General features: G+C 45.1%; 3 protein-coding genes across 6 annotated transcripts in view; all 3 read right to left on the reverse strand.

Moving 5' to 3' along the window:
* Positions 1–32,654: 32,654 nt before the first annotated feature.
* Positions 32,655–45,685, reverse strand: LOC137434081 (uncharacterized). Of its 2 annotated transcripts, XM_068126736.2 has the most exons (3): positions 45,605–45,685; positions 39,048–39,181; positions 32,655–34,807 (listed from the first exon to the last, which is right to left on the reverse strand). In XM_068126736.2, the coding sequence occupies exons 2-3, from the start codon at positions 39,122–39,124 to the stop codon at positions 33,682–33,684; spliced, it is 1,203 nt and encodes a 400-aa protein (XP_067982837.2). In that variant the 5' UTR covers positions 39,125–39,181; positions 45,605–45,685; the 3' UTR covers positions 32,655–33,681. The 2 variants fall into 2 exon arrangements, with proteins under 2 accessions (XP_067982837.2, XP_067982836.2); XM_068126735.2 differs by lacking the exon at positions 45,605–45,685 and having other exon boundaries at positions 39,048–39,312.
* Positions 39,403–92,600, reverse strand: LOC137434080 (uncharacterized). 2 transcript variants are annotated; one of them, XM_068126730.2, is made up of 8 exons: positions 92,546–92,600; positions 59,706–59,782; positions 58,396–58,519; positions 54,768–54,842; positions 53,829–53,915; positions 50,799–50,883; positions 50,424–50,545; positions 39,403–49,289 (listed from the first exon to the last, which is right to left on the reverse strand). In XM_068126730.2, the coding sequence occupies exons 3-8, from the start codon at positions 58,471–58,473 to the stop codon at positions 39,609–39,611; spliced, it is 10,128 nt and encodes a 3,375-aa protein (XP_067982831.2). In that variant the 5' UTR covers positions 58,474–58,519; positions 59,706–59,782; positions 92,546–92,600; the 3' UTR covers positions 39,403–39,608. The 2 variants fall into 2 exon arrangements, with proteins under 2 accessions (XP_067982831.2, XP_067982834.2); XM_068126733.2 differs by lacking the exon at positions 92,546–92,600 and having other exon boundaries at positions 53,829–53,912; positions 59,706–59,901.
* Positions 92,601–131,124: 38,524 nt separating this feature from the next.
* Positions 131,125–144,179, reverse strand: part of LOC137434087 (ubiquitin thioesterase otulin) — a 60,405-nt gene continuing 47,350 nt past the window's right edge. For both annotated transcript variants that reach the window (XM_068126746.2, XM_068126747.2), the window contains 6 exons: positions 140,885–140,913; positions 140,465–140,556; positions 136,686–136,829; positions 132,772–132,894; positions 132,084–132,341; positions 131,125–131,854 (listed from right to left, as the gene is read on the reverse strand). In XM_068126746.2, the coding sequence (XP_067982847.1) occupies positions 131,663–131,854; positions 132,084–132,341; positions 132,772–132,894; positions 136,686–136,829; positions 140,465–140,556; positions 140,885–140,913 (838 nt within the window). In that variant the 3' untranslated portion in view covers positions 131,125–131,662. The remainder of the gene's footprint in view (positions 131,855–132,083; positions 132,342–132,771; positions 132,895–136,685; positions 136,830–140,464; positions 140,557–140,884; positions 140,914–144,179) is intronic.

Genomic DNA, 144,179 nt, shown 5'->3' on the forward strand with positions numbered 1-144,179 from the left:
ATCCTCCCTTATCAATGATATTTTGTTCCAAATCTGGTTAATCCTCCCTTATCAATGATATTTTGTACCAAATCTGGTTAATCTTCCTTTATCAATGATATTTTGTTCCAAATCTGGTTAATCTTCCCTTATCAATGATATTTTGTTCCAAATCTGGTTAATCCTCCCTTATCAATGATATTTTGTTCCAAATCTGGTTAATCCTCCCTTATCAATGATATTTTGTTCCAAATCTGGTTAATCTTCCCTTATCAATGATATTTTGTTCCAAATCTGGTTAATCCTCCCTTATCAATGATATTTTGTACCAAATCTGGTTAATCCTCCCTTATCAATGATATTTTGTACCAAATATGGTTAATCTTCCTTTATCAATGATATTTTGTTCCAAATCTGGTTAATCTTCCCTTATCAATGATATTTTGTTCCAAATCTGGTTAATCCTCACTTATCAATGATATTTTGTTCCAAATCTGGTTAATCTTCCCTTATCAATGATATTTTGTTCCAAATCTGGTTAATCTTCCCTTATCAATGATATTTTGTTCCAAATCTGGTTAATCTTCCCTTATCAATGATATTTTGTTCCAAATCTGGTTAATCTTCCCTTATCAATGATATTTTGTTCCAAATGTGGTTATCCTCCCTTATCAATGATATTTTGTTCCAAATCTGGTTAATCTTCCCTTATCAATGATATTTTGTTCCAAATCTGGTTAATCTTCCCTTATCAATGATATTTTGTTCCAAATCTGGTTAATCTTCCTTTATCGATGACATTTTGTGCATTGCAGCTCTGCATTCGTTTCTCTGATGGATGGTGAGAAAGTGTTGGAGGAGAGAAACACAGAGAAGTTCTGGCGGGCGAATGGACGATGGGTCTTGGTAGGTGCGTGGGGTTGGAGGATAGCTCCGAGGCAGCCTTAGTTCCACGCGTACATCGACAGATCTTCACGTTTGGTGTTCAATGTGTAAGTTACCTGGTTATTTAGTTAATGAAAAAGTCCAACACGAGTTATTTGAGATTGAGGAGTATAATCTTGTCTTGCGCTGATAGACCATTAAACGACCGACAAGACCATCCATGATGGACCGGAAAGGCCAGACCGAAGTCCCTTGTGGCTAATGCTTATTGACGGGAACAACTACCTCTCAACTTTGAAACGTCATACATTTGGTTGCACGTCATTCATGAGAATCCAAACTTAGTCTTGTTGACTATCTTGGTGTAAACGTAGATGTTTGCATGTGTAATTAAATTATATATCCACTGTAACGTTTATACAATTATATTATTGGTGTCTTGTTTACTCGCAAATTGAATTTATCATATATATATATATATATCTCCAGGATTGAAAGTTTCGTCGCACGAACGAGCATGATTTCATCTACCTTTGATTACAATCCCCGAACCGACTGTCGTGTCGTCACGAATACAAATGCTTTGATCTTATTGCCATTGGTTATCGCCTTGACTCCTGCGCATGCCAACCACCATTACGAATCGCCATCTTCATCTTTATAAAGCGTTTCGGGCTATAAACAATAAATTGTTTGTTTGTTTACCATGGATTGCGCGGACCCAAAGCCTGCGTGCGCGTTCTTTGCTGTAACGTTTAGTTGTGCGTTCAGCGCAGGACGGGAATTGAAAGCTGTGATTGGGGGTGCGAGTTTTGGGGGGTTGGGGGACGTTAGCGAAGGCGATCTGTGCCGTAGACGCCTCGCGCTCCGAAGGCACGCGCAGCACGCGCTAATGGGCGGGCCCCAGGTGCGCGTCCGTGTCCTTAATGAGCGGACGGCGCGCGGGATTACCTCTTGGTATCCGATACGCGGCCGCGCAGGGACGGTGAACGCGCCGGGACGTGCAGGTGCAGGGAAATAACACCGGTATAATCGGAATGTTTGTAACAAAAATAAATAACAATGATAATAATAATTAATGTTGCACTTTCTAGTGGTCACTTCAGTTCGGCACGAGAACATTACGTCATTTAACAAAAATACGTCACGGACGTGTTAAAAAGCGTCTTTTTTTTCTTGTGTTGAGATTATTTTACTCGATAAAGTGTTTAATCACATAATCGATCATTTTATGTGTGTACACACACACACACACACACACGCGCGCTCCATCATTGGCAGGTAAACAGTCTGTTGCGAAGCATTAACGATAATTAAACAACTAATCAAAATTTGTGAAAAATATTTAACGTCTCCTTCAGGGACACCGTACGAAAGTCCATGCACTCTCAGCACGCTATAACTTAAGCACAGCAGCACAGCAGCACGTCCCGGACGCGGCTCCTCCGGGGTGTTTCACATCATCACCTGGATCGCTCTCAAGGCGCGTTCATCACAAGCGAGGAACGCGATGTCCGCCTCCAGTGCGGCGACTCGGGGTCGGACCAGGTCGTGCGGCGGTGGATCCGGGCGTTGACCGCGCCGGGTCGGACGGACCGCGGGCACAGGCTGGCACCGCGTGAGCTGGCACGGCTCGAGTTGGCACGGCTCGCGGTGCCCTCTCAAGTCGATCTGACGTCGTACCCACGTGACGTAGCCCCCTCTCTCCTGTCAGTCCCCGCCCACGGGCGATACCGCCATCTGTCCATACCTGGGCGTGCGTGGGTGAGGGGAGTGGAGGAGGAAAGGAGGGGCGGGGACGGGGAGCGGTGTTCGAACGGTGACCCGCGCTGCAGACGGGTTGCCCCCCCCGGGAGGGCATCGAATGCCACCACGGATTGGGAGAACGTATGTGTCTGATATCCGTTTACACGTGCACGGGCGGTGCGGACAAATCAGTTCGGAAGAACCAAAAGAGAAACACGAGTTCTTTGGCAGTTTTTGTCCAACTTTGCTTCTTCCTCTTCTCTGTTGTCAGCAATCGGTCGTGTTAAAACTCTCATGGTTCCTCGTCCGCTCCTTTCTGAGCGACTGTGCCCAACATAAGGCACTTCTGGCAAGCTGCCAGCTGGTGCTCGCGTACGTGCTCCGTACATGCTCAGACGTGCCGCAATGTACATCATCATCATACACCTTGTTGAGCTGCAATGAAGCTTTGGGTTGAACTCTCATATGGAAGGCTGGACATTATTCAGATATTGTTAGTGAAATATGTTATTTTTATATTATTATTATTATTATATTGTTATTCTTATTATTTTATTATCATTTATATCTATATATTTAATGATTTATTATTATTATTATTATATTATTATTATATAGATTATTATTATTATTATTATGATTATGATTATTATTTTATCATTTATATCTATATTTAATGATTATTATATTATTATTATTATTATTATTATTATTATATTATTATTATGATTATTATGATTATGATTATTATTTTATTATCATTTATATATCTATATATTTAATTATTTTAATATTATTAAAAAACAGCATTTTCTTTTTTATATTATTATTTATTATTATTATTATTATTCGTGTGTTTGTGACTTTGTGTTTGCGTGCCTTGTTTTCCTTGGACGCCCTTGGCGTCGTGCTGTGCATTTTTAGCTCGTGTGATGCCTGAAGCTTAGTTCGGGCGGTGCAGATCGTACTGACCAAAGCCATTTCACGTATAATATGTGCGGAGTGGTGTATCTATAATCCGTGCGCAGCAGTGCATATCCGTACGAGGCGGGGTATATAATCTGTGTGGTGCGGCGTACACAATTTTTGAAGAGCGGTGTATAATCCGTGCCGTGGTGTATAATCCGCGTAGAGCGGTGCATATAATCTCCGCGGAGTGGTGTATATAATCCGTGTGGCGTGGTGTATAATCCATGCGGCGTGGTGTATAATCCATGCGGCGTGGTATATAATCCATGTGGCGTGGTGTATAATCTGTGCCGCGTGGTATATAATCCATGTGGCGTGGTGTATAATCCGTGCGGCGTGGTATATAATCCGTGTGAAGCGGTGCATAATCCGTGTGGTGTATAATCCGTGCGGTGTGGTGTATAATCCGTGCGGTGTGGTGTATAATCCGTGCGAAGCGGTGCATAATCCGTGTGGCGTGGTGTATAATCTGCGTAGAGCGGTGCATATAATCTCCGCGGAGTGGTGTATATAATCCGTGTGGCGTGGTGTACAATCCATGTGGCGTGGTGTATAATCCATGCGGCGTGGTATATAATCCATGTGGCGTGGTGTTTAATCTGTGCAGCGTGGTATATAATCCGTGTGGCGTGGTGTATAATCCGTGCGGCGTGGTATATAATCTGTGTGAAGCGGTGCATAATCCGTGCGGCGTGGTATATAATCCGTGCGAAGGGGTGCATAATCCGTGTGGCGTGGTGTATAATCCGTGCGGTGTGGTGTATAATCCGTGCGGTGTGGTGTATAATCCGTGCGGTGTGGTGTATAATCCGTGCGGTGTGGAGTATAATCCGTGCGGCGTGGTATATAATCCGTGTGAAGTGGTGTATAATCCGTGCGGCGTGGTATATAATCCGTGCGAAGCGGTGTTTAATCCATGTGGCGTGGTGTATAATCCGTGTGGCGTGGTATATAATCCGTGTGAAGTGGTGTATAATCCGTGCGGCGTGGTATATAATCCGTGCGAAGCGGTGCATAATCCATGTGGCGTGGTGTATAATCCGTGTGGCGTGGTATATAATCCGTGTGAAGCGGTGCATAATCCGGGTGGCGTGGTGTTCTGTATAATCCGTGTGGTTGTGGCGTGGTGTATAATCCGTGCGGCGTGGTATATAATCCGTGCGAAGCGGTGCATAATCCATGTGGCGTGGTGTATAATCCGTGCGGCATGGTATATAATCCGTGCGAAGCGGTGCATAATCCGTGCGGCGTGGTATATAATCCGTGCGAAGCGGTGCATAATCCATGTGGCGTGGTGTATAATCCGTGCGGCATGGTATATAATCCGTGTGAAGCGGTGCATAATCCATGTGGCGTGGTGTATAATCCGTGCGGCGTGGTATATAATCCGTGCGAAGCGGTGCATAATCCATGTGGCGTGGTGTATAATCCGTGCGGCATGGTATATAATCCGTGCGAAGCGGTGCATAATCCATGTGGCGTGGTGTATAATCCGTGCGGCGTGGTATATAATCCGTGCGAAGCGGTGCATAATCCATGTGGCGTGGTGTATAATCCGTGCGGCATGGTATATAATCCGTGTGAAGCGGTGCGTAATCCGGGTGGCATGGTGTTCTGTATAATCCGTGTGGTTTGGCATATAATCAGTGCTGTGCCGTGCATAATACATGTGGCGAAGTGTATAATCCGTGTGGTGTATAAACCGTGCAGTGTATAATCCTTGCAGTGCGGTGTATATATATATATATCAGTGTTGTGCGGTGCATAATCCGTGCGGGGAAAGTGTATAATCCATGCAGTGCGATGTGTATATAATCAATGCGGTGTATAATCAGTGCTATGAGGTGTAAAATCTGTGCAGTGTGGTGTATATAATTCGTGCAGCGTGGTGTCTAATCCATATGGTTTATATAATCTGTGCAGCACATAATCAGTGCAGTGTATAATACGTGCTGTGCGGTGCATACTCTGTGCAGTGTGGTGTATAATCCATGCAGTGCGGTGCATAATATATGCTCTGTGTTGTATAAACCATGCAGTGCTGTGTACAACCGATGCTCTGTGGTGTTTCATCCATGCAGTGTGGTGTATAATCTATGCAGTGCAGTATATAATCTATGCAGTGCAGTGTATAATCTATGCAATGCGGTGTATAATCTATGCAGTGCGGTGTATAATCTATGCAGTGCGGTGTATAATCTATGCAGTGCGGTGTATAATCTATGCAGTGCGGTGTATAATCTATGCAGTGCGGTGTATAATCTATGCAGTGCGGTGTATAAATCTATGCAGTGCGGTGTATAATCTATGCAGTGCGGTGTATAATCTATGCAGTGCGGTGTATAATCTATTCAGTGCGGTGTATAATCTATGCAGTGCGGTGTATAATCTATGCAGTGCGGTGTATAATAACCTATGCAGTGCAGTATGGTGTATAGTCTATGCAGTGCGGTGTATAATCTATGCAGTGCGGTGTATAATCTATGCAGTGCGGTGTATAATCTATGCAGTGCGGTGTATAATCTATGCAGTGCGGTGTATAATCTATGCAGTGCGGTGTATAATCTATGCAGTGCGGTGTATAATCTATGCAGTGCGGTGTATAATCTATGCCGTGCGGTGTATAATCTATCAGTACGGTGTATAATCCGTGCGGTGTATAATCCGTGCGATGTATAATCAGTGCGGGGTGTATAATCCGTGCGGAGTATATAAACCGTGGTGTATAATCTGTGCGGTGTATAATCTGTGCGGTGTATAATCTGTGCGGTGTATAATCCGTGCGGGGAATAAACCGTGCGGGGTATATAATCCGTGCTGCCGGAGCTCGATGCACCGCATCCTGGCGATGCTCCAAGCGTCTGGCGAGCGCTGCTTTCCGCCTGAGCGCGCACTTAAATCTGATGAGTCAAACATCACATTTACATATATAATCAACCCGGCGTGCTAATTGCATATGCAAAAATGCAAATGCGCATTAATTAATTACTCTTTTAATTAGTTTTCTGCGTGTTCCGGCAATAAATCATAGCAGAGAGAGGAGCAGAGCGGGAGCCAATACCCATTTACATTTCACACGGAGTGAAATTTTATCGCCGTCATTAAGACGTTTCCCTGCAGGTATTTCTGATTTAAACTCGAATTCCCCGATGCAGTCAGATCTATTTTCTTGAAGGCTGATGTTTGTTCTTCCCAGACCAGCTGCGCGCGTTCCTGTCCCATCCCAGCCCATCCCTTCCCTTCCCATCCCATCCCATCCCATCCCATCGCGTCGTATGCCGTCTCGTCCGATCGCATTCCGTCTCGTCCCGTCCCGTCCCGTCGCATCCATTCCCATGGCATCGCATCCCATTCTGTACCATCGCATCCCATTCCGTCCCATCGCATCCCATTCCGTCCCATCGCATCCCATTCCGTCCCATCACATCCCATTCCGTCCCATCGCATCCCATTCCATCCCATCGCATCCCATTCCGTCCCATCGCATCCCATTCCGTCCCATCGCATCCCATTCCGTCCCATCGCATCCCATTCCGTCCCATCGCATCCCATTCCGTCCCATCGCATCCCATTCCGTCCCATCACATCCCATTCCGTCCCATCGCATCCCATTCCGTCCCATCGCATCCCATTCCGTCCCATCGCATCCCATTCCGTCCCATCGCATCCCATTCCGTCCCATCGCATCCCATTCCGTCCCATCACATCCCATTCCGTCCCATCGCATCCCATTCCGTCCCATCGCATCCCATTCCGTCCCATCGCATCCCATTCCGTCCCATCGCATCCCATTCCGTCCCATCGCATCCCATTCCGTCCCATCGCATCCCATTCCGTCCCATCGCATCCCATTCCGTCCCATCGCACCCCATACCGTCCCGTCCCATCGCATCCCGTCCCATCGCATCCCGTCCCATCACATCGCATCCCGTCCCATCGCATCCCATACCGTCCCGTCCCATCGCATCCCGTCCCATCACATCGCATCCCGTCCCATCGCATCCCATTCCGTCCTATCGCATCCCATTCCCTCCCATCACATCCTATTCCCTCAAATCGCATCCCATTCCGTCCCATCGCATCCCATTCCGTCCCATCGCGTCCCGTCCGGTTTAGTCAAGTCTCGTCAGTCGGAAGACTCGCGCATCTCGCATACCAATTGCTTTGTCTACCTGCGGATCGCCACCATGTTCTTCACAAGGTCCGAGAGTATGTCGAATTAAAAACCAAAAATAAAATAAAAAGGCTCGTGGCATACGGGGTGGGAAGGTGCAATTTCATTCCAGGTAACGTAACACCTGTAGAGGTGGCTGGAAGTTATTTGGTAGTTCATTAGTTTATGATCATCGTAATTAGAGCGCAGATTTGCTGTGAGTACTCACAGGTATAACTAACTATACAGACACCATGCAGTATTTCATTCAAAAATAATGATACCTCCAATTGCACACCAGGACAGGTGAAGGTTCAAAAGAGAAACTTTCAGGATTTTTCATTTCTCATTCATCCCATCGCATCTCATGTATAACTAGATGGTATTCACAGAATACTTACCCTGCGCAGTCAACTTGTTGCGAGCCAACTCTTCTGTTTTTGAACATTTTTTCCTTTGATCCAATATGGCTGCCAGACCACGTGTGCGATGACATCATAAATTTATATTCTCTAATATAATTGTTGCATAGATCATGCTCATTACATTTCAAACTGATCAGACTAAGCGTTGTCCCTGTCGAATTATGACGTCATAATTAGGGCACCAATGAGGTCATCGTTAACAACACCTATTCCCCATATGGAGTTCTTTACAATGAGCCATGTTTCATATTTTTTTTCCATGCAGCGGTTTTGGAGATATGGAGTTAAAACATTTTTTGGTTTTTCCAAGATGGCGCCTGTACCACATGACATATGACGTCATGATTATCATTAAAATATTTCACAGGAGGATGCGCTCCGATGGTGAAAATTTCGTTCCCATCAGACCAACAATTGCAGAGAAAAAAAATTCACAATGATCGGATAAGTGATGTACTTGTCGAATTATGACGTCATAACCAAGGCACCGATGACATCATCATTAACATATCTTATTCCCCAAGGGGAGTACTTGACAATGAGCCATGTTTCAATTGTTTCCATGCAGCGGTTTCGGGGATATAGAGGTGCAGCTTTTTTCATTTTTTTCCCCAAGATGGCGTCTGTACCACGTGACCTATGACGTTATAATTATCATTAAAAAATTGTACAGGAGGAGCCGCACATATTCTGAAAATTTAGTGTCCATCGGACTAACAGTTGCAGAGGAATTTTGGTTTTATTCATACTGATCAGATCAAGTGTTGTACTTGTCTAATTATCACATCATAATTAAGGCGCCGATGACATCACCATCAACATATCATATTCCCCATGGTGAGTACTTGGCAATGAGCCATGTTTTAATTTTCTCCATTGAGCGGTTTGGGAGATCGAGGTGTAACGTTTTTCTAAGATTGCGTCCGTACCACGTGACCCATGACGTCATAATCATGAATTAAAAAAATTCTACAGGTGGAGGCGCATCGATTTGGGGTCATGAGGTCAAATTCCAAAGGTCGGAGGTCATGTTAGGTAAATATCCTGTTGCCGCAATAACTTGTGAACCAGTGATGGGATTCTGACCAAATTTGGTACAGTTATGCAGAATGATGCTGTTCTCTGAGTGTTCTCAGCTGTTCTCAAGTTTAGACAAATATATATATATATATATATATATATATATATATATATTTTGTATACAGGGTCGAGGCTCGTGAAAGAGCTAACATTTATCAAACAAACAAGCAAACAAAGTACATAAAAAGGGGAGCGGTCGACAAGATGGGGAGAGAAGGGGAGGAGGCACACAAACACAACATTTGAGAGCAGGGACATCGGGAGATGTTTTTGGAGGGAGAGGGCCTGGGGGGAGGTAGGATAGGTATAAAACGCAAGGACACCAAGGACTTCCAGGAAAGAAGTCAAAAGTCGCCTCAAAAAAGTGGATTTGGGGTGAAATTAGCGGGGGTAGAAAAGATCAAGGTTTTGGATTGGGGAAGATAAGAGTTGGTGGTGAACAGCCGTTTTAAAGACCTGGAGGGAGGAGTGGGATTGAAGAGAGAGGGAGTTTGTTCCAGAGGCAGGAGAAAATAGGAATGAAGGAGTGAAGGTGAGCAGAGAGTCTTTATTTTGGGAGTTTAACCATAAGAGGGTTGCAGGCAGATCTTGTGCGACCTGCAGGAATATTTGGGGGACAGAGCCCAGAGAGAGCTGGGGAGCAAGGCCGGAGAAGAGTCGGTAGAAGACGGAAAGACCACCAACCTGCCTGCGGTGATTAAGTGAAAGGCCCTCGGAGATATCGTCATCACGGGAGATTCCAATGATTCTGAACGCTTTGGTTTCAACAGCGTGAAGACGCGCTAGGTGTGAGGCAGGAGCACCAGCCCAGAGGGGAGAGCAGTACTCCATTGAGCTGCGGATGAAAGCCTTGTATGTGGTGAGGAGCTCAGGTGTGCCAAGGAAGGACTTCGCACGACGGAGGATGCCCAGTCGGCGACTGGCTTTGGAGGCCAGCTTGGAAATGTGGTTTTCCCAGGAAAGATCATGGCAGATAGTGAGACCCAAAAGCTTTAGTGACAGAACTTCTTGGAGAGGATTATTCAGAAAGTAGATGGGAGGGTTGTCCAGTCGGTCTTTTCGGAGAGACATCGTATGAGTGTGAGATTTGTCAGGATTGAAAGACGTGTTCCACTTGTTTGCCCAGTCTGTGATTTTGTCCAGGTCTGCAGAGAGTGAGGAGGCTGCAGACTGCCGATCTGAGGGATGAGGAATGGAGCGGCAGAGAGTGGAGTCATCAGCAAAGAGATAGAGTGGATTTTCAAGAGAGTCAGAGAGATCATTGATGAAGACCAAAAAAAGCACAGGGCCCAGAACACTGCCTTGGGGAACTCCAGCCTGAACAGGAAGAGGAGATGAGAGAAACCCATTCAGGGCCACACGTTGACTACGACTAGAGAGGAAGTCCGCCAGCCATGCGTGGAGATTTCCATGGATACCAAAGGAGGAGAGTTTGGTGAGCAGAGCGGGGTGCCAGACCGTATCGAAGGCACGTGATATGTCGAGGGAGACGGCTCTAATTTCCTGTTTGTCATTGAGGACCTCCATCCATTGTTGAGACAGCAGAAGCAGCATGTCCAGAGTAGAGTGACCTGGTCTGAAACCAAATTGATGATCAGAGATCAAGCCATTGGAGAAGAGGAAAGATTTCAAATCCGAAGCAATGATGGATTCCATGACTTTGCTGATAATTGGGAGAAGGCTGATTGGTCTGTATTCTAGGATCTGTTTTTGCACCTTTATTGTGCAAAGCGGTGATGTTGGCTGATTTCCAAGCAGATGGCAGTTGACCTTGAGCAAAAGAGAGGGTGAAGAGAACAGAGAGAGGGAGTGAAAGAGCGGAAGAACAGGATTTTAGGACCCGTGTTCTGATGCCGTCAGGTCCAGTTGCAGAATCAGAGTCGAGGGTTGACAGAAACTTTTCCACCTTGTCAGGAGGAAAGGACACGGAGTCCAGGAGCAGCTGGGTACGACTGGGTACGGTGGGTACAGAGAGGGATGGGTTTGGGACACAATATTTAGAGGCAAACACAGAGTTGAGGCATTCAGCTTTTTCACGTGCGGAATCAGCCGCGTGGCCGTTTGAGGTGAGGGAGGGGATGGAGGGGGAACAAACACCAGAAACAGATTTGACCAGACGCCACCAGGATTTGGAAGAGGGAGACAGATAAGAGAGTTCTGTCCTGAGAACGGAGAGATATTGTTTCCTGGCTCTCCTGAGGGTGGACACACACTTGTTTCGTGCTTTGTGAAAGGAAATGAGATTTCCTTCTGTTGGATTTGCTTTCCAGGAGACGAAAGCAAGTTGTTTCTGGGCAATAGTCTCACCACAATATTCCGTGTACCATGGACGGGAGGAAGGGTATGACAACTGAAGACGAGATGGGATAACTCTGTGCATGAGAGAGAGCAATTTACTTTGGAAGAATTCCCAGGATGAGTTGATGTCAGAGGCGGTAGAGATGGGAGACCAGTCCAGATGATTGATGGCTGCTTGAAGACCGTGCCAGTTGGCCTGAGTGAAATGCCAGACTTGTCGACGCTGAGGAGGCTCTCTGAGAATGGTCAGAGAGATGTCCACTTTAACAAGCACATGATCAGATGATCCGATTGGAGCAGAAGAAGAGCAGCAGACATTTTCAGGGAAGTTTGTCATAACCAAGTCCAGAAGAGAAGATGCTCCGTTGACTGAGATCCGGGTCGGGAAATTGACAGATTGTGTCAGTCCCAGTGAGTCACAGAAATACTTTGCTGAAGAGCCATGGCTGGTGAGAGAGGAACCCACACCCAGCCAACTGGCATGGTGACAATTGAAATCACCACATATGAGGAAGAGAGTTGGGATGGGTAGATAGAAGTTGGTCCATATTATCAGACAGCGAGATGTAGATGGAGTCATCACTGTTTGGTGGACGGTACAACACACATATGAACAAAAGGTGGGAGCGAAGGGGAAGCCATAGCCAAAGGTATTCCTGGGGGTGAGGTGGAGAGAGGGCAGTGCAGGGCGAGTGAGGAAGAGTTTTTTTTTTATAAAGATAGCAACTCCCCCTCCAGGACGAGGCTCAGGTCTATCATACCGGAGGAGGGAGTAACCTGGGAGAGATACCAAGGAATCGGAGACATCATGAAGGAGGAAAGTTTCTGTTAGGCAGATCACGTCTGGTTTATCAGAAGCAACCTGTATGGAGAGATCAGTCAAGTTTGAGTGAAGGCCCCGGATGTTTGAGGTCCATACTGTTAAAGAAGAGGAAGGGGGAGCATCGGATACAGAACAGGGGGGGGGGGGGGGGGAGCGGTAGGGTAAGAGGAGGAAGAGGTAGGGAGAGCTGTTGAAGGTGTGTCAGATTTCAGAATAGCTTGGAGAAAGGGAAGAATGGGGCAGACAAAAGGTTTGATGGTGATTGGGTGAGGCGCAGTGAGGTGTTATTTGAGGAGGGGGAAGAGTGATGCAGAAGGTTGAGGGAGATGAAGGTGAAAGTTGGAAGGGGGAAGAAGCGGGGAGGACGCTTTGAGGAGGAGGGGTGAGAGGGGAGTCTAGGAGGGGAGGAGTGAGGGAGGGTCTCGGAGGGGAGGGGTGTGGGGGGAGTTTAGGAGGGAAGGGGCAAGGGGGGAGATCTGAAAGGGATGGGTGATGGGGAAGATTTGGAGGGGAGGGGTGATGGGGAAGTTTTGGAGAGGAGGGGTGATGGGGAAGTTTTGGAGGGAAGGGGTGATGGGGAAGTTTTGGAGGGGAGGAGCAAGGGGGAATATTTGAAAGAGATGGGTGATGGGGAAGATTTGGAGGGGAGGGGCAAGGGGGTGGATTTGGAGGGGAGGGGTGATGGGCAAGTTTTGAAGAGGAGGGGTGATGGGGAAGTTTTTGAGGGAAGGGGTGATGGGGAAGATTTGGAGGGGAGGGGTGAGATTGGATTTTAGAAAGTGTACGATTAATGGGAAATGAACATTTATTGCAAAATGAGTTTCTTGAGACCTTCGAATCAAAAATACGTTTGAGGACGCTGAAGGATGGGTGGAGTTCTGGAGAGTTTAGGGAATGGATGAAAGAGGCACTGTAACTGTAAGAGATGGAATTTTTTTTTGGAATGAATAGATTTGGTGAGCAAGTCGAAAGCATCCTTTTATAGAAGAAGAAGAAAACGGTGTTATAGTGTATGACAGAATACAGTTCTTCAGGGGACAGTTGAAACATTTTTTTAACGACGTGAACACGTGATCACGAACAACGTGATCGAAGCACCAACGAACAAATAAGAACGAACAATGGATAAGAACAGAGAAGGGATTTTTTTATTTTTTTTTATTTATAGTTGAGATGAAAACAGAGACAGAGACCGAACGTGAAACGTGAAAAATAGAGACCGAAAGTAATTGCGAGCGCAATCGAAGAACCGCTGAGACAGAAACAAAGCCTCAAGCCAAGGTCAGACACGGTAGCCTACTAGTACTACACTAGGCGTCAGTACTACACTGACACACTGTACTTCACGTCAGTACTACACTGACACACTGTACTAGTACTACAGACACGGTAGCCGACTAGTACTACACTAGGCGTCAGAATACGCGACACGAACTAACCGACGATTCTGTACACAGGTATGAAAAACCAACACCAAGAATACTATTAAAGACACACCAATAGTTACGCACACCGAAAGAAAGATACAGTTTCGACAAAAACACAATTGTAAAGTTACTTAACTTCGAAAGCGTGCGCGCATGGACAGCTTTGAAGAGACGTGACGTGACGTGACGTGACGTGACGAGAAGAGACGTGAAGAGACTTTGAAGAGATTTAAAACGTTAGACAAGTGGTCGATGTTCGGGGAAGTTAGGGGGAGAAGAGAAAAATCTAAGAAATAAGCAATACAGCGAAGGAAAGAACTTAAATTCACAGAACACCTATGGGGGTAGGGAAGCCGAGAGAAACCAGGTCGCGCACGCGGTGAGACAGAATACGATTAAATTATACAAAAGTTTGCAAGAATTGCAAATCAACACCAACTGGAAAATACCCTGCAACACATGCACAATAAAAAACGAGTAGAAATTGACGAAAACACGAATGGAAAAAATACGATAACTTTTGCTGCCGTGCAGAGCTCCAAGACGTTTCCTTGATCATCCACTGGTCCCTGTTTCTCGCTGCTTATGACTACACCATATGTTATAAGCCCAGTTCGTCTTTCACAAATGCAGATGCCATGAGTCGGTTACCCCTTCCAGAATCCGTTGATGATTCGCCAACACCAGGATCCATTATCGCACTGATGGATCATCTTGAAGATTGTGCTGTCGATTCCAGCCAGATCCGCACTCATACTCGACGAGACCCCATTCTGTCCAGAACTGTCCAGGCTGTACAGCTTGGATGGCATTTGCTACCTGAGGGTGACCCAGCTTTTTCGGCTTTTAAAGCACGTAAAAACGAACTCAGCGAGGAAAATGGTTGCCTACTCTGGGGATGTCGCGTTGTGATCCCGGAAAATCTGCGTTCCAGCGTCATGGATAAAATCCATGACTGTCACCCCGGGATTGTGAAGATGAAGTCACTCGCTAGAAACTATGTGTGGTGGCCGAATCTTGATGCTGATATCGAACATCATGTTCAACATTGTTACCCCTGCCAGAGCACCTGGAATACACCTGCAAAAGCGCCACTGCATCCCTGGGAATGGCCCAGCGAACCGTGGCATCGCCTACATCTCGATTATGCCGGGCCTATGAACGGCAGCATGACTCTAATAATTACGGACGCGCACACAAAATGGATTGATGCCTATGTGACGCGTGGTACTACGTCAGCCATTGTCATCGAAAGACTCAGACGCTGTTTCGCCACTCATGGTCTGCCCAGGATGATCGTGAGTGATAACGGTTCGTGTTTTTCCAGTACCGAGTTTGCAGAGTTCACACGTCGGAACGGCATCAAACATAAGTTTGTCAGCCCACATCACCAGGCTTCAAATGGCTTGGCCGAACGATCCGTGGGAATCATCAAATCCGGATTGCAGAAACTTCAGGAGGGAACCCTGAAAACAAAGCTGTCTCGTCTCCTGTTCAAATACCGCATCACGCCACAATCAACAACCGGTGCAGCTCCGTCTGAGTTATTGATGAAACGACACTTGAGATCGACACTTGACAATCTCAAACCAGACATATCATCAAATGTTTATCAGAGCCAGCTTAATCAAAAGTTGGTGCACGATAAGACGTCCAACAGTCGATGTATCAACATTGGAGATCCAGTGTTTGCCCGAAATTTTGGTGCAGGTGCGACGTGGCTACCGGGGGACATCATCGAGAAGCCAGGTCCACTGTCCTGCGTGATTCGCCTGCAGGACGGCCGTGAAATTCGTCGACATCAGGACCACATAACCTACCGTCACTGTGAGTCGATGGAGCCTGTAGCATCGTCACAGTCAGGACAACAGTTCGACCCGCCACTGCCGGAGATCGTCGTGGCCGCTCCAGCCGGCTCGGATGCCCCGAAAACCTCTGCGAACGCTACACCCTTCGTGGAGCCCAAAGGAGTCACCTCGGACTCTGTATCCACTGGTACACCGCGACCCAAAGGAGTCACCTCGGACTCTGTATCCACTGGTACACCGCGACCCAAAGGAATCACCTCGGACTCTGTATCCACTGGTACACCGCGACCCAAAGGAGTCACCTCGGACTCTGTATCCACTGGTACACCGCGACCCAAAGGAGTCACCTCGGACTCTGTATCCACTGGTACACCGCGACGCTCAATATGTGAGAGAAAAGCACCCGACCGTTTGAATCTTTGAACATGTTCTATTTTCACCTTGACATTTGTTCTATTTTCACATTGACACATGTTCTATCTTCACGTTGACACATGTTCTATTTTCACGGTGACACGTTCTATTTTCACGTATTTTCATTATTCTCATAATCGTTTGCACACATATTTTCACATGTTTTGGAAATGTTGCTTTTGAAATATCAATTTTGGAAGTCTAGCACATATTGCTCTCGGTAATTTTGGACTTAAAGGGGAGGATGTCATGTATGAAGCTGCTCATATTCACCGTTGTATCCCTACACCGTGACCGCGGGTTTATTTCCGTTTTTTCCGGAAGTTACGGCCCAGCTCGGATGGCGTTGCGGTGAATCAGGCCTGTATCGGGAGAGTCGATAAACGTGTGCTACAATCGATCGTAGTCTGTCGAGATACCTTACAGTTTTGTCATTGGGAATCCCATATCGACCTCACCGTGTGGATTGCAGTTTGTTTCCATATCGGCTGAATTCCCATATCGACCTCTCACCTCGTAACTCCTCATCAACAGCCGCGCCAATACCTGCCTGTTGTTTTGCTGTTCTGCACGATTTCGACTTTCAACCGCGTTGGGATTTGTGCACGGACTTTGGGGAATGTTACATTCCACTCAAGTTTGGTGTATCACGAGTTCATTGCTTTGAGAGCATTGGGGAATGATGGCAGCATCATATGTATTGTTCATTTGATGCAAGTGACATTTTCATTGAACTTTCTTTAATGGTGTTATTATTGTGTATGTGAGAGTTCTTAATACAACTAGATAGTATTCATAGAATACTTACCCTGCGCAGTCAACGTTTGGCGAGCCAACCTTTCTGTTTTTTTACATTTTTTTTCCTTTGATCCAATATGGCTGCCAGACCACGTGAGCGATGACATCATAAATTTATATTCTCTAATATAATTGTTGCATAGATCACGCTCAATACATTTCAAACTGATCAGACTACCGTCACGTTGTCCCTGTCGAATTATGACGTCATAATTATGGCACCAATGACGTCATCGTTAACAACACCTATTCCCCATATGGAGTTCTTTACATTGAGCCATGTTTCAATTTTTTCCATGCATTGGTTTTGGAGATATAGAGGTGCAACATTTTTTTTTTTCCAAGATGGCACCTGTACCACATGACCTATGACGTCATGATTATCATCAAAATATTCTATATGAGGAGGTGTTCCTATGGTGAAAATTTCGTGCCCATCAGACCAACAGTTGCTGAGAAAAAAAATTCACAATGATTGGATAAGTGTTGTCGAATTATGACGTCATAATGAAGGCACCGATGACATCATCATTAACATATCTTATTCCCCAAGGGGAGAACTTGACAATGAGCCACGTTTCAATTTTTTCCATTGAACAGTTTGAGATATAGAGGTGTAACGGTTTTCCAAGATGGCGTCTGTACCACGTGACCTATGACGTCATAATTATGAATAAAAAAATTATACAGGCGGAGGCGCTTCTATGGTAAGGTTTTGTGTCAATCGGACCAACCGTTGCCGAGAAAATGAATTTTTAAAATGCAGACATATGGCACACGGCACACGTACGCAACTGAATGCCTAACCCCGCTTTTCACTTCGCTAGCGCAGGGTAATTACTTGTTTTGTTCTACGATTGCATTGGTGTGGTTTTACCATGGTTTATTAGAACACTCAAAATAACAAATCTTTCTGCCGTGTTCCCGCTCCAGACTGAGGTGCACAGTAATCGGGGTTTGGGGAGGTAATACATAACATTTGATATTGCAGTAATACCAAGTATGTTTACTGTATTGAATGGTAAAATTGTAGAACCTTCAAAGGAGATTTGGGAAAAGGTGAGAAGTTTTAGAAAGGCACATAGTAAGAAATTGAGTTTTAGAACCATGAAACTTAACTTGATTACATTTACCCCCACTGAGAAATCCTGTCTAAATCCGAATTTATAAGAGATAATCATGATAAAACAAGATGTAGATCGATCAAGAGAAGATGGAGCATATCTGAACAAGAATGACCCACTGTGGTCACAACCTGCAAAATATCCGGATACGGGCCAATCAGGAATCAAACATTTATTGCGCTATTAAGAGATTAATTTGACAGCTGGCATCCATGTCACCCTCCCCACGATTATGTCAGAATGAGATGATTCCTCACACCGTCACTCATGGATCATTTAACACCAATAGGCCTGTTCAATAATTACATACCACTATTTTTTTATGGAGGCGCTTACTGTAAGTGCTGATGGGCTTGATTTAACCTTACTAATAATTTTTATTCAACATTGATTCGATTTTTCGGGGTTCCTCATCGTGAGTAACACTCGACCCAAACAAAGCCTATGAAAATCTGACACAACAATCCCAGGCAGTGTATAATCAGCAGAAGCCTACAGGCCTGATGTCTTAGGCCCACCAGAAAACCAAGATGGCGGCCATATTATTTTATACTAGCTGAAACCCGTGGAACATCCACGGAAGGGAGGATGTGGTGTATGGATAGAGTGTACCATTATGGATGGCATAGGGGATTTGCTTGTCCGAGTAAGAGTTAGGAAGAAAGATGAGAATGAAGAGTGCGTATATGAACAACGATCGCCGACACCGGCACAAATGCATGCTCTGGATTGTCCACTCAGTGGACGGCTTGCTTTGCCTTCGCCCAGCAGACGCCAATATGATGGCGTCGTAAGATGGCGTCGTATCGGCAGTTAATCGGATGCTTTTGGGCCCCAACGTCGGCTAATTCAGATTTTTCGAGTATGGCTGTACGTGATAAACAAAGAGCGCGGTTCGTAGATCGTAAATCCATTAGTGCCGTGGGCATCGGGTCACTGGGTGTGGCGTAAAAGGGATAACAAAGTCGAGTCCTAAAGGTGGGTTTTCACGGGACACGCGAACGGTTCGCGAAGGATGCGAATGTCGAAAAAATGGCAAAGTCCAACATTCGTATTGTTACAGATACGACTTTGATGGTATGGTGGGCCGAGCGGGATGGCCGCCGTATCCGTACAAGTTACCCCGATTGCACCCGGGGTTGACTAATCGCGCTATGCTGGCTCAATAGGAAAGAGAAGACACCCGGCTGGGTTATAATGACACAATACGACACCAGGGGTTCAGTTCTCAAGTATATTCGTACGGAAAAAGGTTAGATTACAGGGACAAGAGGGAAACATAGGAAGGTGGGCACTTAGACACAACCTTATATTAACCCTAGACAGACCACAGATAAACGGGACAACGCTGACTCACACGGGGTTTGATGGCCAGGAAAGCGGCAGTCGATGGCTCAGGTGCACCTGGCTCAGGGACAGAATCGCGTACGGTGGTGTCCAGCAGATGCGGGGAGGTCGCTCAGCGCTCGTGGGTCGCGACTTTGGTGGAGATGCCGGGGAGGTCGCTCAGCGCTCGGGAGGGTGGTGTCTTGTCCTTCCAAGCTCGGGGCGCATCTTCGTCACGTCCGGCGCGGGGCCGCGTATATCCGGCGGGGAGTCACGCCCTCGCTCGTTAGCTCCGCCCCATATGGCATCGGCCCATGGCTTCTCATTGGGTGCGGGGGTTACCGGCTCCGCCCTTGACGAGGGGCCGACAGGGAGCCCCCTTCTGGGTAACCCCGTCGAGCACATGTTCAATGGCGGCCAACCGAGCCGGAGTGAGGACGCAAAGCCGCTGTTGTTGTGGTTGTTGTTGGAGCTTGAGATGATGGGAAGAGATGCGGGGAGGTATGGGAAGGTCCTAAACTCCTACTGGTGCCATATCATCACATTCTGGTGCAACGAAGAGTCATAATTAATGGAAACGAGGCCTTAACTGACATAGAATAAGAATAACTAGGAAGATGTCCGAAAGTTGTCTACCTGTGGTGCGGTGGACCTGGGCACGACATTTAATGGGGGAATAAGGGGAAGGTCGGCTCTACTGATTGTTATTTACATGCAATGGGACTAGGGAATGGGGGACTGGGGAAAGTTGGGGAGTATTGGAGAAAATAGGGGAATATTTACAAGCGGATATGGAGGCCAAATTCCATATTCGCAACATTGCACCCTTCTCTACCCTCGGGGCGTCCCGACCCGATAAATTTTTACCTACTTTAGTGTGGCACGCAATGTAGTTCCCTCTACTATTAACTCTACCCTGAGTGCGACAGTTTTACAGATATTCACAAATGAGTAAATATGTCCCCCTGCGACGTTGCACCCTTCTCCTCTCAGAAACACACCCACAGGATAACCGAATCCGGAAAGAATCCTCAAACTAAACATACAGCCGGTAGGGAGCATTATTTACAAGACTACGCTGATATTTACACTACGATCCAGGACCTGTCTTTGGAGGAACACATGCAGATGTTATGCATAGAGAGAGCGCGCTTGCCAACATCGATACACCAACCCACGAGTGCTCTGTGGCCGACGGCCTTTAATAACGTGCAGAGCACCCTTTCCCGAGCATCAACAGCACCACCCCACCACCAATCGGTGCAGTCACCATTGTTCATTGGAATAAAAATAACTTCAACAACCCCTAACCCTGCAGGTGTCTCTTGCTCTTCTTGTGGTGCACTTGGTGTCAACTAAAAGTGGTTCACCTGTATGGCATAGGTGCCACGTTGACCCATAGGTCCATCCCCGGGTGGTGCTTGGCCGCAAACGAACTGCGGTCCATCGTGGGTGGCCACAAACATTGCGGTCCATATGGTGTATCGATCCCGGCAGCAAGCAGCGAAAGTGCAGGCCCACAACTGCGTCGCCAGCACCTTTCTCTCCTCTCTCTCTACCCCAAAGCCAGATCCTCGGAGGTGGGAGACAAAAACAAGACAAGTGAGCAAGGTGGTAAAGGCGCAAAAGTGCACGCAATGCAAGGTGATGCACACTGGGGGCACATGGGAACCAGGTGAGACAGGTACGTTCCTACCGTACGCCCCCCCCCACCAGGTAACCTACATGGCCCCTCCCTTACCCCTTACTGTATCAACAAAACACAACACTACCCATAAACATCTACTTTACAAATCCACAAACATCCCTACTGTCTTCCCCGTTCCTCCCATATACCAAATTCGTCTTCTCTCCCTCCTAACCAATCAAATTTGCCATTTTCAACTCTCATCAAAATTTGCCATTTTCAACTCAACATCAAAATTTGCCATCACCAATTCATCATCAGTCCCTCCTAGGGAGGGAGAGATGGAATCACCCCAATGTCTCATCCACGTCGTGATGCGTCTCACAAATCCAACAGCAATTCTCATTTCCTGCACAAAACAAAGAAAACACAGGTGTGGAGTCATCATCATCACCACAGGTAAGTGGCTGCGTATGGTGCGACAGGTTCATCAATCCTAACTATCTCCTAAATGACTTTAACAACTTTACACTACCCGGGGTCTCTCTCCGGCCAAACCATTGGCCCTCTTACACTATGGGTTCTAAAAACCAATTCCCATTGGCCAAACTGTGGTGCTCTTCAATTTGGGGTCTCACTCCCCCGATTCATCTCCCGGTGCCCTCGTACAATTTCTGGGCTGTGGCGTGTACCTCTCCCAGTGGGTATACCCACCTGCACCCCTCCACCACTGCAGTTGCCTCCGAGCTTACCTGCTCCTTACCCTAACCTAACTACCAGGGGAAGGCCCTCTGGCTCTCTCCCCACTCCGTGCCCTCTCTGGCACTGGGCTGCCCGATCCACACTCGGGATCCTCAGGCACCCACTCACAACTACCGGCTCCCAGAGCCCACCTGCGGCCTCACCTGGCCGACATCCTTACAGTGGTGGAGTGCCCAAACCAACTACACACACTAACAGGCTACACGCCCAGCCATTTCCACAACACTAATGCACCCATTCACAACACCATTCTGCAACCGCACCACAAATGCCAATATCCAACCACAACTTACCTATACCCTCTACCTAACACTTACACTACCCGCCCCGGGTATTCGTGAAAGGGGTCCACTCTTCCCCCATCCACACCTTCGCACCATGCACACCACTCCGTACCACTTACTCCAACTCTCTCCACACACCTGTACTTGCACACCTGTGCTCTCACACCTGGTGCCACCTGCACCCTTCTCTCCCCAAGCGCATTCGCGCTGATCCACACACTCACGACTCATACACTGCTCCACACACCTGTCCAATTGCACACCTGTGCAATCACACCTGTTCCATCCTCACACACACGGCATCATCTCAGCTAACTACTCCCCTCTGAAACTTGCGCTTCCCAGTCGTCCCTTTAAACTATTGCGCTCCCACGTCATTATCATCCATACTAATCTACCTGCGTCCCCACTACAGGTATCAGTCACTAACTAAACTTAACGTCACCTAATGTCAATCTTCGCTAGATCCCTACACACCATATCCTAACCCACCCGGGCTAGTTTTCACTGCCATACACCCCATAATCTAGTGCTCCTTTGCCCCCCTTCTGTGAGGGATGGTGGATTTGCCATCCCACCACATCGGGGGTCTCTCACTACCAATTTTGCACATCAAATTTCAACAAATCAAAAATTTGCCAATCATCTGCCAATCACTGTACCATTACCAATCATCACTCTGCCAATCCTCTGCCAATCATCAAATTTTGCTTTTCTCTAATTTTGGGTCCAAAACACTAACCTCATCACCCAGTCTACTCACTACTACCTCTCGGTGCGCCAATCCCTGTCCAAAGCCCGGCTTCGTGAAGCCAAGCAATGGATGCTGGTTGTTTTGTGCCAGCGGCTGGATGCGTCCAGCTCTCGGTGCAGGGAAGGAGGTTTACCCGGCCCGAGATCCCACGCATCACCTCGGCGTGGAGCCATCCAATGTCCCGATCTCGACCTGCCGGCACGTCTCAACAAAACGTGGTCGCCATAACGACCCTTCCTATCGGGCTGCAAGCTCCGCCTAGTGGAGCCTGGACGCGGCCGTTCAAAGCGAGGCCCGGCACGCACCGAGGGCCCGATTCGGCTATAAGTCGTTCTAAACTCTACCCCGTCTAACGTCGATGCTTCACCTGCATGCTTACACCCCGAAGCCCGCTCCTTTCTCACACATCCAGCTGTGCCCATGCTCCTCGTACCCTTCCTTACACACCCAGGTACACCCATTCCACTCACAGCCTTGGTCACACACCTGACCACCGAACACTTTGGCACACATTCGTTGCTCGCACACCTCACCAATACACCTCTTCGCGCCCCCTCCTCAGTCACCTCCTCTGTGACAATCACAGGTGTGCCCTCATTCGCACACCCAACCACGTGCCTCACCACCAACTCCAGCGTGCATTCCCACTCACGCTCTACCATTCCAGGTGTGCATCCTTCCATCCCAGGTGTACATCCTCGCTCACCTGTCACAACTAACTCACGCTCCATGTCACTCTCACTACTTTCACCTCCATTCCTGACAGCGCACTCACCCTTACTCTTGACAGCACACTCTTTCCCCATGCACCTGTCCGTCACACACCTTTCTCGCGCACACTCTCCCGTTACACCCTCTGTAACACTCACCACAGGTGGACACTCTTCCTTACTTCTGACAGCGCACTCTTTCCTCATGCACCTGTCCGTCACACACCTTTCTCGCGCACACTCTCCCGTTACACCCTCTGTAACACTCACCACACCGCGCTTCCACGTGCTCCCTCGCACACGCGCTACGACCGACTCACTCTCGCCAGCACACTCACTCCTTGGCACGCACTTTTTTCTCACACACCCCAGAGTCGGATTTTCTCGCACACCTCCTTTTTCGCACACCAGACCTGTCGCACACTTCACCAACGGCCTCTCACGAACACCCGGGTCTATCTCGACCCCCAAGCTTCTTAAATCCCCTGGCGCATCATACGCACGACCATATTGGTCACCACTTACACCGGGTCCTCTTCCTCTTCGCTTCTCCTCCATCACCTGCGAATCCCTCATCCGGTTAATGAGCACATCATCACGATCCAAACACAGACTTTGGACCAATTCTTTTATCTCCTCTTTTATCTCTTTCTTATCCCCTCTCCGTCGCTTCTTAATTTCGCTCATCCCTTCTTCCACTTCTTCTAATTTGTGCCTCACCTCTTTTATTCCCCGGTACGTCTCCTCAAGCTCATCCTCTAAGGCTACCTTGACCGTTTCCATGTGCGTCCTCACCTGCCGGTCCTTCGTCTCCATTACCTCTATCACCTCGTCCAACCTCGTTGTCAGTCCCTCACGTACCATCTGACATTCCCTCTTCGTCGCTACCAAGTCATCTTTTAGTTCTTTCTGTGTCGCCTTTAAACCTCCTAATACCGCAGTGTTCCTTTGAACCTGCTCCACTAACTCCGTTTGTCCCACCGTCAGCTGCTCCACCTCCTGCGTCAGGACCTCTATGCCCCCTTGTAACTTTACAGTCCCCTTTCTCACCTCCTTCTCCATGTGCTCCTTACAGTGCCTCACCTCCTCGCGCACTCCTCCGACCTCCTCACTCACTCCTCTTCTGATCTCTTCTCCCATCACTTGCATCTCCTGCCCAGATGCCACCCTCATCTGCTCCATTTCCTCCCTGTGAGCATCCAGTTTGGTTTCTACCCCCATTCTGACCCCCTCTATCTGCTGCTCCATTTGTTTAACTTCCCTTTCCGCTTGGTCCCTCATGTCCCTCAATTTGCCTTCCATACTGTTTTCTAACCCCTCTAACCCATTTTTCACTCCCTCTATCTGATTCTCCTGGGCAGCCATTCTATTTTCTACCCCCATTAACCCATTTTTCACTTCTTTTATCCCGTTGTCTAACCCCTCAAAATTATTGTCTATCTTCCCAAATTTCTTGTCTAACTCCTCAAAATTATTGTCTAACCCCTCACTGGTACCCCTCGCTTCGTCCCTCATTACCCCCATTTGCTCACTCCGAGCCCTCGCTTCGTCCCTCATTACCCCCATTTGGTTTCCCATTACCCCCATTTGGCCCTCTAATCGCCCACTATCAACCCTCATTTGGCCCTCCATCCTATCCATTTTTGCATTCAGTTGGGTCAAGAATAATCTGAGGTCAAACCCGGTTTGCCCAGCGTCCCCAGCCGCCACCGCAGGCTCGCCCTCCGCGGCGACGCTATTTTGGGACCCTTCAACCACGTGAGCGAGCGCGCCATTTTGCGCGCCCGCTACTTCGTGCGTGACGGCGCTATTTTGCGAACCTGCCGCCCTCACTGCTTCGCTCTCCTCCTGTCCCTCATTTTGGTCCTGGATCGACCCTACCTCACTCTCCCCTACCGGACCCCAGCCGTCTTGATCCGCCATAGCGCGACTTGCAAAATTCGAGTTTCGTAAAACAAAACAAATTTCGGCCGCTCCAAATTTTGACCAAATTTTTTTTTTTCCTTCAAAATTTGGTCGGGCCTCGAATCTCACTCCCGACACCAATTGTTACAGATACGACTTTGATGGTATGGTGGGCCGAGCGGGATGGCCGCCGTATCCGTACAAGTTACCCCGATTGCACCCGGGGTTGACTAATCGCGCTATGCTGGCTCAATAGGAAAGAGAAGACACCCGGCTGGGTTATAATGACACAATACGACACCAGGGGTTCAGTTCTCAAGTATATTCGTACGGAAAAAGGTTAGATTACAGGGACAAGAGGGAAACATAGGAAGGTGGGCACTTAGACACAACCTTATATTAACCCTAGACAGACCACAGATAAACGGGACAACGCTGACTCACACGGGGTTTGATGGCCAGGAAAGCGGCAGTCGATGGCTCAGGTGCACCTGGCTCAGGGACAGAATCGCGTACGGTGGTGTCCAGCAGATGCGGGGAGGTCGCTCAGCGCTCGTGGGTCGCGACTTTGGTGGAGATGCCGGGGAGGTCGCTCAGCGCTCGGGAGGGTGGCGTCTTGTCCTTCCAAGCTCGGGGCGCATCTTCGTCACGTCCGGCGCGGGGCCGCGTATATCCGGCGGGGAGTCACGCCCTCGCTCGTTAGCTCCGCCCCATATGGCATCGGCCCATGGCTTCTCATTGGGTGCGGGGGTTACCGGCTCCGCCCTTGACGAGGGGCCGACAGGGAGCCCCCTTCTGGGTAACCCCGTCGAGCACATGTTCAATGGCGGCCAACCGAGCCGGAGTGAGGACGCAAAGCCGCTGTTGTTGTGGTTGTTGTTGGAGCTTGAGATGATGGGAAGAGATGCGGGGAGGTATGGGAAGGTCCTAAACTCCTACTGGTGCCATATCATCACATTCTGGTGCAACGAAGAGTCATAATTAATGGAAACGAGGCCTTAACTGACATAGAATAAGAATAACTAGGAAGATGTCCGAAAGTTGTCTACCTGTGGTGCGGTGGACCTGGGCACGACATTTAATGGGGGAATAAGGGGAAGGTCGGCTCTACTGATTGTTATTTACATGCAATGGGACTAGGGAATGGGGGACTGGGGAAAGTTGGGGAGTATTGGAGAAAATAGGGGAATATTTACAAGCGGATATGGAGGCCAAATTCCATATTCGCAACAGTATTTTAGGCTCCAAAAGTTCGCCAAACATGCGCGGGGGTTCGGAAGCGTCGTCAATTGTTCGCAGGAGTAGTTTTTTGTTCGGCGTGTATTTCAAAAATGGAACAACCATGCGAAGCTCTTGTCGAAACATAGAAGAATGTAATGTTGTGTCGTCAACTGAGTTTTTGATACAGCTGTTCACCACCAACTCAGATCAGCCCCAATCCAAAACCATATTTTATACCCCCATTAATCCACCTCCTCCACACTCCAAATTTTGCTTCTGGATCTATCTTATCTACAACGTGCATTCTCCTCTACCCCTCAACCTTACCAGCATCCTTTGTTTGTTCGTCCATCTACCTTCTCCATCCAACTTGCTATTGGTGTTTCCTCTATCTCCTGCTGTTCCCTTTATTATGTTGTTTCCTGATCTGTTCTGTGTCGTAGTTCTTCCACGAGCCTAGACAATGTGTCTTTTGGAAAGAGAGAAAATCAGTTACTTTGGACAGCCTTGGTAGACAGCTCCTCTAAGAGATGGAAATGATTTCAAATCCACTGCTGCATCAGGAAGCACAACGTTCTTCTAAAATTATAATACATAGCTAGGTGTCCAATTTACAATGTAGACTTTAACATTCCATGCTATATTTGAGCCGATGCCTTGATACGATCACCGTATGGGTTAAACGGCTAATACCGTTTGTGGGAATCCTTTTCTCGACCGACTTTAGCAATATGTGACTTTCAAAACGATAAAGGATTCCTAAATAAGGCCTTTTGCAAAGCATGAGGTGTGTGTGTGTGTGTGTGTGTGTGTGTGTGTGTGTGTGTGTGTGTGTGTGTGTGTGTGTGTGTGTGTGTGTGTGTGTGTGTTTTTTTAGTGACTCGATTAGGCTTGCCAGGCACTTTTAACCTGCCATTCACAAGCCCAAGATATGTCCTTCCCATCGGTGTTCAGAAGAACCTAATCCAGATACACGGTCCATTCACGGGTAGCGATCCATTGGTGGGTGTTGTGTAACACACATCCCTCCACTCCACTTCCACCGACACACCTGGTCGGGAGGCTGCAGTACGAGCATGTGCCCGTTTGGCAAGCTGAGAAAGTTGTCCAAGTTTTTCAATGTGCAGCGGCACAGCCCTTTCTCACAGGTACTTTTCCAAGGATTTTCGACTTCCTTTAAAGCTTTTTGAGTCATTTCAGGTAACAATCCTTATTCCGGACGCACGATTTCGTTTCTCCCCGAACAAGCAAGCTCCCTGGGGTTTCTGCTCATGTGCACCTAGCATTCTGGGCCGGTATTCATAGAGCTAATGCAGTCAAAGTGGGGCCACTAAGTACCATCTTAACTTAAGCGGACCGAACAAGTGGAATTCAATATGCTACTTATCTCATGGAACTCACTTAAATCGGCCCTTAAATTTAAGACACCTCCGAGGCAGTCTTAACTTTAGGGTGGGTGGTTACTAGATTTAATATTCTGTCATTCGGTTCAGTTCGCTCAAGGGATATGGTAGCTCTGATGTTAGCAGTGCAGTTTGATATAGACCGAAGGTGGGCAATGCGTCGCGAACGTGTTTTTCGTGACAGAGTTCACCCATTGGAAATTTACAATGACCTTCAGCTTTATCAAAGGTATCGTTTGGATCGACAGACAATACTGGATCTTGCTGATATTATTCGCATTGACCTCGAACCAAGGACATTTCGTAACTACGCTCTTCCAACTGAACAGAAACTACTCGCAGCCTTACGTTTTTATGCGCCCGGATCATTCCAACAGGTGACACAGTTCATATATCTCAACCAAGCTTATGCCGTATCATTTCACAGGTAAACAATGCACTGCTTCCATTGATGGGGAGAGCTGTGAAATTTCCATCCTCGGCAAATATACAGGATATAGTTGCAGATTTTTACGATATTGCTAATTTCCCAGACATGGCCTTGGAACTCAGTAATAACTGTCGTTGGTCTGTCGCCAAACCAAGAAAATGAACATAAACGGCAATGAAATGTGACATCGAGCCTTGGAAACCACTTGAGACAATCTTCATAACTATAAGCGGGGCACTCAGCTAAGCAGGGTACTTAAGAGTGTTTATGAATTTCAAGATAACAACCCCACTCAGCAAAGTTGGATACTTAGCAGTTAAGTAGTCTTAAATTAAGAATTATATGAATACCGGCCCAGGAGTAATAACATATTACAGTAATACATAATAACAGGAGTAATAATAACATATTACAGTAATATAACAATTACAATACCTCCTTGGACATCGAGTGCATCTGTATGACGTCCGCCGTTGTCATGGCACAAGATAATTTTTTTTCCACGTGCGGAGTGAAAACCGACACAAAATACCATGAAGCTGTTATGGTGCCAAAATACCATGTGTTATGGTGCCAAAATACCATGTGTTATGGTGCCAAAATACCATGTGTTATGGTGCCAAAATACCATGTGTTATGGTGCCAAAATACCATGTGTTATGGTGCCAAAATACCATGTGTTCTGGTGCCAAATTCCATGTGTTATGGTGCCAAAATACCATGTGTTATGGTGCCAAAATACCATGTGTTCTGGTGCCAAATTCCATGTGTTATGGTGCCAAAATACCATGTGTTGTGGTGCCAAATGCTTCCTGAATGTGTAGTTTCAGTTCATCAACAGATGCCATGTGATGTTCTGCAACCTTAGCTTTCACGTACTCCCCACAAAGCATTGTCATAAGTGATCAGGCCAGGACTGCGCGGTGGCCACAGAATTGACCACAGTCACAAGCTGTCAACATGTTTTCATGATCTGCATCTGACAATTCACAAATGACAGGTGGTTTATATAGTTTCATGTCAAGGTCTTCTTTCGTTCTGCGACAATGATGAAGACAAAACACCCAACTCGACAGAACGTTTCTGTAATGATTTTTTTGGAGATCTGAGAACGGATGTTTTATTGTTTTGAATTCCCAAATAACGATTTTTGGTCATCCGCTGTGCTTGCTGTCGAGTACACTTCCAGTCTGAAATGCCTTTTCCCCAAAGATGAAGATTTGATTTTGACATTTCCCAAAGGTGAAGCTTCGCTCCTTGAAGTCTTCTTGCACCTGTTTCATCGTCTTGTTTGTGTTTCTCCTCTCGTGGATCCAACCACTGCTACGAGCCTTTCTTCCACTGCAAATGGACTGGTTTCTGCCAATTTTGTTTCATGCATTATTTGTACTAGTGAGATACCTGTGCTATGCATGGGTGGGAGGCCAGAAGCAAACAGGCAATGCAGATATGGCAAATGCTAAAGCATGAAACCAATAAAATCCACATTCCAGTAGCACCTTCAGTCGCACATCAGACATGGACAGCAAGTTCGTGAAGGACTTCCATGAAAAACGTACCTGTTCGCAAACAAACGGGTGCGTTCACGTATAGAAACATCGATCGTGGGTCCGTGGTGAATCTGCATATGGCGATCCGCGTTCACGTTTAGGAGGTAGAAACCATCACGGCATGTTGTCATTCACTTGAACTCGATATCTCTTTTTTCATTCCAAACAACATAACTCCAATCACAAATTAATTACAAAATAAACTTTTAACAACATTGTTAATGTTTCCTTCATTGTAAAAACTACCATGTCAACAGTTAGGATTTTGAGCCGACAGGTGTTACGACCTCGGCAAGATCGATGGAGACAGTGATCTGTTAGCGTATTCACCGCCCAAATAGCTATGTGGAATTCTCTCATGTAGGGATTAAACCCACATCGTTTGAACTTTGGCCGAGGTCATTATTTACTTTTAATGATGTTTATATACGAATCAAAAAGAAGATAATTGGTTTTGGGTCGTCCTTTCCGCATATATCGTGGGATTGTGAGTTGGAGACGACCTTGATGGCAGGGAGGGGGTTGGCATTCTCTCAAGCAGGGATTCAACCCATGTCCTTATAAAAGGTCTTTATCCGAGGTCACTGAGTTCAATCGGTGCAGCTGTGCAGCGATCGGTGCAGCCGTTTGTGCGGCACCCAGGAAAATAACGTTATGTGGGAGTCCAAACCTGAAAATGCTGGAGGCCAAAGCTGAAATTGGAAAAACAATATACCCTATTTTACTCCAGGAGATCCCAGGATTACCCACCCAAAATATCGTTGCGATCGGTTCAGCCGTTTTTGCAGTACCTTCGAACGGATGGATGGACATTTGGTGAATTATAGTAATTATCTGAAAAAAAATAGTATAAATACATGGTATAAACAAATCTTGTACAATCAGCTGAAACCACATCCTGGGACTTATGACACCTTTTAGGATCGACATTTTAGAGGTGTGTGTGCATACCTCTATTATAAGCTACCCTACCGACTCAGTGCTGACAGACTGATCCTCTGGCTTAAGGTCCTTCTGAGGGAACACACACTGATGAACCGCCCTGCCTGTGAAACACCGGGATGACACTTTATAGTTGCGTCAAGATTTGAACCCAGTCCAGACAGTTTTGATTTTTATTATGTTCTGATTAATTCGGCCGAAACCAAGCATAGCGAGGTTGAGGCCATTTATTCCTGATATGTGAAACACCCTGAAACGCATGCCTCCAGAAAACAGACCATTTTCAGGAAACAGAGTCGGTCACATTTTCCATCCAATCATCAGGCAACTTTGTTAAACAATCATCCATGGGTAGGCACCCCTATGTGGAATGTTTCGTGTCAATCGCTCAAGCAGTTGCAGAGAAACGAATTTAAAAGTGATTAAAGGTGAAAAAGTGAGGGTGGAAGAAAAGAAATTAAATGAAGAGGGCCTTGGCCAACAGTTAAAGATGATTGTGGACGCCTATGACTCGTTTTACATTTCTACCTCCAAACTGATGAAATACATTTTGGTAATCAGACTTTTTCTTTGCAGAAGTTTAGGGAGGGTGTGGGGTTGAAGCTACAGTGGGTGGCAATTCAGCATACTGACAGAGGGTAATAGGCAGTATAACCAGCTTAGCATTCCCTTTAAAGGGTGACACACCAAGTTTTGCATCACCCTCCCTGTAAGGCACCATTCCGGATTTTTGAAGTTTTGAGGCGGGTCAGGAATCAAACTGAGATTGGACAGCTCAAAGACGAGTACGTTACTTCGAGATACTGTATTTTGTCAACTCACGTTTTTTATTTTCTGGAGCAAGAAAAATGGGAGAAAGAGGATGGGAGGAAACATTGAAACTAGTGAGTTCGTTTGGTAAAGATGAATGGGGGTAATAAAGATCATGGGTCAGAATTGGGGATGACGAGAGGTGGCGGTGCACTGCTTACTTGAAGTCCTGGAGGAAAGAGGATACCTGGTGTTGGCCTAATGGTTATGGTGGTGGGCTTGGGATCCTAAGGTCCTGAGTTTGAATCTCGTTCAGCTGTTGAATTAATACGAGGTGGGGTTGACTCAGCCTGTCATCTTTCCGAGGTTGGCAAAATGAGTACCAGGGTACTGGGTCCTCTCTCAACGAGGTTGGTGGCAGGATTTGCACTCTGGCTGCTGTAAAAACACCTCATTCCGTAGCACACACCGTGGTGTGTGTTGGGATTGTGCTGAGGAGTCGTCCATGGACACAGCGACGTGCTGATCCAGCGTACGCTCCCATATATATATATATATATATATATATATATATATATATATATATATATATATATATATATATATATATATATATATATATATATATATATATATATATATATATATATATATATATATATGAAAGAGGGAAACAAAACAGCCTCCGGAAAATGGTTCCATGGATGAGAGAGGTGAAGAATAAAAGCGTTGAGGTGTGCATACAGCCTGGATTTTAAAAGTGTCAATTTTTGTTGTTTCATATGCTGCCTCTGGCTGCTGGTTGCATCATTTATGGAAGCACGGTTGTGCCGCTGTTGCAGTGCCCCGTTACCAGCAAGATGATACTCATTTTGCCAACCTCAGATGGATGACAGGCTGAGTCAACCCATCTGGTGTTAATTCAATGGAACAACAGGGGCTCAAACTCAAGACCCGAAGATCTCAAGCCAGCCACCTTAACCGCCAAGCCAACACCGGATTTAGTGTCGGTGATGTTGAACAAAGAAACCACAGGCTTCCTAAAAGACTCCGAGATGTAATAACTTCTGCATCATATTTTATTCCATTTACCAGTAACCTGCTAATCAGTACAACAATTACAATTATCATCATTTGAAGCAAGTTAGCATTACCAATGCAAGGTATGCTTTCAAAAGTAAGTCAGAAGCATGAAGCTTGATGGCAATAAAATAATTATCAAATGGATTGTGAAGCAAAAGAAATAATAATAATAATAATTAGTGAACCTTCCATCACCCACACTGCCATATAATGCAGATATAAAACATTTTCAAATATATAAAAATCCCAAATTCATGACAATTAGAAATTGAAAATCAACGGAATGCAGACATACAGGTGTGCAAATAAAACATCAAAATAAATGAAAAGTTTTGTCTGCCTTTCTTCATACTTTCACCAGAAATTGGTTATAAAAAAATAAGACCTCACAAGAACCCTCCTCTCCCCCGTCCAACTTGCATCGTTTAACTCACGGACACGCGATACAACGTTTTCATTACACGACCCATCAAACCGCCCGACTCCTTCAATTCACCTATTACCTATGACCACCAAAAAAGAAAATTCCGTGTTTCGGGACCGAACTGTTCCAATATGCATACAGTAAATGAATTAGATATGCTCAAGGAAACCACCTGTAAAAACACTCCCTTCCAGCTGAGTTGCACACATCCACATCGTTCCAAGTTTGGATCAGAACTTTCAATCCAATCTCAACTTTCAACATGATAAGGCACGGAAGTTTATATAAAATGCACTTGAAATTGATCGGTGATTTATTTTTCCCTGAATTACAACGAAGGCATTTTGTGTGAACAGTAGAATTTGTTCATAGTCTTCTAGTCTAGGCATAACACCATTTATAAATGAAGTGCATGGTGTTTATAAACCAAGAAGCAAAAGGTTAAGATTTTTTTTCCCCAGGCGGAAAGTCGCAGTAGACGAGACCGACGAGGGTTCTAGGCTGAAAAGGTTGCGCCTGAGTCGTACAAGCTGTGTTCGTAGAAGCCAAGTGAACCTGGCAGATCTGCTCCGCCAAGTTGCTCAACACGATCCTTCGGCACTGCATGACGAAGGGTCGTTGCCTTTCAAGAGGGAAAACGCACTCTTGTCTTCCGCTGACTTTTGCAACTGCACGACCATCTTTGCCAGAATCCCGACCGGAGGCTCCTCGGGACCTTCGTCTTCTTCTGCGTCTCCCATCAATCTGTCAGCGGTGTCTCGGTCTTCATTGTCTTCATTAGGCCTTTCGTCGTCACACGGTGCTTCGCTATCAGGATGCTGCGGTTTTGCTTGTTTATTCCCAGGCCCGGAATTGGCAGTGACAGACACAACCGTTTTGCTTTTGTTCAACATTGGAGACTCGACCTCACAATTTTGACGAACTTGCGCAGTTTCCTTAACTTCCGCACTTTCCTTATCAACATGGTGGCATTCAGTGTGTGCTACGTTTTCAGGTTTATGATCGTTACAGAACTTTTTACCTTGATGTATACTAAGACTAAGCTCTGTTTCAGGACTTGAACTATGCTTTTCTTCTGAATGCTTCTTCGGAGGCCATTTAGGCTTTGTTATCGCGAGGTCTTCCTCCACAGCAGAAGGTTTAGTTGGCACAGCTGGTTCAGGTGGCCAAGTGGTCCTGAGCTTCGACCCTTCATGTCGAGTTCCTGCCATGTCCTTGTCAATCATGTTCGGAGAATGGCCACCCCTCTCCTGCTCCAACGCTCCCACTGAATTTGCTTCGTGCTTTGGTTGCAACGATTTTCCCACTGGACTGGTGTGGGTCACATTGCCATTTTTTCCAAGACTTGATGAACTTTCTGGTTCTTTTGCTTCGGCTGTTGAGTTATTCACGCTGGCCTCTTCGGCCTTTTCGATTTGAGGATCTTGAGGAGCACGATAAGCTACAGATCTCTTTGAACCTCCTGTCACGTTACATTCCTCGTGAAATTTATTCCGTTGCTCATTGCCAGCTCCCACCTCGTTCCCATGCACCTCTTCCATTTGCAATGTGCCGGCGGAGCCTTTGCTCTGGTTGTCTCGTGATGCCCAGAGCTCCTTGTGTGGCCGGTGCCCAAATCCCTCATCGTAATTTCCCTTCGACTTGAATAGCTGCTGAAAATGCGGCTTGCAGTAGACATTTCCATGGAGAGATGCAAACTTGCCAACACTGCAAGCAGACATTTCTGTGATCTTTTGAGAACGCATGGTCTAAGTGATGAAAATGAATCAGTGGGGGTGGTTATCAGGGGTTGTGCTTGGTAGTTAACCTTATGGATGGGCAGACACATGGCAAAATCAAATAACATCCTTTCAACAGAACTTGTGTAATCCATGTTAGTTCATTTTAGATCCTTAAACCTGTGCAATAGTTCTAAAAGCAGTTTCTGAAAATATGTGATCAGTCCTGTTGGTATACGGTATGATATAATATTTAGCCCATCCCCTGCACAGCGAGAGATGGGGTTTTGCAATCGTGTGTGTGTGTGTGTGTGTGTGTGTGTGTGTGTGTGTGTGTGTGTGTGTGTGTGTGTGTGTGTGTGTGTGTGTGTGTGTGTGTGTGGGGGTGTGTGTGTGTGTGTGTGTGTGTGTGTGTGTGTGTGTGTGTGTCCGGGCTGTAACCTTTTTTTAACATTTGAGGTTTCGTCATCAAATTTTCAACAAAGCTTTATTATGAGAATGCGGAGAAGACAAATTAATAACTTTGTCAAAAGGTCAAAGGTCAGCAGCATTTATAATCTTCAATTTTCAACCAATTGACCTGAATATCTAATTTACCACTTGAGTTTTGTCATCAAATTTTCAACAAACTTTATTATGAGGATATGGAGAAGGCAAATTAATAATTCGGTTTTAAAGGTCAAAGGTCAGCAGCATCTAAAACCATTCATTTTCATCCAATTGACCTGAATATTTAAGAATTTGCATATTGGTCACTGAATGAGTTTACTGATCAAATGTCAGAAGCCGATTGTTTTTTGTTTTTTTAGATGAAATTGTCAAAGGTCAAGGTTACATAAAATCATCAATTTTCATCCAATTGACCTGAAATTAAGAATTTGCATCTTGGGACACTGAATTGGTTCACCAATCAAAAGGTAAAAGCTGAATTTTTTTTTGTTAGATCAAAGGGTCAAAGGTCAGGGTTGCATAAAATGGCAATTTTCACCCGATTGACTTGAAATCTGAGTAGGGTTTGCATATTTGGTCAATGAAGGTTATTGCTTTTGAGGTTAAAAGGTCAAGGTCGCCTAAAGTCGTCATTTTGTATAATGTTTAGCCGTTTTCATCGTGTTTATCATACGGAAGAATAAGTCTGAATACATAATGGCCGTGGACGGGCCTTGCATTTTCAGATGCTTTCTAGTTTTACAGTTTTTTTTTTCTCGAGGGGATATTAACTTGTACCCAGTGCACTTCTAGACCCAATGATGTTTTTAATTTTATTCTTAATCAAATAAGTAGGCCAAGTACCTTTTCTGATATGTAGAATTTTGCATTATTTGACCGTCAATCTGTCGGTGGTGTTCGAACTTAATATGTGATGCAGGAATAATATTGTCACTTAGTTTGTGACGAAGCCAAAATAGTTGTGTCCAAAATAGTTGTGTGGATGTAGCTTTAGTAGTTACTTAAAATGTTCACCCCAACCTCAGGTGCTTCCCAACTCTCAAGGTGGAGATGCGACTATTGCAGTCATCCAGGTAAATAAGTCACAAGATTAAAGTCTTCCTGTTCTCTCAAAATGCGTTTCTCAAACCTCATTACCTCCGCCACCAAAGGTGGATGTAGGTTATCTTTTCACCCCTGTCTGTCTGTCTCTTTGTTTTTCTGTGAACAAGATATCTCAAAAAGTACGGATTCGGACGAAATTTGGATATCTCAAAAACAAGATATCTCAAAAAGTACGGATTCGGACGAAATTTGGCAGAGAGGTAGTGTATGCGACAAGGACGAAATGATTCGATTTTGGTGAAGATCTGGATTCGGCTAGTATAATTTTAAAGTGATTCTTCACTATTGTGAGTTGGGCCAAAAATGATAGATAGCAAGATATCTCAAAAAGTGGACGGATTTGGACGAAACTTGGTGAAGAGGTTGGGTGTGTGACAAGGACTAATCGATTCAATTTTGGTGAAGACCTGTATATGGATTCGGAGACGAGAATTATTTAATTTTATAAGTAATTCTTCACCATTGGGAGATAGGCCCAAAAACGATAAAACAAAAAGCATGATACCTCAAAAAGTTATGGACGGATTTGGACAAAACTTGGTGGAGAGGTTGGGTGTGTGACAAGGAAGAATTGTTTCAATGTTGGTGAAGATGCAGATCTTGATCCGGCTAATACAACATTGAGTGATGGGGCTAAAACCGACATATAGCAGGATATCTCAAAAAGTTATGGACGGATTTGGACGAAACTTGGTCGATCGATTATGACATCTAAGCAGTATGACAATGACAATTCGATTAAATTTTGGTGAAGATCTGAATATGGATTCGGATACGAGAATTATATATATATTTAAAATGATTCTTCACTATTGAGAGATCAGGTGAAAAGCGATATATAACATGATATTTAAAAAAAGTTATGGACGAGTTATGACTAAACTTGGTGGATGAGTTGGTTAGGCGACAAGAACAAGCCGACTCCTCTCCGGCCTTGCACCCCCAGCTCTCTCTGTGCTCTGTCCCCCAAATATTCCTACAGGTCGCACAAGATCTGCCAGCAACCCTCTGATGGTTAAACTGCCGAAATCTCGGCTCTCTGCTCACCTTCACTCTTTCATTCCTCTTTTCTCCCGCCTCTGGAACAAACTCCCTCACTCCCTTCAATCCCACTCGTCCCTCCAGGTCTTTAAAACAGCTGTTCACCACCATCTCTGATCTTCCCCCATCCAAAACCTTGATCTTTTCTACCCCCGCTAATTCACCCCAGATCCACCTTGTTTGAAATTCCAACTTCTTTCCTGGAAGTCCTGGCAGTGTCCATATGTTTTATACCTCTCCCACCCCCCCCCCCTTCCCATGCCCCACCCCCAATGCCCTCTCCCTCTCACAGATCTCTCGATGTCTCCATGTCTCTCGGTCCCTGCTCTCAAATGTTGTGTTTGTGTCCTTCCTCCTCTCTCCCCATCTTGTCTACCGCTCCCGATGTTATATGTTTTATGTGTCGGTTTGTCTTTCTGTGTGATTAATGTTCGCTCTTTCACGAGCCTCGATCTTGTATACAAAAAAAAGAAAAAAAAAGAAGCCGAATAGACCAGTTCAGGTCCGAAGCCAGATCCGGCCTATCAGTGGGATGCAAAACATAAAATGTTCAGCTTGACAGAGGTATGTGCTCGACCGAGTGCCGTTCTCGTTGTGAATGCAACGCCACAGCAGAAGCAATTGGGTGCAAACTTTAATTCCAAAGCTCTTGAATGATTGGAATGCAAAATCATATTTTAAAGTGTGCAAAACTATTCCACAGCATTACATGGAGCTATTGGTAGCATAAAAATTAAGGAAAAATAGACTTATGTGGCCATGAAAACATTACAAATGTGGAAAGGATTTATCATAAAGTGTAAATGGAGTAAAATAAAAACAGAGAAATGGGGAGAGAAGAAAACAAAAGATTTGGGGACAAGGGGAGGAGGAGTGGGTAATTGAGGCGATAGGCAAACAATTGGGTGAAGAAGAAGGAAGAATAAGCACTCCATTCACTTCTTCAGATGCATATGTCTGCCAAGGCAGTTTTTCCTTGGTTAGCGGATAACACTCCACCGCAGGATACTCAAATGGCTCATTCGTCACACCCAGTAAGTTGGTACTCATTTTGATGACATCGGAAGGATGACAGGCTGAGTCAACCCAACTGGTGTTCATTCAATGGCATTAAAGGGGGCTCAAACTGGGGACCCGAAGACCTTAAGCAGCCGCCATAACTGTTAAGCCAACTCCAGGCTTAAACATTTGGATGGGAGGAGATAAAATATGCATATGGGAGTTAGGGTGGCTCTGCATTTTTGCATATTTAATATGTAGATGATTGCTTTGATATATATATATAATAAAAAGGCAAACGTATTAAAAAGTGATCACTGTGGCAGTAATTTAAACACCCAGGTAACACTGATATGTAAAGATTGATGGCGCCCCCTAGCGACGTCAGACGATGCATGTGTCCTGTATATATTTTGGCAGTTGATATTCAAAATAATAATCACATATTACTCTGTAGAACAGTTCGAAAACGATCGTAGTTTGGGAGCTGTAAGGACGATGACAATCTGACATTTGGTGTGATGGGTCTTGAATACAGTGAAATAAACAAAGTCTGTGCAAACACCACATCAAAATAAATAAATAAATAAATAAACAAATAAACAAATGTCATCGCGGTTCTGGTAAAGGCAGACCTTAGCTGAGTGGAGCAGTGGTGGCAACGGAAGCAGGCTTTATGAAAAATGCGCTTGTCTGCCACCAGCCTGTCCATTGGGTACACGGTCTTCTGACACGCATTGCATTGCTCCTTCTCCTGTACCTGGAAACGCTGATGCAGGCAAGATGCCATGGTGAGAGGACCTTCGTGCTATTTGTTAAATCTCACAAAACCTGCCAGCCATCGAAGTGTTACGTACACATCGCTTTCGGGAAACGTGTCGAGCGGTAGGAGGGTGGGTGACCTTATTATAAAAAGGAGACATTGTAAGCAGAGAAGCTCAAGCTAAACAAAAGATTGGAGAAAATAAAGAACAATGACAACAGAACCAGTAACTTTAAAATTGGTTTAATCGATACATCTGCATTATAAATTCCCAAAAATATTGATTATAACAGTAGCGGCGTATTAAGGGCTCAAGTGATTTGCGACTATCTCTCGAAAAAATTGCTCGCGCTACCGAGTGCACCACGGTCTGAGGACGTTGCCGAGTGACCACCAGGACCAGCCTGGGACCGAGACGTTAACAGCCTGGGACTTAACAGCCTGGGACCGTTGGCGTAGAGACCGAGGGATTTCCTGAGGGTCCGAGTTGAGCATCAGGTCCCCCAAGATGACAAAGCATACGCTCAGCTTCTTGTAAGCTCTGTTCCAAGCTGCTTAGGTCATCCGCCATACTCTGAAGCAGGAGTGAGGGCGAGTCACCTCCCTTCACCCCATTATGCTCAACACGGTGATCGATGTTTTGTGCTGCAGCACATTTTGGTGATCTTTGATGGATGGACACCCGGTGCTTAGAGACATCTGAACCAGTTCCGTCTACCCAAACATCAGGTCGTGAGGTCTTCCTGTTTGGCTTTGCAACCGTATTTGGCCGAATGTGGGCTTTTCGTTGGGAAGATGGGAAGGTGTCTATATTGGTTGGAGGTGTTGTTGTCTGATGGCGCATGTTCTCATAACTTTGATTTTTATTGCTCTCCAAAATCAAGCTAACCGATTGGTTGTCTGAAGACGTGCAAGTTTCACCGGCTTTCCAGTCTCGCCCCTCTGAAATCGTATTTCTCTTCTCCCTGGAAAACATTTCACCATCTCTTGGAAAAGGAGCATTTCTTTGAGGCCCATCAAACCTATAGTTAAGGTGAGACAGTTCACCTTTGGGTTTACTCCCATGAGAGGTGTTAAACGACCCACGGCAGTCTTCGGGCCATTTTGAAGTGCTTCCATTCTCTTTCTCATGTCCTTGCCTGGTTTCTACTTTATAATTTCCTTCAAACATTTGCTGATGTTTTACTTGCTTTTTGCCCGACTCCATCGTCTCCAAAACTGCTTCCCCCTCCTTAGTCGGTTCCTTCACGGCTCGCACACTGAGCATTATTTGCCGACGTAGAGCTGGCGGCGATTGAACAATTTCAGAGCGTCGTGTGGTCACTTGGCTGTGGCTATGCTGCGTGCTTGGAGAAACAGCACCTTGTGAAAGCTTGCTCGTAGTGTCACGTAATCTGGCAAGCTTTTCAACGCGTCTCCGATTTGTAGGTGATGGTGATGGAGAAATAGGAGACGGTGGCAAGGGGCTTGTAATGAGATATGGAGAAAGTGGTGGTGGTGGTGGTGTTAACACAGGACTGTAATATCTTCGTGGAGGAGGAGATGGAGGAGTTTTCACAGGAAACATCGGCTCTGTAAGTTTCCTTGCAGACTCGATTGTTATAAATGTGGGTGACTGGCAAGCTACATGGCGTTGGAAGCTGAGGCCCTCTTCTGTGGACTGTTTCTCCTTAATTTGAGCTTTCTGGCTTGTTGTACTGTCCTGTGAGGCCTGGCCCACGTGCCTGGAAAAAGGTTCCATGGTGTTCTTGTGGGAACCTATGTTTATCACATGCATTCTTTTTCGAGGTTCTTGAGGAACCTTGTGGCCAGTGGAGAAGGTCGATTTTGTGACCTCCTCAGCTCGCATATTAACCGATTTGTTCTCTAATCCTTGTGAGTCAGATTGTAGTGTTGCTGTGCGTACATCGACAGTGGGAAAAGAGGACTCGCCTTCTGGTTCATAATATTGCTTTGGTTCATCGGTACCGGTTGTTTTATGAAGCTGCTGTGAATGGAAAAGACTAAGTTGTTGTCCCACGATCTGCCGAACTGCCCTTTCCGTCTTTACTTCTTCATATTCATTTTCAGAGACACTGGTCCGCTTCGTACCAGGGCACGTTTTTTCTGTTGGCATCATGGTTTTAACTTTGAATTTTCTTGGTTCTTGAGCTTTCCTCTTAGAAATCAGCTCGCGTGTTTCGTGAAACCTATTCTGATCAACTTGCTCAACATTCTCAACACAAGTGCTGCTGTCTATCTTTTGTGACCAGCTCTCTTTTGCCGTATGTACCGTTGATGTTTTTTCGAGGTGATTTTCACTCCCCTCCTTTTTAATCGTCTTGACCTGAGTATCTTCATGGAGCTCAAGTTCCTTAGGTACATGCGACGGAGTGTCTACAGTGCTTTCAGGTCCATATTGTTTATGCAGTAGCCGGTGAGATTCTTTCGAATCGTTTGAGATGGACTTTGTGGTGGCACTTTGTGAGGCCTCCGAGACGTGCATAACTTTTATTTGTGATTGTGCCTCCATATTTGAAACCCCCTCCACATTGAGGCACGATGACTCTTGCATGGGCAGAGTGTGAACATCTGAACCCGTTCCCTTCAGCTTTTCAATCTGCTGCCTTCTGAAGTTCTCCTCCGCAATTATTAACGGAGTTTTAAAGTGTGATCGATGTCGTAATTGGGGTGATGCATCAGCTGATGTGGAGGGGGGCATTACAAGAGACTTAATAAACTGAGGTTTGTGTTTAGTCTCAACACCAGCAATAACCTGCTGTGCACCAGAGGTGCTTCGTGGTGTAGCTTCAGTTGCCTCCACCTCCACCCTCTCCACGACACTGTGTTTCGGCATTATGGAGGACCTTTCCTTTCTAACAACAGATTCTATGTGAATATTTGATTTTTGTTGTGTGGAATCAGTCTCAGACACAGCACAAGTTTCAACACTTTTAATGGATGTTACTTGGGGAGTCATCTTTACAAAACCATGACTGTCAGCTCCGATGGGATGTTCACCAGTCTTGTCATGGATTGGGGCTGAAACCGTCTTGTTTTGAGGCCTCTTCCGGAAGGGGATTGGTGAAGTCACAGGGAGTGCTGGCATAGATGGCACCACAGTTCGCACCTTGAATGTACGCTTCTGGGTCGTTGGGTTACCCAAAATGTTAGCATTTGGTGGTGACTGGTTGGCAGTTTGGGAAATTTGCTGAGATGCAAGGCGATTGGTTAAAGTAGGAAGTGGTGGAGGTGGAGGGAATTCTTGAACATCCATATCATGCAGAGCAGGTGGAGGGGGCAGTGGTGGTGGTGGAAGTGGAAGGCCATCCATGAGAACATCTGCTGGAGGGGGAGTTGGAGGTGGTGGCAATTCTTCCTCAGGGGCTCGCAAACTGGAAGCAAAGACGAGGGATGATCCCACATGGCTCCTGACGTCAGTCGGAGCCTTTGTTCTTGCCGATGATGAAACCGTTTGAGTTTCTGATAAAAATTGCCTTTTTGTCCTCTGTTGTTGTTCCCAGGCAATTTTTGAGTGTTCTGAACGACTATCCGTTTGGAGTGTTGGTTTATTAGAATGTGTAATATCGACCTTAGCTATAACATGAGATGGCACATCCTTAATAATGTTAGCTTTGGGATTTTCCATGTAGGATCCATGTGTTTTCATTGCATGCGTTTCATGTGTTTCCTTCATCTGTCTCGTTTCCCGAGATGAAAATGAAGTTTTCTGTACAGCAACAGCATTCAAATGAGTTTTTTCGGAAAGCCCGTGATCACCTTCGACTGAAAGTTTAACATTGTTGTGCATAGCTTGGGATGACGACGTTTTTGGAGTTTGTACCGCAAACATGCGGTCGTCATGTGTCACAGTTTCAAGCGTCTGTGTTTCGTCCACCCCCGCTTGCTTTTTTTCTTCCCTCTCATGCTTTGATGTGTGCATTTGCTGCTTGTGTTTGCTGATGCCAGATAAGTGTCGTGCATCCTGTCGTGTATTGCTTTGGTGTACAGGGTTTTGAATATCAGTTTTACTTTGAAAAGAATATCGATCTGTGGTTGTAACATGGTGTGGATTTGTGAATGTTGTTCTTTGCTTCCCCTTTTGTACCTCCCGGACAGCAATTTCATTTTCTGCCACCCCTCGAGCGCACACACTGCTTTGCTCTTCAGCAATTCTTCTTCTTCTATTATTATCATCCACTGACTTTCCCTCTTTATTTTGAATCCTGACCCGATGGGAACGTTTATGAACACCTGAAGTTTGTTTGTGGTGCCCAGCATCTAGCATCTCGACTTTTTGAATTACAGAATCTGTCACTTTTGACTTTTCCCTTGTTTGTGATGTGGAGACTGCCTTTTCCATCTCCATAAAATCAGAAGGCATCGTGGCATGTGTGTGCAACAGTTCAATGTCTGCCTCTCCATTGTCTTGGCCAACCGTCTCTTTTATTGGCATTGATGCTCCGAGAACCTTTTCTTTCTCCAAAAGCCTTACCCTTGTTTTTGCTTCTTCCAAAGAACGTAAGGTCGCCTGCAAATTTCCTCTCACTGTATCTTCACGTTTAGTAACTGTCATTGTATTCGTTGCCTCTTCCAACGACTTTAGTGCAGCTTGCAGATCACCCCGAACAACTTCTTCCCTCACCACTTCAATCTTGGCATTTATGGCCTCTTCAATAGATCTCAGTGTAGCTGGGATGTCACCTTTAATGATATCCTCCTTCACCAAGGCCATCTTGCCATTGATGGCTTCTTGCAATGAATGAATCGCTGCTTTGACGTCCCCTTTAAGTATCTCCTCCTGACCGCTCCATTTTCTTGTCTGAATTTTCTCCTGCAAAGACGTCAAAATGGCTTGCAAGTCAGCTCTCGTCACCTCCTCTTTCTCCACTGACGCTTGCAAATTCCATGCCTCTTCTAGCGATTCCAACGCTGCTTGAATATCTCCTTTCACAATTTCTTCTCGTACAAAATTCACCTTCGCATTTACTGCATCTTCCAAAGAACCTACTATTGTTCTCAAATCCACTCCAATAACTTTATCTTTCTGAGATTGTCGCACGACATTCTGGGCCTCTTGTAATGAGAACAAGGCCGCTTCGATATTTCCACAAATAACCTCTTCACGGGCAAGATTCACTTTTGCGTTAATCGAATCTTCGAGACCATGGACAATGGCAAGTAGATCTGCCCTTTCAATGTCCTTTTTAACCACCACTGGCTTGGAGGTTATTGTTTCTTGCAGAGACTGCATTGCAGCGTGAACGTTGCCCGCAACGATTTCCTCCTTGTTTATCTCAATCTTGGCCTCAATGGCATCCTGAAGAGACCGCAATGCGATCTGAATATCTCCTTTGATGACCTCTTCTTTTTCTGTCATCCTCACTGCGGTCTGTGCTTCATTAAGGGAATGTAAAGCAGCCTGCAGGTCTCCATGTACTACTTCCTCCTTTGCTATTTCCAACTGCTTATTAATAGACTGTTTGAGGGAATACAGTATGGTTCTCATGTCTGCCCTCATCACATGCTCTTTTTGAACGTCAAACTTAGAGTTGATTGCCTCCTGCAATGACTGGAAAATGTTTGCGATATCTGCGCCTGTGATTTCCTCCTTTTCCAATCTCTTTGTTGCATTCATAGCTTCTTCCAAAGACATAAATGTTTTTTCGAGATTTGCACGCACAATCTTCTCCTTGTCAACCACTATGGGCTTGCTTGCCGCAAGTGCAAGCATCGTCTTGGTACTTTCCACATCGCCAGGTTTAATGTCTTTTTCCTGCTGATTATTTTCTCCTAAGCCCTGTAAGGATCTCAGGTAGTCAACTCCTCCACTTTCAATACAAGTTGTGAAAAAATGCACGTTACCTTGTTGAATATCCTGCATATTTACACGTCCTTCCTGGCAGCTTTTCTGCATCGATTGGAATAAGGATTCTATTGTTTCTTTGACATTACCAGAGATAACTTGCTCTTTCTGGGCCTCACAACCCACATCTTGATTGAGCAAGGAGTAAATGGTCATTCTGATGTCCCCCTTTTCATTTTCCTGAAGTAAGACACCTTTTTGCACACCTGAATCTGACTGAGAGAACAAGTTGTTGATAGCCTGATGAATATCTCCTCGAACTATTTCTTCTTTCTCAACATTCACCTGCGATGTCTGGTTCATCAGCTGCTCTACAGTTTCCTGGATATTTTTGTGCTCTTCTTCATCAACAACAACTGAGCGACACTCTAGTCGTTTCTGGATGAGCAGTTGCTCAAGTATATTCCTGATGTCCTTGTGAATAATTTCTTCCTTTTGAATTTGTGGTGACGACTCCGGATTCTGCAATCTATATTTTGTCATGCAAACGTTACCCATTTCACTGGGTTCCAAAATGATGCCCTGAGAGCATTCCATTAGGTTACAGCACATTAGAGAGTTAAGTGTATCATTTATGTTTTTACCCAAGATCTCTGGCTTTTCCACCTGTGTTCCCATTCCTCCTAATTCATGTAGAGGAGTTTTTTCGAACAGGCAGGTGGACGTTTTCACATCTCCGCCTTGAATCTCTTCTCGCTGGATGGTGTTGTCCTCACTGTCCTGTTTTTCACAAATTTTGTGAAGGGGCTGTGTCTCAAACATCCATAAGGACCTTCTCACGTCGCCTTGCTCAACGTCTTCCCTTTTCACTCTTGTCAGTTCCTTTTTTTCTTCTTGCTCAATCCCCAAAGAGTCCATGTTTCTCGTTTCAAAGAGCCACAGTGAGGTTCGAACGTCTCCACTTTTCACATCGCTCATGCTCACCGTTCTCACATACTTCTTATTGGCGAGTTCCCCCGACTCAAAAACACGTGTGCCTTCATGCACATTTCCAACATCAGCACTGTCCACTGTTCTAATGAAAGACTTGTCATAATCATTGATGGTGTCCAATGGTTGTGTTTCAAACTGCCAACGAGCAGAACCAACATTACTGTGGCCAACATCTTCTTGAGTGACGGACCGAATTATATGTACCTCTTCTCCAGCTTTAATTGAATCAAGGGGCTTTGTTTCAAAGAGCCATCTTGCCTTGTTCACATCGCCACGAATTATTTCTTCCTTACGGACGGTGACCACCTCATGAAAATGGCCTTCGCGATCACGAATAGCATACAAGGGCTGTGTTTCAAAGAGCATTCTGCATGTCTTAACGTCGCCATTTATAATCTCTCCCACAGTTTTCCTCGACTCGATTTCTCCTTCGAAATCATCATCCACCATGCCTCGTATTTTGTCCAGCGATTGAGTTTCAAACACAAACCTTCCCTGCTTTACATCTCCACCAAGCACATCTGATATGGTACATCTCCTAGTTACATTTGAATATTTTTCGGAAATGTTTTCCATCGGATGTGTTTCAAACATCGAGGTGCAGTGGTAAACGTCACCCCCCTGGATGTCTGTTACTGTGCGTGCTTTTTGTGAAGCTTCTGCATCTTCACATATTGTTTCCATTGGTTGAGTCTCAAATAGCCAAGTGCACCTGCTTACATCTCCCTTCTGAATATCCTCCGTAACCACAGTCTTCTTTGTAACATCTGCAGTTTCATCGTGATCGTCCCCTTTTATTGAATCCAGAGAACAGTTCTCAAAAAATCTTCGAACGCGAGACACATCACCTGACTGGACATCAATTTTGGTGATTCTCTTCACGAGCTGGCTTTCCTCAATTCCACCATAAATACTATCTAGAGGCTCTGACTCAAACATGAAGCGTGTCCTTTGGGCATCAACACCGAATACTTCCTCCTGGCGCACACTTCGTGCTTTCAGCCTGTACTCTCTGTCTTTTGAAGAGAGGGTATCCAGTGGTTGTGACTCAAACAACCAGGTGCATAGCTTCACGTCTCCCTTCACAACATCATCCTCTTCTAACTTGCTATCTACCCTCTCATACAGTGCGTCCATTGGCTGGGTCTCAAATAACCAGCGGCACATCTTCACATCGCCACCTTTCAAACTCTCTAAATGAACGCTTTCCTTCTCATCTTGCTGGATGGCATCTAATGGGCATGTTTCAAATAGCCACTTAGCCATTTTTACATCTCCTGACTGTATCTCCTGTTTAGAGATGCCACGTATAATCTGTACTTTCTGCCTACTTTCCTCTTCAAATTGATCAAGTGGTTTAGTTTCAAACATCCAACGACAGGCACGGACATCTCCCTCAAGGACTTCCTCCCTCCTAACTGTACACAACTTGTGATAATGTCCAGAATAGTCTTTGATGGCATATAATGGCACAGACTCAAAAAGGGACTTCGTAGAGGTGACGTCACCTCCAATGATATCTTTGGTGACTTCAGTCAAAGTAGTCGATTCATCACTAGCCTTAATGCTGTCTAAAGGAACAGTTTCAAAAACATTTCTGAAGCTTTTAACTTCACCTTTTTCAGTATCATCCCGGTGAATTACTTTCCATTTTGCCTCCGTTTCTTCCTGGCAAATTGAATCAAGGGAGTGGGTTTCAAAGAGCCACTTAACACGCCTCACATCTCTATGTTCAACAGTTGACATTACAGTTTTCAGCTTTCCCACTTCTGGAATTCCTTTCACCAAATCCATAGGTGGTGTCTCAAACAACCATAGTGTCCTTCTTACATTTCCTCCAACAACCTCTTTTTTCTGCTCCATTGTTTCATTAGTGCTTATGGAATCAACGGCCTGCGTTTCAAAAAGCCAGCAATGGTGTTTCACACGTTTATCCTTGTAAATGCCATCCTGTTCCTCTTCCTTCTGAAGCTGATCCAGAGATTGCTTTTCAAACAACAGGTGCACTTGTCCTACCCGCCCCTCTTCCAATTCATCCATGGATATACCTCGCACAATATGTAATGTTGATGTATCTAGAACAGTGCTTTCAAAGGCCTGAGTCTCAAAAAGCCAGTGTACAGAGCGTTCCCTCTTTCCCGTACTCTCTGCCAAGTCTTCAACCTCCTCTCGTTGCATTCCTGTAATTTGATGAACACAGCCTTGACCGTCCCGAATTGCACAAAGTGGATGTGCATCAAAAAGCTGCACTGTTGTACGAAGGTGTCCACCCCTAATCTCTTCAATCTCAGACTTGAGCCTCAACAGTGTGGGTTCACCTTGCCAACGTCCTAGCACTGCCAAGGTCTGCGTTTCAAACAGTCGACGAGCCAACTTAACATCCACACCAGAAACCTCTTCCTTTGTACGCATATCACCATCATTGCCACTGAGGGCAGCGAGTGACTGCGTTTCAAATAGGTGTGTTGCAGTCTGCACATCTCCTCGTGCTAGTTCTGGCACCTTTTCCTCTGTGCCCTCAGCTTCTCGAGAGGCGAGTGCATCTAATGGCTGCGTCTCAAATCTCCAGGTTGTGTATCGTACATCTCCAGGCAGGACAGCCTTTTGGGTGAGTGCGGCACCAGGTGGTGGAGCTGTGGGATCACATATGGCATCTAAGGGATGCGTTTCAAAAACCCAGCGCATGGAGCGTACCTCACCACGTAGCATCTCATCCTTTTCGAGACACTTTTGATCAGCAGCACTTAGAGTCGTTCTCCGAGTCTCCTCCATCATTGCACTTTTCAAATCTTGCAAGAAGTCTTGCTCCAGCCGGCGCTGTACTTCTGGATGGATGTGACGAGAAAGGCGGCGAAACTCACTGAGTTGGCGCTGTTGCTCATAAGATAGAGCTGGTAGCAGTGCTGGTGAAGAGGTGACATGGCGACTTTCTGGGGATGCAGATGAAGAAGGAGCTACAGGTGAAGCATGTGGAGGTGAGCAAGGGTGCTTTTGAACTGAGGACGAAATGTTTGGTAAAGTATGAACAGGTGGTGAAGTGTAGCTTTGAAGCAATGGATTAGGAAGATTTGTTATGTGGGCTGGGGATACACCGCAGGGTCGAGTATGCCAAGGACGAGGAGGCACCGGTGGTGGAATTTTACGAGGAGTCACTGGTGGAGGACTGGGATGGACTTCTGCAGTGGAAGTGAAACCTTCGTTGATCCCGCTGTGTGCAACAGGCATCAGTGATGGTGTCACATTATTTTGACGCAGATTGATGGATGCTGAACTGGTAGCAGTTGATTTACTTGTCTCCTCTTTGATGGTGCTGGTAGTCCATGCTTGCTGAGTGATCTTCAAAAAGGAAACCAAGTTCATTTTAGTGGCCTGTCATGACACGGATGGCAATGGCACAGCAAACGGTATGCCACAGCAAGTCCCATGCATGACATCGAGCACCCAGCAGTAAATGTTAGTATACATCCAAGGATGCCAGAAGAGTTATTAGATGAACGATGGTGTGAATTCAGCAAACAAACCTTTTGAGGGTACAATATCGTTATTTGTGCTTCACATTCCATGCAGAGACTTCAAGCAAGTGCTTCACACTCCATGCAGAGACTTGAAAGAGCAAATATTTCCACTTGATCGTGGTTTGCAAGCAGAAGTTTCTGATCACGATAAGAAGCTCAGCTTGCAAAATGCTCCCTTCCTTCTTGAAGCCTTTCCTAGCTGATACATCGCCAGACCCAAAGGTGCAGTGGAGCAGAGGCCTCTCCACAGCGAGTCGGTTAAAACCATCTCATGATTTTAATCACTTACATTATTTATCGACAAAAAAGCAAGAAAGCAGGAAAAGTCTCAGAAAAGAGAACACCACAGCACGGCAAAACACTTCAAATCACACTTACGGATAAATGCAAGTGAAACACATAAAGCATTTCAATTGCTTTTAGGGGCCATAGATTTATTATGTAAGCATAGGGATGGGAGGAGATGAGGCGTGGGGGGGGGGGGGGGGGGGAGGTGTGCATGGAAGGCTCAAATTTGGAAAACAATGAAAATTGAATAAATGATGAGATTGGAGGAAAAAAGGAAAGTAAGCGAGTTTGGGAGTGGATAGGAGTAAGGCGAGGGAAGAGGAAGGGCCTTCATGAGCATATGGGGGCAGGTGGAGGAGGTGGAAGGTCAAAATTCCACCATATGTGTAAGTAATAAATCGATGACCCCACATCCTGATAAATTGAAATTACTCCAATATAAAGTGGTATACTTTTCTTTTCAATTATCATCGCATATGATGAGATTTGATGAGAATCTCATCAGATCCCATGGATAAAGAGATATTTGTTTGAAAGGGCTTTTCCTGCCAAATGTCACATCTCTTCCTCAGGTTATTGATTTATTAGTCTGTATTATAATTATGGTTTAAAAATGAAGCTTTTTGTTAGCACTCGGTTTTGTATGATAATAAAGCTTGTGTCTTACCTTGTTAGCACTCCCCTTGCTGACAGCCGTACTGTGCGTGGTGTTCTGTGAACTTGCTTCGTGCGTTTGTGGAGTCCGAGGCGAAGAAGCTGTGAAGGAAACGTCCTCAGCAGAGCTTTGCTCTGTTGAATATACAATGAAAAACAGATGTACAGATGACAATTCACACAAACTTAATATAATCACTTCCTTTCCTTGATAAAGACACTGACAAGTGTTACAAATGATTCTGCCATTTGCTGTGGGAAACAAGCTTTTATAAAGTGGATAGACAAGATTCCCCACGATTAGATTTAACTAAACCTGATGATTCCCACCATAACATTTTACTGGAGAGTGAATGCGCTTTTTATAAGATCTCCCACAATCAGTTACCTGTTGTACTTTTTGCCTTGTTTGAGCTGCTGAATGAATTGGAGATCTGCTCCGAGGCTCTTGTGTTCTCCTCCGATTTAAAAACCTGGCAAGGAAGCGTCGAAGATGATCTGAGATTAATTAAATAAACAAAACAAGAAAGCAAAACAGTTGTTTATACTGTATGGGGAAAATGTTGTAATCGTACTAAAATACGCAATGTCTGTCTGACTGATTTTTTTGACCACAATCCATTCGTTCGTTACTTATTCAATGTCAACCAAGCTTGACAGGAGGCCTAATGGTCACACGATGGAGGTTGCAGCTACTTCATTTGCCACATTCTCCAAGGGGGTTTTCTGTCTTGAGTGAAATCCATGTTAAGGTGTATATCTGTGAGCTTATTGTGGCATTTTTCCAAGGCCATTTCTAATAAAATAATAATAACACTAATTATAAGAGCCTAATATTAATGTTATTACAAAACAATATTAATACAAATAATATCCCTCTCTCATGAAAGGTGTGTACCCCGGTACCCGGTGTGTACCCCGGTTTAGAATAGGTACACCGTATCCCTGCGCATCGTAAGAGGCGACTAAGGGTTGGCGTCAGGAAGGGCATCCGGCCATAAAAACATTGCCTCAAACAGGGAACCATGATTGTCATGGGGCCCGCAAGGCTAACCCCCGCTCTAGCGGGGAAAATGGCCTTAAAAAAACGATCATTCATTCATTCATTCATGAAAGGGGTTTCCCTCCTTGGACCAACGCCGTGTTAATGTGAATAAATAACTTGTCGTCGCGTATCGTGGGGCAAGCCTACTAGAAGTAAAAAATATTTTAAACCACCAACATGTATAACTACATTTTAAAACAGTCGTTACTGCTGTTTAACACTAAAATGTAAGGGAGAAAACCCGATGTTTTTGAGACATTATATGCTTATCACATCCCCCACAGACTAATGGACCTGTGCTTAGATCTACTGTAATCTATATACCCCAGAGAGGATGAAGACATCATCCTTCTTGTCGCTCCCTTTGGGAGTGGGTGTACCAGTTGTTATAAAATAATGGTTAGTATTTAGCATTTCTGTATTTAGACATGAGCTTATTCTGATCGAGCTGAATTAATCCATTAGTGAGAAGTAATTATTTATCATAACCAGATTGTTGTATTACCTCAAATGTAATTGGGGAAAGACTTCCTGAATGGGCCAAATATAAAGATGTACAAATGAAAATGTGTCGCTGGTTGATTATTAAAATATTTTTTACAGCCATACAAGGATCATGGTGGAACTTACCTTATGGACTCTATGTACAGGACAACAATATTAGGAAACATCAGTAAACTTGTGGATGAATTTAAAGGGCATTAGTATAAAATGGAGAAATCAACAACAGTGTACGAGGGTTTGAACAAATAATTAAATCCCAGTGCGAGTGAAGTACTGCCAAATAGGCGAGAGTTAAACGCACTCGCCTCTAAGGTGTGCAGCCTGGGTTCAAACCTCCGCCCAGCTATAAACTGTCATCCTGATCTTTTGCAGGTAGGGAGAGGTATCAACATTGTCCATTTCTAACGTCCATTTTTCAGATGGGTGTTAAACTGGACGTCCCATTTGCCTGCATAAGTTGGTGGACGTTAAAGATCCTTCCTGAAGAGTCGGTGAGTTATCACCGGCACCCTATCTGCTATATAAAACACAATGTCAGTTTGTGTGTTTGTACAGATGTCTGTCCCCCTTCATAAGGGTAGGTTTTAAAGGCCAATCTGCTCACCTCTCTGATCACCTTCACTCTTTCATTCCTCTTTTTCCCACCTCTGGAACAAACTCCCTCACTCTCTTCAATCCCACTCCACCCTCCAGGTCTTTAAAACATCTGTTCACCACCATCTCTTATCTTCCCCCATCCAAAACCTTAATCTTTTCTACCCCCATTAATTTATCCCAGATCCACTTTTTTTAAATACTGACTTCCTTCTTGGAAGTCCTAGCAGTGCCCATGTGTTTTATACCTCTCCCACCTCCCTTCCTCCTTCCCATGCCTCCTCCCCCCAAGCCCTCTCCCTCCCACAGATCTCCCGATGTCCCTGTTCTCTACTGTTGTACTTGTGTGCTTCCCTCTCTCTCCCCATCTTGTCTCCAGCTCCCTTTATTATATGTTTTATGTGTCCATTTGTTTTTTTTGTGATTAATGTTAGCTCTTACATGAGCCTCGATCAAAATAAAAAAATTTAAAATAACTTACAACACAAATGTGTGTTCACTACAGTCATTTTGAAGGATAAAAAAACCTGAAAAAACATCTTCCATGAAAGAATAATTATGCCTCTTCTATTGAAATTGTAGACGGTGGCTTGCAAACCGAGTCTCAAGGGCGGTGTACAGAAGCATTTTTTAAAATTAACAATAAATACAAGTCGTAGAGAGGTGAAATTCACTGCAAATGATGTGCAACACACGCAGAGTAAGACGAGTGTTCATTTACATGTGTAAGATGTCTAATAAAGAAGATATAAGCACGCCTGACACGAGGCTGAGGCTTCAGATTTTGGCCCACTCATGAGGTTGCACCGTCGAATAAACGGTTCCAACCCGTCATATTCGACGGGTTTTTATACTAGTAACAAATTAAAATCCCTGCTCTGATCTACAGGGGGCACTGCATCAGCAGCAGAGCTGCCTGAGCAATGATGCTATAAGCAGAATCTGATCTACAGGGGGACTGCATCAGCAGCAGAGCTTCCTTAGCAATGATGCTATTAGCAGAAACCTGCTGCATACGAAGGAGGAAGAATAAGAAGTCATACCCTCATGGGAATGCAAAACAAGTCAACACACAATGTAATAGTTTGCACATAAAAACAGTATTACTAATGAAAGATGAGAACACAGGAAGCAGCAATGCCAATTCCTCTCCGATGTTAATTAAAGGGTGTACGGCACATTTGAAGGAAATCGCACACAGCAGCGAATGACACAAGGAGTGAAAGAAACATCTGCGGAGCACGACGGGGTTGTGATTATCGTGTGATGTAGCACCTTCTGGGAACTCTTGCAGGAAGTAGTAGAGCTTTGTTGTTCCATGCTGTTGGACACAGTGTGGACTTGACCGGCTTGTGCAACCTGATAGCGGCAAACAAATGAAACAATTATTACAATCATGGGAGTGTTAAAACGACACGGCATTGACCCTTTGACAGGTGTACCTTTGACACCGACAGTAACATCGTGCTTCATTATACATATGGCCAATAACTATTTTCAATTACAAATGTGAGAAAAACAACAACATTTTTTTGCAAATATTCATTACTGTATAATATATTTGAAGATCTACCGAAAGAAGGTCATATTTATCTTTGTTTCAGGACGAAACACTTTGGTCTGGATTAGTCAGCTTTTTATGAAGATGTGTCACATGGGGCTCCAAAAACCAAAATACAGGGAATGAAAAACAATGATGGATCATTAAATTAAACGGATATTACATCTGTACTTTGGCCGAATTCGTACTGAAAAGCACGCCTGACAACAATGGCCCGCACGGTAAGCTCTGTTGTAATACTTACCGAGACAAATCAATAGTATAACTTGTATAGTCATAATTATATATATATATATATATATATATATATATATTAAGCATGGCAAATGCCATGATGTGCTTTGGGTTTTGTATGCTTACTTTGCTATTATAAACAAGCGCAGCACAAACATCCCGCGGGCGATTCAGTATCATTCTTCAGTGCGATATTATGCTTCACTCTGCTATCTCAAAAGGCCAAATAGCTCAGCAAGAACCAGTGTGTTTGCACAGACAGGCAGTAAGCGAATACTACACGACGAGGTTATTTGTATACATGAGTCACAACGTTTCTGTTCAAATTTCAAGGTGTGGCCAGGTGGGTACATGCATGCACTTGACTATGTGTACACTGGTGTATCGATGCTCAGACACGGTGTGCTTTTGCTGCTTGCCTCTGCAGAGCTGCATTGTTGTAGAGCAGAGGTTTCTGTAAATCCATTTGCTACTTCTTGCTGCTCATCTTCCTCCTGAGTAAATGGCAAACACTCTGTGTATCGATCATTTTCATATTGGACGAGGAAGATAAAGCAAAAGGTGCAGAAACAACAGCAGCAGCATTATCCACAATGAAGGGAAACAAGATGGCGGCCAAGGTTCTATAGCATTCACGTTTGAAGCGATGTTCAACCAAAGCCAATGCGAATGGCACAGGTTATAGACCAAAAGTGGATGTCCAGCCACTATTATCAAGTAGTAGGCCAGGCCCTTGTCACCTTGCTGATGTGTTTAATCAAAAGGCAGCATGTTGTACTTCAACCATATCACATGTCTATTTGTGTCTGTCAATGAGGATGTAAAATGAAGTAAAACACATGAAAAACTAGAACGGCACTCAGTAGAGAGCATACCTCCACCTGCTTGGCCATATCACTCAATGGTGAAGAATCACTTTTAAAATTCGACAAGCCGGATCCGGATCTTCACCAAAATTGAATCGATTCTTCCTCGTCACCCACACAACCTGTGCAACAAGTTTCGTCCAAATCCATCCATAACTTTGTGAGATGTCCCGCTATGTATCGTTTTTGGCCCCATCTCCCAATGGTGAAGAATCACTTTAAAAATTAAATAATTCTCATATCCGAATCCATATTCAGATCTTCACCAAAATCGAATCGAATCGTCCTTGTCAGACACCCAACCGGTCCACCAAGTTTCGTCCAAATCCGTCCACAACTATTTGAGACACCCTGCCATGTATCGTTTTTGGCCCGATCTCCCAATGGTGAAGAATCACTTTTAAAAATTCTAATAGCCGGATCCGAATCCGGATCCTCAACAAAATCTAATCATTTCGTCGGTGTCACATACGCAACATCTCTGTCAAATTTCATCCGAATCTGTCCACAACTTTGAGATATTTTGTTCACAAACGGACAGACAGGGGTGAAAACATAACCTCCATCGACCTTTGGTGGCGGAGGTAATGATCTTTTATAACATGTAATTGTTGTTGTCGTGATTGTTGTTGTTTGTGTGCTCTTCCCTGTACTTTTATATATTGTTCTGTTGTTTCCAGAAGTATTGCTATATATAATTTTGTTTACTCCTCCTGTGTCCTTATAAAGGGTTCCTTCTGTCATGGAGTAATAAAAGTTACTGTTGGAACTTCTATATTAAAGCTCAAGGTTCCCCTTCTTCTTCCTCAATCATGGAAACACAAGCTTTTAAAACTGGCAAGTAAATGGGATTAAAGGAACATTTATTTTGTTGCAAGTAAATGGATAAAGCTTTCCAACGGTAACATTTGTATTATTGTACGATAGCAGGAACTCTTTAAAATAAAGCGCTGCGGACAAGGAGACACTCGACTCCTTTTATATGTAGATTACCTGATTACTCATCTCTGTATAATCAAGGTAACTGATACGAACAGCAACATCACAGATCATTACCCACAATGCATTTATTAGTGCAGTGTGCCAAAGTTCTCATCTATCTATAATTCCAGTAATCTCTGTGTGTATGTGTGTCTGTGTGTCTGTGTGTCTGTGACCGCTGTTTCTCGACAACCACGGGTCCGATATACTTTAAACTTGCCAGATATATTGCTGGGGACCTGAGGATGTGCCTTTTCAAGGTTTCATATTAATCGGAGAAGTAGTTACCGAGCTATGTCCAAAAAACGATTCAACCAATCAGAGAGCAGCGAGCTATCACGTGTGCCGAACGTGGCGAACAGACTCTGCCTCGGACGGCACATTTGAGAGCGTATTCATTTATTTCACGTTGGCAAACTATGTTGGCGCTATGTTGGCGTTAAACTATGTTTTAAAACTAATTAAAACTAATTTGCGATTCATCGTAACTGCGATATGCGACCTTCCGGACAGTCAAATGAGGACGTCACTTCCGGACTTACGGATAGTCATAGTGACGACGTACTGATGCTGAACGTGGCGAGCAGACGCTGTAAGGTACGATCGATTGTAGTACACGTTTATAATAACTCTGTCGATACAGGCCCGATTAACTGCAGCGCCATCCGAGCTGCGGCGTCGGGACGATACATTCATTGTACGGTCACATCACGCACTTACGGGCACGCCCATGGGCCCATGGGCACGCCCATGCATGCATGGGCGAAGACATTTTTTTTTTTTTTTTTGGCAAGGAACGGGCACCCACGTACGGGCACGTCCTAGTTAAAAAAAAACAGTGTTAGAACAGATTTCTTTGGTGTACATTTTCATCTTTAGGACAAACAACAATAGAAGATGAAAGGAAAATACAACCAGTTTAAAAATCTGGAAAAGGCAATGTGGAACAAATTATATTCACAATATAAGGGCCTTTCACTCGCTCACCGCAGGCAGGTTGGTGGTCTTTCTGACTTCTACCGACTCCTCTCCGGCCTTGCTCCCCCTGCTCTGTCTGTGCTCTGTCCCCCAAATATTCCTACAGGTCGCACAAGATCTGCCTGCAACCCTCTTATGGTTAAACTCCCAAAATCTAGGCTCTCTGCTCACCTTCACTCTTTCATTCCCCTTTTCTCCCACTTCTGAAACAAACTCCCTCACTCTCTTCAATCCCACTACTCCCTCCAGGTCTTTAAAACAGCTGTTCACCACCATCTCTTATCTTCCCCCATCCAAAACCTTGATCTTTTCTACCCCCGCTAATTCACCCCAAACCTACATCCTTCAAATTCCCCGTTTTCTTTCCTGAAAATCCCCTGTCGTGTTCATTTCATTTAATCCCATGTACCCCGCCTCAGCCCTCTCTCTTCCATTGATGTCCCTGTTCCCAAATGTTGTTGTACTTCCCTCTCTCTCCCTCTTTCTCTCGTCTCCTGCTCCCTTTTTATATGTTATATGTGTTCGCTCTCATACGAGCCGAGACTAAGTATAGAAAAAAAAAGAACTAGAGCGAAGTCGATGGCGTGCCATTGCAAATCCCCACTCTTCCGAACGAAAGCAAAGTTCAAAGATGGCAAAAAGTTCCACCTGGAATGACCCAATTTCAAATATTGAGTTTAAAATTTCCAGTTTTGACCGCTGTGACCGAGAGTCAAATCCCAAAAAATCTTTACATATTCATGCGTCGCCCAAAGTTGATTGCGTCTACAAATTTTCAATGAAACCCTGGATGCTCTAAAAAATGTGTCCACAATTTGGCCTTTTGACCCCGGTCCAGGACCCTAGGGGGTGGGGCCAAAATGATACTGCTCCAGCACCTTATGGGGTTAAGCATGGTGATAATAATTCTGTTGGAAAACAGAAACATATGGATGAGATAATGATGTTAGAAAGGAGATAATGATTGAGAGAATAGAAGAGAGGAGGGGTGCTTGTGAGAGAGAAAGACATGTGCACGCGCACACGCACGCATGCAGACGCACACACGCACGCACACACACACGCACACACACGCAAGCACACGCACGCACGCGCACGCACACACGTGCACATGCACGCATGCGGACGCACACACGCACGCGCGCACACACACACACACACACACACACACGCACGCACGCACGCACACGCACGCACGCACACGCACACACACACACAATACCTCATCATCAACACCATGCCCAGTCTGCAGGGCTGCAATGCGTGCTTTCAGCGACGGCATCTCCATATCAGACTCCATGTCCCTCTGCGTATCCCACACCCAACTTCTGTTTGAGGAACAAATGCTGTGAAAAAGAAATGCAGCAAATATTTATCCAAAGCTCACATATCCAAACAGAAAACTACATTCTGTTTACTAATACATTGCACAAAGCACGTTTTGTTGAAAGTTTGAATAACCCTGGTGCATTTGGAAGAAGTTATAAAGTAATAAAGTTGAGGCACTTGATCTTGTGCGTCGTCCCATGTTTGGCAACCTTCCTCAACTTCACAGCTCATAATGTAGAATCTGTTTCCCTTCGTGTCAAAATGCACCATTTCATAGCCTGGACATAACCTTCCCATTATTGCCAGATACATGCAAACACTTCCCGTTGGCTTGGCTGTTGTTTCCTATACCTGCCACTAACGTATCGTCTCTGCCAGTGGGCCATGTGACCTGCGAATGGGAAACGAGATGCTTCTGCAGACTAAGACCGAAAATATGAGAGAACGGCGAATTATTTATTTACATCCTCGGAGTATCGGTTTCCAAATGACAGGGACGTGAGACGCATCCCGTTTTCTCCTACTCTACTGTAATCTTAACGGCTGTACATTGATCATGCGTTCAAACTAACCAAGCACGGTTGCATGGGTTTCGACCCATTAACGTCGGCAATCGGTACCAATCGGGGGTCAAGATCGACAAGGAAATAACTTGCGCCCCACAGTAAACAGTCGATTTCCCTCCGAATAAACAAATGTACACCTTTCCCGGACATTCAGTTTGAACTTTCCAGGTGTTAACACCTTTAAAGGGAAAGCAGCCTGTCCTGTTGGTAAAAACAGTCGCAGGTTCCATTCCATTGAGGCTAAGAATAAGCAGCCACAGTGTGCTGCTCACCGATTCCTGGAATAGCCAGGGGCAACCCGAGGGGTAATGGCCGGATTGAGTGGTTGTCCAGGTAAGAAGAACCACATCCACGGAAAAGTTTATGGCCGGTGCACAACAACAAGAAGGACCATCCATCTTCCAACTACTTGAAGCAATATGTTTTTGACATATCGACAACCTCGGCATGACGTTCTTTTTTTTTTGAAGTGCGAGGGTTCGATGTCGCCACCACGATTACCCGTTATCCGCAGCGACACACATTTGCACCGCAACTCTCGCCTCCACATCTACATCCCTCCCTCACTCAAACCACAACCTTATCTCATTTCCTTACATGTTTTCTCGAGAACCAGCACTATCCCATCGACGCTCACCTTGGTATCAGCAGCCAACAGTGACTTCCACAATCCCAAAGCAAAGGGCCACTCTTCTTCTTTTGCAAGCTTCCTTCCTTTTGGAAAAAAAAATTCTTTGTTGCAGTAAAGAAAATAGCTTCTGCAAATGTACACCCCGCCGCTGTCCTGTCCGTTAGTCCGTCTGCTCAAAGCCGGACGAACAACTGGTGTGGGCAGTGTAAAAGTGCGTGGACCCTTTATACCCTTTCACACCGGGGCCAAAGGAAAGGAATACTGGGGCCCTGAGCCAAGGAGTTACGCCAACAAGTTATTCGTGGAAGCACCAGTTTGGAGACCACCACCAACCCCCACACCATCTAAATCCATCCCAGACCACTAACCATCCGGTACGACGGCGGTGTCCAATTTCAGTGAAGAGCAGGACATTTTGGGCGCATTGTCAACATGTCCGAGCCCTTTGTTCACGACAAAGATGTTCTCAATTACTAGATATTATAAAAAGATAGACAAAGATATACTTTGTTCAAGTTCAAAATTCAAAAAGAGTTTATCGAGAAGTTTAGCTCCTTCTTCAGTATCCAGAACACGTGCAAGTTTACTCCGCCGTAGTTGGGCCTCCTTGTCGAGGGACGATAAATCATTCTCTCAGGTGATGCCATCTTTATGACCTCCTTCACTACATCTAAATATTCCATTTCTATTTGCTGTGCCTCCTTCAAACAGAGCCTGGCGTATGCTACAAAGTATGCTTCCCCACTCCTGCCACTGATGCAGAGATGTGCTAAGGTTCCGGGAATAGAGCGCTCGTCACCGGCTCTCAGACTCGAGAAAGCTCACATGACTCAGCGAGGTCTGATGCAGAGATGATGACATCACACCCACGCCTGAAGTCTACCGAGGTACACACGAACCCAGCAGGCCATTTCATTCACCTTTGACAACTACAGGGATTGTATTTATTTTTACAACTGAAAATGTATGAACAGCATTGTACAATAGTCCCATGGATAGCATGGGTTACAACAACAAACATCATGGTAAATACATGTTATTTATGCAGGAAGTAGATTTATATTTTTTACTTTATGACAAATGGAACCGAAAATAAAATATGGTGGCCGAACGGGATGATGTTAATCGATTGTTCTCGTGTAGTTTCTGACCTCTGATGCAAGTTAAGTGAACTCTGACAGTTTTGGTCCATTGCGAGGAATATTACATCATCTGTACAATCTCGTGTTTATTTTAGGACATGAATCTATTTTGTAGTTTCTCATAACATGAAAGTTTTATCATCAAAGTACAAGTAATTGTCAAAAGTATTTGAATGAAATATCTTATTAAAAGCTGAATAGATGTAAAGTTTAACAACATGAGTCTAGTTCAACACAGGAGGAAGCCACACGGCCATTAAAGTCTGCACTATGGTTGCCAACATATGGTTGTTTATCCGTCTTCTGCCCTCTTTAAATTCTGAGCGTCAAGCAAGGAAGCAACGTATCATTTTTAAAAGCTTTGGTATGACGGCCTGGGTTCAGGAAGCAACATGTATAATTTTAAAAGGTATGGTATGACACGGCCTGGGTTCAGGAAGCAACATGTATAATTTTAAAAGGTATGGTATGACACGGCCTGGGTTCAGGAAGCAACATGTATAATTTTTAAAAGGTATGGTATGACTCGGCCTGGGTTCAGGAAGCAACATGTATAATTTTAAAAGGTATGGTATGACTTGGCCTGGGTTCAGGAAGCAACATGTATAATTTAAAAAAGGTATGGTATGACTAGGCCTGGGTTCAGGAAGCAACATGTATAATTTAAAAAAGGTTTGGTATGACTAGGCCTGGGTTCAGGAAGCAACATGTATAATTTTTAAAAGGTATGGTATGACTCGGCCTGGGTTCAGGAAGCAACATGTATAATTTTAAAAGGTATGGTATGACTCGGCCTGGGTTCAGGAAGCAACATGTATAATTTTAAAAGGTATGGTATGACTCGGCCTGGGTTCAGGAAGCAACATGTATAATTTTAAAAGGTATGGTATGACTCGGCCTGGGTTCAGGAAGCAACATGTATAATTTTAAAAGGTATGGTATGACTCGGCCTGGGTTCAGGAAGCAACATGTATAATTTTAAAAGGTATGGTATGACTAGGCCTGGGTTCAGGAAGCAACATGTATAATTTTTAAAAGGTATGGTATGACTCGGCCTGGGTTCAGGAAGCAACATGTATAATTTTAAAAGGTATGGTATGACTCGGCCTGGGTTCAGGAAGCAACATGTATAATTTTAAAAGGTATGGTATGACTTGGCCTGGGTTCAGGAAGCAACATGTATAATTTTTAAAAGGTTTGGTATGACTAGGCCTGGGTTCAGGAAGCAACGTATCATTTTAAAAAGGTATGGTATGACTCGGCCTGGGTTCAGGAAGCAACATGTATCATTTTTAAAGGGTTTGGTATGACTAGGCCTGGGTTCAGGAAGCAACGTATCATTTTAAAAAGGTATGGTATGACACGGCCTGGGTTCAGGAAGCAACATGTATCATTTTTAAAAGGTTTGGTATGACTCGGCCTGGGATCAGGAAGCAACATGTATCATTTTTAAAAGGTTTGGTATGACTCGGCCTGGGTTCAGGAAGTAACGTATCATTTTTAAAAGGTATGGTATGACTAGGCCTGGGTTCAGGAAGCAACGTGTCATTTTTAAAAGGTATGGTATGACGAAGCCCGGGTTCAGGAAGCAACACGTATGATTTTTAAAAGGTTTGGTATGACTAGGCCTGGCCGGGTTCAGGAAGCACCATGTATCATTTCTATAAGGTTTGGTGTGACTAGGCATGGCCGCGTTCAGGAAGCAGCATGTATCATTTCTGCAAGGTTTGGTATGACGAGGCCTGGCAGGGTTCAGGAAGAGGCATGTATCATTTCTACAAGGTTTGGTATGACTAGGCCTGGCCAGGTTCAGGAAGCAGCATGTATCATTTCTGTAAGGTTTGGTGTGCCTAGGCCGGGTTCAGGAAGCAGCATGTATCATTTCTATAAGGTTTGGTCTGACTCGGCCGGGTTCAGGAAGCAGCATGTATTATTTCTATAACGTTTGGTATGATGAGGCCTGGCAGGGTTCAGGAAGAGGCATGTATCATTTCTATAAGGTTTGGTATGACGAGGCCTGGCCGGGTTCAGGAAGCAGCATGTATCATTTCTATAAGGTTTGGTGTGACTAGGCCGGGTTCAGGAAGCAGCATGTATCATTTCTATGAGGTTTGGTGTGACTAGGCCGGGTTCAGGAAGCAGCATGTATCATTTCTATAAGGTTTGGTATGACGAGGCCTGGCAGGGTTCAGGAAGCAGCATGTATCATTTCTATAAGGTTTGGTAAGACGAGGCCTGGCAGGGTTCAGGAAGCAGCATGTATCATTTCTATAAGGTTTGGTATGACGAGGCCTGGGTTCAGGAAGCAGCATGTATCATTTCTATAAGGTTTGGTATGACGAGGCTTGGCAGGGTTCAGGAAGCAGCACGTATCATTTCTATAAGATTTGGTGTGACTCGTCCTGGGTTCAGGAAGCAGCATGTATCATTTCTATAAGGTTTGGTGGGACTAGGCCTGGCCGGGTTCAGGAAGCAGCATGTATCATTTCTATAAGGTTTGGTGGGACTAGGCCTGGGTTCAGGAAGCAGCACGTATCATTTCTATAAGGTTTGGTATGACTAAGCCTGGCCGGGTTCAGGAAGCAGCACGTATCATTTCTATAAGGTTTGGTGGGACTAGGCCTGGGTTCAGGAAGCAGCATGTATCATTTCTATAAGGTTTGGTATGACTAGGCCTGGCCGGGTTCAGGAAGCAGCATGTATCATTTCTATAAGGTTTGGTGGGACTAGGCCTGGGTTCAGGAAGCAGCACGTATCATTTCTATAAGGTTTGGTGTGACTAGGCCTGGCCGCGTTCAGGAAGCAGCATGTATCATTTCTATAAGGTTTGGTGTGACTAGGCCTGGCCGGGTTCAGGAAGCAGCACGTATCATTTCTATAAGGTTTGGTGGGACTAGGCCTGGGTTCAGGAAGCAGCACATATCATTTCTATAAGGTTTGGTGTGACTAGGCCTGGGTTCAGGAAGCAACACGTATCATTTTAAAAGGTTTAGTGTGACTAGGCCTGGGTTCAGGAAGCAGCATGTATCATTTTAAAAGGTTTGGTGTGACTAGGCCTGGGTTCAGGAAGCAACATGTATGATTTTGAAAGATTTGGTACGACTCGGCCTGGGTTCAGGAAGCAGCATGTATGATTTTGAAAGATTTGGTACGACTAGGCCTGGGTTCAGGAAGCAGCATGTATGATTTTGAAAGATTTGGTACGACTAGGCCTGGGTTCAGGAAGCAGCATGTATGATTTTGAAAGGTTTGGTATGACTAGGCCAGGGTTCGAACCGCCGACCTCGCAGACTCAAAGGACATTCTAACCATTATACTTCCAAGCCTAGTTTGACCTGTATTCATTTTGGAACTTTTTATACAACCGATGAACAGGCAGGGTTAGAAGGTGGGGATTGGGGTGGATGAAGTCAGAAAAATAAAAGGAACAGAAGCGGGGGAAAAAAACTAGAGCTTCCGGGGAAGCAGAACTCAACTGCTTTTCTGCTTCTCCAACTGCAACTGCAACATTCTGCAACTGCTTCTCCAAGCTATTCTGTAATCTCTGACACACCTTCAACAGCTCTCCCTACCTCTTCCACATCTTACCCTACCGCTCCCCTCCCCCCCCTGTTCTGTATCCGATGCTCCCCCTTCCTCTTCCTTAACAGTATGGACCTCAAACATCCGGGGCCTTCGCTCAAACTTGACTGATGTCTCCATACAGGTTGCTTCTGATAAACCAGACGTGATCTGCTTAACAGAAACTTTCCTCCTTCATGATGTCTCCGATTCCTTGGTATCTCTCCCAGGTTACTCCCTCCTCCGGTATGATAGACCTGAGCCTCGTCCTGGAGGTGGGGTTGCTATCTTTATAAAAAACTCTCTTCCTCAATCGCCCTGCTCTGCCCTCTCTCCACCTCACCCCCAGGAATACCTTTGGCTACGGCTTCCCCTTCGCTCCCACCTTTTGTTCAGATGTGTGTTGTACCGTCCACCAAACAGTGATGACTCCATCTACATCTCGCTGTCTGATAATATGGACCAACTTCTATCTACCCATCCCAACTCTCCCTCATATGTGGTGATTTCAACTGTCACCATGCCAGTTGGCTGGGTGGGGGTACCTCTCTCACCAGCCATGGCTCTTCAGCAAAGGACTTCTGTGACTCACTGGGACTGACACAATCTGTCAATTTCCCGACCCAGATCTCAGTCAACGGAGCATCTTCTCTTCTGGACTTGGTTATGACTAACTTCCCTGAAAATGTCTGATGCTCTTCTTCTGCTCCAATCGGCTCTTCAGATCATGTGCTTGTTAAATTGGACATCTCTCTGACCATTCTCAGAGAGCCTCCTCAGCGTCGTCGAGTCTGGCATTTCACTCAGGCCAACTGGCACGGTCTTCAAGCAGCCATCAATCATCTGGACTGGTCTCCCATCTCTACCGCCTCTGACATCAACTCATCCTGGGAATTCTTCCAAAGTAAATTGCTCTCTCTCATGCACAGATTTATCCCATCTCGTCTTCAGTTGTCATACACTTCCTCCCGTCCATGGTACACAGAATCTTGTGGTGAGGCTATTGCCCAGAAACAACTTGCTTTCGTCTCCTGGAAAGCAAATCCAATGGAAGGAAATCTCATTTCCTTTCACAAAGCCCGAAACAAGTGTGTGTCCACCCTCAGGAGAGCCAGGAAACAATATCTCTCCATTCTCAGGACCAAACTCTCTTATCTGTCTCCCTCTTCCAAATCCTGGTGGCATCTGGTCAAATAAGTTTCTGGTGTTTGTTCCCCCTCCATCCCCTCCCTCACCTCAAATGGCCACACGGCTGACTCCGCACGTGAAAAAGCTGAATGCCTCAACTCTGTGTTTGCCTCTAAATCTTGTGTCCCAAACCCATCCCTCTCTGTACCCACCATACCCAGTCGTACCCAGTTGCTCCTGGACTCTGTGTCCTTTCCTCCTGACAAGGTGGAAAAGTTTCTGTCAACCCTCGACTCTGATTCTGCAACTGGACCTGACGGCATCAGCCCACGGGTCCTAAAATCCTGTTCTTCCACTCTTTCACTCCCTCTCTCTGTTCTCTTCTCCCTCTCTTTTGCTCAAGGTCATCTTCCATCTGCTTGGAAATCTGCCAACGTCACCGCTTTGCACAAAAAAGGTGCAAAAACAGATCCCAGCAACTACAGACCAATCAGCCTTCTCCCAATTATCAGCAAAGTCATGGAATCCATCATTGCTTCAGATATGAAATCTTTCCTCTTCTCCAATGGCTTGATCTCTGATCATCAATTTGGTTTCAGACCTGGACACTTCACTCTGGACATGCTGCTTCTGCTTTCTCAACAATGGATGGAGGTCCTCAATGCCAAACAGGAAATTAGAGCAGTCTCCCTTGACATTTCACGTGCCTTCGATACGGTCTGGCACCCCGCTCTGCTCACCAAACTCTCCTCTTTTGGTATCCATGGAAATCTCCACGCATGTCTGGCGGACTTCCTCTAGTCGTAGTCAACGTGTGGCCCTGAATGGGTTTCTCTCATCTCCTCTTCCTGTTCAGGCTGGATTTCCCCAAGGCAGTGTTCTGGGCCCTGTGCTTTTTCTCGTCTTCATCAATGATCTCTCTGACTCTCTTGAAAATCCTCTCTATCTCTTTGCTGATGACTCTACTCTCTGTCGCTCCATTCTTCATCCCTCAGATCGGCAGTCTGCAGCCTCCTCACTCTCTGCAGACCTGGACAAAATCACAGACTGGGCAAACAAGTGGAACATGTCTTTCAATCCTGACAAATCTCACACTCTTACAATGTCTCTCCGAAAAGACCGACTGGACAACCCTCCCATCCACTTTCTGAATAATCCTCTCCAAGAAGTTCTGTCACTCAAGCTTTTGGGTCTCACTATCTGCCATGATCTTTCCTGGGAAAACCACATTTCAAATCTGGCCTCCAAAGCCAGTCGCCGACTGGGCATCCTCCGTCGTGCGAAGTCCTTCCTTGGCACACCTGAGCTCCTCACCACATACAAGGCTTTCATCCGCAGCTCAATGGAATACTGCTCTCCCCTCTGGGCTGGTGCTCCTGCCTCACACCTAGCTCGTCTTCACGCTGTTGAAACCAAAGCATTCAGAATCATTGGAATCTCCCGCGATGAAGCTAACTCCAAGGGCCTCTCACTCACTCACCGCAGGCAGGTTGGTGGTCTTTCCGTCTTCTACCGACTCCTCTCTGGCCTTGCCCGCCCCCCAGCTCTCTCTGGGCTCTGTCCCACAAATATTCCTACAGGTCGCACAAGATCTGCCTGCAACCCTCTTCTGGTTAAACTGCCAAAATCAAGACTCTCTGCTCACCTTCACTCCTTCATTTCTCTTTTCTCCCGCCTCTGGAACAAACTCCCTCACTGTCTTCAATCCCACTCCACCCTCCAGGTCTTTAAAACAGCTGTTCACCACCATCTCTTATCTTCCCCCATCCAAAACCTTGATCTTTTCTACCCCCGCTAATTTCACCCCAATTCCACTTTTTTGAAATCCCAACTTCTGTCCTGGAAGTCCTTGGTGTTCTTGTGTTTTGTACTTCTCCCTCCCCCCCCCCCCCTTCCCACGCCTCCTCCCCCCGGGCCCTCTCCCTTCCATGCATCTCCCTGCTCTCGGATGTTGTGTTTGTGTGCTTCCCCATCTCTCCCCATCTTGTCTTCCGCTCCCTCTTTTTATTACCTTCGCAAAAGCGGAAGGTTATGTTTTGATCGCTGTGTATTTATTTGTATGTCTGTGTGTGTGTGTGTATGTTATTCGCATAACTCAAAAAGTATTCAACCGAATTGCATGAAATTTGGTGGGATGATTGGTTATTATACGGGACACATTTGATTAGATTTTGGGAGCAATCGGGTCAAAGGTCAAGGTCACGAAAAGGTCAAAATCGTATTTTTGTTGTTCTGTTCCCTACACTCCCATGCCAAGTACAGAACAGTAGCTGCGGCGAAGGTATGCGCTCTACCGAGTGCCCGTTCTAGTTTTATATGTTTTGTTTGTCTGGTTGATTTGTTTGTGAGATAAATGTTAGCTCTTTACGAGCCTCGATTCAGTATACAAAAAAAACCAAAAACTGAACTGACTGGACAACTTTAAAGGAGGTCAGTTGTCTGTACGAGATTTGACTTAAGATAGCAACCTACCTTGTGTGGTAAGAGTCTCACACACCAAGTTTGATCAAAATCCATAAATATTTGTGGACGTTAAAGTCTTAACGTCGTTTCGGAGCTGAAAACAATATGGCGGCCTATGGCGGCCATTTTGTGACGGATCGGGTTGGACTGCAATAGCAACCTACCTTGTGTGGTAAGGGTTAAACATTCTAAGTTTGATCAAAATCTGTTAATATTTGTGGACACTGGAGTGTTAACGTCGTTTTCATGACCAAAAGCAAAATGGTCGCCTAAGTCCGCCATTTTTCAACGGATCGGGCTGAAATGTAATACCAACCTGGTACTTGGGGTAAGGACGCTGCATGTCAAGTTTGATCAGAATCGGTTGATATTTGTGGACGCTGGAGTGTTAATGTCGAAAACTTAACGGATGACAGACGACGGACGCCGGAGGGTTCAGTATGTGATGAACTCAACTGGATGGTAGTCCAGTTGAGTTAAAAAGAGAAAAAGAGAAACGAGGTTGGGAAGGGACTTTACGCGGTGACACCATTGATCTCGGCCGCAAAAGCCTGGAACAATTGGGTACAGGCTGCTTTCCCATTGGAGGTGGATGGTAAAAATGGTCTTCGATTTTTGCATATGTAATATATAGATACCCAAAGAAAAGAGGTAACAAATACGAATAAATAAGACCGAACTAATTTTAAAATAGTTAATTAAAGAATTACAGAAATTGAAGCATTATTTTGCCTGAAGAAGTGACACGACTTCCAGTTTGCGACTCGTTATGAGGTACAACATACAGAGTAGATCCACAACAGGTGCACAAGCTTCCAGAAGGAGCTGCCGATGAATCCTAAGCTTGTAATGACTACTCTGAAGTGAGTCATTCGTTTCTTGTTGGATGCTTTGTCATGAAAGATTCAAATGTTCAACCGAAGTTGAGATCTGGTGGTGGTGGTGGTGGTGGTGGTGGTTCATTTGTCCTTATAAGGTAGCTGGAGAAAAATTTGAAACGTATCCAGGTTAAGTCTAATATATTTCCACCACTACGCCAACTGCTACTACTTTCTTAAGGGCCCAAACGAATTCAACGTCTTGTGGAGTCAGCCAAGGGGAATGTTTGGCCCAAGGCTTTCACGATCCAACTGCCAAGGCCTAACATTCGACTGTAGCAAATTTTAGTGGCATTTTGTAATTTGTTCAGGGTTCTGACAATAACTCACCTACTCTTCGTCTAAGGACTGTGGGATCCTCTACAATCTACATCTACCAGGTGAGCTAATGTTAACAGACGGGACACCCGGGGTGTGCACCGTACACACACCGAGCAGATAGCTCGCGATTGCCAATCCAGGCGTTCCTTATCAACGGCGTTGAATGGGAGTGCTTTCTCGAGTTCCACTTGGCGAGTGCTGCGCACAAAACCTGGAAACCGGACACACCCCTCGCTCGACGTCCAACCGCAAGATGGTGGATGTTTGTGATGCAACACACCCGACGACTGAAGCACCCATTCGACAGTTTACAGTCGGGTCGGGAATTAATGTGGACCAGATGGCTCAAAGACAAGAGTGATGTAAATCCTGTAAATATGTACGATGTAGTTTCTGGGTAAAGGCTTTGATACTTGATAGAGTTATGTCTGGGAACAAGTGCTGATTTAGTATGGAGGCAGCAGGTGGCACTTTTATCCTCCAACATGTCACTGGATGTTAATCTGCCTGTCTAGCAAACTTCAACATCCTTGCGTACATCAAAAATCAGGTTTTATTATTTTTTCCAGGAAGGGCAGCTGGAAAAAGTAGATGTTTATAAATCGCAATTCTGATTTCTGCCAAATTCCCTGTAGGAATAAAACCTCAGGCTGGCGGTCTTTCCTTCACAGAGCGTTGGTGCTGCTGAAGCAGTTTCTTGGCAAAGGTTTGCAATTGCCTTCCCAGCGTTGTTTGTCCATGCCCTATCCATTTCAATGCGGAAGGGCAAGCAAGGAAGCAGCACGTACCGTTTTTAAGTCTTTGGTACGACTCGGCCGGGATTTTAAACACTGACCTCACAGACTCGGAGCGGACACCTATTTATGACTCCTCCTCGTCACCATGATGGCCTGACGAGAGGCCAAAGCGTGCCAAGTCTCGATGGAAGATCTGTTCGGATTGAACTTTACCTGACCAATGCAGAAATGTATACATTAGTCATTATCAATTAGCACAAGAAGCTAACAATAAAGGTCAAAAACACGAGAAACTACCAGGAAAACGAATTTCATGGAGACGACCAAAAGTGTTCATATTGTTGGCTGGAACATCTTTTGTTGACAAACATTAATTTCAAAAGCATTTATTGACAAATAGTTGGGGATAACCTTACTACAACTAGTAAGCAACTAATAATAGGCGAGTAAGGGGACAACTAGTAAGGTTACTACTAGTACTTAGTTACTAGTTAGTAAGGTTACTCAGTTAGTACTACTAAGTAAGGTTACTAGTAAGGTTACTTAGTAAGGTTAAGTAAGGTTACTTACTTAGTACCAGTAAGTAAGGTTACTAGTAAGGTTACTTAGTAAGGTTAAGTAAGGTTACTTAGTTAGTACCAGTAAGTAAGGTTACTAGTAAGGTTACTACTTGTACTTAGTTACTAAACGAATTTCATGGAGACGACCAAAAGTGTTCATATTGTTGGCTGGAACATCTTTTGTTGACAAAAATTAATTTCAAAAGCATTTATTGACAAATAGTAGGGGATAACCTTACTACAACTAGTAAGCAACTAATAATAGGCTAGTAAGGGGACAACTAGTAAGGTTACTACTAGTACTTAGTTACTAGTTAGTAAGGTTACTTTTTTTTTTTGTTGTTTTTTTGTATACAAGATCGAGGCTCGTGAAAGAGCGAACATTAATAACACAGAAAGACAAACAGACACACAAAACAAATAACATCGGGAGCGGTAGACAAGATGGGGAGAGAGGGGGAAGGACACAAACACAACATTTGAGAGCAGGGACCGAGAGACATGGAGACATCGAGAGAACTGTGGGAGGGAGAGGGCTTTGGGGGGAGGCATGGGAAGGGGGGGGGGGGGGGGTGGGAGAGGTATAAAACATATGGACACTGCCAAGACTTCCAGGAAAGAAGTTGGAATTTCAAACAAGGTGGATCTGGGGTGAATTAGTGGGGGTAGAAAAGATCAAGGTTTTGGATGGGGGAAGATAAGAGATGGTGGTGAACAGCTGTTTTGAAGACCTGGAGGGAGGAGTGTGATTGAAGTGAGTGTGGGAGTTTGTTCCAGAGGCGGGAGAAAAGAGGAATGAAAGAGTGAAGGTGAGCAGAGAGCCGAGATTTCGGCAGTTTAACCATCAGAGGGTTGCTGGCAGATCTTGTGCGACCTGTAGGAATATTTGGGGGACAGAGCACAGAGAGAGCTGGGGGAGCAAGGCCGGAGAGGAGTCGGTAGAAGACAGAAAGACCACCTACCTGCCTGTGGTGAGTGAGTGAAAGGCCCTCAGAGATAGCTTCATCGCGGGAGATTCCAATGATTCTGAAAGCTTTGGATTCAACAGCGTGAAGTCGAGCCAGGTGTGAGGCAGGAGCACCAGCCCATAGGGGAGAACAGTATTCCATTGAGCTGCGGATGAAAGCCTTGTATGTGGTGAGGAGCTCAGGTGTGCCTAGGAAGGACTTCGCACGACGGAGGATGCCCAGTCGGCGACTGGCTTTGGAGGCCAGCTTGGAAATGTGGTTTTCCCAAGAAAGATCATGGCAGATGGTGAGACCCAAAAGCTTGAGCGACAGAACTTCTTGGAGAGGATTGTTGAGAAAGTAGATGGGAGGGTTGTCCAGTCGATCTTTTCGGAGAGACATAGTAAGAGTGTGAGATTTGTCAGGATTGAAAGACATGTTCCACATGTTTGACCAGTCTGTGATTTTGTCCAGGTCTTCAGAGAGTGAGGAGGCTGCAGACTGCCGATCTGAGGGAAGAGGAATGGAGCGGCAGAGAGTGGAGTCATCAGCAAAGAGATACAGAGGATTTTCCAGAGAGTCGGAGAGATCATTGATAAAGACCAGAAAAAGCACAGGGCCCAGCACACTGCCTTGGGGAACTCCAGCCTGAACGGGAAGGGGAGATGAGAGAAATCCATTCAGGGCCACACGTTGACTACGACCAGAGAGGAAGTCCGCAAGCCATGCATGGAGATTTCCATGGATACCATAGGAGGAGAGTTTGGTGAGCAGAGCTGGGTGCCAGACCGTATCGAAGGCACGTGATATGTCAAGGGAGACAGCTCTGATTTCCTGTTTGGCATTGAGGACCTCCATCCATTGTTGAGACAGCAGAAGCAGCATGTCCAGAGTAGAGTGACCTGGTCTGAAACCAAATTGATGATCAGAGATCAAGCCATTGGAGAAGAGGAAAGATTTCATATCCGAAGCAATGATGGATTCCATGACTTTGCTGATAATTGGGAGCAGGCTGATTGGTCTGTAGTTGCAAGGATCTGTTTTTGCACCTTTTTTGTGTAAAGCGGTAATGTTTGCTGATTTCCAGGATGCTGGCAGATGACCTTGAGCAAAAGATAGGGTGAAAAGAACAGAGAGAGGGTGAGATAGAGCGGCAGAGCAGGATTTTAGGACCCGTGGGCTGATGCCATCTGGTCCAGTTGCAGAATCAGAGTCGAGGTTTGACAAAAACTCCTCCACCTTGTCAGGAGAGAAGGTCACAGAGTCCAGGAGCAGTTTGGTTCGACTGGGAAAGGTGGGAACAGAGAGAGATGGGTTTGGGACTAAGGATTTTGAGGCAAACACAGAGTTGAGGCATTCGGCTTTGTCACGTGCGATGTCAACTGTGTGGCCATTTGAGGTAAGGGAGGGGATGGAGGGGGAACAAACACCAGAAACGGATTTGACCAGACGCCACCAGGATTTGGAGGAAGGAGACAGGTTTGAGAGTTCATTCTTGAGTGAGGAGAGATAGTGCTTCCTGGCACTCCTGAGGGTAGACACACACTTGTTCCGAGCTTGGTGGAAGGAACTGAGATTTCCTTCAGTTGGATTAGCCTTCCAAGAGGCAAAGGCAAGTTGTTTCAGGGCAACTGCCTCACCACAAGATTCAGTGTACCATGGACGGGAGGAAGGGTAAGACAACTGAAGGCGAGATGGGATAAATCTGTGCATGAGAGAGATCAGTTTGCTTTGGAAGAATTCCCAGGAAGAATTGATGTCAGAGGCAGTGGAGATGGGAGACCAATCCAGACGATTGATGGCTGCTTGAAGACCGTCCCAGTCGGCCTGAGTGAAATGCCAGACTCGTCGACGCTGAGGAGGCTCTCTGAGAATGGCCAGAGAGATGTCCACTTTGACAAGCACATGATCAGAAGAACCGATTGGAGCAGAAGAATAGCAGCAGACATTAGCAGGGAAGTTAGTCATAACCAAGTCTAGAAGAGAAGATACTCCATTGGCTGAGATCCGGGTCGGGAAATTGACAGATTGTGTCAATCCCAGTGAGTCACAGAAGTCCTTTGCTGAGGTGCCATGACTGGTGAGAGAGGAACCCACACCCAACCAGGTGGCATGATGACAATTGAAGTCACCACATATGAGGAAGAGAGAGTTGGGATGAGTGGATAGAAGTTGGTCCATGTTGTCAGACAGTGAAATGTAGATGGAGTCATCACTGTTTGGGGGACGGGACAGAACACATATGAACAAAAGGTGGGAGCGGAGAGGAAGCCGTAGCCAGAGGTACTCCTGGGGGTGAGGAGGAGAGAGGGCAGTGCAAGGAGAGTGAGGAAGAGAGTTTTTGATAAAGATAGCCACCCCACCACCAGGCCGAGGCTCAGGTCTATCATACCGGAGGAGGGAGTAACCAGGAAGAGATATTAAGGAATCAGAGACATCTTGAAGGAGGAAAGTCTCTGTTAAGCAGATCAAGTCTGGATTGTCAGAAGCAACCTGTATGGAGAGATCAGTCAGGTTTGAGCGAAGGCCCCGGATGTTTGAGGTCCATACCGTTAATGAAGAGAGAGGGGGAGCATCGGGTACAGGACAGGGGAGGGGAGGAGTAGGGTAAGATGAAGGATGAGAGGGGGAGGTAGGGAGAGCAGTTGTTAGTGTGTCAGCGATTGCAGAAGAGTTCCAAGAAAGGGAAGGATGAGGAGGATGAAAGGTTTGAAGGTGAAGGGATGAGGCACAGAGAGGGGTTGTTTGAGGGGGGGCAGAGGAAAGAAGAAGGTTGGTGGGGGTGGAGGTATGAGATAGAAGGGAGACGAAGTGGGGAGGAGGCAGCTTTGAGGAGGAGGGGGGAGGAGGGAGAATTGGAGAGGAATGGTATGGGGGGAGATTTGAATGGGAGGGGTTGGGGGGGAGTTTTGAAGGGGAGGAGTGAGGGGGGAGTTTAGGAGGGGAAGGGCAAGGGGGGAGTTCAGGAGTGGAAGGGCAAGGGGGGAGTTCAGGAGTGGAGGGGTAGGGGGGGAGTTTAAGAGTGGTGGGGCAAGGGGGGAGTTTAGGAGTGTAGGTGCAAGGGGAGGGATTTGGATGGGAGGGGCAAGAGGGGAGTTTAGAAAGTGGATGATTAATGAAAGACGAACATTGAAAACAAATTGGGTTTGTTGTGATTTTCAAGTTAGCAATCCGGTTCAGAATGATGGAGGAGGGATGGAATGAATGTGAATTTAGACCATGTAGTGAGGGAGACGTATAAGATATTGAATTTCTTTTTTTTGAGGTGGAATGAGTTGGAGAGGAAATTGAGAAAAGCCTTTTAAATAGGAAGAAAAACAGCGTGTTGTAAAATACCACTGAGTAAAACACTGAAGGGGAAAGGTTATACATATTTAAATAATATTTAAACAGAACCGTGAACAATCTTATGTGCACAAAAATACCAACGGGGGGAGAGCCGAGAGGGACCACCACGAGTCACGTGAAGGGCAAACGGTGGATGGCAAGGAGTTAATGGGGGCGGGGCGAACAGCACACCTGGACAGAAAATACAGGATGAGTCAACAGTACACGTGGAGAAAGGAAAATAAATGTTTTTTTTTTTTTTTTTTTTTTTGGTTTTTGGGGGTGGGGGGGGGGGGAGGTGGGGATTTAGAACGTTAGACAGAGTATTATGTTCGGGGTAGAAGGGAAAAAAACTAAGAGCCAAGCAAAACACGATTAAGATAACAAACACCGACGGGGGTACAACTACAAGGCCGCACACGAGGAGCAGAACACGATTAAATAATTACAAGTTACAGGAAATTCAAACCAAAAGTAACTATAATCAAAACAATAACGCATGGACGATAAAATAACGAGTTGAAATTTGACAATCTATCTGGGGAAATGGGGGAGAAACACGTGGTCGAAGAACGAACGAACGAACGAATAAGAATGAATAAACGAATGAGAACAGAGAAGGAAATGTTTTTTTTTTGGATTTTTTTGAGTTGTGATTTACACAAGGAAGAGGGCTATGGGGTGAAAAGATTGGGAAAACAGAGAACGAAAGTTATTGGATCACAAAAACACGGACTGCTGAGAGAAAAACAAAGCCTCAAGGTTGTACAGTGTTCACTGTACAACTACAAGGCCTCAAAACACGACCCGAATTAACACGATTTTCAATACAGGTATGAAAGATTTGCACCGAAAATCTTCGTCGGGAGACAATATATACACCATAAAATAAATAGTTATAACGAAAATACAAATGGGAACAATTACTTAACTTCGATTTCGATGGATAGCATGGAGAGCTGAGAATAAACGAACCCTCGCCAGCAAGACCGGAAACGGAAGGACTCAGTTACTTAGTAAGGTTACTCAGTTAGTACTACTAAGTAAGGTTACTAGTAAGGTTACTTAGTAAGGTTAAGTAAGGTTACTTTGTTAGTACCAGTAAGTAAGGTTACTAGTAAGGTTACTACTTGTACTTAGTTACTAAACGAATTTCATGGAGACGACCAAAAGTGTTCATATTGTTGGCTGGAACATTTTTTGTTGACAAAAATAAATTTCAAAAGCATTTATTGACAAATAGTAGGGGATAACCTTACTACAACTAGTAAGCAACTAAGAATAGGCTAGTAAGGGGACAACTAGTAAGGTTACTACTAGTACTTAGTTACTAGTTAGTAAGGTTACTTAGTAAGGTTACATAAGGTCACTTAGTACTACTAAGTAAGGTTACTAGTAAGGTTACTTAGTAAGGTTAAGTAAGGTTACTTAGTTAGTACCAGTAAGTAAGGTTACTAGTTAGGTTACTACTTGTACTTAGTTAGTACCAGTAAGTAAGGTTACTACTTGTACTTAGTTACTAAACGAATTTCATGGAGACGACCAAAAGTGTTCATATTGTTGGCTGGAACATTTTTTGTTGACAAAAATTAATTTCAAAAGCATTTATTGACAAATAGTAGGGGATAACCTTACTACAACTAGTAAGCAACTAGTAATAGGCTAGTAAAAGGACAACTAGTAAGGTTACTACTGGTACTTAGTTACTAGTTAGTAAGGTTACTTAGTAAGGTTACTTAGTACTAATAAGTGCACAGATTGCACAGATTTATCCCATCTCGCCTTCAATTGTCTTACCCTTCCTCCCGTCCATGGTACACTGAATCTTGTGGTGAGGCAGTTGCCCTGAAACAACTTGCCTTTGCCTCTTGGAAGGCTAATCCAACTGAAGGAAATCTCAGTTCCTTCCACCAAGCTCGGAACAAGTGTGTGTCTACCCTCAGGAGTGCCAGGAAGCACTATCTCTCCTCACTCAAGAATGAACTCTCAAACCTGTCTCCTTCCTCCAAATCCTGGTGGCGTCTGGTCAAATCCGTTTCTGGTGTTTGTTCCCCCTCCATCCCCTCCCTTACCTCAAATGGCCACACAGTTGACATCGCACGTGACAAAGCCGAATGCCTCAACTCTGTGTTCGCCTCGAAATCCTTAGTCCCAAACCCATCTCTCTCTGTTCCCACCTTTCCCAGTCGAACCCAAATGCTCCTGGACTCTGTGTCCTTCTCTCCTGACAAGGTGGAGGAGTTTTTGTCAAACCTCGACTCTGATTCTGCAACTGGACCAGACGGCATCAGCCCACGGGTCCTAAAATCCTGCTCTGCCGCTCTATCTCACCCTCTCTCTGTTCTTTTCACCCTATCTTTTGCTCAAGGTCATCTGGCAGCATCCTGGAAATCAGCTAACATTACCGCTTTACACAAAAAAGGTGCAAAAACAGATCCTTGCAACTACAGACCAATCAGCCTGCTCCCAATTATCAGCAAAGTCATGGAATCCATCATTGCTTCGGATATGAAATCTTTCCTCTTCTCCAATGGCTTGATCTCTGATCATCAATTTGGTTTCAGACCAGGTCACTCTACTCTGGACATGCTGCTTCTGCTGTCTCAACAATGGATGGAGGTCCTGAATGCCAAACAGGAAATCAGAGCTGTCTCCCTTGACATATCAAGGGCCTTTGATACGGTCTGGCACCCAGCTCTGCTCACCAAACTCTCCTCTTATGGTATCCATGGAAATCTCCATGCATGGCTTGCGGACTTCCTCTCTGGTCGTAGTCAACGTGTGGCCCTGAATGGATTTCTCTCATCTCCCCTTCCTGTTCAGGCTGGAGTTCCCCAAGGAAGTGTGCTGGGCCCTGTGCTTTTTCTGGTCTTTATCAATGATCTCTCTGACTCTCTGGAAAATCCTCTCTATCTCTTTGCTGATGACTCCACTCTCTGCCGCTCCATTCCTCTTCCCTCAGATAGGCAGTCTGCAGCCTCCTCACTCTCTGAAGACCTGGACAAAATCACAGACTGGTCAAACAAGTGGAACATGTCTTTCAATCCTGCCAAATCTCACTCTCTTACTATGTCTCTCCGAAAAGATCGACTGGACAACCCTCCCATCTACTTTCTCAACAATCCTCTCCAAGAAGTTCTGTCACTCAAGCTTTTGGGTCTCACTATCTGCCATGATCTTTCTTGGGAAAACCACATTTCCAAGCTGGCCTCCAAAGCCAGTCGCCGACTGGGCATCCTCCGTCGTGCGAAGTCCTTCCTCGGCACACCTGAGCTCCTCACCACATACAAGGCTTTCATCCGCAGCTCAATGGAATACTGTTCTCCCCTATGGGCTGGTGCTCCTGCCTCACACCTGGCTCGGCTTCACGCTGTTGAATCCAAAGCTTTCAAAATCATTGGAATCTCCCGCGATGAAGCTATCTCTGAGGGCCTTTCACTCACTCACCGCAGGCAGGTAGGTGGTCTTTCTGTCTTCTACCGACTCCTCTCCGGCCTTGCTCCCCCAGCTCTCTCCGTGCTCTGTCCCCCAAATATTCCTACAGGTCGCACAAGATCTGCCAGCAACCCTCTGATGGTTAAACTGCCGAAATCTCGGCTCTCTGCTCACCTTCACTCTTTCATTCCTCTTTTCTCCCGCCTGTGGAACAAACTCCCACACTCCCTTCAATCCCTCTCCTCCCTCCAGGTCTTTAAAACAGCTGTTCACCACCATCTCTTATCTTCCCCCATCCATAACCTTGATCTTTTCTACCCCCACTAATTCACCCCAGATCCACCTTGTTTGAAATTCCAACTTATTTCCTGGAAATCCTGGCAGTGTCCATATGTTTATACCTCTCCCACCCCCCCCCCCCCCTTCACATGCCTCCCCCCCTTCACATGCCTCCCCCCCAAAGCCCTCTCCCTCCCACAGATCTCTCGATGTCTCCATGTCTCTCGGTCCCTGCTCTCAAATGTTGTGTTTGTGTCCTTCCCCCTCTCTCCCCATCTTGTCTACCGCTCCCGATGTTATTTGTTTTATGTGTCTGTTTGTCTTTCTGTGTGATTAATTTTCGCTCTTTCACGAGCCTCGATCTTGTATACAAAAAAAAAGAAAAAAAAAGAAAAAAAAAAGTGAGGTTACTAGTAAGGTTACTTAGTAAGGTTACTTAGTTAGTACTAGTAAGTAAGGTTACTTGTAAGGTTACTAAGTAAGGTTAAGTTAATTACTTACTACCAACCAGTAAGGGGACAACTAGCAGGGCAGGGGATAATTTCCAGCGCTGCCCGGAAGGTTCGGGGTGGATGAGGGGATAACCCAGCCCGACCTGGCTGGGTGGGCTTTTCCTGCCGGTGGTTTCAGAATGTGTTGGACATTGAAAAGCTATGGAGTAATTGGCATCATGGTAGTTACGTTTAGCCTGCGGGCCAGAGGCAACACTGCCTCACCCCACATCCTAATATACACTTTATAGAGGTCTTCGGTGGCCTCACAACGAAAGTCAAAGTCAACGCGCAGTAGCTTAAGACCTTGCCCAGATTTTGAAGTACCTACATCAAAGGTTTGGGGCCTCTAGGTGCTATGGTTCTGCCATAAAAGAGTAACATACAAGCATACAAAAATATGTATACGGATTATGTCCTTCCAACATTGGCCAAAATAACAACAACAACAACAACAACTTAAAAGCCAAAATAAATATCAATTGATGGAAAACTTATTTGAAACTTTCAGTTGGAAACACATCGCCCATGTTTTGGCCGGACACAAGGAGACCATATTAGGGGTAGGATAAAAAAAACCTGAGACAAAGGAATGGAGATTAGCACAATGGTTGTATTTCGGAAGGTTAACGAGGACGTAGCCACTGGATGAATGGGTGTGCATAAGGCTAAGGAAGACTTAAGGTGACAAAGGTCGAAAGGTCAGAGGTGTAAGGTTAGATGGAAGCGAGAGGAATGAGAGGCTGCAAACCACTCTGTGATGAGAAATAAGCAAGCCCTATGTTTATTGCCTGAAGGCTTTGGCCTACTTTGCTTTCTCGACCACAAGTCTGAGTGGGAGGCTGCACACACATATATATATGTATATATATATATATATATATATATATATATATATATATATATCTATCTATAATTCCAGCAATCTCTGTGTGTCTGTCTGTGTGTCTGTGTGTTTGTCTGTGACCGCTGTTTCTCGACAACCACGGGTCCGATATACTTGAAACTTGCCAGGTATATTGCTGGGGACCCGAGGATGTGCCTTTTCAAGGTTTGAAATTAATCGGACAAGTACCTACCGAGCTATGTCCAAAAAACGCTTCAACCAATCAGAGAGCAGCGAGCTATCACGTGTGCCGAACCGTTAATGCAATGCAAGCGTTAATGCGTTAATGCAAGGCTTTTCTTTTTTCCCCTCTTCTCTTTCTACTTTTCCTTGCGATTAAATTGCAAACAGCCAAAATACGTTGGCGCTAATTGAATAATTGGCCATTAACACTAAAATAATCGTAACTGCGATATGCCAACTTCCGGACAGTGCAGCCTTCCATGTTGTTGTTGTTTGCAGCAGCTGTTTGCAGCAAGGCAAGGCTTTTCTTTTTTTCCCTCTTCTCTTTCTACTTTTCCTTGCGATTAAATTGCAAAAAGCCAAAATACGTTGGCGATAATTGAATAAATGGGCATTAATAGATAGATAGATAGATATGCGATATGCGAACTTCCGGACAGTGTGCGCGTTACGAGCTGACCGCCATTACGGTACGTAATTCGATTTCTTATGCGCATTATTTCTCCCAATTCAGTCAGAGCGAAGGGCGGAAGCGAAGAGCGTTGTTATTTTTTGTTTACGGGCGTACGGGCGGGGTAGAGCGTACGGGTAGCGTTTTTTTTTTTTTTGGGCAAGGAACGGGCACCCACGTACGGGCAATGCCCTAGTATATATAAATGCCAATATTAATGCTATCATGCATTTACTCCGTATTTGTAAATTTTTTCAATTCTACATTTTTCAATAATCAGCAATCGTCATCATTTGGGGATGCTGATGCTGAACAAATACATTTATTTTAAAGTCTCCGATACAACAAGGCATATAGACACGGAATAGTCATGCTTAACAGACAAGCGGGAATTTTGACGGTGTGTATGAACTGGCAGGATACCTGCAGGTATGCACACTCACCTCTAAGCTCTCTAGCCTGGGTTGGAATCCCGACTCAGCTATAAACTGTCATTAAACACATGTGTGTGCACCGTCCCTTGAACGGAAGGTTAAACAGGTGTCCCGTCCCCCGGCATTAGTTGGTGCAAATTATAGATCCAATCAGTGTCCTTCGTGAAGAGTAGGTGAGCTATCGCCGGCACCCTGAACAAATTACAAATTACTGCCTTAACCTACAGTGCGAACAAGAAGGCAAATGCACAACGAGGCAGGGAATCAGACGTCTTTGTAAGTAATACTAGTGGAATGGAAGAGGGCAATTTGGGGGGTTTGGAAATGGGAAAGTGTTGGTGAACAGGTGTCCGCATGAGAGAGAGTGCAGGGTGAGTTTATGTGGTATATGTGGAACGTTTCCTCTTCACAAACTCAAACGTCATATGACACTTCACGCAGTGACACCAAAAATGCAACCACAATCTAAACGCAGTTCTCTTAAGGGACTGAACCAGTAGACCCTGACCGTTCAGCCCATTGGTTACTAAACTCTCAGTCAAAGTTCTCTCGACGGTCCTAAAGAGTCAAAACATAACAAAGACTGACACCAACACATGTAGGCCGGACTAGGCTAGGTAAAGAAATGTAGTGCTCATTCATGGACAAATAGCATTTTCACTGAACCTCCAATAGCATTATGGAGCTTGGTGTTGGCCTAGCGGTTGGGGTGCTGGCTTGGGATCCTAGGGATCCTGGGTTTGAATCCCGGTCGATCGCTGAATTAACGCAAGGGGGGTTTACTCGGCCTGGTCGGCAAATCGAGTACCTGTTCACTGGTAATTCCCTGTGTGTCGCAAAAGGCGACTAACGGGTTGGCGGCAGGAAGAGCATCCGGCCATAAAACATTGCTTCATAAAAGGGGACCAAGGGGACCAAGGTGCCCGAAAAAGGCCAACCGCTGCTCTGCAGGGAAAAATGGCCTCTAAAGCCCCAGTCACACCGGGCCTGCGACCAGGTTACGACCGAGCTGCGACCGAAAAATGTTGGAATCGTGGGCAAATCGTAGAAAGAGCGCGCGACTGGTCGCAGAGGTCGTGGGTAATCACCAGAGCAAAATCAGTCGCAGCAAGGTCGATGGTCATGTTCAAAACTTCTGACCTGCGATTCCAAATCGTAAGAGGTCGCAGACAGGTCTTACATGGTCGTACCACCAGTCGCGCATGGACGCACCTCCAGTCGTGCATGATCGTGGGTCAAGTAGTCACACAATTGGTCGTGCTACTGGTCCTGCCACCTGACGATTGGTGGTGCCACCTGTCGTACGACCTCACGATTGGTAGTGCGACCAGTCACGACCTGTCCCGACTGGTTGCACGACCTTACGATTGGTGGTACCACCAGTCTTTAGCTCGCAGTCTTTAAAAAGGTTTAAAAAGGTGGTGGTTTAAAGGTGGTTCTTTTCTCCAATAGCATTATGGCACCTCTTTGGCGACGAGGTTAATTTCCAGAAGGTTAGAACACAAAGTCTTCAATACCATTGCTTCAAACTGCATTTGAATCCACAATCTCAGAAAGGTCCACTCAAAGGTGAGCTACCATCATTTTAGTTTGACGCCAAACCGTATCATTAGAATGTTGCCCACATTCGTATTTAATGAGCGAGTGCACCGGTAATTACCTGTTAGCGTGCGGTATTGCCTGATAATGAGCACCTCATAACAAGGACGACATAGCTTGCACCTTCAAAGTATGTGCACTTTGCAACTGTTATTGCATGCAATTACTAAGTCTTCGGCAGGCAAGGTAACCTAGATGCATGTGTACTCGCCTTTAAGCAGTCTATCTTGACAGGAAGTCTAGCGTTGCAGTCTCTTCTCAAACAATAACCCATCTTCATCTTCTTTTTCTTACTATTCTATTTTGTATCATTCAAATTTGGAGTTCTCAGATATTTGACCATATTTCGTGACACCTTTTATTATAGAGAGAACAGCTTGTTATGGACCGAGCTCCCATTTATGGAACCACCTTCCAGAGTCTGTCTGTCTCACTTTTCCCGACTTTTCCCTCGAAGTCTTCAGACAAGCCGCCATATTTTGTCATCCCCAATTATGATCCATGATCTTTTTACCCCCATTAACCTTTCCTAGCTCAACCACCTTACTTGCTAGTTTCAGTGTTTCCTCTTCCATAGATGGGAGAACAGAACAACCATCCGCTCCTCTTTTTCTGTTCGTTCATTCCCTTGATCTCTGTTCCACTGTCAGTTATACTTTGCTCTTCCATGAGCCTCGCTCCTGTAAAGAGAAAAAAAAAATGGCCGTGATTCAAATATAATTATCATGACAGCGCTAAACAGAACAATCTAAACTCGAAAATATTATTTCCCTGGACACAAATATTCTTCGGGTCCATATTATTTAATTCTAAAACCAGAAGGGTACTCGGTAGGGCGCATGCCTCCGCCAGACTGAGCAGTTTACATTTTGTATCCCACTGATGTGTCGGATCTTGAACATCCTGAACCATCTACCATATAAAACACAATGTCAGTTTGTGTGTTTGTACAGATGTCTATTATCCCCATCCGTAAGGCCAATCTTTTAACACGAATGTGTGTTCACTACGGTCTATTTTTGAGGATAAAACAAACTCGAAACACATTTTCCATAAAACAGTAATTATGTCTCTTCTATTGGAATTGTAGACGGTGGCTTCCAAACCAAGCCTCAAGGGTGGTGTACAAAAGCGTTTTTTAAAATAACAATAAATACAAGGTGAAGGAAGGTAAAATTATCTGCACATGATGTGTAACGCACGCAGATTAAACGAGTGTTCATTTAAATCTGTATGATGTCTAATAAATAAAGATATAAGCACACCTGACACTAGGCCGAGGCTTCAGACTTTGACACGCTCACGCGGTTGCACCGTCGAATAAAATGTTCCAACCCGTCATATTTGATGGGCTTCTTACTAGTGACCGAATAATTGTTCTTGTCATCTACTCAACTTTTCCTCCAAGGTTTGTTATAATCTGTCCATAACTTCTTGAAATATCGTGCTGTATATCATTTTTGGCCCGATCTCTCAATGGTAAAGAATCACTTAATAAATTTTAAAAATTTCGGAACCTGATCCGGATCTTCACCAAAATCGACGCAATTTGTCGTCGTCACTCACCCAACCAACCACCTAGTTTTGGCTGAATTGATCCATTGATCCATAACTCTTTGAGACATTGTGCTCACAGACAGGCAGACAAACAGGGGAGAAAATATAACCTTTGTCCACCTTTGGGGACAGGGTTAATTATTTAGCTTGGTTGTTCTAACGTTCGATTCATAGTATATTTGTAAAACAAATAATATGACAAAAAACGTAAGGGGCCATGGACGCAAATATTTATGCAAAATCATGGGGCAGGTAGTATGTAGTGTAAATCTATCCATGACCACAACCGAATAGAGCGTTAGTGTTGGTATATACAGTCACGTGAAAAAGTAAGTACACCCCATGTAAAGTTTTGACTTTTTCAACATATTTCAACATACAGCTATTCGATCTTCATTTCAACAATATTGATAGATAAAGGTGATATAACATAACAAATATCATGAAACATTTACATTTTGTAGTCCATTGTATAATTTAAATAAACATAGAAGCAAATTTCGCATGTGGAAAAAGTAAGGACACCCTTGGCTCTAATAGGTGGTATTGCCCCCTTTGGCAGAAACAACCTCAAGTAGGCGTTTCTTATAACTGTCTACCAGTCTCTGACATCGACTGGGAGAAATTATTGCCCACTCCTCCATGCAGAATTCTTTCAGCTGTGCGATGTTTGAGGGGTTTCTTGGATGCACAGCTCGTTTCAAATCCCCCCACAACATCTCGATGGGATTTAGATCCGGACTTTGACTTGGCCATTCCAGAATCCTCCATTTCTTTCTTTTCAGCCATTCCTTGGTGGATTTACTGGTATGTTTAGCGTCATTGTCATGTTGCAAGGTCCACCTTCGGTTGAGCTTCAACTTTCCGACAGATGGCCTCACATTATCCTCAAGCACCCTCTGGTACAATGAAGAATTAATAGTGGATTCTATGATGGTGAGCTGCCCAGGCCCTGATGCAGCAAAGCTGCCCCAAACCATAATATTTCCACCACCATGCTTTCCAGTTGGTATCAGGTTCTTGTGGTCAAATGCTGTCTTTGGTTTTCGCCAAACATGTCTTCTGGTTCTGTGGCCAAATAGCTCTACTTTTGACTCATCGGTCCAGAGCACATTGTTCCAGAAGTGCTGGTCTTTGCCTCGGTGTTCATTGGCAAACTTTAGTCTTGCCCTGATGTTCTTTCTGGACAGCAAAGGTTTCCTCCTGGCACACCTCCCATGTAGATCAAGTTTGTGCAGCCTCTTTCTCATGGTAGACTCGTGCACTTTGATATCAACAGTGGCAAGAGCTAATTGTAGGTCCCGTGATGACATTCTGGGGTTCTTAGAGACTTCTTTCAGCATCTTGCGGTCTGCTCTCGGGCTGAACTTGCTGGGGGCGGCCTGGCCTGAACAAGTTTGCAGTTGTTTGGAATCTTCTCCACTTGTAGATGATCTTCCGGACAGTCGAATGATTGATTTCAAATTGTTTGGAGATCTTTTTAAATCCCTTCCCAGACTCATAGGCATCTATAACCTTCTTTCTGAAGGCCTCAGAGAGCTCTTTTGATCTCGGCATGGTGACGCCGCACACTTCAACAACAAAGAGCAAACCAAACGAAATGTCTGAGGTTTAAATAAGACAGGTTCCTCCAAGATCCTCTCTAAAGATGTTCTAATCATTTGCACCTGAGCTGGTGCACCTGATTCTAATTTTAGGTATTTGAAGTAGTGATAAATGTAGGGGTGTACTTACTTTTTCCACATGCGATATTTGCATTTATGTTTATTTAAATTATACAATGGACTACAAAATGTAAATGTTTCATGATATTTGTTATATTATATCACCTTTATCTATCAATATTGTTGAAATGAAGATCAAATAGCTGTATGTTGAAATATGTTGAAAAAGTCAAAACTTTACATGGGTGTACTTACTTTTTCACGTGACTGTATATCTGTGAACAATATAAACAAAGGATTTTCACAACTGCAATTTGAGAAGAGTATTTTTTTTTACTGCTGTGGGAAACTAAGGGCAGCTGACGTTTCAAGCATTAGTCTTTTGACAAATAATGGTCGAAATGTCAGCTTCATCAAATTTCCCACAGCGGTAAACGAATACACTTTTATTTGACAATATCCATTGTTACCTCTGCCAGCGAAGGTGGGTGGAGGTTATGTTTTCACCCCTGTCTGTTTGTGAACAAGATATCTCAAAACATTGTGGACGGATTTGCACGAAATCTAGTGGAGAGTTTGGGTATGTGACAAGAACGAAATGATTAGATTTTGTTGAAGATCCGGATCCGGCTCTGAGATAAAAAAAAAAAGAAAAAAGGATTCTTCATCATAGAGTAATGGGGACGAAAAACGACATATAGCATGATATCTCAAAAAGGTGTGGATGATTTATGACAAAACTTGGTGGATGAGATTTTGGTTCAGGTTCGGATCCAGATCGGACCTAACAGTGGGATACAAAACATAAGCCATTCAGCCTGATGGAGGTACGATCCCTACCGAGTGCCATTCTAGTTCATCTCTGTTTCCAGAGTGTTGGTTCACTCACAACAAATCATGAACATTTCTATGATTGAGAAAAAACTCTCCATCAAAGTGGTCTTTTTATACAAGGTCTAGGGTCGTGGAAGAGCTGGGCCACAGAACAGATCAGGACACAACTAACAGAGGGAACAGCAGGAGAAAGGGGAAACGCCAACAGCAGGGAGGAGAGAGAAGGTAGACCGAGACGGACAAACAAGGGATTCAGGTAACGATTAGGGTTCGGGGAGAACACAAGGGATGGACAAGATGGACACATAAGCAAAATTTGAGAAGGGTGCGGGCGATTTAACGGGTGTAGAAAAGATCATGGATTTGGATGGGGGACCATCTATCATGAAAAACACCTGAGATGGTGGTGAACAGCCGTCTTGAAGACACGTAGGGAAGAATTGGATCGAAGAGAGTGTGGAAGATCACAGAGTCTGTAGGTTGATTTGACTCGACTTGACTAGAGCATCATATTTAGTGCACTGTTAGAGGAAGGCCTCCCTCAACATGGTCCATTCTGTTCTATCAAATTAAAATTTGATGAAATTATACTGCAACCAATTAATTTTCCAATTTCATGTCTCCATTTAATCATTTAACCAGACTCGGTGGTGTAATGATGGTCAGTGCGTCCACTCAGAGGTTGGGAGGTCAGTGGTTCCAACCCCGGCCGAGTCATACCAAAGACGTTAAAAATGGTATATGCTGTTTCCTTGCTTGGTGCATATAAAAAAGATAAACAGGAACAAAAAACCCATAGGTTGACAACAATTGCACAAGCTTTTATGGGCCAAACGGACTCCTGCATTGTAAGATAGTTATTTATTTACAAATGCTTATTCCAGGCTAGTTTGTAATTGTGGTTGTCCATTCTTCCCGCGGGCCTGGCAGGATGGCCTAGAGCTACGCACACTCGCCTCTTAGCCGCCTAGCCTTGGTTAGAATCCAGACCCAGCTATAAACTGTCATCCCGGTGTTTCACAAGCAGGGCGATTCATCAATGTGCGTACCGTCCCTCAGATGGACGTTAAGCAGGTGTCCACTCTGCCCGCATTAGTTGATGGACGTTAAAGATCCCACGGTGTCCTTCACGAAGAGTAGGTGAGCAACCTCAGGCAACTGTGGCCAAAAAATTCCAAAATTCCTGACCTAACCTCACGTACCCCCTGTCCCGAGGGAACAAAGTGCAAAAGGGTCAACCCCCAATGGGGTCGTTATGCCACTCAGCTGTTTATGCAGACCACTACGACTAATAGTAGGCTATATACTACTACTACTACTACTACTACTACTACTACCAACAACCACCAATGGTAGTAGTAGTTAGTAGTAGCAGTAGTAGCAGTAGTAATCTTGTTATGCCAAGACAGCATCTTTCCATGGCTCTTTGCGTGGTGATCAATTTAGAAGTTGTGCGTGGTGACCAAACCTTTGCTCGGTGGTCTGTTGGTTGGGGCAGGAATTTGGAACTTGGCAAGGGTGCCAAAATCCAATCGCATAGTCTTTCTAAAAGACACGTCGAATTTTGAACATCGACCAGCGGATACGCGCAAACAGGACACCCGGCTTTAAAGTCCCAGTGAAGGACGATGCACTAATGAATGCAAAGCACCAGAACACAGAATGCCAGCTTACAGTCAGGTTGGGAACCTCACCTACACCAGACAAATCAAAGGTGTGTACGCTAGCTCTGAGCCATCCGGTCAGCTGCGGTGTGTAAAAGGAGATAAAGAAATATGAGAAAAGGGGGTCGAGTGGGGAGGAAGGCAATTGTCCCTGCCACTCCGGAAGAATTTCAAATTCCAACCTAAACCTACAAGGGGTACTACAATTAGAGGCACAGCCGCGGCCCCAGAGATAATACGACCAGCAACCACATGAGGCACATGAATGAATGAATGAGTGGAGAGAAAAGACATGTGACGTGAGAGGAGATTAGAGTAGCGAAGACAATGTATGAGACATAAAGGAATACGGTTGGAGATCAAAATTCCAGTATTTTGGTTTCTGATGTCATAATATATGGCGTCGCCGGAGAAATGAAGTGTACTGTTGGCACACACTATGGTGAACACTATAATTATAATAAAAACACACAATGGTGACATTTCTTGGTAGAATGAAAGTCAGTCATCCATCTTTCTTTTTTAGTGCCACTGAAATGAAGACGTTTTCGACTCAAACAAAACTCATTGCCCAGCAATTATTATTTACCTTTACTGTTTACCTGTACGTAGAGCACGTGGTTCGACATTGTCAATTATACAGCATGACAGTGCCAATGCAAGTCAAACAAGAAAAAGAGCAATCAGAGATTGCAAACCCTTGCCAGGATGTATTTTCAGTGGTTTTTAAGGCTTTTGCGTTAAAACAAATATGGCGGCCTAACCACGTGACGGATGACGTCATCATTATATTTTTTTCTAAACTAAATTGTTCCTAGATTATGCTCAAGAAATTTTATCTTGATCAGATGAAATTTTGTACTTCTCGAATTATGACGTCATAATGGAGGCACCTATGACATCATCATTAACATATTTTATTCCCGATGGAGAGTTCTTTACAATGAGCCATGTCTCAATTTTTTTCTATTCAGCGCTTTCCGAGATAGAGGTGCAAAGTTTTGCGATTTTCCAAGATGGCGGCCGAACCACGTGACCTATGACGTCATAATTATCATAAAAAAATTATGCAGGTAGAGTTGCATCTGTGGTGAAAATTTCCTGTCAATCGGACCAATGGTTGCAGAGAAAATCATATTTATTCTGTGCGGACAAACACAGACAAACGGACTCAAATGCAATGCTCTCTCCTCTGGCGAGGGTAATCATGAGAATGAAGAACATCTTGATTGTGAAGGCCGGTGTTTACCTGCTGACTGCACACCGTTAACTCTTCTTTTGCTCCGATGAAGGGTTAATGCCCGAAATGTCAGTTTCTCCTCGTTTCCTACGGTGGTTTAGCGAACCTCAATCAACGTTCTGTTGATTCCATCATTTGTTCCATACGATGGTAAACTTTGGCATTCCCTGATTAGCATATATTATCCCGAATCCTGCTGTCACTGAACAACCACTTTCCTTGTTACCTTGAGCTCACCACACCGGCTGCAACCCGTGAGCGTCATAGACAGGACAATTCACGCAATAAGCAGCAGCCTTTTCAACACAATGCGATCTGGCAGTTTCCTCATGAATTAGTTCCTGTACATCAGGGACATATGCCAGTTCATCCCTATCCTTTGTGCAAATGCTGGAATGGTGAAAGAATTTGGACTTCTGATGGTATACATGTGTGGCTCTGAAAAACCTAACATACTTCTAGGCCTTTTCCTTTCAATTAATTATCAGGCTCGGCATGGGATTATTTAAAATAAAAAAAATTGTATACAAAGTCGAGGCTCATGTAAAAGCTAACACATAAAACACAAAAACAGAAACAGAAACACACATAAAACAAATAATAAGGGAGCGGGAGACAAGAGGGGGAGAGAGAGGGAAGCACACAAGCACAACAACAGTAGAGAACAGGGACATCGGGAGATCTGTGGAAGAGAGAGGGCTGGTGCACGGTAAACGGGATAAACAAGATGGACACCACAAGGACTTCCAGGAAAGAAAACAGAATTTGAAAAAGGTGGATTTGTGGTGTATTAATGGGGGTAGAAAAGATCAAGGTTTTGGATGGGGGAAGATAAGAGATGGTGGTGAACAGCTGTTTTGAAGACCTGGAGGGACGAGTGGGATTGAAGCGAGGGGGTTTGTTCCAGAGGTGGGAGAAAAGAGGAATGAAAGAGTGAAGGTGAGCAGAGTCTTGATTTTGGCAGTTTCACCAGAAGAGGGTTGCTGGCAGACCTTGTGCGTCTTTCAGGAATATTTGGGGGACAGAGCACAGAGAGAGCTGGGGGAGCAAGGCCGGGAGAGGATTCGGTGGAAGACAGAAAGTCCACCTACCTGCCTGCGGTGAGTGAGTGAAAGGACCTCAGAATCAGCTTCATCGCGCGAGATTCCAATGATTCTGAAAGCTTTGGATTCAACAGCGTGATGCCGAGCTCAGTGTGAGACAGGAGCACCAGCCCAGAGGGGTGAGCAGTATTCCATCAAGCTGCGGATGAAAGCTTTGTATGTGGTGAGGAGCTCAGGTGTGCCAAGGAATGACTACGAACGATGGAGGACGCCCAGTCGGCCACTGGCTTTGGAGGCCAGCTTGGAAATGTGGTTTTCCCTGGAAAGATCATGGCAGATAGTGACACCCAAAAGCTTGAGTGACAGAACTTCTTCGAGAGGATTGTTGAGAAAGTAGATGGGAGGGTTGTCCAGTCGATCTTTTCGGAGAGACATTGTGAGAGTGTGGGATTTGTCAGGATTGAAAGACATGTTCCACTTGTTTGAATAGTTTGTGATTTTGTCCAGGTCTGCAGAGAGTGAAGAGGCTGCCGCCTGCCGATCTAAGGGTTGAGATATGGAGCAGCAGGAGGTGGAGGCATCAACAAAAAGATAGAGAGGATTTTCCTAAAAAAAGCAAAAAGATAGAGAGTCAGAGAGATCATTAATGAAGTCCAGAAAAATCACAGGGCCCAGAACACTGCATTGAGGAATTTCAGCCTGAACAGGAAGGGGGAGATGAGAGAATTCCATTCAGGGCCACAAGTTGACTACGGCTAGAGAGGAAGTCCGCAAGTCATGAGTGGAGATTTCCATGGATACCATAGGAGGAGAGTTTGGTGAGCAGAGCGGGGTGCCAGAACGTATCGAAGGCACGTGATATGTCAAGGGAGACGGCTCTGATTTCCTGCTTGGCATTGAGGACCTCCATCCATTGTTGAGACAGCAGAAGCAGCATGTCCAGAGTAGAGTGACCTGGTGATGGTGGAAATGATGGATTTAATGTACTTGTTTGGAATGGAATTTCCTTTCGATTATTTGGGGGACGATGGATCTAAGCATCACCCAGAGAAATTGGACAACAACCGTGTTGTATGCCCAGCCAACTTAATACAGAGTTTAACCTCCTTCATATTGTTATATTTGTGATAATTAAAAGGGGATGTGGGTCAGGGGTTCTTTCACCAAGTGGTGGCCTCGTATGTTGTATTCTTCGTCTCTGTAGCAGCGACACGTTACAAAATACAGTCAAACCCCTTTTGTGGCTACAGTGCAGCTACTGAAGATGGTCACGTGGTGTTTTAATACCACAATCATTTCAAAAGTATCGAAGCCGTCTGGACTGTGGCGCTTACTTCGTGTGAAAGGTCAATTAATGTCCGAAAAAAATCCATAATTTCGTGTAACCAACACTCCAGGGGAGCACTTATGATAAAGTTACACCTTAACCTTAACGATGTGCATTTATCACCGATTTCACACAAAGGGAAGGTGACCATGAATCGGCTGGGTTAAGGTGCGTGACAAGGCAGGTGCACGGACAGGTGAGCTTGCCTTGGCTGGGTCAGGTGTTACAATTCATTCATTCTCCCGGTGGGTTAAACCGCGCAGGGCTTCGCGAATCGACAAACGGACATTGATCCCTTGTTACTTATTCCTCGTGTGTCATTCCGAGGATCGGAGTTTCATAGCCGAAGGGGACCCCCCAAACCTCTCCCGGGAGACGGGACCCCCTCTTCCCTGGTAGCCCGTCTGGCGAGTCGGCGTCCCCAGCTCAGCCTTTTGTCCTGCCAAGCGGATCCCCGCGGGACGGGCGTCCTCGACTGATGTTCGCTGTGCGAAGTGGGATATGTTCGTGGGAACAACGTGATGACGACGTGGATGGAGGATCCGTATGGACACCACGAGCCCGCTTTCCATTTCGCATTTTACAACCCATAAGATAAATTAAGAAACATCATTAATGCACATCGACAGACGCACGTCCCGGTCCCGGAGGGCGCAGCCATTTGTTGCAAGTGCAAGCGGGTTCAGCAAACTCACCTGCTGCAGCCAGTGCCTCTTTCCGCCCGCTCCTGGGACAGCTTTCGGCTCCGACTCCGAGTCCGAGATCCCCGCTTTGCCCAGCCACGCCCAAGCAACGACCAGCCACGCCCACGCACCGATCAGCCACGCCCACGCACCGATCAATCACGCCCTCAGCTTTTTATTTAATTACCAAGTCCTTTTTGTCCCCCGTCGCACCGCGGAGCGAAAGGGGGACTATGGTTTTCCCCTCCGTCCGTGTGTGCGTGTGTGTGTGCGTGTGTGTGTGCGTGCGTTGAACCTTGTGAGCGGAATATCTTGAAAAATAAGCGAAGTACCAACTTCTAATCTGGTGTGTGGGTGTATCTACGCATAAGGAAGAACGCTATTGAAAATTGGGTCGCCACGTCAAAATCCAAGATGGCCGCCGCCATGTATGTCTGAACCTTGTGAGCGGAATATCTTGAAAAATAAACCAACTACTCACTTCTAATCTGGTGCGCGACTGTATCTTGGCATAAGGAAGAACATGCATTTTAAGGCCATTTTCCCTGCTAGAGCGGGGGTTAGCCTTGCGGTCCCCATGACAATCTTCTCCATTTTGCCCTATTTTCTGCATCTCTCCTTGTTAACCCCCTCGCCCGCATTTCTTCTTCCAACATCTTTAGCCAAGTCTTTATCGGTCTTCCCCGTCCTCTACTTCCTTCTACATTCATTTCCATCACTCTTCTCAACCAGTCACTTTCATCCTTCCTCAACACATGACCAAACCATCTCAACCTGTTCCTCTTCACAGCATCAATCACAGGCTCCATTCCCATCATCTTTCACAATTCATCATTTGTCTTCCTCTCTCTCAACGATACTCTGCACATCCACCGAACTATTCACATTTCCACCCTTTCCAGCCTTCGTTGCTGCTCTACGTTCATTACCCATGGCATAAGGAAGAACGCTTTTGAAAATTGGGTCGCCACGTCAAAATCCAAGATGGCCACCACTATATATGTCTGAACCTTGTGAGTGGAATATCTTGAAAAATAAACGAACTACTAACTTCTAATCTGGTGTGTGGGTGTGTCTCCAACCCACTCGCAAATATTATCGACTCTTCCATGTTTCATGCGTCTTCCACTTTGTCAACTCACATCACTTCACCGACGGGGGACTGAGGCGTAACGCTTGTATATTTTGTGTTTTAGAAAAGCAAACATCAATTTGTCTCGTTAATCTTTGCCGCTTTTTATTGTTTCTCCATCTTATGTTTATATGATCATTCCGAGGTCGGCACGACACAATTGTGAAAGAAATGACAACTTTTGTTTGAGTCGGTTGTTTTTGAAGGTGCCCAAACTACTGCTGGGAGATGGATGGCAAACCGCCCAACATGAGCCTTGGCAAGAAATTGCTTCGGCAGAACCAACGGTCTGTGACAGCAGAGTATGGTAAATCGCATTAAATACATCAATCCATTATTATCACGTGATCGATGTTTAAAAACACAGAATACCGGTACATCATTCTGTACAGTACCTAACATTTCGTCAGGCTGCGGGTTCCATGTGGTTGGGTCGATATCTAAATGGGAACAACAAATTACAACTTCATTCTTTTTTCATTTACAGGCCTACACACGATGGCACAGAGATACCTTCTCGTGGGTGGCTGTTACATTTGTGACGTCATACAGGTGTTCGACGGGGTCATTACAGGTCATATTTACATATCATTATGTCGATTTTAATATCAGTTTGTCCACAATACACGGAAGATATCCCGCGATGAAGCTATCTCTGAGGGCCTTTCACTCACTCACCGCAGGCAGGTAGGTGCTTTCTGTCTTCTACCGACTCCTCTCCGGCCTTGCTCCCCCAGCTCTCTGTCCCCCAAATATTCCTACAGGTCGCACAAGATCTGCCAGCAACCCTCTGATGGTTAAACTGCCGAAATCTCGGCTCTCTGCTCACCTTCACTCTTTCATTCCTCTTTTCTCCCGCCTCTGGAACAAACTCCCACACTCCCTTCAATCCCTCTCCTCCCTCCAGGTCTTTAAAACAGCTGTTCACCACCATCTCTTATCTTCCCCCATCCAAAACCTTGATCTTTTCTACCCCCACTAATTCACCCCAGATCCACCTTGTTTGAAATTCCAACTTCTTTCCTGGAAATCCTGGCAGTGTCCATCTGTTTATAACTCTCCCACCCCCCCCCCCCTTCACATGCCTCCCCCCCAAAGCCCTCTCCCTCCCACAGATCTCTCGATGTCTCCATGTCTCTCGGTCCCTGCTCTCAAATGTTGTGTTTGTGTCCTTCCCCCTCTCTCCCCATCTTGTCTACCGCTCCCGATGTTATTTGTTTTATGTGTCTGTTTGTCTTTCTGTGTGATTAATGTTCGCTCTTTCACGAGCCTCGATCTTGTAAAAAAAAAAAAAAAAAAAAAAAAAGACTTGGTTTTGACAACACACGCAAGTCCTCTCCATGTTGTGGGTTCTGATCCAGCTGAAGGTGGTACTGAGCAGGATGGATTCCCAGGAAGGCAAGTTCGTTTAGAACTGCCATTTCACTAGCAGATTGGTGGTGAAAACCCAGCCTGCTCATGAACGACATTCAAACTAGGGATAAGCTTACTGTCCCACCAAACTGGTCTACAAGTGATGGAGCCTGGAGGTCATTCTTGCCTTCATGAGGTGTGACCTTCACCTGCATGCTCCTTACCCTTCACATGCACTTTCTAATTCAAAAGAGCAACATCACCCACAATGCCCGGAAGCATGCAGTTCATTGTTTAGAGTGACGTCTGTTGCCATGAAGATGTAACGATCAACCCCTTTTGTGAGTATTTGAACGGAACAAATGTAAGTTTCCGCAGTAATTGCAGAATAAATACATTCGGTCACATCACATTTCATGCAAGGGGCTTGTGTGTATTTGTGGACACACAAGCTTCCTTGTCAGAGATGTACCAAAATCGACAAAATTAGTTTACCTATTCTACTTAACATATTCTCTGATGGACTGCTGACCTACTCGACAATATAATGATGACGCTATGGAGCGCCAGGATGACGTCACAAATGTAACAGACTCGCCAAATAAAGGTATCTCGGTGCCATCGCGTCTGCAAATAAATATATATATATATTTTAGGAAGTTGTCGTAAATTGCTTTTCCCATTTAATATCCAAGAACCAACATTTGTTATGGAGGAAGCGCCTGAAATTTGTATCCTTTGTGCAGAATGCACTGTCCGCGAAGATTGGCAGACTTTTACACAAAGGAGATCTTGAGCTGGCAAGACAGGTCTTGAGAGACCTTGAGTTTTACACAAAGGAGATCTTGAGCTGGCAAGACATATCATGAGAGATCTTGAGTTTTACACAAAGGAGATCTTGAGCTGGCAAGACAGATCGTGAGAGATCTTGAGTCTTACACAAAGGAGATCTTGAACTGGCAAGACAGATCTTGAGCGAGCTTGAGTTTTACACAAAGGAGATCTTGAGTTTTACACAAAGGAGATCTTGAGTTGGTAAGACAGCTTAGAGGTGCGCGCACTCGCCTTTCAGCTGTCTAGTCTGGGTTTGAGTCCTGACCCATCTATCAACTGTCATCCTTGACTCCTGGTGTTTCACATACAGGGTGATACATCAATGTGTGCACCATCCATCAGAAGGACGGCAAGTTGCAGGACACATCTGCCAGCAAGTTGTTGATGGACATTAAATATCCTGTTGCGTCTTTTTTGAAGAGAAGTGAAGTTATTGCCAGAACCCTGGACAAAATTACAAATTCCTGCCGCAGATGAGTGGAAGGCCTGACCAGCCATTTCAAGAAAGACTAGGACCCAGAACCGTCCACCCCTCCAGCTGACTGCTTAAGGTGGGTATGATTGGGGCTGTTAAAGAACATTCCCCAAAAAGGAGATATCTCAACCCTCATGTGGAACAAAGCAAAATAATATGATAGTAAGGGCATTTTATGAGATATTTCACAAATCTGTTAACTAAATTGTTACCAAAAACTTTCTTCACCAATATGTTTGTAAAGGTGTGTAATAACATGTGTTAAAATGTTGAAGTTCAACTCCCGTGGGAAACCCAGAAAAAAAGCTGTTGAATTCGGGTACCGAAAAATTATTTTCGAGAATTTTTATTTTTTTTAATCGGCCCTTAAGTAACTTATGAGGGGTCAAATAAGGGTTTTTCATGATTCTGAGTTGATTGTTAACATTTATATTTTCACTTTTACATTTACACACAAAGTAGCTTTTATTTCACATACATATATAATACTCAAGAGTTATTTCTCATTCACAATGTCAGAAGTTTCAACAGTCATTGTCTATGTCTTCTTCAGACTCAACAACATCATGACTGCAGTTTCTGCATGTAATGCCATTACAGACTCCACAAGCCAAGATGCACGTGACCCCATTCTTCTTGCAGCTGCATTGCCGGTTTCTTAGCTTTGTCGAGTGCCTTCAACTTCACCCGGGGGAAAGCTGCTGTTGTCTGTGGATCTGGCAAAGGTGGTGCCGGAGAGGTGACTTCGATCCAACCCATTGAGTGAAATGGAGTGTTTCCGTGAATAGAGACAATGTTTAAATCTATATTGTCTCCAACAAACTGAGTGACTGCATTGTTTGTTTCCCCAACCTCCATAAAGACCACCTGATCATTACTTGACAATTCACTTTCACTGGCTGGCACTTTGGCTGTCATCACTGATTGATCCTCAAGCGCAGCATCAACCGCAACCTCATCATTGATCTGTTCATCGGTTTCCTCCACAATGGTGTCAAGAGTGCCAGAAGTATCTGGAACATCATCTCCACTCCTACTATTAAGGAAGCAGTATTTGTAGTTTTGTGTCTCCGTGTAAGACTCAGTGTATCCCAGCCGGTGGAACTTGTTGAGCATCCATTTTGACCCAAATCTATGATCAAGTTGTATGGCAAGCCCCATTTGGTGTGGCAATACTCCAGACCGAGGTCGACAGGCCTTAATAAAATTCTGCCCCCAAACGGCAACTCTTTCGTCTGTCTTGACAATCGGTCTCAAGAACATCTGAAGGCTTGCAGGAACAAGTGTCAGCTGACTATCGATGTCAGTCATACTGTGTGTGGTGGGGTATGACTTTGGACCTAAATCAATCAAGGCAATATCATCGGATATGAACTTGAGTGCCGTCTTTATGATCCGAGTCTTCTCATCTCCATGGTCAAGATTAGCATGATGCTCTCGCAGAATATTGTCGGTGCCATCTTTGAGACAGAGTACATCTGCCCTTCTTTCCTGTGTTGTGAAATACAAGGTGTCTTCGTATTTCTCTAGAAGTTTTATCTTTAGCCAATGCTTTGAATAAGAAAGGCTCTTCTCTGGTGACTGATCAAACTCCTGCAGCTTTTCATGGACTTGGTCCATGTTCATTACCCCATGCTCTAATTCTGAGTCTAACCATTCGCAGAATTCAATAAAAACTGCCTCTCGCTCCTCACCAATACTCCTCTGTCCTCTCTTCCTTTTTCCTTCCTCATCAGTCTTGGACAAACTGTCACCTCTCGCAAACATAAGTTTGCATCGCAAATGGTACAGTGTTTCTTCTGCTACCAAGTCGTTGATCCCTTCCAGGCGTCCAGTGACTTCAGTGCCCCAGTCATCCCCGCGACTCCGTGCTGTCTTCAGCAAGCTTGCCTTCAGTGTATCTGCAGTCAAATTATCTGGCACTCTGTATTTCTTTCTAGCTTGTGCTGGATTATTTTTGTAGAGCTGGGCTGGTTGGTTGCAAAGAATGCATACATCCTTATACAGGAGGTCAACTGACTGTGATCTTCTAGAACTGCAGCCAGTTGATGAACTGAACTCACAAGTAGTGCGTCTTCTCTTCAACTTTGATGACTCTTTCTCTGCCTTTGATGCTTGAGCTGACTTCTTGGTGGTTGCAACAAAGTTGTTGTACAGATCATTTTTACACTTCTGGTGGTACCTCAGTTTTCCTTCCTTTTGAGCCTCCTTCATACGTTCCACAACAGTAACATTTTCGACAGTTTCTGCTTGTTTCAATAAAGTTGAGTATCCCTTTGGAGTTGCCTGTATGAGCCTTTCAGCTGGTGTATCCGAGCGTGCACAGATGAAGCAATTGAGCACAGGTGGAGTAACGTCTTCATCCATATTGCTAGACTCCATGTCCTGCAAAGTAGAAAATGAGATATACCGTATTTAGAAATTATTTTTCCACAAAGGAGTGTCTGTGGTGAAATATAAATGTTAACAATCAACTCAGAATCATGAAAAACCCTTATTTGACCCCTCATAAGTTACTTAAGGGCCGATTAAAAAAAATAAAAATTCTCGAAAATAATTTTTCGGTACCCGAATTCAACAGCTTTTTTTCTGGGTTTCCCACGGGAGTTGACCTTCAACATTTTAACACATGTTATTACACACCTTTACAAACATATTGGTGAAGAAACTTTTTGGTAACAATTTAGTTAACAGATTTTCATATGTTTCCCTTACTATGAGACCTCAATAATTTTTTTTATAACTTAAAGAAATCAATCAACTCCAAACAGACATCTCTCAACGTTTTTGAAGTTGTCAGCAGTTGATCTCTCATCTTAAAACCATCGACCCCCTCACCGCCAGTTTGTCTCCTCTCACAAAGCAAATCCTCGCTAAGCTCTGGCATTCCATGGCCTTTATGCAGCCTTTCTTTGTTTGTTTTCCTCACAAAAGGTTCAACTGAGATTGTTGAGAATAAATGCTGTGCTGCTGCATTGGCCTTTAAAGCCGAAATTTGATAAGACAAGCTATTCCTGGGTATTTCTTTTTAAATGGAAGAAAGCTGAGACTTTTACTCGATTTCACCCTACTAACAACGGAACCAACTTGAATCGTTCCGTCCCATAAATGTTGTAAAAGTTCACCTTCTGTCTACGAGAAGTGAGCATAGGGAAGACAACACGAGAACATTTATCGATCCAGCATTGGATCTTTAATATTATCACTGAAAGGGTGATAAAATAAAGATTCAATGGAAACGGGAACAGGATGGGAGGCTCCTTGCCAGTTTAGGAAAGGCCGATTCAACTGGGTAAAAAATATATACAAGACTCATCAGTTTTGGACTGTTTCATCAGCAAGGAATATTTTATAGAATCAGCAAGGAATATTTTATATTCATGCTCCCAGTTGCAAAAGGTTACTTAGTGGGAGTAATTGGTCACAGCTGCCTTCATGAGTGCGAGAGACTGGGCATCGAGCCTGGAAGGCTTAAAATAGGTGCCATCGGCAGGTTGTCATGGAGTAAGTCAGCATGAGACGAGGTCTGCTCCATCCTGTTTGTTGCAAAAATCGGTGGAGCTCTTTTATGTAGGAGCTGCGATGCCCGATGGGAAAACCATTCTTTTCATTTTCAAAATGATTCAATTAGGAACTCAATTTCCACAAGGAACATTTTTAATGAGAACGGCACTCAGTAACCCCCTTCGGAACTAAGTAGAACGGAGCTAAGTAACGGTGAAGAAGTAATGGTGAAGAACATCTTTAAAATTATCTAGTATCCGGATCTTCACCAAAATCTAAACAATTTGGCAATGTCACACCACCAATCTGTCCAGCAAATTTAGTCAGAATCCCTGCATAACCTTTTGAGACATCCTGCTCAAACAGACAGACAGACAAGGGTGAAAACATAACCTCGAGCAGTGCTGTCGTCTTCAAAGCTGTCCAAATCTGCCATGCACATAGAGCCACATTGAGACATTTTCTAGGAAAAGAGTCTGGATCCATTGTCAGCAGGAAATCAAACGTAAAACAAGTTACTTTTTGTGGCCCATTCAACATCAGTGGGTAAAATTTCATGTAGCATGCTATTTCTTTTGTTAATTTTCTTTCTTACTTTTACATGATCTAAGGCTCAAAATGGAGCTGCCACACACACACACACACACACACACACACACACACACACACACACACACACACACACACACACACACACACACACACACACACACACACACACACACACACACACACACATATATACACAAAGAATTAAGTTAAGCACCCCCCCCCGTTTTTTTACAACCTCGCACATTACAAGTTTGTTGTCGTCAAAACAGTGTAATATACCCATGATATTGCTATATTTTCTGGAGAAGTGATATTATGGTCACATAAAAACATAACAATCATGCCGTTTTCAATATTTTATTCTGAATAATTTAAGGTGAAATTTTTTGGGAATTTTAGGCATATTTTCACCTCAATTTAAGTATGGAGCTATAGGTCCATCACGGACAGTGTGGATGACGTTTATGTTTTCTAACGTACAGTCATTGTTCTGAGAAGACCTCTAGCGATCTTTGCGTCAATAACGTGTGTAGGACCCACGTGATCGGATCACTGACTCAACCAATCACTTTTTTTCACTTTGATCACTCAATTTCATCAATGGATAATTGCTAATGTCATACCAATCATTATTTGATCTCACATACCTTAGAATATATGCCAATGTATACATATACACAAAGAATATATATTAGGGGGTGCTTACCTTAATTCGTTGTGTAGGGGTGCTTAACTTAATTCTTTGTGTATATATATATATATATATATATATATATATATATATATATATATATATATATATATAGATATATATATCTATATATATAAAGTAGAGTTGGCCTCTGTGTCTGTATCCTGATCTATCTACGATCTCTAAGATCTCGAGAACCCGTGGACGGATTTGCGAGCGGAAAGTACTGTTCGACTCGGGATGGTCCCAGGAATGTCACGGAGACATAAACATTTAAAAAATTTCGGGTTTTAAAATTAGCGTATTATTAGCACTAGCAGAAGAGAGAGGGATTCGAAGGGAGGGAGCGCAGCGCTTCTAGCGCTTCTGACTACAGCACACCTTAAAATTAAAAAAACTTCGGGTTTTAAAATTAGTGTGTTACGCGTAATTAGCGCTAGCAGAAGAGGGAGGGAATCTAAGGGAGGGAGCGCAGTGCTCCCTCCAGCGCTTCTGTTAGCGTAATTAGCGTATTTCGGAACGTTAATTTTTCAACTTCATTATTCGGAATCAGTACGTCCCAGAGAACCTTCGTAACGTTAATTTTTCAACTTCATCCGATTGACATGGGACCAACGGCATGTGACAAAGAGTGAAACATACAGGCTACATTTATTTGACGACAATGAGTTCCGACTTCCGACCTCGGTGGGATGACAGGCTGAGTCAACCCCCCTGGTGTGAAGGGGGAGGAAGAGGGGAGGGGGAAGAGAAGGGGAGGGAACGAGGGGGAAGGGGATGGGAGGGGGGGAAGGGGATGGGAGGGGGGAGGGGGAGGGGGAAGGGGGAGGGGGAGGGGGAAGGGGGAGAGGGGAGGGGAGGGGGGGGAGGGAAAGGGGGGGGAGGGGGGAGGGGAGGGGCCCTTCTTCCCCTGGGCACCCCCGCACCCTTCCCTCCCCCCCTTCCCCTCCCCCCTCCCCCCCCTTCCCCCTCCCCCCCCATTCCCCTCCCCTCCTCTTCCCCCTCCCCTCCTCCTCCCCCGCTTCCCCCTCCCCCCTCCCCCCCCGTTCCCTCCCCTCCTCTTCCCCCTCCCCTCCTCCTCCCACTCCCGTGCAAAGCCGGGTACCTCTGCTAGTATATATATATATATATATATATATATATATATATATATATATATATATATATATATATATATATCTCTATATATAAAGGAGGAGTGTCTGTGTGTGTGTGTGTGTGTGTGTGTGTGTATATGTGTGTCTGTCTGGATGTCCGCTTATAACTCAAGAACTACACATCGGAGAAAAGTTTTAGACACAGATTCGGAATCAGCATAAAGTCCTGGTGGTTATAGGCTACGTTTCATTTTAATATCAATGGTTTAAAAAAACCGCGCCACCTGCAATTCCATGTGTGGTTTGTGGCGGCGCTAGACGTTCGGGGTGTATTGCAATGGTTTGTCGGGTTTGGCTGTGGGTCCAGAACAGCTCCCATTTCCTCATGTTCTTGCACTTTTATTTTGATTCTTCTGTTACAACGCCTTCCTTATGTACCTTATATCCCCCCCGACGAGGCCTCTACATAATTTCATGCGGCAGAATTTCGTGCATTTTGAGTGAAAGAAGTGAGACGAAGTTGTAGGAGGAAGAAGAGGCACGGCCATTGTGGAGGGCCTCGATCGTGAGTGGAAATGGCGGGAATTGCGTTTGTATCGCAAAGTAAAGGATCTGCATTCATTTCTGAACTTGCATTGGTGGATTGTTATACATCTGCATTATTTTTCAAAAAAAAACTTTATGTTGAACTTTAAGGCTCCAAGCACTGACTATATATATAGCCCTCATTCAGGTAAAAATAAAAGTAAAAATCCTGCTATCGCTTGCCAAGCTAGCCGTTCCCCCCCCCTCCTCCTCCCCCTCCCTCCTCTCCCTCCTCTCCCTCCCTCCTCTTCTCCCCTCCCCCCTCTTCTCTCCTCCCCACCCTCTTCTCTCCTCCCCTCCCCGTTCACCTCCCCTCTCCTCCCCCCCCCGTTCCCCTCTCCTCCCCTTCCTCCTCCCCCCCTTCCCCTGCCCAGCAATGCCGGGTACTTCCCATGGCCAGCTGTACGTGGGCTGCTCGAGGGTTGGAAAACCAAGCAATCTTTATGTCTTGGCACCAAGTAAGAAAACCAGAAATGTTGTATACCAAGAGGTTTTGAGAAATTGAAAATTGACAAAACACCATGTAGGAAATGTACTGTGATATTGCTATACATGTTCTTTTCATCATATATTTGTATTATTCTTATTCAACCCGGGCGAAGCCGGGTACCTCAGCTAGTATATATATAAACAGATGGATACACGAGATACAACATCCGACTGTGATGAGATAAACACTGCCACTGAGATTGAGGAAGTGACGTCACTATCTGGGGCACTTCCTGGGTACCAATGGTGCCACCTTTCTCATCGCACTCAGTGGGCATTTCTTAAGAAGTTTTCTCCTCCCCATGGATGCCAATCTTTGGGGATTGTCCATTTTCTTAGGCTTTTAAATGCTGAAGGTCAAGAAAGGAAGCAGCATGTACGATTTTTATCTCACCTGGAACGAAGTTCAGGGGAGCTTATGCGATGGCGCGTCATCCGTCCGTCCATAAACACTTGCAACTTTTCCAAAACCGCTGAAGGGATTGTGACCAAACTTGGCACAAATGATATTTGTTGTGACGAAAGTTTGTTCACGGCATTAAAAAAATAATAAAATAAAATAAATAAAATCGGGATGTAAGGGGGTCGACCGGGGATCAAAGTGGATCCAGGTTTGACACACCAAAATAGGAATTAGCTTTTTCCTCTGAAACTACACACACCATTTCGATGAAACATGACCACAACCTTCACCACCTGTGCTGTACCATAGTTTGTTCATGGAATAAATAAATAAAAATCTGTCCCTTTGCGGGTCTATGGTGGGGTTTCCCCCCAAAATAGGTATTTGCTTTCTTCTCAGAAACTACACACGCAATTTCGATGAAACTTAACCACACCTTCAACACCCGTTATGTACCAATGTTTGTTGAAGGCATTTGAAAAATTTGGGTCTGAGGAGGTACATGGGGTTGGGGTAGGGGAAGGAGGGACTTGCCCTTCAAAATAGCTATTTTTTTTGTTTGTTTAATGTCTTATGATTACGTTAGTATTGTCGCGGCGAATGCCCTCGGTTAATACCGTGGGATCGTGGATGGCCAAACGAACTTTAATGGAGGCGTTTATTCAATGACGGATTTGACTAGGCAGCAGGGGAGGAAGAAGGAAGAGGAAGAAGCGTGAAAGCTCTTACCTGTAGCGATCTCACCGGCAGCTCCGATCCTGTAGGGAATGAACTCAAACGAACACGGGGGTAAAATGTACAAAAATAAACAGGTTTATTTTACGGAACCCGATTACAAAGAAACGCGACGGAAGAACTAATTCTAAATTGGGACGTCCCCAACAGATTTCAAATACAGAGACAAAGGGAGAATGAATAAAATTAATGTCCCGTCGTGTATTTGTGAATGCGAGCTTATCTGTCTGGCATAAAGCAAGCTCCAACGCAGGCCCCCGCTCGTCGTTTGTTCACCAACGCAAGGCAGAGAATGGACGGCGTTCCTTCTCTCCACCATCTTTCAAACTGCTCGTTCCTCCACCAGGTCCGAAGCAAGGGAAAGCCCAGCGCGAAGGGGACAGTCAGGAGCAAGAGGCCAAGGGAAGAGAAGTGAGGGAAGAGACCACAAGGAAGAGAGACCGAAGAGCCAGCCAACAAAGAGACAGCCAAGAGCTAGCCAGCAAAGAGACAGCCAAGAGCTAGCCAGCGAAGAGACAGCCAAGAGCAAGCCAGTGAAGAGACAGCCAAGAGCAAGCCAGCGAAGAGACAGCCAAGAGCTAGCCAGCGAAGAGACAGCCAAGAGCTAGCCAGCGAAGAGACAGCCAAGAGCCAGCCAGCGAAGAGACAGCCAAGAGCCAAAATGCCGGCGAGCGAGTCGTTTTGTCACTCGCGGTGTGACGTCAGCCCTTTCTCTTTGTGGTCTTTCTTTGTGGTCTTTCGCGCCTTCTGACGTCACCGGCGCTTGTCCTCCAATCAGCGACCTGCTTCTAAGTAGTCGTTTTGCGCCTTCCGCACTGATTGGCCAAATGTTGGCGCCTTCCGCACTGATTGGCCGAGGTGTCAACGGTCGGTGGCCAATCAGTGTGCCGCTTCCTTCCACCTTCCTTTCACCAATCAGTGGCCAGCTTCTTACCCCAACCAATCACACATTCTCCTGGGCATGGCTATTGCTTGTTGGTTCTTCCAAAGTCATTGTGGCGGTGTGGAAATTATTTAATGTGTGGTGCGCTAATGGGCCGACCCTAATGTCTATGGGATGCATTGCCATAAGGGACACTGGGATGCTCACAGAAGGAACGACACACAAGGGAATTTTACCCATAATCCCTGTACAAATTAGCATGCTCTGCCCCCTCGTGGCGGGGGAGAAGATATAAGCTTAATCCGACATTAGGGCGAAATAACTTATTACATCTAGATTCGCTACCACAACAGCAGGACACCTACCTATGCAGATCTACCGAAATCTATATGTGCCTCTACCCCACCGACATAACAGTACGATACTACATGCTGCCCTGTCTTCTAGCAACCATTGTAATTGGTTTAAAATACCTTTAGTCAGTGCAGTATACTGTTTATTCTACCAGGTGAGCGCCAGGGGTATTGCCCCTATGTTTTAAGTCTTTGGTATAACCTGGCTTTAGTTTGAACCCCTGACTTTTCAGACTGAGTGGATGTTCTTAGCATTACACCACTGAGTCCCGTTAATTATTATATTGTGATGCATGTTCGACTAATAGCCAGAGTTTTTAGAGCAGAAGATCACATTTCAACACCACCGAGGGGTGCTTAAGCTGTCTGCTAAATTCCATGGTGATCGGTAAAGTAGTTCTGGAGAACATTGTTAATTTTATGTTTGGGACAAAATCCACGTGCAGTTTCACGTACAGTTCGAATACAGTTCAGTTCAAGAGAAGAGAGCAGTTCAAGTATGGTGTATGCATGCACATATACTGCAAGGTTTGGCGGTATCAATTGGCGCTCGTGGTTGAGGATTTTTAGGGCTGAGTTCCAAGTCTAGATCCCAAAGGAGTTTGTGTCCCAAGGGAAGGAGTCCTGGCCGGATTGACTGGACTTCCGGAGGGCCAGGCAGAACAAAAATGCACCAAGCAGAAAGCGAGGCGCTCCAATCAGAACACAAAGGAGCCCAGCGAGGCACTCCAAGTGAAACGCAAAGGAGCCTAGCGAAGCACTCCAAGTGAAACGCAAAGGAGCCCAGCGAGGCACTCCAAGCAGGGCCGGTGCCAGACTATCTTGCGCCCTAGGCAAGGACAGCTACTTGCATCCCCTACCTCTCCCCCCCCCCCCCCAAATTATTTTTTGCCAACTTCGATTATTAAAAACAGATGTTTTGTTGAAAAAATAAAAAGCACAAAACTTGAAACTGCTGAATTTATTTTTAATTGCAAGAATAACTACCGCAAGATGCCAACAGCACTAATATTAAAGGTGCAATATCCATTAATATGGCAGTGGCCATTTTAGTGGCAGTGGCCAAGTTGATCCGTTCGAATCTCACATCAGCAAACAATTAAATCTCCCGTTTTCCTGACGATGATCAATCCATGTGCCCAACGACGAAATGGCGGCAGTGTTTTGAACATGCCGGATGTGACGGATGGGAGAAGGCGCATGGGAGCAGGCTACGTCAGTTCCAAACAGGATGTGACGTATGCCACGAAGGGTACATGCTCAAAATTAATCACTTACACTATTATGAACAATGAACGATTATATTTTCCTTTTATTATGTTTTTTCTTAAAACAATAATTTGTATAAAACTGTGACCCTTTAAGGTTCAGTAATGCGCCCCTATGATGTCTGCGCCCTAGGTGGCTGCCTAGTTGGCCTAATGGTAGCGCCGGCCCTGACTCCAAGTGAAACGCAAAGGAGCCCAGCGAGGCACTCCAAGTGAAACGCAAAGGAGCCCAGCGAGGCACTCCAAGTGAAACGCAAAGGAGCCCAGCGAGGCACTCCAAGTGAAACGCAAAGGAGCCCAGCGAGGCACGCCAAGTGAAACGCAAAGGAGCCCAGCGAGGCACTCCAAATGAAACGCAAAGGAGCCCAGCGAGGCACTCCAAGTGAAACGCAAAGGAGCCCAACGAGGCACTCCAAGTGAAACGCAAAGGAGCCCAGCGAGGCACTCCAAGTGAAACGCAAAGGAGCCCAGCGAGGCACTCCAAGTGAAACGCAAAGGAGCGCAACGAGGCACTCCAAGTGAAACGCAAAGGAGCCCAGCGAGGCACTCCAAGTGAAACGCAAAGGAGCCCAGCGAGGCACTCCAAGTGAAACGCAAAGGAGCCCAGTGAGGCACTCCAAGTGAAACGCAAAGGAGCCCAGCGAGGCACGCCAAGTGAAACGCAAAGGAGCCCAGCGAGGCACTCCAAATGAAACGCAAAGGAGCCCAGCGAGGCACTCCAAGTAAACGCAAAGGAGCCCAACGAGGCACTCCAAGTGAAACGCAAAGGAGCCCAGTGAGGCACTCCAAGTGAAACGCAAAGGAGCCCAGCGAGGCACTCCAAGTGAAACGCAAAGGAGCGCAACGAGGCACTCCAAGTGAAACGCAAAGGAGCCCAGCGAGGCACTCCAAGTGAAACGCAAAGGAGCCCAGCGAGGCACTCCAAGTGAAACGCAAAGGAGCCCAGCGAGGCACTCCAAGTGAAACGCAAAGGAGCCCAGCGAGGCACTCCAAGTGAAACGCAAAGGAGCCCAGCGAGGCACTCCAAGTGAAACGCAAAGGAGCCCAGCGACGCACTCCAAGTGAAACGCAAAGGAGCCCAGCGACGCACTCCAAGTGAAACGCAAAGGAGCCCAGCGACGCACTCCAAGTGAAACGCAAAGGAGCCCAGCGACGCACTCCAAGTGAAACGCAAAGGAGCCCAGCGACGCACTCCAAGTGAAACGCAAAGGAGCCCAGCGACGCACTCCAAGTGAAACGCAAAGGAGCCCAGCGACGCACTCCAAGTGAAACGCAAAGGAGCCCAGCGACGCACTCCAAGTGAAATGCAAAGGAGCCCAGCGACGCACTCCAAGTGAAACGCAAAGGAGCCCAGCGACGCACTCCAAGTGAAACGCAAAGGAGCCCAGCGACGCACTCCAAGTGAAACGCAAAGGAGCCCAGCGACGCACTCCAAGTGAAACGCAAAGGAGCCCAGCGACGCACTCCAAGTGAAACGCAAAGGAGCCCAGCGAGGCACTCCAAGTGAAACGCAAAGGAGCCCAGTGAGGCACTCCAAGTGAAACGCAAAGGAGCCCAGCGAGGCACAATGCAAAAGTGCCAAGAGAGGCACCATAAGTGGTATGCAAAAGTGCCAAGAGAGGCACCATAAATGGAACGCAAAGGCATTGCCAACCCACCTGAAAGGCAACGCATTTCGTAAAAGAGTAAGGACCCTGCAAGGTTTGGCGGTATCAATCGGCGCCCGTGGTTGACTCGCAACCTGCCGGACCATGGAGTTATAGGTGGTTGGTGGCCTCAGGGCCGGAGTTTCGGAGTCCAATAAGTCCCCTCGTGTTAAACCCCGAAACCCAGTTCCGCAACTATCCCTTTTCATAACTTGTCCATGGATTTATTACCTCTGCCACCAAAGGTGGATAGGTGATATTTTCACCCCCGTTTGTTTGACTTTGAAGAAGATATCTCAAAAAGTTGTGAACGGCGTCAAACTAAATTTGACAGAGAGGTAGTGTATGTGACAAGGACGAAATGATTAGATTTTGGTAAAGATCCGGATTCGGCTTCTATAATTTTTTAAAAAGTGATTCTTTACCATTGGGAGATAGGGCTAAAACCAATATAGCATATCTCAAAACGTTCTTTACAGATTTAGACGAAACTTGGTGGACTGGTTGTGTGTGTGACGAGGACGAATCGATTCGATTTTGGTGAAGATCTGAATATGGATTCGGATACAAGAATTATTTACTTTTTAAGTGATTCTTTACCATTGAGAGATCGGGCGAAAAGCGATTATATAACATGATATTTAAACAAGACCGAAAGTCTAACAGCGCTGTAGCGAGGCTTGTTTGATACTTTATTTGAAGAGGATAAAGAGGATGACCTGGGTGGAGATACCAGTTAGCAAATAATGTAAGTATTAAATTATTTTGAAGAACTCCAAGTCTCGAAGCTGTCTGCCACCATGGAAGTGAAGAGATTGCATTGAGACACTGGTTTATTCTATATGTTGGTCAGTTAGTCAACACCATCAAAGTGACCTCAGCACCATCCCGACACACAACACTGTGTTACGGAATGAGGTGTTTTACTGCGGCCGGAGTGCAAATCCTGCCACCAACCTCCTTGAGAGAGGACCCAGTGAGTTGGTACTCATTTTTCTGATCTCGTAAGTATGACAGGCTGAGTCAACCCCACCTGGTGTTAGTTCAACAGCTGACTGGGATTCAAACTCAGGACCTGAGGATCCTAAGCCCTCAACCCTAACTGTTAAACCAACACCAAGCTTAGGGTGGTTGGAGGTAGTCATAAGAAATGCTTCAATGTTTGAAGAGCCCTTAATCAAAGTTTTAATTATATGTATAGTTATGGCCCGAGGTTCGGGTCTGCCACGAGGGGATTGCGAACCAGCAACTACGAACGCCAATTGGTCCGCCACGCGATAGCAGGGTCAATTGTCTGAGAACGCTTGCCTGTACCATGTGACGGTTCTAATCAGGGAACATACCCTCCCAGCAGTGTACCACTTTTGTTCCTGGATGGAAATTTGAACGGCCGAGCAACCATTGGTACCGCCGGGCTGATGCAAATTTTGTTACGGCCCATCACTACTTTGGGTGCGAGCAATGGTGGACCAATGAAAGAAAGGACATTCACGGACAGAGGGAAAGGAAACATTTAACGATTCGATTTATTTACAAGTATTTACAGTGCAACTTATCGATAAGAAAGAAAAAAGGACAAGAGGCAGAAACCTAGCTTAATCTATGCCTTATGACGATCACAACGAATAAACACTACATGGGTGCTCAGCACACATTCACGAGGGAGGGTGAGGGGAAAAACGAACATTGGGATCCAGTCAGCAAAATGGTTCCGATGTTACCAGGACCTGGTTGTCTAGATTCATCAACAAGCACCATGCCGGCAAAATGGCTGCCCCCAGAACGAACACGAAGAGGCAAAGGCAATCCCCAGCACAAACTTGAGCAGGCAAAAAGCGTCAGGAACTCGGTAGTGAGTGCGCCGGGAACCGTGCAGAGTAAGAGTAAGTCGTGGCCTAGTGTAGAAAGTCTGATGATCACGTGCAGAGTGCAGAGAGTCCGATGAACACGTGCACCGAGAGGGAGCAGAGAGAGAGAGAGAGGGAGAGATGAATCAAGTACACATGCTGAGGCCTGAGAGAGTGTCGTGCACACGTGCGGCGAGAAGGAGCAGAGAGAGATCGACCAAGAGGTAGAATCGTGCAGGCACATGCCGAGAGAACAAAGTCTAAGGCCTTTCTGTCCAGCAGAGAGCGTCATGCAGGCATGTGCAAAGAGAACAAAGTTCAAGGCCTTTCTGTCCAGCAGAGCATCATGCAGGCACGTGCAGCTAGAACAAAGTCCAAGGCAGCAGAGGGAGAATCAAGTCGTGGCCATGTGCAGAAAGAGAGTCCGTTGTGCACACATGCAGCGAGAGGGAGCAGAGAGAGACCAGCCAGTGGGCCACGTGTGCAGAGAGCGAAAAAAAAACGTGCAGAGCAAACAAAGTCCAAAGCCTTTCTATCCGGCCCCTCCCGAGGGTGGAGCTGTTTGAGGATGTTTTCTGGGCTGCCGATTGGAGAGGGCTTGTGGGGGCAGGGGAAGCGAGACGCCAAAGTTCCTCTGGTGTTGATTATAAGTGGCCCATTGTGTCATCCTGCTCCCACAAGCCCCCTCAAAGGGACTTTCACCTGGTGCATTTGAATAGTTCCCCGTCCACAAAATGTTGTTGCTGGCATCCACCCTTGAGGCCTTTGGCCTGTCTTCTGTCCTTCAAGACTTTGAATCAATATCTGTGGATACAATCTTTGTGCATCTGCCTGGCTTCCCCTTATGAGTGGAAGGCCTGTCTTTCCCTCCCTAACGCATTATGACATACTAACCCATACAAGGGGAAAGGACCAAGATAATGTTCTGCTATGAAATAACTATTCTAAGCAACCTGTATGGTGGTTGCCATTACTTCTTAGCGGTTTCCCAAAACCGCAATATAATCTGGGAGGAATGCATCCCCATCCCCCCCCACCTCCGTCATATATCATCACCTTGTTGTCATAATTTCAGTTCCCCCCAATCATCAAGTGTGATAATTTGCCCCAACCAGGTATATGACGTAATATATGAACGTTCCCTAAAGAATGCTGAAAGAAACATAACTGGCATCCCAAATGGCATTACATTACATTCTACCTTTCACAACCATAATTGTCGGCTATAAAACTCACCCAATATGTAGGATAAATATGAGAGGGACATACATACATATGGAGAGACAAACGCTGTAAACACAGGAACAAAACATCTACGCCGTAAAAAAACCATTTGTTTAATCACGAATTTGCCAGTTCTGAAAGCCTCTTCGTGAGTTTGAAGAGGAAGAAGCGCTAATGTACAGTTTATTCACACAGCAGTTTGAACGGAAACATTTATTATTCTATGACAGCAGAAACCCTTTAGAAGGACATGGAACAAGCATACAAAATTATATATACAGTAGTGATATTTTGCGAAGCAATAGAAAAAGATCTAAAACTACACAGGAACCCAAAAACAACAACAACCACCACAGCCACGACAACAATCTAGGTTCTAGGGTTATAAAAGATCCTTATTTTCACGTGTTTACTTCATGTTTCACACTGAACGAAAAACGTAAAGGTAGAGCATGCAGATTGTGATGCATAACAGGTTCAACGCTATGTCCGGCCTGAATGGCAGAGGAATCAAAATGGCGATGTGTGGAGTCAGCAGTCATACCACCGTAATGAAACCACATCACCCCTGTCATGTGACTAGATCCTCAGCTCTGATTGGTGTACGTTTGAGGGAACATGTTTGACTCAAGTGTTTGTGTGCTTTCCCTTCTCTTGTCTTCTGCTCCCTCTTTTTATATATTTTGTTTGTCTGGTTGATTTGTTTGTGAAGTAAATGTCAGCTCTTTCACGAGCCTCGATTCAGTATACAAAAAAAACAAAAAAAAACAAAAAAAACATACATACATACGGACAGACAGACAGACAGACAGACAGACAGACAGACAGACACACACTGTTCTATACGGCTTTCCCCTATGGGCTACACCATAAAAAGTTATGGATGAGTTATGAATAATCTTGGAGAACGAGTTGGTTAGGTGACAAGGACAAGACGATTACATTTTGGTTCAGGCCCAAATCCAGATACAACCTATCAGTGGGATACAAAACAAACTGTTAACATAAAAACATATTTTAACATAAAAACATATTTTAACATAAAAACAAACTGTTAACATAAAAACATATTTTAACATAAAAACAAACTGGCGGAGGTATGTGTTCCACCGAGTGCCGTTCTAGTTTGATCATAACTTCAAGTTTTCTCTTTTTTTTTTTTGATATTCTCATGTAATTTAAACTTTATCTTATATTTGTGTAATTTAGTTGTAGCTATTTGATTTGGTGGGATTGGGGCCCACATCCACTCAATTGCAGTTCAAATGAATTGTGGTCCTTTGTGTCTATTTTTTTTTTCACAATTCAATTCTTATGCAATCTCGTTTTCAGATGGGTCTTTTTCCTTTGTGTCATTGGGTGGGTGTGCAGGTGCGGGAGGGGTTTTTACCTTTTTTTGTTCATTTTTAGCGACAGGAGAGCTACCACATCAGTGATTTAGTTCACTTTTTAGCAATCCTACAGAGGTGTAATTTACATGTCCTCATTTACTATATGTTTGCATGATGTTTTTATTTATGTCCCTGTGAAATCAAATGAAATGAAAAAAAAAAAAAATGAAAGCGTTTTTTTTCCCTTCTTCCCTTTCTGTGTCTGTCACCAATTTGGTCTTTTTCGTGTATTTATTAGCGAGTCGTCCATCCTTATCCCCCATACATGAAACAACAAACCCTTTACTACAAGAAACTTCTTCCTGCTTATTGCCTTCCGGCTATATTTCAACGATCCTTGGGGGAGTAATGGTTGATTCTTGACAAATGGTCGATTCTGATCGCAGTCAATTCAAACATCATTTTTATTTATTCACGGGGGTCTCTAGACCTCCGGCGCAGAGCGTCCATGTTAACTTGGCCTCTGATGCAACAATATTATATTATTGAGCCATACAGGATAAGTGTTAGATGGAAAGCAGGTAGTATTCTATGTCGTAGTCCATTAATAATTTCAAACGTTTCCCCTAAACCCATATAAATTTCTAATATGGGGTGTGCTGCACATGTGAACATGGACTTACATGCTAACCCTAAACCTAACCTCACCTGTTCCGGTCTCTTTGCTGTGAATCGCCTTGAGGAGTACAGCACGAAAAGCTTCAGTTATTGTAATTATGTCATGTTTGTTTTCTTGTATATTAAAGTTCTGTAGTACCAAGCATCTGTTTATTTAACTTACAAAATAGTCTTCTAGCGTTTGAAAAGCTCCACCAGTTGGTTATGGTTCGGTGTACTGTATCTTAAACAAAATCAGCAAACATGGCTCTTGCTGTATGTGACCTTGACATTTTGATCTTTTCACATAAAAACAATAGGCTTCTAGCTTTTGATTGGCTCTACCAGTTTGTTAACTTTTGTTGAAGATCGGCATAGAATTGCGACCTATTGGTACCCAGGAAACGAATATACTTGCAAATCTTCAATTTCACCAGTAACAACGAAACAGGTCATGCATGCACCAGCCCACAACAAAAGGAAAGGACAGAATGACATCCTATTCCACACCAGTGGGTGATCAAGGAGAACGTTTGGCAATGGTTCAGAATCGAGAGGAAAGGACAAAAATATCAAGGGCACAGCAGAACATAGCACAGTTTCCCCAGTGGGTGTCAAACGCACAGCATCGACCACCAGATCAACAACACCAGTTTAAATGGCTTATTATTTCTAACTGTCTACCCACACTGATGATAAAAACATTTTATCTGTAACTGAGCATCAACTTCCATCACACTGTGTTGATCCTTTTACATCACGTAAATGCTATCATACATCTAACAACGCTCAGGATGTGTCCCACAGGAGTGAGTGCTGTGTGAAAAATAGCACTAGAAGAGGTCATTATAACATCGGGCCTTTGGCGAAAGGTTTTCCAAGAGCGTATATATATATATACACGAGTATATATATATATATATATATATATATATATATATATATATATATATATATATATATATATATATATATATATATATAGTTGTGGATTTGAGAATTGTGTTTTTTTTGTGTGTAAATATCACCCTCCGTGTTGTGTGTAAAGGTCAAAGGTCGTCCCTTAGTTAGTCCATATACAATCACGTAGCAAATCATAGATTTCCCTTTTCAGTAGTTATCTCCTTATTATGTGTATTAGTTTAAGGCTCTGTCTTCCATTAATGGACACTGCATTGCACCGAATTGAAATAAGGTAGATTCCCTTTCATTCCCAAAGCCTCGATTGGCAACTGCATTCGTCCTCCATTACGCACGCGGTCGGTTCGGGGAAGAAAGGCGTGGCCCCCACCTCATCATCAAGGGTGGAGCCCCGAACGACCAACCACAGGCTCGGTGGGTATGGCTTGGTAAGGCGTGGCATAAAACCCGCGGCGGGACGCCCCCACCTGAGATGAGATGAGAAGAGATGCGTAAGGGGCCAGAGGAGAAGCAGAGACAGGGATTTGAGGGAGGTGCGCTGGACCAGAGGCAGATTCTGCGGAATAGGAAAAGAACGTCGGAGATGCAGGATGCGGAGGACGCGTGAGACAGCTGCCAGTGTGAAACCAAATACGTGGAGCTGCCGGCTCCTCGCTGCCAGCCCGAAGCGGGCTGTGTTTGCCGGGTTTTTCGCCTCGACCCCAAAGCGCGGATCGGAGCGCGCGCTCGGAGCTGGAACTCGACGCCTACCATCTGCCTGGACCCTCCTCTGCCGTCCCAAACCATTCCATCCTTTTGTGTACGTGAGTTTGTTTTGTGTGTCTTGTCCCTGGGTATAAGTAAGTCTGTATAAGCTAGAAATTGCTCTGTGTCCTTCTGGTCCTTCCATCCTTCTGTAAATTATTTTCTTATTCTTCCTTCTCCTTGGTTTCTTTAATTGTGTACATATTAGTAATAAATCATATTTGTATTTCCTACCTTTGTTCTTCTTTCCTTTACATCCGTTTCGTCCTCGTCTTTCCCCCCATTGAAAACCTGTGGCACGATTTGGCCAACGTACAAGAATCGGGTCTAGTCCTTGTTAATAGTTCGTGCCGCGGTTGCTACACCGCTCGGCAATTAACATCTGTCCGCGGACGCGAACGGGGTTGCGCACCTTCCTTTCCGGAGGTAGCTGTGCAGCGTCAGGGACCATGTCGGCCAGTCATAGACGAGGGGATTAATCCCCCCTCGATAAGGGGAACAGAGGCCGACGTTGGGTTCCGTAACATTTGGTGTCGGGAGCGAGATTCGGACCTGACGCGCGAATAGCGCGCTCAAATTACGAGTGGCCCAAAATTTTAATTTATAATATCCTAAATTTAAAATCGTGCCATGGATGGTCAAGGCGATCGGATGCCGGTGGGGGAATTAGAGGGGTTAGGGGTAACCCAGGACCACAGGGAGGAAATGGAGGAGGAGAGCAATGGTGATGTGGTAGCGGCGGTATCAGGTGCACAAGATGGCGCCCTCACGCACGTGGTTGGAGAGGCACAAAATGGCGGCGCCGCGGGGGTCGAACCCGCGGTGGCGGCTGGGGCCGCTGTGCCAATCGGGTTTGATTTTAGGTTATTCCTGACCCAAATGGATGCAAAAATGGATAGAATGAGGGACGAAGCGCGGGGTACCAGTGAGCAATTGGGAGCAATGAGGGACGAAGCGCGGGGTACCAGTGAGCAATTAAGAGACGGGTTAAACAATATGAACAATAAATTTGAGGGGTTAGACAATAATTTTAAGGGGTTGAACAATAAATTTGAGGGTTTAGACAATAATTTTAAGGGGTTGGACAATAAATTTGAGGGGTTAGACAACGGGATAAAAGGGGTGAAGAATGGGTTAACGGGGCAAGAAGACAGGATGGAAGACAAATTGCGGGAAATAGGGGAGCAATCCGCCCGGGAAATTCAGCAGATGGGAGATCAGATAGAGCAGGTGAAAATCGGGTTAGAAACTAAATTGGATGCTCAAAGTAATGAATTGGAGCAGATGAGGGTAGCATCTACCAAAGAGATGGGAGAAATGGGGGAGATCAGACGAGGTGTGGGCGAGGATATCTCGAGGGTACGCGAGGAGGTAAAGCGAGGTGAGGAGCGTATGGAGAAAGAGGTGAGAAAGGGGACGGCAAAGTTACAAGGGGGCATAGAGGAGGTGACGCAGGGGGTGGGGCAGCTGACAGTGGGACAAATGGAGTTGAAGGAACAGGTAAAAAAGAATACGGCTGTGATCGAGGGGTTGAAGGCGACCCAGAAGGAAATAAAGAGGGACGTGGCAGTCATAAAGAAGGAGTGTCAGACGGTACATGAGGGACTGACCACGAGGTTGGACGAGGTGACAGAGGCAGTGGAGATGAAGGACCGGGAGGTGAGGACGCATATAGAAACGGTCAAGGTGGCATTAGAGGAAGAGATCGAGGAGGCGCACTGGGAAATGAAGGAGGTAAAGGAGAAATTAGAGGAAGTAGAAGAGGGGTGAGTGAAATTAAGAAGAGACGGAGGGAAACTAAGAAGGAGATAAAGGAGGAGGTGATGGAATATGTGCAAGGTCTGTGCTCAAATCGTGATGATGTGCTCACTAACCAAATAAAGAGTTTGCAGGTGGCGGAAGAGGAGCGACGACGAGGTGCCAAGGTGAGTGGCGATATACTCGGAAATGTATATGGTGTGAGGGGAGTTTGTCGGCTTGGGTGTTGATTTAGACCTGGGTGTTCGTGAGAGGCCGCTGGTAAAGTGTGCGACAGGTACAGAGTGTGAAGGAGGAGGTGTGCGAGGATGTCCGACTATGGGGTGTGTGAGGAAAAAGTGCGCACCGAGGAGTGAGTGTGCTGTCGAGAGTGAGTTGGTCGTAGCGCGTGTGCGAGGGGGCACATGGAAGCGCGTAATGGGGAGTGGTACAGGGGATGTAACGGAAGAATGCACACCTGTGGTGAGTGTTACGGAGGGTGTAACGGGAGAGTGTGCGCAGGAGGATGCACAAAAAAGGTGTATAACAGAGGAGTGCGTGATTCCAGAGTGCGCTGTCAAGAGTAAGGGTGAATGCGCGACCGAGTGTGGTGGTGAAAGTAGTGAGTGACACGGAGCACGAGTTGGTTGTAGCAGGTGAGAGGATGCACACCTGGAATGGAAGGATGTACACCTGGAATGGAAGGATGCACACCTGGAATGGTCGAGCGCGTGTGGGAATGCACGCTTGAGTTGGTAGTGGAGCACGTGATTGGGTGTGCGGAGGAGAGCACACCCGTGGTTGTCACAGAGGATGTGACCGAGGAGGGGGCGCGAAGAGGTGTGTTGGTGAGGTGTGCGAACGACGAGTGTGTGCTAAGGTGTGCGGTGGTCAGGTGTGTGACGAAGTCTATGAGTGTACAGGGGGGGGGGGGGGCGGTGTAAAAGAAGGTGCAATGACGGAGAGCATGGAGACAGCTGGATGTGTGAGCAAGGAACGGAACGCGGGGTGTGAGCATGCAAGTGGAGCATCGACGTTAACCGGGATAGCGGTTAGATCGACTTGTAGCCGAAGCGAGCCCTCGGTTCGTGCCGGGCTTCGTGTGCAGCGGGAACCAGCGGGGATCGTAACCGCGGCGGTTTCGAAAGAACCGCCATGCGGGATCCACGCCGGGCCGCGCTCTGAACGGTCACGTCCGTGCTCCGCTCAGCGGAGCGGGTGGCCCGGTAGGAAGTGTCGGCACGGCGACCCCTTGTGGTTGAGGCGTTCCGGCAGGGCGAGATCGGGTCATCAGGCGGGAGACCGAAAGGCTCCGCGCCGAGGTGGACCTTGGGATCTCGGCCTGAACGAGCCCCCTTCCCTGCACCGAATGCCGGACGGATCCAACCGCCGGCAACGAACCACTCGCATTCATTGCTCGACTTGGCGAAGCCAAGTTCTGAGCATGTAAAGACGCACCGAGGCTCGAGTTAAAGGACATGTGGTAGGGATAGGGAATTTGTGATTAAAAAAATTGAAAAGCAAAATTGATGATTGGTAGAAGGATTGGCAGTTATTGGAAAATTTTTGATTGGTTGCAATTGGATGAGCCAAATTGATAGTGGAAGATGCCCGATGTGGAGGGATGGCAAATCCACCATCCCTCACACAAACGGGGGCAAAGGAGCAATAGTTACGGGGTTTGGCAGTGAAAACTAGCCCGGGCGGGTTAGGATAAAGTGTGTAGGGACCTAGAGATGACCATAGGTAAGGTAAGTAGCAACATTGGACAGGTAGTCGGGGACATAGAGAGGGTAGTTGGATGATAATGACGAGGGAGCGCAATAATATAAGGGGCGACGGGGAAGCGCGAGTTTTAGCAGGGCACCAGGTAGGTCAGATGATGCCGTGTGTGTGTTTAAAAGTGTATTCAGAAGTGTATTGTGAAAAGGTGATTGTGAGTTGTATTGAGCGTGGAAGTGTATGAAGCAGCGTATGAGGAATAATTGATTGTGCATTGTATTGAATGATTGAGGGAGCCTGGGAGGAAGGAGGGTGCAGGTGGCACCAAGTGTGATTGCACAGGTGTGCAAGTGAACAGGTATATTGAACAGTGTACGAGTGAGTAATGGTGATTGTGTGTTGTGTTGACCGAATGGTCCCGGGAGGAAGGAGGGTGCAGGAAGCACCAGGAGTGATGGCACAGGTGTGCAAATACAGGTGAACATGGTTGTCTGGAATATATGGAGTATGGAATGGATGTTATGGAGTATGGTGGAAACTGTGGAGTGAAGTGGATGGTGCGAAGGTGTGGATGGGGAGGATGAACCCCACCACGACTACCCAGGGAGGGTAGTTTAAGCGTTAGGTAGAGGGTACAGGTACATTGTGGTTGGATATTGGCATCTGTGGTGCGCGGTGGAAGAATGGTGTTTGGATGGGTGCATTAGTGACGTGGAAATGGCTGGGCGTGTGGCCTGTTAGTGTGTGTAGTTGGTTGGGCACTCCGCCACTGTTAGGATGTCGGCCAGGTGAGGCCGCAGGTGGGCTCTGGGAGCCGGTAGAGTTGTGGATGGGGCCCGAAGATCCAGAGGACGGACCCGGGTAGCCCAGTGCCAGAGAGGGCACCGAGTGGGGTAAGCGCCAAGGAGGGCCTTCCCCAGTTAGATAGGTTAGGGTGAGGAGCAGGTAAGCTCGGAGGCAACTACAGTGGTGGAGGTGTGCAGGTGGGTAGACCTGCTGGGAGAGCCACACAACCCAGTCCTGAAATTGTGCAAAGGCACAGGGAGTTGAATCGGGGGAGTGAGACCCAAATTGATGAAGCACCACAGTTTGGACAATGGGAATTTGGTTCTTAAAACCGCATGGAGTAAGATTGCCAATGGATTGGCAGGGAAAGACCCCGGGTAGTGTAAAGTGTATTAAAGTCATTTAGAGGATAGTTAGGATTGAAGTCTCCTTGCACCATCTGCATCCACTCACCTGAGGTGACAAAACTCCACACCATGCCATGTTATTGTTTTTTATTTTTCTGTGCAAATGTTTGGAATGTGAGACGCATCATGACGTGGGTGTGACATTGTGCTTGATGTTCCGTCTCTCCCTCCTTATGAGGATTGATGATGAATTTGAATGATGGCAAATTTTGGTTAGAGGGATTGTGGGGACGAGTTTGGTATAGGGGAGATATGGGGAAGACGTGACGGTCGTGACGAATTTGTAAATGTGTAGATTGTTGTAAATATGGGGTAAGGGCAAGGGTAGTGTAGGTCACATGTGGGGGGCGTACGGTAGGGACGAGCTTTCTCACTTCGCTCTCCGTACGCACCTCGTCCGGCATTACCTTGTTTGATGTGTACCCTTGCGACCTTACCTCTCACTCACCTGTCTTCTGTTCCCCTGTCTCCCACCCGAGGACTGTGCTCTCTGGGCACCGAGGGGAGCGTGCGGGAGTCCGACATTGTGTGACAGAACCCCCGCAACCAGCTGCTTGCATCGATGCACCACTAATGAACCACGTCTGTGGCTGAGCACCACTCATGGACCCCACGGGTTGGGGCATGGCCCCTCTGCTGGAACCGGCCATGATGGCCCGAGATCTTGCTGGCGGACCTTGGTAACATGGCACCTATGCCATACAGGTGAACCACTCCGTCGGCCCTGTGGGCCATAAATAAAAACAATGGACACGTTCTGTGCTTGTTATTATTATGTCCAAATAGGTCACCAGCAAGAAGAACATGAAGAAAGACAACACCTGGAAGAACATTGGCCAGCAGAGGGAGCCGAAGAGCAAGAACACTACCAGGGGTTGTTTTGGTTTTTATTATGAACTGTGGTGACTGTGCACTGATTGGTGCTTTATGGTGCTTTGGTGCGTTTTTGGTGCTTTATGGTGCGTCGATGCAGCGCAGGCTGTCTACCCCCCAAAAGAACAATCACAGGTCCTGGGTTAGTTTTGTAAATACCAGCGTCAATTGTAAATAATGCTCCCCACCGTAAATGTGTAGTTTGAAAACCATTCCGCAATTCGGTTAGCTGTGGGCGTAAATCTGTTAGGCAGGGTGCAATGCAGCAGCGGGACATATTTATTTGTGTTTTAAAACTGTCGCACTCAGGGTCAGGTTAAATGTAGAGGGAACTACACCTACGTGCCACACTAAAGGTAAAAGTTTAATAGGCCTGGGACGTGCCTAAGAGGATGAGGGTGCAGTGTTGTGGATTTGAGAATTGTGTTTTTTATGTGTGTAAATATCACCCTCCGTGTTGTGTGTAAAGGTCAAAGGTCGTCCCTTAGTTAGTCCATATACAATCACATAGCAAATCATAGATTTCCCTTTTCAGTATTTATCTCCTTATTATGTGTATTAGTTTAAGGCTCTGTCTTCCATTAATGGACACTGCATTGCACCGAATTGAAATAAGGTAGATTCCCTTTCATTCCCAAAGCCTCGATTGCCAACTGCATTCATCCTCCATTACGCACGCGGTCGGTTCGGGGAAGAAAGGCGTGGCCCCCACCTCATCATCAAGGGTGGAGCCCCGAACGACCAACCACAGGCTCGGTGGGTATGGCTTGGTAAGGCGTGGCATAAAACCCGCAGCGGGACGCCCCCACCTGAGATGAGATGAGAAGAGAAGAGATGCGTAAGGGGCCAGAGGAGAAGCAGAGAGAGGGATTAGAGGGAGGTGCGCTGGACCAGAGGCAGATTCTGCGGAATAGGAAAAGAGCGTCGGAGACGCTGGAGGCGGAGGACGCGTGAGACAGCTGCCGGTGTGAAACCAAATACGTGGAGCTGCCGGCTCCTCGCTGCCAGCCCGAAGCGGAGCTGTGTTTGCCGGGTTTTTCGCCTCGACCCCAAAGCGCGGATCGGAGCGCGCGCTCGGAGCTGGACCTCGACGCCTACCATCTGCCTGGACCCACCTCTGCCGTCCCAAACCATTCCTGCCATTCCATCCTTTTGTGGACGTGAGTTTGTTTTGTGTGTCTTGTCCCTGGGTATAAGCAAGTCTGTATAAGCTAGAAATTGCTCTGTGTCCTTCTGGTCCTTCCATCGTTCTGTAAATTATTTTCTTATTCTTACTTCTCCTTGGTTTCTTTAATTGTGTACATATTAGTAATAAATCATATTTGTATTTCCTACCTTTGTTCTTCTTTCCTTTACATCCGTTTCGTCCTTGTCTTTTCCCCCATTGAAAACCTGTGGCACGATTTGGCCAACGTACAAGAATCGGGTCTAGTCCTTGTTAATAGTTCGTGCCGCGGTTGCTACACCGCTCGGCAATTAACATCTGTCCGCGGACACGAACAGGGTTGCGCACCTGTCTTTCTGGAGGTAGCTGTGCAGCGTCAGGGACCACGTCGGCCAGTCATAGACGAGGGGATTAATCCCCCCTCGATAAGGGGAACAGAGGCCGACGTTGGGTTCCGTAACAATATACAGACTTGGCATTTAATATGGAATATTTTTTTTGTGGGGGTGAACTTACTTTTCAAGATGTCTTAGAACCAAAAGTTCATTGGAATTATGTTGAAATTATTCTAGATTTTGTTAATGTGACCTTTAAAAGAAACAAAAACCACATTTGACATTTCGAAACAAATAAGTTGATCCTTGAAAGTGATGTAAACTGATATCGAACTCAATTCATGGACAGTACTGTGTTAAACGTCTGTACGTTTTCCAGAAGTATCTCTTTATTTTGCACATTAGCCAAAATTTTTTCTAACAAAAACAAAAGTTAAATTATGACTGGGATTACGGACAGTAAAATTACAGTTCAGTACTTCGTGTAACCCCCACGAGGATTCAGGAGAGCACGTACACATTGAGGCATGCTGTTCACGAGATTTGCCAAGGTTTTGACAGGAATCGCTTGCCATGCAGTGACAATAGCCTGCTGCAATTCGCGCACAGAGGTCGGCTGCTGGTCCAAGTGGTCGATTTGACGCGTTAATTCTGCCCACAAGTTCTCTATCGGATTCATATCCGGGGACATGGCAGGCCACTCCATATGCTCTACACCACGGTCAGCAAGAAAGTGTTGGATCATGCGAGCACGATGAGGCTGTGCATTGTCATCTCGGAAGACAAAGTTTCCTCGAAAGGCTGCACGAGCAAATGGAAGCAATGTTTCTTCCAGAATGGCCCTGTGCTTGAACTGGTTCGGGTTTCCATTCAGAACAACCAGGTCAGTTTTGCCCCCTGCATGAAAAGCAGCCCAAACGGTCACCCCACCACCTCCAGCTTGGACTCTTGGCACTATACAATCTTTGTTGTAGGCTTCATGCACTTGTCTGCACACTCGGCCGCGACCAACTTGACGATAGACCAGAAATCTAGACTCGTCACTGAAGATCACGTGATTCCAGTGTCCTGGCTGCCATTGACGGTACTCTCTGGCCCACTGCAATCGGCGCTGGCGGTGTTGTCTGGTCAGGCGTGGCTTTCTCAGGGGACGCCTGGCACGATAGCCTGCTTGAACCAGTCGTTGGTTGACTAGCATTCTGGATACAGGCACATTTGTCAGTTGCTGCCACTCAGCCCTAGGCCGATTAGCTGACTTGGTACGGCCATTGCGGACTAACCGGTGCAGCTGGCGATCATCCCTCCTTGTGGTTCTGCGGGGACGTCCTGGCCTCGGTATTGGAGTAGGGACACCCCTCTGAGCATTTCGTTTCAGGATCTTTGACACCTGACCTTGAGTGAAGCCATACTGCCGAGCAATAGCACACTGTTTCATGCCGTAATTTCGTAAAGCCACCACTCCATGACAAACAGCATTGTCGAGTTGACGGACCATCTCCAGAGGAAGCAGCAATAACTTTTGGAGACGTGCAGCAGTTGTTTTCCACTAATACAGAACGCAATAACCCTTGTATACCCGACTGTGAAGCCAATCATCAAATGCACCTGTCCGTACATTTTGCCACGCCACCTGTGATATAATCCTGTTGTTGACTTCTTGCTGTGACAGACAATCAGTGACATGGTTCTTTTAACAAATAAATCACCAAAGTGTAAAAGAAACTCACAAGGTTGATATACTGAGTTAAGAAAGTAAACCCAAGTCAAGAAAAAAAAAAAAATTCCATATTAAATGCCAAGTCTGTATATATATATATATATATATATATATATATATATATATATATATATATATATATATATATACACACACACACACACACACACACACACACACACACACACACACACACACACACACAAAGTATACACATGACGCTATAGTGTGGCTTCATTGGACATCAGATATTACTACGTACAGATGATATAGCACATAGCAGTCTTATAAGTAAAAAAAATCAATAGAAAACATAACTTTGTTAATCATGTACCATAACATAATAGCTTTACCATAAGCAACACTCAAAACAACACATGTAAGGAGATGCTTGCTGATTGCTCGAAACAGCTTCAATCACATTAACTCATGAGGACACAGCAGTGGTTGCGCTTCCTTGGTACGTACAGTACTTGTTGGATATTTAATCGTTTTTATTTTTTTGCATTCTCCTTTAATTTTCACTTTTTTGGATGAATATTTTTTCTTTGAGTGTAAAGTGAAACAGTGTTCTAAGAGGTTGAACTATGAGAGGTACGATGGTGTAGTATAATGTAGGAGATTGCACATACATCAACAGTTATAAATGCATTCAATCAGACAAGTTAACGGATAAACAAACAAAATACATCCAAAGCAATAGTCTCTACATGATAAAAATAAAGAATGCAATCGCTAATCTCGGCACAAAATTAGTGAGTTGCATGGGCGATAGAATAAGTCCAAACAAATAGGAAATAAGATACATAAATGGTGATTGATCTGCCGTGGAGAGAAGAGAAGAGCAGCTGACGTTTCGGGCCTAACCCTTCATCAGAGCGAAAAATAAACTAATACCAATAGTCTAACAACGGCGTAGCCGGTCTTGGATCTGCTGAGTGGAGGATCTGCTGTTCCCCTGTCATGTGACCAGATATATATATATATATATATATATATATATATATATATATATATATATATATATATATATATATATATATATATATATATATATATATCTGTCTGTGCAGCGTCTGTCCTGTGTTGTGTTGTGTTGTCCTGTGTTGTCACTGAACTACTTTCTCAAACTTTTGTGAAATCGTACCAAACTTCTGGAATGCACATATCTCTCCCGTCCGTATGTCCTAAGGGTATTTTATTTGAAAAACTTTCCAATTTTTTTTTTTTTTGGGGAATTTTTTTTTTTCAACTTCAATTGTTTATAAAATGTGATATCACGTATATTACAAATACATTTGTGCAAAATAATTGTTTGAATTATGATTGGTTTAAACCATGACAAAACGGCAACTCGGGTACAGTCATTTATCTATACTAGGGCATGCCCGTACTATATATATATCTAAAATTATATCCCCCCCCTCTATTTACATGAAATGGTTTGGTCCAAAGCGAACGGCTTGCGAGTACGGTGACAATCCCCCCCCCTCTATTTACATGAAATGGTTTGGTCCAAAGCGAACGGCTTGCGAGTACGGTGTTTTTTATCGGACCCGTGGAATTATAGATAGTAGTTTTAATTAGTTTTAAAACATAGTTTAACGCCAACATAGTTTGCCAACGTGAAATAAATGAATACGCTCTCAAATGTGCCGTCCGAGGCAGAGTCTGTTCGCCACGTTCGGCACACGTGATAACTCGCTGCTCTCTGATTGGTTGAATCGTTTTTTGGACATAGCTCGGTAACTACTTGTCCGATTAATATGAAACCTTGAAAAGGCACATCCTCGGGTCCCCAGCAATATACCTGGCAAGTTTAAAGTATATCGGACCCGTGGTTGTCGAGAAACAGCGGTCACAGACATACAAACATACAAACATACACACAGAGATTACTGGAATTATAGATAGATATCTACACATCTGGGCAGTGTCTGTGTTGTCACTTAACGACTCCCTCAAACTTTTGTTTCCGTGGTTGTGAAGTGTTTTTAATAACATTGTGGTGAATCACGTGGTGGTGAGGTATTTTGAATTATGTGGTGGTGAGGTGTTTTTAAATGACATGGTGGTGAGGTGTTTTAATATCACATGGTGGTGAGGTGTTTTTAAATCACATGGTGGTGAGGTGTTTTTAAATCACATGGTGGTGAGGTGTTTTTAAATCACATGGTGGTGAGGTGTTTTTAAATCACATGGTGGTGAGGTGTTTTTAAATCACATGGTGGTGAGGTGTTTTTAAATCACATGGTGGTGAGGTGTTTTTAAATCACATGGTGGTGAGGTGTTTTTAAATCACATGGTGGTGAGGTGTTTTTAAATCACATGGTGGTGAGGTGTTTTTAAATCACATGGTGGTGAGGTGTTTTTAAATCACATGGTGGTGAGGTGTTTTTAAATCACATGGTGGTGAGGTGTTTTGAATTACGTGGTGGTGAAGTGTTTTTAATTAGGTGGTGGTGAGGTGTTTTGAATTAGTTGGTGATGAGGTGTTTTGAATTATGTGGTGGTGAGGTGTTTTGAATTACTAGGTGGTGAGGTGTTTTGAATTACTAGGTGGTGAGGTGTTTTTAAATGACGTGGTGGTGAGGTGTTTTTAATTTCGTGGCTGTGAGGTGTTTATATTACGTGTTTTATGGCTGTGAGGTGTTTTTATTACGTGTTTTATGGCTGTGAGGTGTTTTTATTACGTGTTTTATGGCTGTGAGGTGTTTTTATTACGTGTTTTATGGCTGTGAGGTGTTTTTATGACGTGTTTTATGGCTGTGAGGTGTTTTTATTTTCGTGGTGGTGAGGTGTTTTTATTACGTGTTTTATGGCTGTGAGGTGTTTTATTACACGTTTTATGGCTGTGAGGTGTTTTATTACACGTTTTATGGCTGCGAGGTGTTTTTATTACGTGTTTTATGGCTGTGAGGTGTTTTTATTACGTGCTTGATGGCTGTGAGGTGTTTTCAATTGCGTGGTGGTGAAGTGTTTTTAATTTCGTGGTGGTGAGGTATTTTGAATTACGTGGTGGTGAGGTGTTTTGAATTATGTGGTGGTGCGGTGTTTTGAATTACTTGGTGGTGAGGTGTTTTGAATTACGTGGTGGTGAGGTGTAATCGTCACAAACTTCCATTCTGCACCTACCCCTCCCCTATGTATTTGCTGAGGGGTTCTTTCTTGAAAAAGAAACATTCAACCTAAATCTTCAACCTAAATTGCCTATAAAAATGTAATATCACAAACACAACAAATACATTTGTGCAAAGTAATTGTTTGTATTATGATTGGTGAAAATCATGACAACACAGCAACTCAGGTACAGTCATTAGCCTCAGCTAAAATAAGCCCGCTCCTCAGTATCGACGCTTGGCGAGGCGAGTGCAGCGAGCCTCGCCAAGCTAGTATATATATATATATATACACTGGATTGACAGAGAAGATTGTCATGGGGACCGCAAGGCTAACCCCCGCTCCAGCAGGGAAAATGGCCTTAAAATGCACGTTGTTGTTGTTGTTGTTGTTGTTGTTGGATGGACAGACAAACGCTATGGGCTAGACCTTAAAAATTAGAATGGCAGTCTTCGATGTCAAGCAAATATGCATCAACCCACATTATTACATCATTATAAATATTTGTGCCAAGGTTGTTTAATTCCCTTTAGCTGTTCGCAAGTATCACATTTTTACCTGGCATGACCTCTGACCTTTGATGCTGAAATCTAATAATTTCATCTTTTCATCATAATATATACTCAACATCAAAATAAACTTATCAAATCTTTAGAAGGGCACTCATGGAAATCCTCTATGCAAAAATGAAAAATATTTGAACAGAGAGGTAAAGTTCGGCTATCTTTACTAAACACGTCAATAAACAAGAGGTTGCCAAAATCACAAAAAACAAAAGCATGAACATCACAAGGGGTGGTGCAACAAAAGTCACAGCACTGCAACACAAAGGCACGCACTTGAATACAGTCAAAACAAATTGACACAGGAATGGACATAACACTCCAAACAGTCAAGGACAGAATGACAACAGTCCTCAATATCGTGTCTGTCAGACCGGAGCTGTGATGCAGGCTGTACACCTCCGATGCTCGCTATGCACCAGGTGTCTGATGCGGTCCTGGGGAAGCCTGTCCCACTCCTCCTGCAAGCCTTGAATGAGCATTTGCCGATTGACAGCCGTTGAATCCTCGATGCAAGACGTCGACCAAGCTCATCCCATAAATGCTCAATGGGATTGAGGTCAGGGGAATAGGGCATCCAAGACATCACTTCAACACTCTATTCCTGGAGGAAGTAGGTGGTCAAGCAGCATGGGGTCGAGCGTTGTCCTGCTAGAAAACTGCGATGTCAGGATAAGCCTGGAGAAACTGCAGCAGATGAGGTCTCAAAACTTCATTGACATAACGCTGACGAGTGAGATTCCCTTCGATAACGACCAGGGGTGTCATGAAACGGGTGGAAATGCCGGACCATACCATCACACTGGGTCCTCCCCAACGATTGATCTGGTGAATACAGCATGATGCATACCTTTCCCAACCTCGTCTGCACCATACCCGTTGACACCCATCAGCAGAATGGAGGCAAAATCTGGACTCATCGCTGAACAAGACTGCACTCCACTATTGCTGTGTCCAGCGGTGATGCTGCAGACACCATCTTAGTCTGTTCCGCCGATGCACTGCGTTCAACACTGGACCTCTGCAAGGACGTCTTGCCACCAGGCCCCAACTTCTCAAGCACCTCCGTACAGTAGAGACACTGATGCAGTTGTTGTGGCGACCTTTTGTCACTGCAGCAGTTTGCGTCGCAGGGCGGAAACGATCACGAAGATGCGAAGATGCTGCAGCACAATCCAGCGGTCTTGGTTTGGGGTGGTTACCCATGGTCTTCCTCTTCGTGGACCATCATTCACAGTTCCAGTTTCACCGTAATGCCTGGCCAGGGTAGAAATTGCAGGCTGTGAGCAACCAAGACGTTAGGCGATTGTTCACTGGCTTACACCAGCCTCAAGCATCCCAATTGCCCTTAAACGTTGTTCAGATGTCAGGCGTGGCATCTGAATTTTCTTGTTGTTTTCCCTTTCAGAAGCCTCTAGTGACTATAGACAGCAGTAAATGAATGTCTAACCACGAGAACTGAAGGATTTCATTATGAGGGTCGTTATTTAAAGGGAAAGATCCCTATACATAACCACTCAAGCATGCCATTGCTGATCAACCAGGTGATTGAAGTGAAGGTCCCGTTACATAATCAGCCATTACAATTGAAGAAACATGTTTGTAAAGCTGCACATTTCAAAAAATGAAAGTGATAAGTTTCTTTTGATGTTGAGTTTATATTTGTACCAAGTTTGGTCAAAATACCATCACTGGTTCACATGTTAGCACAGTAACAGAATTTTTTTTTTTACCTCACAGGACCTCTGACCTCTTGACCCCATAATGCAATTCATTCATGTTTACATAATTATACATACTTGCATCAAGTTTGACTTTGTTCCCTTCAGCCATTCTCAAGTTATCGCATCAACAAAAACCTATTACAGACCCTCACCTTTGACATCTTGACCCCAAAATCAAATCAGTTCATCTTTGTATCATAATACATACTTGGACTAACTTTGGTCAAAATCCGATCACTGGTGCACAAGTTATTGCAGTAACAGGATTCTTACCTAAAATGACCTCTGACCTTTGACATTGTGACCCCAAAATCTAATCCATTCATCTTTACATCATGATACATACCTGTACCAAGTTTGATTTGGATCTCTTCAGCCGTTCTAAAGTTGTCACAGTAACAAAAACCTATCACGGACTCACGGATGCATGGACAACCCAAAAACATAATGCCTTTGGTGACTTCGTCGACAGAGGCACAAAAATAGAAGACAAAGAACAAAGTGGAAAAGAGGGAAAACACAACAACAACAAAAACAACACAAAACACAAACAACAAAACACAAAAAACAACAACAGTGTAGAGGGACACACAACATAGAGACAGTTGGTAGAGCAATTTGTGTGGGAATGAAAGAGAGCAAACGGAGGACACTGAGGGTGAACAAGCTGGATAAAGATTAACGATCGGGTGTGTGAGCGGAAGAATGCATAAGCTTAACCAGCGAAGGTAGAAACACAAGACAAGATCCAAACGAGAAAGAGCAATCAGAGATTGCAGACCCTCGCCAGGACGTTTTAGTGGTTTTTAAGGCTTTTGTGTTAAAACAAATATGGTGGCCGAACCACGTGACCGATGACATCATTTTTTTTCTCCACCAATTTATCCCCAGATGACAAGAAATTTCATCTTGATTGGGTGAAGTTTTGTACTTGTCGAATTATGACGTCATAATGGAGGCACCAATGACATCATCATTAACATATGTTATTTCCCATGAAGAGTTCTTTCCAATGAGCATTGTCAATTTTTTCTATGCAGCGCTTTCGGACATATAGAGGTGCAAAGTTTTCCTTTTTTCCAAGATGGCACACGTACCACGTGACCTATGATGTCATAATTATCATTAAAAAATATATATATATATAGGAGGCGGTGCACCTATGGTGAAAATTTCCTGTCAATCGACCAACGTTGGCAGAGAAAATCATATTTATCCTGTGCGGACAAACAGACAAACAAACAGACAGACAGACAAACGGACTCAAATGCAACACCCTCTCCTCTGGCAAGGGTAACTAGAACGGCACTCGGCAGAGCGCATACCTCCACCAGGCTGAGCAGTTTACGTTTTGTATCCCACTGATAGACCGGATCTGCATCAGGATCTTCACCAAAATGTAATGGGCTTGTTCTTCTCACTTACTCAAATCATCCACCAAGTTTTGTCATAACTTGTTCATAACGTTGAGATATCGTGATATCGTGTCGAGATATATCTATCTATCCCAATGGTGAAGAATTTAAAAAAACATTCTCGTATCGGGATCTTCACCAAAATGGAATTAATTTGTCCTCGTCACACACCCAACCTGCACACTAAGTTTCGTCCGAATCCGTCCATAACTTTGTTAGATTTCCCGCTGACAGATAAACAGACAAGCAGGGGTGAAAACAACCTCTCTCCGTTTCTCTACAGTTTTGTCATAAAAAGCACAATTAAGTTATCCCAAAGTTTTATTTATGTTGTATAATCTGCTGTTAACATTACGATACATCAAAATATAATATTAACTACACACCAAAATCTATCCATCAAAATTTTTGTTGTGTCATTATCAGCAACAGTGTACAGGGATGGAAAAACAAACACTGTCAATCCTTGCCTTCAGACATTTCCATTTAGGCGACAACTTGGTCCATCTCACTTCCATTTGTGCCGGGACAATTCTTTCCTTAAGTTTCATTCAAGTCCCATTGTGCACCCGCAATCAAATTTCCACCAATCCAGTAAATTTGTGTTTTCTGTGGGGACTTAACAGTTCCTGCATTTTGTTGAACACCGAATACCCCAGTAGCCAGCACATCGGAAACAGCTCCAATATCGTGGCAGGCCAGAATATGATTGATGCCCCATTAGACTGTGTTCGGCTGCTGCATCTTTTAGATCTTCAAAAGTTCCTGGTTATCTTGATAGACTGTGTCCTGATAGACCAAAGATCCCGTGGACCCTCAACTACCTCCGGGTTTTGTCCAGTCATATCGGGCTGTCCACGGTTTTCAAGAGGACATTGTAATGGCGGTCATCCTCAGTGAGCAACACCACTTCAGACTGAAGAGTTCCATTATGTTCTGGGTAGAAAACCTCAAACTCTTCCGAGTTGAGCTTGTACAGACGAAAAACATGCAGGACCAACCCCAAGGTGTGACCGAGTAAACACATCTCTACCTAAATGGGGAACAGGAAAGGAAGGGTACGATAAAGTTGCTACAATAACATATGACAATAATAGCAAGTAGAACAGAATGGTGAGAAGGGGTAGGGGGAAGGAGGACAAAATGGTAGTGCTGGGGGTAAGAGAGGGATGACCATTTCAGGTGTCATCTAAACGTCAACCTTAATAATGATAATAGCAATAATAAAACTAAAAATAATAATAATAATGTCAAAGGCTTACCTGCTCCAAGCCACCTGAACTTCCAACATGCATCAGATGATTGAAAAAGAAGTCACGAGGACAGCTTGAGGTTTCACGAGCGAACAAAAGACAAGCAAAAAGGGGGATATCTTCAGCACGTTGTTGCCTCCCGTAAAGGTTCACTGCTGTGTTCAGCATCAGAAGCTTCATGGCTTCATAAAGCCGCCACTCGTTTTTGCCGAGATCGCTCAAAAAAGCTCTACAGTCATCTTTATCATGAACTTGCCACTTTTGTAGCTGGAAATATCACACCACACAAAAATAACATTATAAATTGTCCTCAAGGGATAAAGTATGACATGCAGAGGCATCAACTGTTCAGTAGCATTAGGAGGGGGAGAATGGGAGGCCACAAATATGGAGAAGGTTCCATATCCGTATAACATCAAGTGCATGCCAAGGGTTATTTTGCATCTCTGCAATCCTTTTTCATGGTGGCTCTGTTAGTCTTTTGTGCAGCGTTAAATAAACGAGTGTAATTGGGACATAAAGTTCAATGTGCAGAAAATGTAAAATTGCGAGAACTGCAGATGAAAAACAAACTGAAGTTTTTATATTGTATAATAAAACCAAGTGTCTAAGTTTTCATTCCGAGGTCACTCAACCTACAGTCGTTCAGGGAAACTTTGGGCAAAATGTTACGTGAGACGCATTGCTAACAACGCACCTCGGCAAGAAGATTCACGAGGCAGATCTGAAGTTCAGCGAGAGCGTTGGTGTTCTGGTTGCGTTGGGGAAAATGCCAGTGGTCAATCCAATGACAGCCCACCTGTTTGAGGTATTGTGGAATCTAAGGGAGTTCAACAAAGGTAGCAAGTGATCTTAAGAAGACTGCAGCACCTTTGTATTCATGTTCCAGATTATTTAAAATGGTGAACATCCGTGAGAATGCATACCGACTTTGCACCTATAAATATAAACAAGTCACTAAACACAACATGCCATAGTGCAGATGAACTCTGAGGTCAGGGGGTGAAATGGGAAGTGAAAGCATGGCCATGCGAGCTGTGGTGAAAAAATTGAAATGATAATTGCGTGAGGGGACCAGGAACAATCACGTTAAATAGAAACTCACCTGCAATGAATTACAGGTACACCTGTTTATACAGTGCAGACCAGATTATGTTTTCTAGCTTTGGCAAATGTATCTTGTTTATTTAGTCAACTGATAATATGATAGAGTTGTTGTTGTTATTGTTGTTTTTATTTTCTGTTTTGCTTGCTTCCTTTGGTGCAAATGTTTCTCATGTGTTTTCATCATCATCATAATAATTATTATTATACAGAAGTAAAAGGTAATCCTGTTAAACTTCCGATCATTCCATCGATGGGGTTTGTATATGTCCTACTTTGGGGATATACTTGATTCGATGGGGTTTGTATACTACTCGACATACAACAACAACAACAACATGCATTTTAAAGGCCATTTTCCCTACTAGAGCAGGGGTTAGCCTTGCGGTCCCCATGACAATCTTCTCCATTTTGCCCTATTTTCTGCATCTCTCCTTGTTAACCCCCTTGCCCGCATTTCTTCTTCCACCATCTTTAGCCAAGTCTTTCTCGGTCTTCCCCGTCTTCTACTTCCTTCTACATTCATTTCCATCACTCTTCTCAACCAGTCACTTTCATCCTTCCTCAACACATGACCAAACCATCTCAACCTGTTCCTCTTCACAGCATCAATCACAGGCTCTATTCCCATCATCTTTTGCAATTCATCATTTGTCTTCCTCTCTCTCAACGATACTCCGCACATCCGTCGAACCATTCGCATTTCCACCCTTTCCAACCTTCGTTGCTGCTCTACGTTCATTACCCGTCTCTCGCTCCCATAAATCATAACACTTCTCACACATGCAGCATACACCTTTCCCTTCAGCTTCAACGACACTCCCCTCCTCATCAGCACGCCACTCAGTTCCCGAAACTTCTTCCATGCACATCTCACTCGAGCAACCGTTGCCGAGTCTGATCCACCTTCTCCATTCAGCATGTCTCCGAGGTAGCAAAATGTTTTCACACCTTCCAGCTTCACGCCATCTCCAAGATCCAACTCAACATTTCCTCCATCTGCAGCTCCCTCTGTGCACACCTTACATTTGAATGTAGCTGCCACACTGGTTAATGACCCTCTCAGGCCACTACATTTTTGATGAACCCACTCAGCGCACATTGTACACTGAATGGAGTTCACTCCAACACCCTTCCTACACACAGCACAGGGCCACTTCCCAGTTCTTTCCACCTCACCACATGCTTTATCACTTGCCATCACCTTCGTCTTTCCGATATTCACCTTCAGATCTTTTGTCTCCATACATTCCTTCCACGTGTTCATCTTTTCCTTCAGTCCATCCATACTTTCCGCAATCAACACCAGATCATCTGCATACAACAACTCCCATGGTAAACCCTCCTTTACGTTCTGAGCCAGCACCTCCATCACAGCTACAAATAGTAGTGGACTTAGTACCGACCCCTGATGCACTCCCACCTTCACCTCAAACTCACCACTGTTCCCGTCCTTCGTCCTTACAGCTGTGCGCGCTCTTTTGTACATTGCCATCACTACTCTGATCAACCATTCCTCCACTCCTAACTTCTTCAATGCCCATGTCAATACTTTGCGTGGAATCCAATCGAATGCTTTCTCCAGATCAACAAACCCAAGAAACAACTTCTTCCTCTTCTCCATGTACTTCTCCTGCAACTGCCTCACAATGAAAAGCGTGTGACACAAATTGACACTACACTACTTGACATAAATTGAACATAATTTATTGTGAGGTGTGCATGTTTGTTGGGAAATCAGGGTAACATTGGATGAGAGGAGGACCAATATTTAAAACAAACGGTCCAACCTGCTCTTAAATAATTGAAGTGATGGTGTAGTTACCACTAACTGAGGAAGGCTATTCCATTTCTCAGTTACTCCTTGAATGAAACAGTTCTTTTGTAAAGCTGTATAACTCCTCCCCTTAAACAACTTCAGAGTATGGCCTCTAGTTGCATGATAAATCGCTGGGACAAAGAAGTGATCAGGATCCATGGCTACTAAGCCTTTGATGATCTTGTAAACTTCAATCATGTCTCCTCGTTGTCGCCTGTAGTGAAGGGAGAACTTGCCCCGTTGTCTGAGTCTTTCCTGATAAGCAAGTTGACCGAGTTCTGGTACAAGCTTTGTCGCTCTCCGTTGCACCCTCTCTATCTTATCTGCGTCTGCGTCTGCTTTAAATCTTGGATGCCAAATTACATTTCCATATTCTAGGAGAGGACGGACCATGGAATTGAAGAGGAGTGGGAAAGTTTCCTTGGTGAAGCTGGAAAAAGTCGTCTTGATAAGACCCAACATCTGATTGGCCTTGTTGACAGATACAGCTACATGCCTGTGGAAAGTTAGCTCGTCTATAATAAAAGTTCATATTAAGGGGCGCCAATTTGAGTCATACAGCTGCATGAAGAAGTAAATGTATTTTATTTGTCAGATGTAGGGCGCCCTTTATATGAACTTTTCTAGAGCATTACTTGGTTCCTCCTCAGAACACAAGGGTAGTCCAGCATACACATGAGATTTTTTGAATGCCCCTTATTTTGTGTTGTTTGGCATTTTCTACAAGCTATGGAATGTCCCTTCTTTTCTATACTTTGCCACATGGCACAAACCCTTGTATAAAGGGGCTTCTTCCAAGCCCATGCCATTTTACCCAATAATTTGTATTTGTGCTTGGTTGTCCTGCGAACAAATGTCACATGATGTATCTATCGCTTCTACCTTATGAAGTTGTGATTCCATCCAAATCAATTTATCTTCATTAAATTGTGAGTCCTTCATGACATCAACTTTACTATTTTCCTGGTCCATTCTGCATACTGACTTGCTGTTTTCCTTACAATTCCGAGTTTGAGTCTTGCCTACCACAACCTCACCACGCCTTATGACAAGTAATTCAAGATAATTCATGTTTTACTTAGTACGTAATTCACGCCAATTCATTAATAAATCATTCATAAATCATATTTTCAGGTCCAGAATAAAGTTATTCACACCTTTTTTTGCATGAGATGGCTTTCACTTGCTCAGGGTCTTGAGGGGTTAAAGTGTCAAGTTTTGAGGGTTGAATGGGGACGTAAAGGTCTTGAGGGTCTAAAGTTAAATCTCCAAGAAGTCTTGGGTTTTAATGGTCTGAATGTCTGATGGGTCTAAAGTCAAAGGTCTGTAACGGTATAAAAGGTCTAAAGGATCGAAAAGGTCCAAATGTCTCAAAGGTAGGTTTCAATAGTATGTAATTAACATGACACCACATGACCAGTTGGGTAACAACATGGCGCCTATTGTTAAGTTCGCTGAATCCCAGTGTTCTATGGCTTTGAGTTATTGCAAGATCACTGCGGAATTACGATTATGTTTAACTTGGGTGGAATGCAGAATCTGGTAACATGCATGGGCGGTGGGTGGGAATCAATGACTTTAGCATCAACACCATCAAATAAAAATTCTGCAACAATTGAACCACTACTTTATAGGAAATATTAGACAAAAAAAACCCCTCATGAAGAATCACAAGCTGACTTTCTCACCTTTGTGATGCTAGCATCCAAGGAATTCAGAAGAGGAATTTTGCACTGCAGTGCCTGATAAAGGGTGGCACGCAAGGCGCAGTAATTGTCCCCGCGTACACTCCGCATGCCTTGGTAGCCAAGATTTACAAGTTTCCTATAAGCCTGCAAAATAAAGATTGTGCACAGATGACATGCAACTTGGTAAAGTTAGCTTTTTTGGTTATTGCTGCATTGTAGTGGAACAAAAACGATTGCTATGCAAAACAAAGAGGCATGCTAAACACAAATAACCTGCAAATATTTGATGCAAACACTTGAAATTAACCTCAACAGTACCTATTAAACCATAACCGTACCAAAATTCCACCGAAGAAAAAACAACTTGGTACTTGAAATGCATCTATCTACTTATCTATCTATCGCGCCTTCAGAAAGTATTGTTACGTTTGTGGGCGTAGGGATGAAATACCATAGTGCAGGTAGAACTGTGTAGGGTAGCATGGACCGTGGACGTGTCGGAGACATTTTAATGTATATAAGCAGGGAAAACTGAGCTTAAGAGTGTTTACGTGTCACCACACGGAGGGTGGTTTTGTGTTAGTTAAATAAGGCTTAAAGATAATTCCCAGTATAATTGCCTCCTGTGATTTTCCCTTATGTTTTTTTTTTTACATTCCCTCAGCCAGCCAAGCAATCGGGTCCCCTTTAACCAACAACACCGACAAGCCGACAGAAACCCAGCACATTTTCACCATCGCGCTAAACTCCGCCCCACCACCGCTGACGTAATCCGAACATTCCCAACGAGACTAAACTCCACCTCAAAGGGATCGTAACTGACAGGCCACGCTCCGAGCTTCGTCATTGGTCAGGGAGAGATGGAATGATTCGGCAGGGCTCGGGCGGTTGGTCGGGTTGAGGGGTGAGGGGGGGAGGGAGGGGTGGGGGAGGGAAGGTGGTGACGTCAGAGCAGGCAGCCCGAGTTGGTTAAGGAAGAGGAAAGAAGAAGAATCGCTCTTTCGACTTGGTCGCACTCACGAACGGCTGCATTTCGTGCCATATGCATGGGTGGAGTGAGCTTTGGAGCCTTGGTGGAGCTGGTATGGAAAAAGAGCGGTGTGGGCCATTTCAATCGTGAGGAGGGGGTGTTGACGGTGGGTTGTGGGACTCGTGGAGCTCCGGATGGAGTGGAGAGCACAAGAGAACCGCCTGCACGAATTACCCAATGTTGGTGGCGCGGTGGAGGAGCGAATCGGCACCATCTTGATCGACTCAACGCGCGGTCCTTTCGCCGACCTACGGGACCCCGTTCAATGACCACTAGGCGTCCAAAAGTCTGCGTTGAAGCCAAAGCTGAGTGTCGGCCGTCTAACAATCCAGTTATTTTTCTTTTATCTTTCCCCAGTGTGTCCGTATTTGAATCAGCGTGTGGAGGGTCCCTCATGTAGAACTATAGTTATTTTTTTTACCTCAACTTTAATTTTTATTGCTTTACAATTATTTATAACAAGCGTTACGCCTAGGTCCCCCGTTGGGGAAGTGATGTGAGTTGACAAAGTGGAAGACGCAGAAAACATGCCATGATATGATATTTCGCTCACAAGGCTCAGACATACATGGCGGCGGCCATCTTGGATTTTGACGTGGCGACCCAATTTTCAATAGCGTTCATCCTTATGCAGAGATACACCCACACACCAGATTAGAAGTTGGTACTTCGCTTATTTTTCAAGATATTCCGCTCACAAGGTTCAGACATACATGGCGGCGGCCATCTTGGATTTTGACGTGGCGACCCAATTTTCAATAGGGTTTTCCTTATGCCTAGATACACCCACACCAGATTAGAAGTTGGTACTTCGCTTATTTTTCAAGATATTCAGCTCACAATGTTCAGACATACATGGCGGCGGCCATCTTGGATTTTGACGTGGGTTGCACGCACACACCAAATTCGAATGCGGTCCTTCGCTTATGCACGCATGCACGCCCGCACGCACGCATGGACGCATGGACGGACACACGGACGGAGGGGAAAACCATAGTCCCCCTTTCGCTCCGCGGTGCGACGGGGGACAATAAGCCTATTATTTGTTGCATTTCATTGTCGTATTGTTGCTTTTCCTTGTCTCGTTTCTGTGTTTGTGGGTTCGAGGAATAAACCCCGTGGCTTTTGTCTGTGAAGACAAGCACATTGGTCCCATCCCGCGCGTGCCAAAAAGTACCACCAATTTTCGGCTTATTCGCCTCTGAGTTAAAACGGTTGGCTATCTGCCGCCCGTGATCTTAAACACCGGCGACACGACAGTATTTACATCATTGACTTTTTCACATTTTGTTGTGTTATATCCAGAATTTAAAATGGATTTAATTTGAGATTTTTGACAGTAATCTACCCATAATGTCAAAGTGGAATTTCTTTTTAGAATTTTTTTTTACAAATTAATTAAAAATTCAATACAGAAATATCTAATTTACATAAGTGTTCAACCCCTGAGTCAATACTTCATAGAAGCCTCTTTGGCAGCGATTACAGCTTCGAGTCTTCGTGGGTATGCCCATCAGCTTTGCACATCCGAATTTGGGGAGTTTCTCTCATTCTTCCTTGCAGATTTGCTCAAGCTCTGTCAAGTTGGATGGGGAGTGTCGGTGAACAGCAAGCTTAATGTCTTTCCACAGATTCTTAATGGGATTCATGTCTGAACTTTGGCAATGCCACTCAATGACTTTCATGTTCTTGTTCTGAAGCCATTGTAGTATTGCTTTGGCTGTATGCTTGGGGTAATTGTCCTGTTGGAATGTTAATCTTCACCGCAGTCTAAGGTCTTTTGCACTCTGAAGCAGGTTCTCCTCAAGGATTTGCCTAAATTTGGCTCAATTCATTGTTCCCTATATCCTTACAAGTCTCCCAGTCCCTGCTGCTGAAAAGCATCCCCGTAGCATGATGCTGCCACCACCATGCTTCACGGTAAGGATGGCGTTAGATTGGTGATTACCTGTGCCTGGTTTTCACCAGACATAGCGCTTTGCATTTAGGCCAAAGAGTTCAATTTTTATCCTATCAGACCACTATTTTTTTTCTCCTCATGTGCCTTTTTGCAAACTCCAGACATGCTGTTATGTGCCTTTTTCTCAGGAGTGGCTTCTGTCTGGCCACTCTCCCATAAAGCCGAGATTCTTGTAGAGTGGTCATTGGGTTCTTGTTCACCTCCCTGACCAAGGTCCTTCTTGCCCGGTTGCACAGAATGGTCTGACAGCAATGGGCAGAGAAGGGACAGCATTGGTAAAATGGGGGGTTGAGGGTTTAAGCTTGGGTGGGGATGGGGGGGTGAAGACTTAGGGAGGGGGCTTTTGGAAATGGAGTTTGAAGAGGGGAGTTGAGGACTTGTAGAAGAAAGGTGGATGCAAGGACATAGAGTTGGAAGAGGGGGTTTGAAGACTTGGGGTGAGGGCTTGAGGCTGGGAGGGGGAGTTGATGACTTAGTCACATTTTAAATGAAACTGCATTTCCGTGGTTTCATACTTTTGGGGACGAATTCGCTTACAACAGCCCGGTGGAACAGTGTTATCTGCTGGTCTTAAATATGACAATAAAAAACCTTTTGAAAAGAGCATTTCTTGCAGCATACACTCACTTTAGGGTTTAACAATTATGAAAACCGACAAGCGTGGTGTACTTGACAGGTCAACCGAGAGCTCGACCCCAAAAAACTAGAACTATATGAAATAAGGAGTTTTCAAAAGCCAAATTTCCAAAGATGTTATCACAACACCAAAGTGAGGCAATAAAACAGTACCTGTCTCATTTGAATGGTCTTCTCTGTGCAACCCTTCCATTCTTTTTCAGCATAAACCCTCAAATCTGTTTCACCTCCTATGCTTTCCCTGGCTGTGTACACACAAAGTACAGAATATATTGTCAATGACCTCTCAACACCACGATTGGATGTAAAAATGAAAAGCTTTTTAGAGAAATGAGAAAAAAGTCAAACATAGTTATTGACAGCTTCTCAAGACTATAAATGATGCTAAAATACACAAAATGAAAACACATCACAGGTATTACTGCTATAAACCTTTATCGTCAACAAATTGCAGAATCATCATACAAGCTTACAAAATATTAACAAAACGTCAACACTTCATTTACAAATCGCATAATTATCAACGACAATAATATACTTGATATGAAAGGTGAAAAGAATAAGAGGAATCACCTGTGACATCTTCACTTTGGTACAAGTCCCTGAAAAACAAAGTTGACCATTACAGAGATGCTAACCCCCCAGCAAGTGTTTGCTGAATGTGTCACAGAATTGAGAGGCATTTCAGAAGATGAACTCTTTTCATGTCAAGAGTCATACAAATAAATACACATTCCATTTTGTATTAGCAAACTTCCCATACACAGCAACCAGGTACAAGTCTTAACCCTCTCTGGACTGGACTGGTGGGGTTGTTATGGGGGCACAATGCCTGCCTACCCAACTAAAGTTTGTGTTAACTTCCAAACCACCGCTGATTCACCATTCACAGCTCATCTGTTGCTGATGTGCGGCTGATCAAAATAGTCCAGCCCAGATAGGGTTAAAGCACGAGTGATGGCAACAAAATAATATACAAGTACTGTATAAATAAGACCTCCGGGTGTGTACCCTGGTTAGAATAGGTGTACCGTATCCCTGCGTGTCGTAAGAGGCGACTAAGAGGGTTGGCGTCAGGAAGGGCATCCGGCCATAAAAACATTGCCTCAAAAAGAGAACCATGACAATTACAACTACATATGGGCAGGGTACAGCCCGAAGTGGAGATCGGTTTCTGAGGATTGGGACATGGAATGTGGGGACAATGACAGGGAGATCAGGAGAAGTGGTGGAAGTATTGGTCAGAAGAAGAGTGGACATATGTTGTGTGCAAGAGATGAGATGGAAGGGAAGTGGTGTGAGAATGGTGAAGGGCAGGCAGGGACAGAAATACAAGTTTGTGTGGCATGGGTTCCCAGAGGGCATGAATGGTGTTGGTGTCCTGTTTTCTGAGGAGTTTGTAGACAGTGTGGTGAGTGTGACTAGAGTGAGTGATAGGTTGATGATGGTGAAAATGATTATTGGAAAGCTCTTGGTGAACGTCATCTCGGGATATGCTCCGCAGGTTGGTCGGAGCGATGAAGAGAAGGACAAGTTCTGGAGTGCGATAGAGAAGCTGATGGAAAACGTGAAAGATGAGGAAGTTGTTGTGGAAGGAGGAGACCTAAATGGACATGTGGGAAGGAGTATGGATGGTTTTGACGGAGTTCATGGGGGTTACGGATATGGTGTGAGAAATGGAGAAGGTGAAAGGATGTTGGAGTTTGCTGATGGAGCTGATTTGTTGATTTGTAATACTCAGTTCCAGAAAGAGGATAATAAGCTTGTTACATACACGTCAAGTGGGTCGACGACAACCGTTGACTACCTGATGGTGCGTAGGCGAGATAGGGGGCACCTCCGGGACACAAAGGTGATCCCGGGGGAGGAGGCTGTTTCACAGCACCACTTGGTTGTCTGCGACATAGCGTGAAAGGTGCGAGGAGAGCTCGGCGGGTAAAGTACCAACCGACAATGAAGGTGTGGAGGTTGAAAGAGGTGACAGTAAGGGAAGCATTAAAAGAGAGGCTGAGTAGGGTAGAGGATGATGTGGTTGAGCTTGAACATGGTTGGATGTCAATGAAAGATAGTCTGTTGGGAGCCGTTGGTGAGGTATGTGGATGGACAAAAGGACCACCGAGGCACTCGGAAACATGGTGGTGGGATGATGAAGTTGGAAAGAGGATTGACGAGAAGAGGAAGAAGTTCAAGGAGTGGCAGAAGGCAAAGGGTACGGTAGCAGAAAAAGCAGAGCATGAAAGTTATAAGGCAGCCAAGAAGGCTGCAAAGAAAGAGGTAGCAAAGGCGCAGGAGGCATGTAGGAAAATGTTCAGAGAACGCTTGGATTCGGAAGAGTTTCAGAGAGCGGTATTCAGGATTGCAAAGCAGATAACGAAAGAGAGGTGTGATGTGATGGGGGTGAGTTGCTTGAAGGATGAAGTGGGACAAATCGTTGTGGACCCAAATGGAATTAAAGGAAGATGGAAAAGATATATGGAAATGCTGTTGAATACAGAGAATGAATGGGATGGCAACATAGAGAGTAACCCAGTTTTAGGACCGGCAGAGAAGATAACTGAGAAGGAAGTTGAGGAAGCGATAAAAGCAATGAAGAGTAGAAAAGCGGGAGGGCCGACGGGAGTTGTGGGAGATATGTTGAAGGCAACAGGAAGTTAGGGTGTGAAGAGAATGACAGAGATCTGTAATCTGGTGGTGAAAGAAGGCCACATTCCAGTGGATTGGGAACCGAGTACCCTTGTCCCTCTATACAAGGGGAAAGGTGACCCTCTGGATAGTGGCTCGTACCGAGCGATAAAGTTATTGGAGCATGGAATGAAGGTATTGGAAAGGGTGTTGGAGAGGAGGATAAGGAAGAAGGTGAAGATCGACGAAATGCAGTTTGGATTTATGCCAGGAAGGAGAATGACAGACGCACTCTTTATTGTGAGGCAGTTGCAGGAGAAGTACATGGAGAAGAGGAAGAAGTTGTTTCTTGGGTTTGTTGATCTGGAGAAAGCATTCGATAGGGTTCCACGCAAAGTATTGACATGGGCATTGAGGAAGTTAGGAGTGGAGGAATGGTTGATCAGAGTAGTGATGGCAATGTACAAAAGAGCGTGCACACCTGTAAGGACGAAGGACAGGAACAGTGGTGAGTTTGAGGTGAAGGTGGGAGTGCATCAGGGGTCGGTACTAAGTCCACTACGATTTGTAGCTGTGATGGAGGTGCTGGCTCAGAACATAAAGGAGGGTTTACCGCGGGAGTTGTTGTGTGCAGATGATCTGGTGTCGGGCTTGAGCCCCCTCCCCCCCCCCCCCCCCAAAGTTGGTATTTGCTCTCTTCTCCGAAATTACAGACACAATCTCAATGAAACTTGAGTACAACCTTCATCACCCATGATGCATCAACGTTTGTTCAGGGCATTAAAAAAAAATCAAAAAGAAAATCAAGGTTTAAGGGGGTGTGTGGCGGTTTTGACCCCACCCCAAAAATAGGTTTTATGCTATCTTCTCCGAAACTGCACATACAATTTCGATGAAACTTGATCACAAACTTGATCATCCGTGATGAAGCAAAGTTTGTTCACGGCAATAGGAAAATTGGGGTCTATGGGGCTCTACGGGGAGTGGGAGGAGTTACTCATCAAAATAGGTATTTTTGTTAGTTCGTTTAAAGTCTTATGATTATGTTAATACGATTCCACATGCTGCCCTGTCTTCGAGCAATCATTGAAATTGGTTTACAATACCATGATGCTGTTTAAGATGCCTTTAGTCGGTGGAGTATACTGCATTATTATACAAGGTGAGCACCCAGGGGTATTGCCCCTATTTTTACTTTACAGGGGCAGGAAAAAAAAAAAAAAAAAAAAAAGATTACGAAGAAAAA

The sequence above is a fragment of the Myxine glutinosa genome, chromosome 10 (genome assembly GCF_964187855.1).
Source record: "Myxine glutinosa chromosome 10, kmMyxGlut1.1, whole genome shotgun sequence".
In the NCBI taxonomy this organism is placed as follows: domain Eukaryota; kingdom Metazoa; phylum Chordata; class Myxini; order Myxiniformes; family Myxinidae; genus Myxine; species Myxine glutinosa.

What these genes read in the sequence shown, in the direction of transcription:
- LOC137434080 (XM_068126730.2), bottom strand. Translation starts at nt 58,473, where the DNA reads ATGGAGTCTGATATGGAGATGCCGTCGCTGAAAGCACGCATTGCAGCC. An exon ending in CCTGCAAGAGTTCCCAGAAG is followed by an intron (nt 50,884 to 53,828) that starts GTGCTACATCAC and finishes CTTCCTTGCCAG; the next exon opens with GTTTTTAAATCGGAGGAGAA. An exon ending in GCAAGGGGAGTGCTAACAAG is followed by an intron (nt 49,290 to 50,423) that starts GTAAGACACAAG and finishes TCCTTTTTGAAG; the next exon opens with ATCACTCAGCAAGCATGGAC.
- LOC137434081 (XM_068126735.2), bottom strand. Translation starts at nt 39,202, where the DNA reads ATGGCATCTTGCCTGCATCAGCGTTTCCAGGTACAGGAGAAGGAGCAA. An exon ending in CACTGCTCCACTCAGCTAAG is followed by an intron (nt 34,808 to 39,047) that starts GTCTGCCTTTAC and finishes GTCTGCTTGCAG; the next exon opens with TGTTGGCAAGTTTGCATCTC.